This window comes from Mustela erminea, chromosome X (genome assembly GCF_009829155.1).
Source record: "Mustela erminea isolate mMusErm1 chromosome X, mMusErm1.Pri, whole genome shotgun sequence".
NCBI classification, from domain to species: Eukaryota; Metazoa; Chordata; class Mammalia; order Carnivora; family Mustelidae; genus Mustela; species Mustela erminea.
The window spans coordinates 85756913-85877664 of NC_045635.1; the positions used below are offsets into that span (position 1 = coordinate 85756913).

At 43.2% G+C, this 120752-nt stretch overlaps 6 protein-coding genes across 6 annotated transcripts in view; 4 read left to right on the forward strand and 2 right to left on the reverse strand.

Moving 5' to 3' along the window:
* The window catches only part of LOC116583383 (histone H2B-like), a 6928-nt gene extending 2124 nt beyond the window's left edge, over positions 1–4804 (forward strand). The window contains exons 2-3 of the mRNA XM_032331480.1: positions 3887–3891; positions 4595–4804. Coding sequence (XP_032187371.1) covers positions 3887–3891; positions 4595–4804 — 215 coding nt within the window. The remainder of the gene's footprint in view (positions 1–3886; positions 3892–4594) is intronic.
* A 22591-nt stretch (positions 4805–27395) lies between these two features.
* LOC116582316 (histone H2B type F-M-like) lies at positions 27396–33114 on the forward strand. The gene is made up of 3 exons (XM_032329712.1): positions 27396–27658; positions 28234–28329; positions 33024–33114. The coding sequence occupies exons 1-3, from the start codon at positions 27396–27398 to the stop codon at positions 33112–33114; spliced, it is 450 nt and encodes a 149-aa protein (XP_032185603.1).
* An 18534-nt stretch (positions 33115–51648) lies between these two features.
* Positions 51649–72574, reverse strand: LOC116582317 (histone H2B type F-M-like). Its single transcript, XM_032329713.1, has 2 exons — positions 72021–72574; positions 51649–51868 (listed from the first exon to the last, which is right to left on the reverse strand). The coding sequence occupies exons 1-2, from the start codon at positions 72572–72574 to the stop codon at positions 51649–51651; spliced, it is 774 nt and encodes a 257-aa protein (XP_032185604.1).
* A 5974-nt stretch (positions 72575–78548) lies between these two features.
* LOC116583404 (histone H2B type W-T-like) lies at positions 78549–78965 on the reverse strand. The gene has a single exon (XM_032331510.1). It carries the CDS (start codon positions 78963–78965, stop codon positions 78549–78551), a length of 417 nt encoding a protein of 138 aa, XP_032187401.1.
* A 762-nt stretch (positions 78966–79727) lies between these two features.
* Positions 79728–80144, forward strand: LOC116583403 (histone H2B type W-T-like). The gene has a single exon (XM_032331509.1). It carries the CDS (start codon positions 79728–79730, stop codon positions 80142–80144), a length of 417 nt encoding a protein of 138 aa, XP_032187400.1.
* A 5976-nt stretch (positions 80145–86120) lies between these two features.
* Positions 86121–107050, forward strand: LOC116582318 (histone H2B type F-M-like). The gene is made up of 2 exons (XM_032329714.1): positions 86121–86674; positions 106831–107050. The coding sequence occupies exons 1-2, from the start codon at positions 86121–86123 to the stop codon at positions 107048–107050; spliced, it is 774 nt and encodes a 257-aa protein (XP_032185605.1).
* Positions 107051–120752: the final 13702 nt, after the last annotated feature.

Here is a 120752-nt window from a genome sequence, read left to right on the forward strand (position 1 = left end):
AAAATTACATTCTGTTTCACAAAGTCTCTTAATTTCCGTCATGCTAATTGCTGCCGGTTCAAAATGCCCTTTCTGTCCACATGACTTACAGAGGTTTTTCAAAGTTATTCATGCACATTGGTCTCATACATATCGTCTTACTTAAAAAGTCGTTTTAAGAATGGGAATCCAGAGGAGCTTGGGAAGATGGCAGAGTAGGAGGAGACTGAGCTCACCCTGTCCCACGTTTACAATTAGTTATCACCCACAACAAGTCAATAAACCAGAGAGCAGCCCAACGACTGGAAGAACGAACCCCACAGCTAAATATAGGGAGGAAGCTGCATCTGAAAGCTTCGGAAGGTCAGAAATGTGGAGAGAGGCTGCCTGCAGGAACAAGTGGGGAGGGCAGAGAAATGGGCGCTCGCACCAGGGAACTCACACGGAGGAGACTAATACCCATACCGTTCGGCTGTGGGAACTAGAGGGTCTGAATACCATGAGTTTGTATAACCAGTGGGTGTCGGAGCCTGGAGCTCTGAAAGTCAGCTGTCTCAGCAAGCTGAGCAAGCCAGGAGGGAGAGTGACAGCTGGGTCGCCACCCTTAAAGAGAGAGCAGCCCGTGTGGAGAAGCAACATAAAAATGGCAGTTTACACGATGCCCGGGGCAAACGGGAGACAGAACTGTTCATACTGATTTTGGAGCGTGGTGGGGGACTTCTCTGAGCAGGAAGGAGCTGCAGGTGCCATTTTCCTCCCGTGCCCCGCAGCATAAACATAAGGCCTTCTGTGCACTGCACAGGCTCTTGCTACCTAACCCGCTAGCAGTGTGCCATGCCCCCCAGTTCTCCTGAGGACTTGTCCACTCCAAGCCTGTTGGCCTCAGCCCTGGGGGCGGGGGTTTCAAGGCACAATTAGTTATAGCTGTGCATGCCCCACCCAGCCACCGGGTGTGCAGCTGCCTCCCTGCCCAGCCACTGAACCGTGCCCAGCAGCGGTGCCTCTCCCAGCCGTGCACCCACAGCCACTGTTGTGGGTGGGGCCCAGCTGTACCCAGCCACTGCCTCTAGCCACATCCAGCTTCATGCCCCTGGCCAACCCCACACACAGGCCCAGCCACCACAGCACTTGGGGGAATCCGGCAGAGGACCAGTGGCCCCACGCAAATTTTGCTCCCAAGTTCCCTGGTGGGCGCGCCCCTCCCACCCCGTCCCCAGAGCTGGCCTCCCTGGGTCCCGGTAACACCACAGAGAACAAGCACAGCCCACAACAGGCAGAGAGTCAGTGCACATGACTGCCTTGAAAGGAAACCGACTCAGACACAAGAGCAGGGCACAAGCGACACACATAGGATACTCTCCTGAAGCGACAAGTCCTGACCAACAGGGGACACAGCACTGCAGGGCACTCTGGGACGACCTCTTCACAAAGTCACGACTTTCAAGAGCAGAAGACGTAGCTGGCTTCCGTAACATGCAGGAACAGACACACAGAAGCAGACAAAATGAGGAGACAGAGAACTTTATCCCACACAAAAGAACGGGACCAGGCCACGGCCAGAGATCTAAGCAAAAGAGATGCAAGTAACATCTCTGCAAGAGAATTTAAAGCAATGATCGGTGACGATACTCACTGAACTTAAGAAAAGAGTGGAAGACACGAGTGAGACCCTTAACACAGAGATAAGGGGTAACATAACGGAGATAAAGGACTCCGTAAACAAAATGAGAAACACGTTTCACGGAATGAACAGCAGGATGGAAGAAGCAGAGGAATGAATTGGTGATCTAGAAGACAGAGTAATGGAAAGGAATCAAGCCGAACAATAGAGATTAAAAAAAAAAAAGGATTACCCAAAACGAGAATAGACTTAGGGAACCCAGTGAGTCCATCAGATGTAATAACATTCACATTTTAGGAGTCCCAGAAGAAGAAGAAGAAGAGAGAAAAGGAGGCAGAAAGCTTATTTGGAGAAATAATAGCTGAAAACTTCCCTAAACTGGGGACGGAAACAAACATCCAGATCCAGGTGGCACAGAGAACTGCCACAAAAATCAACAGTCCACAATACTCGAATTAAATCAGCGAAATAGGGCGAAAAGGAAAATTTGAAAAGCAGAAAGACAAAAGAAGACAGTAATTTACAAGGGAATGCCAAAGCCCGTAAGGCTAGCGGGAGACTTTCCAAGAGAAATTTTGCAAGCCAGAGGTCAGTGGTATGATACATGCAGAGAGCTGAAAGGCAAGAATCTGCTGCCAGGAAGACTCTCTCCAGCAAGGCTGCCATTCAGAATTGAAGGAGAGATAGAGAGTTTCCAGACCAACGAAAACTAAAGGAGTTTGTGACCACTAAACCGGCCCTGCAGGAAGTAGTAAAGGGGACTCTGTGTGGAAAGTCGAGAGACCCAAAGTGACAGTATCAAGGTAGGGAAAAAAAAACCCACAAAAGCACTAAAAATTGACTATTCTGGTAAAAAGCCAGTCAAGGAATTCACAAAATGCAAGGATTTAAAATGTAACAACATGGGGGCGCCTGGGTGGCTCAGTCGGTTGAGTGTCTGACTCTTGACTTCGGCTCAGGTCATGATTTGGCATTTTGGGATGCAGCCCCACATTGGGCTCCATGGCCAGCGTGGAACCCACTTCAGACTCTCTCGCTCCTCCTCCCTCTTCCCCTCCCCACTCTCTCCCTCACTACGAAAAATGAAAATAAAAATAAATAAACACTAAAATGTAACAACATGTACCAAAACATGAGGAGCAGAGGAGCCAAGAATGGGTTCAATCTTAAGTGACCATCAACTTAATATACACTGCTTTGTGCAGAAGAGGTTATACACAGACTTAATGGCACCCACAAATCAAAAACCACTAATAAATAGGCAAAGAATAAGGAGAACGGGACCCAAATATGTCATTAAAGAAAATCAGCAAAACATGAAGGAGAGAAAGACAAGAAAAGATCGGAGAAAATCTTCAGAAGCAACCACGGAACAGTTAATAAAATGGTGATAAATACATTATCTATCGATAATTACTTTGAATGTGAATGGACTGAATGCTCCAATCAAAAGACATAGGGTGACAGAATGGATCAAAAAAAAAAAAAAGACCCATCTATATGCTGCCTACAAGAGACTCGTTTTAGGCCTAAAGACACCAACGGTTGGAAAGAAAGTGAGAGGATGGAGCAACACCTATCATGCGCGTGGAGGTCAAACTAAAGCCAGAGTAGCGATAGTTGTATCGGACAAACTGGACCTTAACGGTTTCAGTCATATGTGGAACATAAGGAATAGCACGGAGGACATTAGAGGAAGGAAGGGAAAACAGAAGGTGGGGGGATTCAGAGGGGGCCACGAACCATGAGAGACTGTAGACTCCGGGAAACAGTCTGAGGGTTTTGGAGGGGAGGAGGGTATGGGGATGGGGGTACCCAGTGATGGGTATTAAGCAGGCCACGTGTTGTGACGAGCACTGGGTGTTACATTGCAATAATGAATCAGGAACGCTACATCAAAATCCAATGGTGTGCTGTATGGTGACTAACATGACACAATTTTTAAAAAAAGGACTCTAACAAGAGACGAAGAAGGACACTATATAGTAATAAAGAGGATACTCCAAGAAGAAGCTATAAGAATTATAAATATTTATGCACCCAACGTGGGAGCACCCAAATACATAAAAACAGTGAATAACAAGCACAAAGGAACTAATCGATAATAGCACAATAGTAGTAGGGGACCTTAAGGCCTGAGTTACATCAATGGACAGGTGGTCTAAACAGAAAATCAACAAGGAGCCAATGGCTTTGAATGACCCACTGGACCAGATGGGTTTAGCAGATATGTTCAGAATATTCCATCCGAAAGCAGCAGAATACACATTGTTTTCAAGTACCCAGGGAACGTTGTCCAGAGTACAGGTGGACACGTTGACTCTGGGTCTCCAGAGCATCCTGGTTTCTAGCACATCCTGATCCAATGCCACTTACTGCTTATCGGAAATAAGGTAATGACGTGGAATATAAAGTATTCCAATAAAAACATGAGTCTTCTAAGATCTGTTACTGTCTTGAGGTTGAAAACCAGCAGACAAAATGCACACCGAAGTGGAATGTTTGAAAGATTTTCTGACCGAGGTCCCAAGGAGTTTAGAGGGCACTGGATTTCCCTCTCTGACTGTCCGATGTGATGTCACGTTCAAGGGTATGCAATCACAGGTGACACGGCCTGGCATAGAGCCCCGCTTTCCTGCCTTGCATTTGGTCCAATCAGGTATGGAGGTTGCCCGTGACGTCAGGAAGCGCAGCGACTATAAACGGGCCAGCGCACCCCCCCTCCTTCCCCCGCAGCCACCATTGTCCTTCCTTCTGGAGCGTGGGAAAGGCGAGCCCCACATGGCGGAGCCTGGCTGTGAGAATTCGCGGGAGAAAAGCCTGGGCACAGGGGAGGAGCCCACAGAAGCTGACCCGAAGGGCCCGAAGCAGAATTCGCCAAGGGGCCAATGCCGCCGCCGCCGCCGCCGCCGCCACTGCTGCTCCCACAACAGTTTCGCCACCTACTTCCCCAGGGTTCTGAAGCAGGTTCACGAGGGCCTGAGCCTCTCGAAGAAGGCCGTGAGCGTCTTGGATTCGTTCGTCAAGGACATCTTCGAGCGCATCGCCGACGAGGCCTCTCGCCTGGCCCGCTCCACCCAGCGCTCCACCATCACGTCCAGGGAGATCCAGACAGCCGTGCGCCTGCTGCTGCCCGGGGAGATTGGCAAGCACGCCGCGTCCGAGGCCACCAAAGCCATCCTCAGGTACACCTTCTGCCAGTGAGCTGCCTCCGGACCGCCTGACCACCTCGCAAATCAAAGGCTCTTTTCAGAGCCACCTTACTTGGCGGGACAGACCTGTAGCTTTAAAAAGTGGGACAAACTCTATAGTTTTTGTTCTTGATGCGGCATTCTGTGGATATTTACAGCATTTTTACTTTGACCAAAACAGGATCAGCACTACTTTAATCTGTATTGGAGTGCACTTTATTCCTTGGACAGCTGTGGGCTCTCCTTAAATATGCGGCATTTCTTGGGTTTCCCAAACACTCATTTCTGTTAGTTATTTCTGCAGGGCTGCCTCAGTGTGGGGGGGTCCGGTGTTATTTTTGTTATAGTGATGTTACCCTTTTCTTTCTCATTCCCTCATGAGCATGTGGGGAATTTTCCAGAGGTTCCTTATGGGTGATATGGCAACAGATAAAGTGCAGAAGCTGATATAAGAATCCATCTGACCTCTCTTAGGTGGGTTATTAAAGAGATTTTTAAATATCTGAGGCAAGGTCAATCTCCTCGATGCCTTTATAGAGAAAAATATTTTTCATGTGCATTTGAAATTTATGCTGTTAACAGGACATTATGGGTTCTTATTCCAGTTTTCAAATGCATTCTGCAATAAATTTATGAAAACTTCTGTCTTAATGTTTTGTGCAGTGAATATTGCCAGATATTACTGACATAAGAGCTTTGGCAGTTCCCCTTTGTTTAGTTTTTGTTTATTTTCTTTTGTTTTGTTTTATTTTGTTTATCAGGTCTTTTATTTCAATAGCAGAGAAAGCAGTACTGTCATATCTGTGATTCTATCACCCTAGCCCTATACACTAGTTTTTCGTTTACAGAGGACTTTCACAGGTACTATTTCATCCAGCGTTTACAACAATGCTATTATACCTAGTTCATCACAGAAGAAACTCAGGTCCAGAGGGCACGGAGTCACAAACCTTGTAAGTGCAAGATCAGTGCTTGAAAGCAGGAGATCCGCACTCTCCACCAAGGCCCGTAAGAAAATGGGGAGAAAAGCCATACAATTGAAATAATTTTCCTGGTGCTTAAGGAAACTGTATTAGGTTACTTCTTACCACCTCTCATTTAAATTAGTCATCTTCTTAGTCTCGTCCCCCCCACCCCCACCATTCTTACTATGTAGAGATTGAAAATATGGCTCATTCATTCACTCAATCAAAGTCTTGGTATCAACTGTATGTCTGGAATAGACACTACAAATGTGTCTGTGAGTTTAAGAAAAAAAAAAAAAGCCATGCTTGACTTCAGTTTGCATTTGCTTAGAGTCTGCGAAGGTTCCTGTTTATTTTATTTATTAATTTTTTTGGGGGGGGGTTCCTGTTTATTTTTAAGGGTGTAATGTTTTCCAAGACAAAGCTGTTCTCTATATTTACTCTTTTGCAGTGCAATCAGATCAACTAAACCTATATAGGCTCTTTTTGTAGTGTTTAAATCTTTTATAATTTAATTTCCACATATTCGCAAACACTTTTCGACTGTAATGTTGATAAGAAGCTTTCTGGTCACGTTCTGGCTCTAATATGAATGATAGTAGCATTTCATCAGCAAAGATGGTATTAAGATTTTGTTTGAGATCCATGTGCTCAGAATAACAGTTTTGGCTTTCTAAGCCATTTCAGGTAACTTATTAGATATCAAAGATGCCCTTTCCAAGTAGCTTCAGCAGCCAGTGAGAACACTATTTTCTCTTGGTTTATTTAAGTAAATTATAGATTTGTTTTTCAATATTAAAATTCCCTTAAATTTGTGGAAGGGAACCCCTTCACTGGAGGCACTTCAAAAAAGTTTGTAGCCTGGAGATACGTATCGTGTGGTTTGTTTGCTGATGTCGGTTAGGCCTACCTTCCCCAATCAGAAGTGATCTGAAAGCTGCAAGTTCATCTGAGCTCTTTCATGACTCCCAGTTTCATCAGCATTCACATCTATTTCTTAACCTTGTGGAAATGCAAGCCTTGCGCTAATCACCCTACTTCATTCTCCAACTCATTCCTCTCTCTTAAAAAGGAGTTGTTGTCACAGTCCCTGATTGAGTGATTTTGCATCTTCTCACAAGAAGGGCTCCAAGATGCCCTGACTAAGATTAAAAATGTCAGTGTGTGTGCTGCCTGGAGCTTTCTGCTCTACCTACCTTTAGAAGGTTCTCAAATAGGTTCCACCCTGATAACAGTATCTATTCTGAGGGTATGACCATCATGTGCCCCGCTGTTAGTGATATTCTCCATCATGGACTAAAGTGCGTTGGAGAGCACTCAGTCAGCAGATCCAATTTTTGCTTTTCCAAAATCCCTCGAGTTTATGAATAAGAGTATGCTCAACTGAAGTACCCCTTTTTATTGGCAGTCCACTGATGTTAAATCAAGGTCAGCCTACAAGGATGTTCCTTCCCTTCTCCCTCTCATTATATGCATGCTCTAGAATTTTCATTTATGCCCATATGTCCTGTATTGGAATTAGGCTCCACTTGATATCAACAGTTGTTTGCTTTTGGATTTTTTTCGTATGTTACATTCTTGTCATATTTTAAAATTCACACAAAAATTACTTTACAAACTGTTTAGCCAAACTTCATATTCAATTCTCTCTTTTTTTAAAGATTGATTTATTTATTTATTTATTTATTTATTTATTTGACAGACAGAGAACACAAGTAGGCAGAGAGGCAGGCCGGGGAACGGGGGCAGAAGCAGGCTTTCTGCGGAGCAGAGAGCCCGAAGTGGGGCTCGATCCCAGGACTCTGGGATCATGACCTGAGCCAAAGGCAGAGGCTTTAACTCACTGAGCCACCCAGGTGGCCCTTCATGCTCAATTCTTATTAGAACTGGTTAATACAGTCATTTTGGGGTTTTATTTTCCCTTGCTTGTTACTTCTGCATTGAGGTGTTCCTGACCACCTAATCTAAAATATTGCTCTCTCCCTCATCATGTATATAAATATATATATATATGTATAAGTATACATATATAATAAACACATTATTGTAATAGAAAAATTGTAATCATTATCTACATATTAATGTAATATACATACATATTATATTTACTTATTTCATTCTCCATGGAATTATATTGTTTACAACCTGTTCCCTTTTTTCCTTACTTATTATCTTTGAATCACGCCAGGAATGGGAACTTCCTGAGAAGAGAGACCTTGTCTCATTTGCTGTCGTATATCAGGAGTGAGAACCATGTATGGCACCGGTAGGGACTCAGTATTTGCTGAATAAATATGTGAAGATGGATGAGAGCAGAGGTTCTAGAGTCCCAGAAGAGGCAGTGATGGGCTGGGAAAGTTAAGCCAGACTGCGGTGGGTAGAGTGAGTGGTAGATGAGGAATGGAGATAGAAATAGGGTACTCTTTCAAGGAAAGGGGATACTGGTCTGTGAGTAGGAAGAGAGTGTTATGGATCACAGTAGTTGTGTGTGTGTGTGTGTGTGTGTGTGTGTGTGTGTGTGTTTTGTTTTTAGGTTTGGGAGAGATATGACAATGTCTAGAGGTACTCAGTAATAGTGGCTGAATCTCAGTTAATGCTATGGCTGTTATAGTACCATCATCATCACCATACCTCCACCGCAAGAATTTCCATAACATACCCCCTTCATCACCCCAGTGGACCAGTTCTCTATTCCTCCACTTGGGATGTAAGCTCTCCAGCAAGAAAGCATTCTACTGAGCTCTGTCCTTTATAGGCTGCGTGACATCAGGCTGCTTGATTAATTTCTCTGAAACTTAATGTCCTTTTCTCTTAATTGCACTGACCCACACCTATTTTAACAGGATAAAGGAAGCTAGCGTGACCCCTCTCCAACCCCTCCTGGCAGGCCTTTAAGAAGGCCCAGCCTCCATGGGGCCTGTGTTTTTTATTTTCACAAGAGAGAGGTGCCCGGCTCTGTCAATTCTCCATGGGTCCCGGGCAATTCAATGCTGCTTCTTAATCAAACTCTTGACTGTAGAGTTGTTTGTTCCAGGCATTGGGAATACAGCACGCCACTGATGGGTAACATTTCATGAGGACTTACTGGGTATCCTCATGAGTTTATATACATGTAATTTTAGTCTAAGAAGCACATAATGCTAAGTATATACTAGAACTATTTCTAAACACTTCAAACGTAGTAACTCAATTAACCCTCCTAACAGTCCCATGTTCCAGATGGGGGAGACTAAGGCACAGAAAGATGAAGTAAGTTGCTCAGTGTCAATGAGCTAGTAAGCAGTAGAGCTGGGATTGGAAACTAGACCACCTGGCTCTAGGTTTTGGGCCCTCACACCACTACACTGTAAAGCTCCTCCCTTAAGCTTGACAACAATCCGGTGAAGCTGGTACTCTTATTCTCCTCCATTTCCTCCTAAGGCTCAGAGGGATTAGGTTTCTTTCCTAAAGTCCCACAGAGAGTAAGCGGTAGATCAGGTTTGAATGAGGTTTGTCTGACTCTTAAACTTATACCGACTTTGATGGCTTGTAAAGTCCTTCCTCTAACAGTTCTGTGCTTTTTTGCTATATGTGCATATGACCTACCCAATTGTTTATTGAATACAGCTGTTTTAAGGAACTTATTTTCAAGATTTTAAAAACATTTTCCTAAGCCATAAATCTGCGACGTCACAGGTGACATGGTATTTGTACATTTTAAATTCATACTAACTAAACTGCGTAAGTGTGAAAAAAAAATGTGAACCACTTAAACCCAGCTTGTGTGCTGGCAGAGGCACATTTGGGGAGGTATTACATTATTTTAACCCACAGCCCACCCTTCACCTCCAAAGTTCTGTTCAAACTCTCTTTCCTACAAAACCACAGGGGATGTTGGTTTCCTTCCTGGACTCAGAGAGACGCACATTGAGTGGAGTTCCCGGACTGCTCACAACCCAGTGGTCAGAGCAGCACTTGGGTTCCAGTGATGTTTGGTGGGTGGAGGTGGAGGGGCAGTGCTAGGGAATCATTCGTCATACGCAGCAGAGCTGACGAAAACACTGATTAACTCTTTCAGAATGTTTTAGTTTTGCTGCAACACACTGCTGCCTTAGAAAGGAGAAGAGTAGCAGAGTGGGCTCTCCACTAAAACATGTGCTGAAGAGCGTGAGGTTGCAACAGCTTACGGGCCTGCCGGAGTTGGCAGGATAGCCTTGGACGGTGCTTGAAAGACATGTGAGAGATCTCAACCCACCACAGTTGTCAGTAAAACATGTGTGGCGAGGAGTGTAAAGGCAAGCCATGTACAGCTTTTCTGCCAAGGCTAAAACCTCACTGAAGAAAGGAGTGTGTGAGGGTGCTTAGCAGCCAACAGAGCCCTTGCTATAACCACTTCACAGGTACGTGGTTAACGAAAATCAAGCAGACTGTGGAGAGGAAGGCCAGGGCTGGGCGAATGGGCTGACGTCCTGGGCCATGTGGGAAGAAGTGATGCGGCCCCAAATTTACTGAGTGCTCATTATGCTCATTGTGTCTCTTGTGCTAAGCATTTTACTTCCATCATCTCACTTAATGCTCACAACAACCCTATGAGGTGGGTACTGCTATCATTCCCTTTTTACAGATGAGGAAACACAGGCTCAGGGAACTTCCCTGATGGCACACAACTGGTAAATAATAAAGCTGGGATTTGCACCCAGGTCGGTCTGGCTTCAAAGCATGTAAAACCAGGCCATATCCTGCTGACAGAAATGGATACTTAGGATGTTTCCATTTCTTGGCTATAGTAAATAATGCTGCAAAGAACATGGTAGTGCCCATTCATCGTACCCGCTTTCTGCAGATAAATACCCCAAAGTGGAATTGTTGAATCGTGGGGTACCTCCAATTTTTTGAGGAACCATCCATGCTGTTTTCCAAAGTGGTTGTACCAATTTACGTTTCATACATTACATTAGCAACAGTGCATGAGACTTCCTTTTTCTCTCCATCCTCGCAAGCATTTATTATCCCTTGTCATTTTGATTACAGCCATTCATTATAGCCAGGTGTGAAGTCTTACCTCCTTGTGGTGTTGATTTGTCTTTCCCTGCTTAGTGATCCGGAAGAGCTTTTCATGTACCTGTTGGGCATCTGTAGGTCTTCTGCAGGAAAACGTCTATTCAGATCTTTTGCCCGGTCTTCAGTCAAGTTGTTTGATTTCTCTTTTTTTCCACTTTTGAGTTTTGGGAATTCATTATCTATTTTGGGTAGTAACCCTTTATCAGATACATGATTTGCTAATATTTTCTCCCCTTCGGTGGGTTGCCTTTTCAATGAAGCTCTACTTGTTTGCTTGCTTGACACTATGGCTCGAGCCCCCATAGTGGAATGGAGAGGTCTGGTTTTGCCCGTGAACCACCATCTACTCGGTGATGCTGTCAAGGAATGGGGAAGCTGAGATCCCCAAAGACCTGTTTTTCTCCAAAGTCTGAGATTGCCCCATGTGGGAAAGAACACGGAGTTCCTAAAAGGGAAAGAATATTCACTATGCCCGTCCAATTATTTCAATCAGCACAGTAACCATGCACATGATTTTTCCTTAACCAAAACTCCCTGGGCTGTGTGACAATACACCCCGGTAAGCACCAAAGCCACCCAAAGCGATACGGACCCTGTCTAGCTATATCTGCCGTGAGTTAACGTTGTTCACTGTTGCCTCTGTAGGAATTTCATGCAAGAAGAAGTAGGTGCCTAATTGACAGCTTTCAGGATTTCAGAAGATTAAATACCTATCTAATGCCCTCCATATGGACCTTACCCCATCTCACTTCTGGATACCTTAAGACTTTAAGTCAGAAGGAAAGCCATTTAAGAAAAATGGCAACTCAGAGTATTTATAACAACTGACACCATATGAAAGGAAATGGTAACAAATGCAATTTAGGAAGATAGAAAATGATGTGGGATGTAAGAAGGAATGATAATAGAATGAACTGGCAAATAGAGGTAAATGATACATTGATGGCATAATATAATTATAGTGATTATGGCAACTGGAAGAAAAAAGTTAACAGGATAGAACTAAAGACAGGATTATGCATCTGTTGGACAAGGCGTTGGGTCCAAGGGGAACACCTGATACCACCACAGGAAGCATTCCACCATCACCTCCGGAGAGATCCAGATAGCCGAGCACCTGCTGCTGCCACCCAGGGAGGATGGCAAGTTTGCCGTGTCTGAGGCCACCGACGCTGCTGTCAGGTACACCAGACGCCAATAAGCTGCCCCAGGAGTGCCTGACCACACCGCAAGCCAAGGGCTCTTTTGCAAGCTCCCTCACTTAGTGATAAAAGACCTATAGCTCTCCAAAGTGCGATCCACTCTAGTGTTTGGATCTGTGCCATTCGGCCAATTTTTTAAAATTCTTATTGTGATAGAAAGGTTAACCAAAAAATAAAACATCATCAGCTCAACTTCATATATGTCTTTAGTGCAGTTTGTTATGATTTTTCTTAACCATACTGCATTTTATCACTTTCCTAAGTGGTCATTTCTATTAGGTATTCGCCTAGGTCAGTCTCTACAGGGATCTTTGTGGTCAAAACTACTTCCGTAATAGGTTTATTTACCTCACATATTCTCATTCTCCCACCTGTGTACAGTAGTATCATCCAGAGATTTTTTTTTCAAAACGTGTGGTGTAGCAACAATTAAAGTGCAATAGCAGCTATAGCAATCACACTTAACCCATTCACACTCCTTTAACATATCCCATCACCCAAATTCAAATAAATACATAAAGGTGGACCCAAACGCTGTGCAGCAAACTCAAACTATCTAGACTCATGCCCTACTCAAGCTCCCGACCTTCTGATAGGCCCACTCTACTTCATTCACATGTATCTGAGTCTGTGCCTTGGTTGCCTATCATCTTTCCCTTTTGACACAAAAGTCTTCCAGAACAGCAATTGTGCATGGATGATGGGGTCCTCCAATGAGAGAGGCTGTGCTCCCCAGCCTCCCCTAGCAGCAGCCAATGAGCAACTGGCAGCACGGGATCCAGGGCCCAAAGGGTGGTGGGGTGACCAGAGCTGAAGCAATAACAGCCTTCCTGTGACATGGGGCACAGCCTGGAGTTTGAGGGGGAAGATGTTGGTGTTGGTTGTCTGTCCTGGTGTGGGTTTCTGTTGAAGCTCTTTCTTTGAACCAGGGTGCTTGAAGTGTAAACATGCCTATGTCACAGTGGGACATGTCCCTATTGTTTTGCATCAAAATAAGAGGAGGCTCTTTTGCAATTAAGATAACTAAGAGGACTCTTTCCTCTACCTCAACTGATTTGATGAGTAGGAGGGTTTAGGTTAATGGTAATGCACTTTCAATACCCATTGCGTTTTTTTTCTTCTTGCTGAATGGGCATCTTTTTCTTCTTCTTTTTTTTTCCTGTCTTTCTTTCTTTCTTTCTTTTCTTTTCTTTTGTTTTCTTTTTGTTTCATTTTCCTAGAAGTACATGCTGAGTTTCAAAGTAGTTGTTGCTTATCCAAGTACTCTTCATTTAATTGATTTCTAGCTTCCTATATATCTTTGAAGAAAGAACCCAGGCAGAAATGGGGTTAGGGGGACTTGAATCCTTTGGAATTTGTTACAGGTTGCACTAAAACCCACTATTTCATCATGCTCGCTATGTGCTTTCTGTGAACTTTTAAAAAGAATTCTAAATAACCTTTGATTTGAATGTAGAAACCTGCGAAAGGTGTCATGCGAGCCAAACAGTGAGACAAGCGAGGTAAATTACAACAATCCAAACTTTTCTGGAGCCCAATAGAAGAGAGAAAGCCAAAGGCATTTGAGGGGGGAGAAAAAAAGCTTTCTTCATAAAATCCCGAGAAAAAAGTACCACAAATCTAGTGCAGGGAAATCCTTGTGGGTGGTACCTAGAAATTGCCATGTGCAGCGGGAAGAAAATCTTAGAAGCCAAAGGCTGCTTGCTGAGGCATTTGCCTTTCCAGAGAAAGAACTCTGGAACATTTAGAAAAAGAAAACTGCATTTCCCTAAGTTTCTTAATTTCTATCATGCTAATTGCTACTGGTTCAAAATGCCCATATTTGTCAATGTGACGTACAGATGTTCTTCAAAGATACTCATGCGTATTTGTGTCATACACGTTTTAGTATGTAAAAAGTTATTTTCCGAACCTGACTCCATTAGGATATGTGTGTGTGTGTGTGTGTGTGTGTGTGTGTGTGTATGTTGCATTTGTAATTTCAGAAATCAAACGGGAGCACTGGGAAAACAACATAAAAATGCACCATAATTGTGTCTGAGACACAAATCTGGGAAGGAGAAAGGAAAATGGGCTTTGATATTGAAGACCAGAGTGGGAATTGAGTACATCTGACTCTTCCTATGAGTGGATGATTGAGGTAAAATGTACCTAAGTGAGCAATCATGATGTAATGCTGTGGTTATTGATATGAAATGAGAGAATGACTACTGCTTCATTAACAAATTATAAGCAACAACACGGGGAAAATAGCAGTAATAGGAACAGGCCAATACAAATCAAACTTTTTCAATGCTATTCATATTGTGAAATTCTTTGAAAAGCATAAGCAAGGACCCAAACTCAGTACGCAAATGTCTAAATCTGAAAGTTCAGGAAACAACACCTATTCAGGACCCTTTCCAACGGAAGCTGCTACTCTTAACTCATTCAGTTTTATCTGACTTTGTTCTTTTCAGGTTATAAAATTTCATTCTTGAAAGGTCAGAACTTAATTATTTACAACATTATGGGTATTATGGAGCATCCAATTGAAGCAACCACATACAATTCTGAGTCGGCCTCTAGTGGACCTACAGCCTCTGAGCCACAGCCATTGGCCCTCCTATGTATGAGGAGGTGTCTTAAGATGAGCCAGTACAAGTCTTCCTTGGTTATTCCACCTGGGAGACTGAGGGGGAAGCACCTCTGATTCTTTTTTTCTTCTTGTTTTGTTTTGTTTTAACGAGCTCAACCTGTTTGTTATTAAATTCAACAGAAATAAAGACACTCAGTCAGATTGCTATTGAGGTTTGTAAATGCTTCTTTCAATATCTGTGTTTATGCTGTTGTGGGAGGCTAACAGTTTGTGGATCCGCACCAGCCCAGCGGGCACATTTTGAGTAGCAATGTGATGGAAGATGAAGCGACTTGCCTGAAGGATGCTGGGTGTGAGCATCTGAGGAGGAGCTCAAACCCAGGTTTTCTCACTCCAGGTGCAGAAAGACTCGCTCCTCCTGCAAGCCTGCCACTGCATCCACCTGAAGCCTGTCTTGCCCTATAGCCATGGACAGAAGGAGGTCCCTGAGGTGGGTAGCAGTCCTTCAGACACAGCAACAGAGACGTCACTGTCCATTCTCCCCATCTCCCCCACTATAGGCAACCGCTGTATCTGTTTTGGGTCTCTGCAGATTTGCCTGTTCCGGACATTTCATAAGAATGGAATCACACAATACACAGTGTTTTCTGACTGGCCCCTTTCCCTTGCATCATTATGCAAGGTTTGTCATGTTGCAGCTTGTATCAGTCCTTCATTTGTTTTTATGGCTGAATAATATTCCATTCATGCCACATCTGTTTATCCATGCATCAGTTGCTGGCCATTTGGGTTTCCCCCACTTTGAGGATATTACAAACAATGCTGTTATAACCATTCTTTTATAAGGTTTTATGTGGACATAGATTTTCATTTCTCTTCGGTATATATTTTGGGGTGAAATTGCTGGGTTATATGTTATCTCTGTGTTTAATGTTTTGAGGAGCTGCCCGACTGGTTTACAAAGTGGCTGTGTGATTTTACTTTCCCACCAGTAACAAACAAGTCCCACTTTCTCCTCATCCTTGATAACACTTTGTTATTATCTGTGTTTTTGACTGTGGCCATCCTAGTAGGTGTGAAGTGGTTTTGATTTGTCTTCCCCAGTGACTAATGATGTTGGACATCTTTTCATGTGCTTAGTGGACATTTTGTGTATCTTCTTTGGAGAAATGTGCATTCAGATCCTTTGCCCATTTGTTAATTTGGTTATTTGTCACTTTATTACAGACTTTTAGGTGTTCTTCATATATTGTAGAGACAAGTCCCTTATCAGATACATGCACATACATTTGTAAATATTCTCTCCCATTCTGTGGGTTTTTACTTTCTTGATGAGTTTTTTTCAGGCATGGAATGTTTAATTTTGATGAGCTTCACAGTATCTATTTATTTCTTTTATTGCTTGTGATATCATATCTAAAATTCTATTGCCAAATCCGAGGTCATGAGGATTTAGCTTTATGTTTGTTCATTTTATTTTTTATTTATTTTTTAAAAAGATTTTATTTATTTATTTGACAGAGAGAGAGATCACAAGTAGGCAGAGAGGCAGGCAGAGAGAGGAAGGGAAGCAGGCCCCCTGCTGAACAGAGAGCCGGATGTGGGACTCGATCCCAGGACCCCGAGATCACGACCTGAGCCGAAGGCAGCGGCTTAACCCACTGAGCCACCCAGGCACCCTGTTTCTTCATTTTAAACTCATATTTTGGTCAATGACCCATTTTTAGTTAAGTTAATTTTTTTCTTATTTTCTTTAAATTTTAATTCCAGTGTAGTTAACACAGAGTGTTATATTAGTTTCAGGTGTACAATATAGTGATTCAACATTTCCATATATTACTCAGTGCTCATCAGGATAAGTGTACTCTTAATCCCCTTCACCTATTTCAACAATCCCCCCACCCACCTCCTCTCTGGTAACCATCCCCTTATCTTCTACAGTCAAGAGTCTGTTCCCTGCCAAGGAGAGAGCCTGATGTGGGGCTTAATCCCAGGACCCTGGGATCATGACCTGAGCCGAAGGCAGAGGTTTTAACCCTCTGAGCCACCCAGGGGCCCCTCACATCTTCTTTTTTAGAGATTTATTTATTCGAGAGAGAGTCAGACACACACACACACACACACACACACACACACGAGAAATGAGAGAGCAGGAGCATGTGGTGGGGGGTGGGGAGGCAGAGGGAGAGGGAGAGAGAATCCTAAGCAGACTCTGCCCTGAGCACAGAGCCCTACATGGGGCTCCATCCCATGACCCTGAGCTCACAACTTGTGCTGAAACCAAGAGTTGGATGCTGAAGTGACTGTACCACCCAGGTGTCCCATATCACATCTTCTTTATCCCTTCATCTATTGATGGACAGTTGGGCTGCTTCCACAGTCTGGCAATTGTAAATAATGCTGCAACAAACATAGGGATGCATACATCTTTTCAGATTAGTGTTTTGGTTTTCTTTGGGTAAATACCTGGTAATGAAATTACTGGATCATATTGATAGATCTACTTTTTAATTTTTCGAGTAACCCCCATACTGTTTTCCACAGTGGTTGTGATGAGTAATGATGTTGAGCATCTTTTCATGTGTCTGTTGGCCATCCATATGTGTTCTTTAGAAAAAGGTCTACTTAGGTCCTCTGTCCATCCTTTAATCAGATTCGGTTTTTGCTTTTCAGTTGTTTGAGTTCTTTATATATTCTGGGTACTAACCACTTATCGAATATAACATTTGCAAATATCCTTTCCCATTCACTAGTTTGACTTTTGGTTGTGTTAATGGTTTCCTTTGTGGTGCAAAATCTTTTTAGTTTTGCTTTTGTTTTCCCTGCCTGAGGAGACATATCCATAAATATGTTGCTAAGGCTGATGTCCAAGAGATTACTGCTTATGTTGTCTTTTCGGAGTTTTATGATTTAAAGTCTCACACTTAGCTCTTCAATTAGTTTTGAGTTTATTTCTGTGCATGGTACAAGGAAGTGCTCCAGTTTCATTCTTTTGGCTGTAGCTGTCCAGTTTTCTCAATACCATTTACCGAAAAGACTGCCTTTTCCCCATTGTAGATTCTTGCCTCCTTTCTTATAGATTAATTAAGCATCTGTGATTCTTTCCCTGCTGTCTGTTCTTTGACTGATTCATTGTGGGTTTTTAATCATGGACACTTAAGGATATTATATTAGTTTTCTAGTGATGTTATGTTAGTTTTCTAAGGCTGGATAACCATATCTCTATTCCTGGCTTCTGCTGAGATGGTCGATCGGACCCATGTCTCACATGCCTAAGCCCCCAACTAATGGTTTTCCAGGCACACCCTCAGCCCTTTTCTTAAAGTGCCTACCTGGATAGGCTGAGAAGGTTGGAAAGTATTATGTGGTCATTTCTTTTTGTTTCATGGTACCTTCTTTAATTTATCTCCTCTGCCATTTATCATAGCAGCAAAGAGAAACCAGGCTGCTTCTTCAGCCTTGTGCTTTGACATCTCCTCAGGTTACTGTCCTAGTTTGTCATGTGAAAGTTCTACTCTCTGCAAAAACACTAGAACACAATTCAGCCAAATGGTCTACCACTTGAAAACAAGGATGGCCATTTCTCAAGTTTCCAATAATATGTGCCTAATTTCCATCTGCTATCTCACCCGTGACACTCACATTCCTATCAACATATTTTTCATGATGATATATGCATTTGGTAAGCTGATAGAGTCTTCTCCTTCAGCTCTCCTCTTTTCTGTATGAGCCCTCACCTGAAATACATTTAATGTCAGTATTTCACCCAACAGTGCTTTAAGGTAATCGCGACTTGTTCTGTCATGCACCTTGAAACTCTACCACCTTGAGCCATTGCCCCGTTTCAAAGCTGCTCCCCCTGTATTGTTTGTTACATCATTACCCCCCTTCTGGAACCAAAATCTTGCGTGCTAGGGCTAGCATTTTAAAGTACCACAGACTGGGGAGCTTAAAAAACAGAAACGTATGATCTCACAGTTCTGGAGGCTAGAAGTCCAATCCAAGCACGAGGTGGCTTCCTCCTGAGTTATGTGCGGGAAGGTTCTTTCCTGAGCCTCTCCCCTAGGCTCTTAGATGGCTGACTCCTTCCATTGTCTTGTCCCATTTTCTTGTCTATCTACATGTCTCTGTGTCCACATTTCTTCCAAGGAAATCTCATTTTGGGTTAAGGCCCATGTTAAAGAGTGTATTCTAACTTGATTGCCTTGTTAATGACCCTGTCTCCAACTATGCTCCCACCTGAGGTACTGGGGTTAGGACTGCATCATATGAATTTGGTGGGACAGAATTCAACCCACACGAGATATGATCCCTGAGCTGTACATGGGTCCATGCAGTGGCTCTTCCATCACGTTGATTATTTGGTGTCCCATCAAAGAACTAAGGTAACCTCAGTCACCTTCCTTATTTTACTCAAGATGATTTCAATGTTGCTTAATTTTATTATATGTTTTTTTTTTCTAGTTTCCTACCTCTGTGATGGAAGAAGATACTCTGATTTCAGTTCTTGGAAATCAATTAGAATTTCTTTTAGTAACCAACATTAGGTCAACTGTTTAAGAATGGCACTTATGCTTTTTAAACAATTTGCAATTCCCCTACGAAGGATGACATATTCAGCCAGACAAAGAGAGAAATCTGAATAATCTCCAAAAAGTCAAAAAAAAAAAAACCCCCACACAAAAAACCCTTCTTCTTTATCTTATCAGAGGAGGGAGAGGAACTCCCCAGAGACATCAGAAGAATTATTTAGCATGATCAGAACACGACAGGTTCATGAGAAAGATGGTGGGCAGGGAAGAGCACTAGAGAGGGCTTTTCTGAGTAACAAGGGTGTGAAGTTGTGCAATGCCTGCTGCAGTATTGAGTAGGAAGTCTGATTTTGTTTTTTGTTTTGTTTAGTTGTGGTCCAATGTGGAAGATCTCTGATGAACCATTAGAACTTCAGAGCTCTCCTTAGGATCATTAGAGTAAGGATTTAGAATACAGAGGTATCCTCACGAGGGTTATTATGTTTTATTATTCTGAAATATTTGAAAAATCTCATTAAGGATTTGAGAAAAAGGATGTTGTATGCAGGGAAATCAGGAACAATTGTCATAAAATCAACTAAAAGTAAATGACCCTTGGTAGGGCCGCGGATTGCCAATACACACGGGAAACAAAATTTGGAAAGGCAAAGACTCTTTGCAAGTCATGCTCATTTTGAAAGGTAGTATTATTGAACTGTTTTGCATAAACAGCATTTCATTAAGTCACTTAATTTCTATCATGCTCATTGCTGCTGTTTCAAAATCTCTGCGTGTGTCCATGTGACATACCAATGCTTTGCCAATCTTGGTCTGACATATTGGTCATGTAGATACAGATAGGTATAGGTATAGGTATAGGCTTAGGTATAGGTATAGATATAGATATAGGGATAGTGATAGACAGATACATAGAGTTTTATGTGAGAAATCATCTTGAGAAATTGAATCAGCATGGGACTTTTTGTCCTTTATTTGGGCTTTGCATCTCTAGTCTCAGAAATCAAATAGAAGCAGGAGTAAAACAAGGTTGAAAATGCACCACATAGGCTCTAAAGGCTGGGAGTGTGGGGGTGAATGACAGATATAAAATCTAGGGTAGAGAGAAAAAAAGATGGATTTGATGTTGAAGACAGGGATGGAAAGTGAATACACCTGGTTATTCACTTCAGAAGGTGATTGAGGGCAAAGGGCCCTTGGTGAGCATCTTTATCTAACAGTGTACTTAACGGTAAAGACCACTGGAGGGAAATCGATTCATTGATTAAGTAACAAATTATAAGCCACAACCCTGGGAAAAATAGTATTAACAAGTTGAACATCCCCTAATCAAACTTATTCAACATACTTCTGTTATGGAATTCATGGAAAAACAGAAGAGAGAGCCCAAACTCTGTACAGAAATCACTAAATCAGAAAGCTCAGGAAAACAATTCCTATTCCAGCTCCCTAGTAACTGGAGTTACCACTTTCAGAAGCTCAGATTTATCTGATTCTATTCCTCCCAAGCCTGTGATCCTTTCTTGTGGAAATCACAAACCATCAGGACTTGTAGATTGGCTCCATGAGGATGATGGGGACATCCAGTCAAAGCAACTCAAGCCTCAGTCAGGTCTGAGTGAGACAATCAGGGATGTGCAGCCATTGACTCACAGCCATGGACCCGATATGCTGTCAGGTGCCTCAGGCTGAAGCAGGAAGAGTCTTACTGGGTACTCAGCCTCTGAGACTGAGGAGGAATCCGGTATTATACTTTACCTGCTGTTTGTTTCTTTGTTTGGCTACCTGTATGCTTTTAATCATGAAGAGAATGATATGACTCCAGGCCTGTGTGTCGACCTACCTCTCACCACTTCCATCAGGTCAGAGGAGGATTGTTCAAATTAATAGTATTAAAATGATTTCCCTTGATGCCGGCCAGGTATTTTAACGCAGGATATTTGAACATTCAGGTTTTTCTTTATTGTTGTTGTTTTTTACTCCTAGCCACATGGGCCTGACCAAGTAAGACCCATTGCATTACATACTCAGCTTTGCACAAAGTGGTGCTCAAATGACTATAACCTTTGAGAACACTGGACTCTTCCCTACTGGAAAAAGGAGATGCCAAAGAAAATTCTGTTCCTCCTTCTTAGTTCTGAGCGGGGGGGGGGGGGGGGGAAGGTTTCCTTGAGAATGTGCAGTCACATGAGTGTCCTGGTGTAGCTCTCGGGTTCAGGTGAGCACTACCAGCATGATGCCAACAGTTCCTGGTCACAAACCCAGACACATGGCAAATGCACATCTAATTCACTCTGGAGGAGCAACTTTAATTGAGGTTTTTACATGATCCCTGCAGACTAAGTCCTCCTATATAAGCACACAATCCCAAAACAAGCCACCCTTGTCAAAATCAAACAGAAAACCAAACTGGAAAGCTCCAAATTATTATTACTAAATGCCAACAAATGGTCAACATATTTATAAATAATTATAAGTGAAATGTGAGTAAGAAGTGGCTAGTTATTAAAATGGTTTTTTTTCTTTATTTATTTATTTAAAAAGATTTTATTTATTTATTTGACAGAGAGAGATCACAAGTAGGCAGATACCTGGGCGGGGGTGTGGGGGAAGCAGTCTCCCCACCAAGCAGAGAGCCCAATGTGGGGCTCGATCCCAGGATCCTGAGATCATGATCTGAGAAGAAGGCAGAGGCTTAACCCACTGTGCCACTCTGGCGCCCCAAAATTGTGTTAAATGCTTTTCTAGTATTGAAGATCATAACCGCTAGACTAAAAAATCCGTGAAAGTTTACACAACAAAGGAGACTTACTGGATAGAGAGAATGAGTGAACTAGAAGATCGGTGAATGAAATAACTCGGAACACCTCATAGAAGGATAAAGAGAAACATAGGATGAAAGTGAGGCGAAGAGGCTTAAGGAGTGGAGTAAGTAGTTGTTAAGTGCATCTCACCGGCATTCCAGAAGGAGGAATTTGGGCAAATTTAGAAAATAATATTCAAAGACAAATAACTGGTAGTTGCCCCCAGAACTTAAGGAAATCATGAATTTTTAGATTCAGGAAACACAGCTGGGGACTTCATAGTAGGGCTACGATGTAAGCATAGAGGGCACAATAGCGGACAAAAGGACACAGTGCCTGAAAACAGAATACCGGGTAGTGTCACAGCATACGTCTTTTTATCAAGAGAAGCCAGTCCTGAGAGAAAATACCTGTCAACCTGCAGTTGCATACTTAAGCCAAAGTATCATTTAATAATGAGGCGGTGATAGACATAAAGATGGACTGTCCGGAACCCCCTTCAACAAAGACTTTCTGCATTGGCTACTTGGAGTGCTGCCAGCTGGAACTCCTTAGCCATTACACATTTCAGGCATTTTCTCAGCTGCAGAGAGCTGCCTGGCCCAAGCTCTGGGGCTTCCCCAATGGCCAGATTTTATGTCTGATTAAGGAGAGGACATTAGTATACATCTGGTGCCATCCTCAGTTATCAAACCTGATTAAATTCCCTGCACACTTAACCCCATTTCAATGCTGGCTACCTTAAAAACCTAACTCAGAAAAAAAGACATTTGAGAAAAATGGTAACTCACAGTGTTTCCAACATCTGACTCCATATTAGAGGAGCTCCTAAAGAAGGTGGACACTTGGGTGTTATACGCAACTAATGAACTGTTGAGCACTACATCAAAAACTAGTGATGTGGGACGCCTGGGTGGCTCAGTTGGTTAAGGAGCTGCCTTCGGCTGGAGTCATGATCCCAGCGTCCTGGGATGGAGTCCCCCATCTGGCTCCTTGCTCAGCAGGGAGCCTGCTTCTCCCTCTGCCTCTTTCTGCCAGTGCGCTCTCTCTCTCTCTCTCTCTCTCTCTCTCTGACAAATAAATAAATAAATAAATAAATAGCAACAACAACAACAACAACAACAACAAAACTAGTGATGTATTGTATGTCAGCAAATTGAACATAATAAAAAGATAAAGAGTACCGTTAAGGAGATGGAAGATGATCCCAGCTGCCAGTAAGAATGGTAACAGAATGAATTAGCAAATAGAGTTGTAAATGAAAGCAATGACTGTATGAAATACTTGTAATAATGGTAATGACAACTTTGAAGAAAAACGTTAACAAGATAGAACAGAATACAGTAATTGCAAATCACTTGGATAATGGGAGTTCCCAAAGAGAACAACTCATACCTTAAGCTTCATTGGTTTAACCTATGATAGATTTACAGTCCCTGAGCCACAGCCATTGGCCCAAAGAGTGGGAAGGCGTCCCAGGATTATCCAATAAGAGCATTCTTAGGAAGTTTCCTCTTGTGGGTTGTGGAGAAAATGGGTGGGATTCCGTCACTGTTGTTTATTTGTTAGCTGGCTTCTAATAATCATGATTTAATGATAGAAATGCATAGGTTGAAGTGGACATACCTGTTTTCCCTTGCATCCAAGTAAGTGAAGTATTAGACTACTGATATTTCAAGCAAAATTTTTGTATCCTCCTGGGCAAATGAGACTCTGCAAAAATCAGGAATAGCAGCAAGCTTTCTTCACTGGCTTTATCATTGTATTGTATTTTCTAATAATCAAAATTAGATTTTATTTCTCCCCTCATGATTGAAACTATTCTATTTGCAGTAGAGTGAGCTGCTCATTAAAGGTACAAATGAAAATGATTTTGGAAGCCTGACCATTTGGGATCAATGACCTGCAATTTCCTCAATTCTTCCTAAGTCCCTTTGTTTGGTTCAGTTTCTGTAATTTATTTGTGTGTGAATACCTTTAAGAAATGCCTTTACCTGTATTATCGTATGTTTTTGAAGGAATGTGCTTTAAATTTTAGTGTATTTTGCATTTGTTGACTCTTCTTTTCTCCCTATGATGGTTTCTTAGAGAATTAGGGTAATTGTTTTTTTCAACCTACAGCTTTTTAAATTTATCCACCAAGTCAGGTATGTGAGGTGCATCTTGGGGACCCAAGTAATGTTAAGGAAAACAATTTTATACCAGTTGAGACCTCATTTGTGACCCAGTATGTGATTTATTCTGGAGAATGTTCCATGTGCACTTGAGAAGAATGGGTATTCTGTTGCGTTAGGATGAAATTTTATGAATATATCTGTTAAGTCTGCCTGGTCCAGTGTGTCATTCAAAGCCCTTGTTTCCTTGTTGATCAAGATAAAAGGCTTTTGCACAGGAAAGGACACAGTTAACAAAACTACAAGGCAATCTACGGAATGGGATAAGATATTTGCAAATGTCTTATTAGGTAAAGGGCTAGGATCCAAAATCTGTAAAGAACTTATCAAACTCAACACCCCAAACCAAAAAATCCAGTCAGGAAATGGACAGAAGACATGAACAGACATTTCTCCAAAGAAGACATACAAATGGCTAAGAGACATATGAAAAAATACTCAACATCACTCAGCATCAGGGAAATACAAATCAAAACCGTGATGAGATACCACCTCACACTGGTCAGAATGGCTAAAATTAACCACTCAGGAAACAAGAGATGTTGGCGAGGATGCAGAGAAAGGGGAGCCATCTTACATTGTTGGTGGGAATGCAAACTTGTGCAGTCACTCTGGAAAACAGTATGGAGGTTCCTCAGAAAGTTAAAAGTAGAGCTACCCTATGACCCAGCAGTTGCACTACTATATATTTATCCAAAGGATACAAACATGGTGATTTGAAGGGGCACATGCACCCCAATGTTTATAGCAGCAATGTCCACACGAGCCAAAATATGGAAAGAGCCCAGATGTCCACCGACAGATGGATGGGTGGAGAAGATGTGTCATACACGCGCGCGCGTGCGCACGCAGACACACACAACACACACACACACACACACACACACACACACACGTGCGCGCGCGCGCGAATGTTACTCAACTGTCAAAAAGAATGAAATCTCGCCATTTGCCCTGATGTGGATGGAACCAGAGGGTATTTTTTAAAAGATTTTATTTATTTATTTACTTGAGAGTGAGAGTGAGAGAGAGAATGATCAGGGAGCACAGCAGAGGGAGAGTGGCAGAGGGAGAGGGTGAAGCAGACCCCCAGCTGAGCAGGGATCCTGATGCGGGGGTTTGATGCCAGGCTGCTGGGACCCCAGGATGCTGACCTGAGCCAAAGGCAGACACTTTACGGATTGAGCCACCTGGGCACCAGCCCCCTCTGTAAAAGGTTTTATTTAAGAACTAGAGGGTATTATGCTAAGCTAAATAAGTCAGTCAGAGAAAGACAAATACTATAGGATTTCACTCATATGTGGAATTTAAGAAACAAGATGGATGAACACAGGGGAAGGGGAAGAAAAATAAAATAAGATGAAAATTGAGAGGGAGGCAAACCATAAGAGATGCTGAACTCTAGGAAACAAGCTGAGGGTTGCTAGAGGGGAGGTGGTGGGGGGAAGGGGTAATTGGTTGATGAGCATTATGGAGGGCACTTGATGTAATATCAACTGATGAATCACTAAATTCTACCTCTGAAATGATTTTATAAGGATCCCATTGCTATTTGAATTCTGCCTTTGGAGGACATGGTTTGACCATTCTCTTTTCTCTTTTCTTTTCTTTCTTTCTTTCCTTTTTTTTTTTTTTTTTTAAGACGGGTGCTTTTTTTTTAAAATTAAAATTGAATTAGCATCCTTATAGTACATCATAAGTTTCAGATGTAATGTTCAATTACTTATGAGTTGCATATAATACATCACATGCCCTCCTTAATGCCCATCACCCAAGTATCCCAATCCCCCATCCACCTCCCCTCCAGCAACCCTCAATTTGTTTCCTAGAGTTAAGAGTCTCTCGTGATTTTTCTCCTTCTCTGATGACTTCCCGTTCAGTTTCCCCCCACTTCTGTAGTGGATCTCATATATGTATATATAGGGCACATCTTTATCCATTCGCCTGTTGTTGGACATCTCGGCTCTTTCCATAGTTTGGCTCCTGTGGACATTGCTGTCTTGGTCAGTTATGTCGCATGATTTCCAAGAGCACTTGCTGACCATGTCAGAGCACTCCCGCTCAAACCACAGTGTCTCAGAGCAAGAAAACGGTAGACTCTGGGAGGGAAGAAAATGACCCAGCAGCGGGCCATGACAGAGTCATTCTGATGGCAGTAAGAACTTTAGTTATGGGACTCAGACTCTCTCTAGGAGCTGAAACTGAAATCATTACAATCTGGTTGCTTTGGGTGACATCTCAAAGTGTAAATGGTGTAGGCATAAAATCAGTCGTTGTGATGGATGAGCTTTTTGTGTATATGACCTTTTCCAAAATTCACCCAGTTTATTGTTTCTGGGATGCCTAGGACATGTACTTTATAACTTCTTAGTCCATTTCTTAAGTCTCGTGGCCTCTCTTTAAACTTTTCTTTCTCGTTGTCTCTCTACAAGCTGTTCTGCACAATTTCTTCCACCTATTCTAATTTACCAATCCTCTATCCAGCTGTATCTCATATGCTGTCTAAAATGTCTTCAATCTTCTGTTCCAGTGGTTATGATGTTCAATTCTAGAGCATAGTAGTTTCTAGAAAAATAATTTGCTTTGGTAAGTAATTACATATTTCTTCCTCATGTTTTATGTATCTTATCACTTATTTATATATGTTAAACATATTTTTAATAGTTTCTATCTGATAATAAGCCTTCCCGAGAAATAATTTGGTTTATTGATACTACTGATAGTGGCATGCTTTTGGATTATGTCCTTGTTTAGGGGCACTTAATTGGTAGGAATATTGTTAAGGCCTTAATTAATGTTAAGCCACTCTAAAAAGTGGTAGAATTTGTTGTTCCATAGGGCAGGCATGAATATTGCATCAAGTTTGTGGTCCAGATGACCTCTAACTCTATGTGGCATCTTTCTGATAGAGGCAACACGAAGTTTCAAGGATGCCAGAATCCCACTGTGATTGGTTGATGGAAAGTAGAAGGATATGGAATCACATGCACATGTGACATGGCATGGTGTAGTGACCTGCTTCCCTGCATTGCATTTTTGTCCAATCAGAGATGGAGGTTGCCTGTGAGGTTAGGAAGTGCAGCAATCATAAATGGGCCAGTACCCCTCAGCAGCCACCAGTCTCTCATTCCTTTTGAGCAGTTGGGAAGGTGAGCCCCACATGGCAGAACCTGGCTGTGAGACCTCCTCTGAGGAAAGCCTGGGCACGGATGGAGGAGCCCACAGCAGCCAACCCAAAGAGCCCAAAACAGGTGCAGCTGCGGCGCCAATGCTGCCGCAGCTGCCACCGCCACCACCCCCAGCACCTCTCCCATGCCGGACAATTTCACCACCTACTTCCCCAGGGTTCTGAAGCAGGTTCATGAGGGCCCGAGCCTCTTGCAGGAGGCTGTGGGTGTCATGGATTCGTTCGTTAAGGACATCTTCGAGCACATTGCAGACAAGGCCTCTCGCCTGGCCTGCTCCACCAAGCACACCACTATCACCTCCAGGAAGATCCAGACAGTCGTGCACGTGCTGCTGCCCGGGGAGATTGGCAAGTGCGCCGTGTCTCAGACCAGCAAGGCAGTCATCAGGTACACCTTCTGCCAGTGAGCTGCCTCCGGACCACCTGACCACGTCGTAAACCAAAGGCTCTTTTCAGAGCCACCTCACTTGGCACAAAAAAGACCTGTAACTCTCCAGAGACCCACCAGCTCTAGCGTTTGAACCTGTGCCATTCTGCCCATACTTAAAATACTTTTGTTTATGAAACATTACCAAATGTAGCAACCCTACCTTATCGTGTGTCTTTAGTGCAATTCGTTCCGAGCAAAATCATCGATTTACTTTAACCACATCGCATTCATTTGCTTGTCTAAAGTGCCGTGTTTCTGTCATTTATTGGACCTGTGCCATTCTGCCGAACTTTAACTCATTTGTACCATGAATGAAACATTATCAAACGTCACAACTCAACTTTAATATATGTCTGTAGTGCAATTTGTTCCAAGGAAAGTCAAGTTTTCCTTAACCATATCGATTTTCATGGCTTTCCTAAATAGTCATTTCTGTTAATTATTTCTGGAAGTCAGCCTTACGGGGATATTTTCATACTGCTATTTGCCTTTTTGCTTTCATTCCCTCACGAGTGCATGGCAGAATTTTCCAGAAGTTCATTATGTCTGATCCAGCAACAGATAAAATGCAGAAGTAGATGTAAGAACACATCTGAGTTCTTTAGGCCAGATATTAAAGAGATTTTCAAGTACCTGAAACAGTGTCACTCTCCACTCTACTTTTTTTTAGAAAACATATGTTTCACAGGCATTTGTAACTTATATCAGCATGATGAGACGGTTTTTAAAAGTTATTTTAAAATAAATGGACTAAAATTTCTGTTCTAGTGTTTTGTTACAGTAAACACTGGCAGGTATAACTGGCACAAAAGCTCTTTAGCTTCCTATCAATTTTTAGAGGTGTAAAGTTGTCCTGCGACCAGAAATGGTTCTAGAGATTTAATCATTCCGGTGCAATGAGGTCAACTGAAAATAGTCTCTTTTTGGTGGTCAAGTTTTCCAAAAACAATTCAATGCTGAATATCCATCAAAACTTCCAAATCATGGGCGCCTGGGTGGCTCAGTGGGTTAAGCCGCTGCCTTCGGCTCAGGTCATGATCTCAGGGTCCTGGGATCGAGGCCCGCATCGGGCTCTCTGCTCAGCAGGGAGCCTGCTTCCTCCTCTCTCTCTCTCTCTCTGCCTGCCTCTCTGCCTACTTGTGATTTCTCTCTGTCAAATAAATAAATAAAATCTTTAAAAAAAAAAAAAACTTCCAAATCATATTGCTAACTTAAAAGTACTTTATAGAATCCTCAGTTGACCTTGGTTCCTTGGACTAATGCAAAATTGAGGGAATTGGTGAGTAATCTTAGTTTATCTGGAGACTTGTATTGAATTAAATCTCACAGGTACAGCTAAAAAAAAAAAAAGTGGTGGGAGGCTTTCAAATCACAATACTGACACAAAGCTTTCTTGTCACCTTCCTGATTCAAATAGTAGTGACAGTAGCATTTCATCAACAAACATGACATTGGGCTTTCACCTGAGGTGTATGTGTTCACAATAATATCTTTGGTTTTCTAGGTGTTTTAGGTGACATAATGGATCTAAAACATTCACACGTGCTGTTTCATCAGCTATCGAGATTAAGTTTTTTTTTAATCTTTTGGCTGATTCACATAAATCACATTATAGATTTTCCAATAGTAAATCTTGCTAACATTCTTGGGAGTAAGTCCCTTCCTCCTGGATGACTTCTTCTCAACATTATTTGGGTCCTTTCCTATGCTTATTCCTGCGTGTAATCAGCAACAGACTAGAGCTTGGATTTCTCGTGACTTCTGCACCCTTGGCCACTTGCTTTTCTCAAGTGTCCCCTGTCGCTCTCGCCAGCAAGAACGACCCGCAAACGTGATGAGGAGCAAACTTTTTTATTAGGGTTTCTATTAGCGTCTCTATTACTACTATTACTTCTACTTCTACTACTACTATTACTTCTACTTCTACTACTCTCTCAAGCAAGTTCTGGCAATATATACATGTAGGCGGTCCAGCCCAGTTATTTAGTCACTGCCCTGTGCATTCGGTCTCCTCGTGAACCCTTATGTAACCACAGAGGGCTCTATTGTTCTCAAGCAGTAATCATGCATTTCTCTCTTGGCTCCTGGTGCTGTTCATGCATCAGCCACGAGCGCACCCATACCCTACCTAGCCAATCATTCTCACTTCCTTAATCTTCAGGCATTTTTGTCTACGTGACTCCTTGCATCTGCTGGATGGCTCTCCACAGCTCCCCCTTTTTTATTTGTTTACATGGCAGGGATCGTGCCTGTCTTAGGTTGCCAATCCTCAGCACACATGCTTACCCGTCATTGGGTATTCTCCCGGGTCGAAGAGCCCCTGTCTTAGGTTGCTATGGTGTGGGATCAGTCTTACCCGTTTTTGACTACCGATCCAGCATACTAAGCCATATTTGGGGGGAGGTCCCGACCTCCAGAGCCATCATGGCTTAGACCAAAGCCCGTTGCTATAGCTGCTATTGTCGCGCAATTCTACAGATGCATTTTAGAAGGAGTACTTGAGCCAGAATCATCAACATGATTAGGGCTCTTATGCCTGCCCAGGTTTTGAGGAATGAGACTGATTGTTATGACATACTAACCCAATTGCTGACGGAGCCAAGAGATACTTGAGTGGCATTTAAGGTGGTACTTTGAGTCTATTGCGAGTGATTAACTGGTGGTTACGTACAATAGCTTTTACCTTATAAACTTCTGCGAGTATAATTTTAAGTGTACAAGGCAAGAGGTACATGAAAAGAACAATTACCATTAGTACCCCTACAATTGTTACTACAACATACCATGTATGCGTCAGGGAAGGGAAGTGAGAGAATAAAGAGCTCACAAAGCTTTAAGCGTCAGTAACAAACATGAGTTAGGGTGAGAAGATTGTACTCTATGCTGAGCCATTTGAAGAAGGGCTTGAAGCTGGGCAGTCTCTTGTCTCGATCATAGTTGAATTGACTCCGCCTTTATGGGAACAGGCTGCAGGACAGTCATCGTTGCTATCATCACTATCATCAGCACCCTCCACAGGTTTCATGGCCACCAGCCTGGTGAGACGTTTCGGCACCCAGAGTGGAGTAGGCGCATCCTGTGGGAAAACACAAAGGGAACCTCGGTGCCATCTAAGCACCGGGTTGGGTTTGGATAATTGGCCTTGCAAGTCTCTTGCCCCTCTCAGAGTCTTTCAAGCCCTGAGGGCCGCCGTGGCTATCTGCTGATATACCGCAGGGGGTATGTACTCTGCACTTGGGCCCTGAGGTATGGCCCTGTGCTTGTTAGCATTTTCAAATTCCATTGCGGGTTACCCGCGGTTGCATTTCTCCGTGCCGTGTCCAGACAATTGTCCTGATTTTGGATTTTCTATTCTAGATATTGTCCTCCACTTAATATCGCCCTGGTCAAGTTGGCCCAATCCTCGGGAGCGAGGTAGAGTGCTCCCAGCGACTCCACAAGGGAGACCGTAAAGGCTGCCTGGGGCCCATAGCTGCTAACTGCCTCCTTTAGCTGCTTTACCAACTTAAAATCTAGTGGCTGGTGGTACCTCTGCTGATTTTGATCTTCTAACACTGGAAAAAAACCTTTTCCCGGGCCAAGGACCTCTTTTCAATTCTCCGCGGTGCAGCCCGAACAATAGCATGTCTTGGTGCAGCTGGGTTTATAAGGCGGGGGCCACTCATGGGGTGGCGCTGTGGAGCTAGAATGCGGAAGCGGCGCAACTTTCGTTTTTAATTCCGATTGTGCCACAACTGCGGCTTTCGCCCCTGCTCTCAGTTGCGCCATTACTTCTCCCTGCACTCTTAACTCTCCTAATACCTTTTGCAATTCCGCCTCTTTATCCTCAAGTCGTTGCCTCATGGCTTCCAAATCTATCTGGAGACCGGGAGATTCCTCCTTCTTGTTGTTTGCCTCTATCTTTCCTAGCTCCTGCAACTCGCTTTCTGACATCCCTTCTGAGCTTTTGCTTTCGGGGTCAGAGTCTTGGGAGGAGCCCTTACGGGATTTTTCTTTCACTTGCAAAAAAAACTTCCCCTCCCTGTAGTACTGCTCGCTGCAGGGGCTCTCGGGGGGAATGCAAACATACTTTCATCAGGGACCACATGGCGAGAGTCCCCGGGGATGTAGAGGGACAGCGTTTTAAATCCTCGCCCAGGTGTTTCCATTGTGGCATATTTAGGAGCCCTTCTTCTATAAACCAGGGGGCAATCTCTGCTACTTCTTTTAAAAAGGCTCGGGCTGTTTTTGCCTTTAAGGGGGTACCGTTCATCTTGAGAACGTCTTTTAGGGGATCTTCCATTCTACGTCTACTAAGATCGTTCCCCATCCCGAGGAAACTTTTACTTGTATCGTCCCTGCCGAGGGAACTTTTACTTGTATCGTCCCTGCCGAGGGAACTTTCACTTGTATCGTCCCTGCCGAGGGAACTTTCCCTGTCACTCACTAGACAGAAATAGGTGCACTCCTTACCTTATCGTTGCTCTATCTCAATCTCCGTTTTGCGATGCGGACAGTTTCCCGGGTTTCGGCACCAGTTGTCGCTCTCGCCAGCAAGAACGACCCGCAAACGTGATGAGGATCAAACTTTTTTATTAGGGTTTCTATTAGCGTCTCTACTACTACTATTACTTCTACTTCTACTACTACTATTACTTCTACTTCTACTACTCTCTCAAGCAAGTTCTGGCAATATATACATGTAGGCGGTCCAGCCCAGTTATCTAGTCACTGCCCTGTGCATTCGGTCTCCTCGTGAACCCTTATGTAACCACAGAGGGCTCTATTGTTCTCAAGCAGTAATCATGCATTTCTCTCTTGGCTCCTGGTGCTGTTCATGCATCAGCCACGAGCGCACCCATACCCTACCTAGCCAATCATTCTCACTTCCTTAATCTTCAGGCATTTTTGTCTACGTGACTCCTTGCATCTGCTGGATGGCTCTCCACAGTCCCCAAAGTCTTACTGTGTCCTGGGGGCTTCAATTTCTCAGAAGCAGCCCAGACCCAAGGCTTAGTTGGGCTCCCTCTGCAGCAAAAACGTGGACTGTAATAGAAGGCAAACCAGGGGCTAGTGGAGTGGGCTGGACTCCTTAACTAGTCTTCCCTTCACCTGTTTATGCCTCGGTGTCCAACTCTCCAGCTCCTCATATGTGAGGCACAGCTGTGCTTGAGAGAGCCAGTTGTGCTCAACCGTGCCTGCCCCCAACTCGGGCAAGTTCTGCATTCCAGGCATTCCCCTACCACTGTTCCTTGACTACTCCAGCTCCAAGAAGCTGGATTGTACTCGAAATCCCCTGAAAGTCACATTCCCAGTTTGTTTACTCCTTATTTCATCCTCAAAGAGAAGCTGGCTACTCCTCCCAGAAGATCAGCCCCACCCTCAGCCAGCAGATCATTTTCCAGCGCATGTGTCAGGGTTGCAAAAAGACCTGATGTGTGAGAGTTCTTTGTCTCTTCATAGGTAAGGTGACCATATCATTTCTTGTCCAATTAATGCAGGTGGTTTTGAAGGTAAAGGGGTGCTCTGCATAATTGTGCTGGGATAGCAGGCAAAATCAGGACACGAGGACAGCCTTCTAGGAAAAAGGTCTGTGGATAAAGTAAGGACATTTCTTGGGGCTTAGGGATTTGCAGAGCATGAAGGTTAGTAGGAAAATGAGAGTGCATCACCTTTTTCATAACTCGTTCTCTTCGAAGTGCTGGTGCCTTTGTTTTCTGGGGACAAGTAGTGTTACTAGGCTGCACTGACAGGAAAAGGAGACACAACATGGTCAGTGCATCTGTTGGATGCTATAACTGCTGTGAGCTAGTGGGACTAGGCTCTATAGCAAGAATGATTAAGGACACAGGTTTTGGAGTCAGAGTTGACCTGGTTTCACACCCCAGCTGCGCCTTTTATGAGCTGTGGTATCTTGGGTAAGTGACTTGACCTCTTTGAACCTCAGTTTCCTCCTCTGGACAATAGGGCCTACGAGATTGTTGTGAGGATTCAGTGAGAAAATGCAGACAGAGTGCTCAGTGAATGGTTGGCTATACCTATTATCGGTCCTGAGACTGATGCCCTCAGGCAGTTGGAGAGGTGGGGGGAGTGTGAGTTGATGCCAGACAGCTGTGTGGACTTGCTCACCTGGCTACCTGGGCCCTATCTATTTGCTTAAGGCTGATGGTGAGATAAGGGAGGATGACTTTTCCTTCCTGAGCCTCTGTTTGTAAAGTTTTAGAGATAACACTGCTCTGAGCTGTGATGGGAAGTTGCTAGGGAGCGACTGGAAAGTGCCTTGCCACCTTGCTAGCTTTGGGCATTGCTGACTCAGGGTTTTGTTGGCAAGCTGTTCCTCCTCACTCCCAGTCACCCTCTCCCACCCACCTTCTCCCTATCCAAGTCCCATTCACGTTGCAAGTCTTGGCTCAGATCCTTCCTCCTCTGTGAAGATGACCGACCATCCCAGCCTATAGTGACTTCTCGCTCCTTGAGCCTCCATACCTCCAACTGTCAAATGGGTATATTCTTTATAATGCCCCTATGGAAGGGCCATGATTAGGGTTGAATGAGGGAATAGATGGAGCATGCCAGGCGCAGGGGCTGGTACAGGCCTATGGTGAGTTCCCTGCCTCTTTCTCTTCTTCCTCACTGACCAACCCCCCCCCCCCCCCGCCGCCGCAATGTGTGCATCCTGGTCTTGAACAGATGCAGGCTTCTATTGGTAGTCATTTGGGAGCACGCCTATGCGGCAGGTGCTCTTCTGTGTATGTTATACACACATATCCAGTCTTTAACCTCTGCCTCCACATTTTCCTTATAGGACAAGCAGGCACAATTCCTTCTGTTGAGAAGAGCAAGGCCCAGAGAGGTTAGGTTATCTACTACCCAAGCTCGTATACCTAGTGAGTGGCCTAGCCAGAAATCAAATCCAGTTTTGACTCCTATGCTAGATTAAGTTTCCAGTGAATGCCTGTGAATGGGTGGATGGGAGTATGGACAGAAGTAGAGACCAGGATAGGAATGCCTGCACCTTTACTCTTACTTAGTAGAGGGAGGCCTGCTTGAGAAAAGACTATAGGTAGTAAAGATATAGGATTCAGCAGGTCCCCAAGCCCAGGTAAGGTTCCTCTTGGACAGGAAAAAAGAGGTGGGGGGAAGTGATGGGTCGGGCTAAAACACAGGGAATTCCACGGTGGCTCCAAGATCCCAAACCCAGAAAGTTTTGAATTCCCTTGGAGTCAAAGCTGAGCATTTCACTCCAATAGAATACCAATCATGAGATCTATGATTAGGCGTGGAGGTAAGGTCTGCTGCACTCTGGCATCAGGGTGTGATGATGGGAAAGCCGAGGGGACTGGCCATTTATTTCAGCAGACCTCAAATCTGGTAGGATTTTAGACTGACCTGGGAACCCATGGCTATGACCTCACACAGCAAGCTAGAAGACTGGTGATCTGAGGCTAAAATGCAGGCTGAGGCCTAAACCTCCAGCCCTGGCCCTGAACACTCCAGGGTCATGGGACTGTGCTCAGCCAGGCTTCACTTAGATCCAGTAGAGCTAGGCCTCCTACAGGTGAGTGCTTCAGGGGTCTATGAGCTGTGTCTTTGGTCCCATCAGATCTTCCAGAGGTCTCACTCGGGTCAGAGGGGAAAGCCCTTCTCTGGCTGAGCTCCAGGGTTTCCAGCTCTACCCTTGCCCTGGCTCCCAGGGATTAGGATTCAGGAAGCCCCAGCGAGGTAGCCTGGGGTATCCAGGTTCTCCCTCTGACTCAACAGGCCTGCCACAGCAGCATCCAACTACACTACCTGCTGCTTTTCTCAGCAAGTAGCAAGAAGCTAGGCTGGGTGTTGGGTGGAACAGAGGTCTAATCCTGGCTCACCTGCTTCCTGAACTGTGTGACACATGGCAACTGACTCAAGTTTCTAGTCCTAGGTTTATTTTTTGTCCATTGGGGATATAGACGGTACTGAACCTCATAGAGTTTTAGAGATCCGTGAGGGGCATTATTGTGCCCCCCACCAACTTCCCAAGAGGGAGGAAAATCCACTGTCAGTAATGCAATAAAACTGTCAAATCTGTGGGAAAGTCATCTATCTAAACTGTACAAACTCATCTTGGAATGCTATTTTTTTTGTCATTCTCTGCAACAGGATAAAAATTCTCTTTATCCCTTAAGATCAGTGGAAAAAAAAAAGAGGAAAACCTGGAATTTCCACTTTCAAGTAATTTTCAGTTCTCCAGCCACAATATTTTAACCATGCTAGCTAGCCTCAAGAAGAGTCAAGAAATCTCATGTTCGGGTTTACAGCACAACCTGCATTCATCTATGCATTTATGCAACAAACATTTGCTGAGTACCTACTAAGTCAAGCACTGCTAGGTGCTGAGAATCACAGATGAATAAGCTGAGAGCCTATAGACTGGTTAGAGTCTAGAGACGGGGAGGCAGACACGGAACAAGGAGGGCTTGGCGTGCCATATTAAGGAGCTGGAACTGCTACCTTGTCCTCTAGGTGGGAGGTAGACTTGCAGGGTTTTAAACAAGGAAGTGACAGGCTGTCAGGTTTGTGTTTTCATTATGTCACTCTGGCAGTAGTACAGAAACTAGATTTGAAAGGGCCACGACTGGAAGCAGGAGGTGGTTACCTTAATCTAGGTGACAATGTATGAAGGCCTGGTAAGAAGCAGTAGGGATGGAGTGGAGAGGAGAGAGCCAGGGACTGCTTGAGAGTGAAACTTGCAGCGCAGTGTGACCAACTGGGCATGGCGAGAGAGGGACAGCAGAGTTGGCAGTGATCACTCCAATTTAGAAAAACTTGACAAACATTTTGGATAAATGAAAATATAGAAAGAAAAATATGACCAAACACCCATCTACCCACCACCCAGCTTAAGGAATAAAATATGACAGATAACTTTGAACCTGCCTGTACCTCTCCCCTGTCTTCCTCCTTGGCCCTCCCCCCACCCCAAGAAGAAACCCCTATATTAAATCGACGTTTCCCAGTTCCATGAATTTCTACCACATAGACATTAACTGCTAAGCAATATACACGGATAGCACTGTTCTGCATGTTTCCATATTTTTCTGTAACATGCTGTTTTCTCTCACTGTTGTGTGTGAGATACAGCCATAATGGTACTGATAGCTCCGGTTCACTTATTTTCATTGCTGAATAGCAGTCCATTGTATGAATATCCTTCTCCATCTTACTGGTGATGACCATGAGACAGTTTCTAAATTTTTGGTTAATAAATACAATGCTGCTAAGAACACTCTCATACATGTCTCACTGTGCGCAGGTCTCTAGACTGGGTACCTAGGAGTGGAAGTGCTTTAGTCAGCAGTGTGTGCATCTGTCTCCTGCACATAATCAATATTGTCCAAAGGGGTCAGACCACCTTGCGCTCCAACCAGCGATGCATGTGATGTGCCCATTGCTGTAGCTCCTCACCAGCATTTGGGGTGATCCGTCTTTTTATTCCCCGTGGCTCCAGTGCATGGAGTGCTATCTCATCGTGGCTTAAGTAAGCAATTCTCAGACTGCTGATAAGATGATGCCCTTCCTGTGTAATTTTTTTGGTACATGTATGCTTACTCTTTTGTAAAATGCCTCGTCAAGGCTTCCTAATGCTAATAGGCGCTTGAGGCCATAGGATCCCCTGTAAGTGGCCCTCGTCCGTCACCATTACTGGAACTGTTTCACACAGTCAGTTTGCTTTTATGTACCTATGTACATAAAATGGAAAATTACCAGCGATTTCCTCTCGGAATGTTTTTCTTCTGCCATTTGTCCCGTATCTCCTTCACAAACACCCACGAGATGCACTTCTTACATTTCCGTTCCAGGCTTTATGTCTCTTCACCTTTCTTTTACCTTTCCTTCCTCTTTATCTCTCTGGGAGACATTCTCCATAATTTCTTTTGTCTTTCTTCCCACACGCTAATTCTCTATTCTGGTGGGTCAGGTTGGTTCTTTCAAAATTACAAGAACCTTTTCTTCCAGTGGTTCTGTTTTTCACTTGCAGAAATTTCACTTGACTCTTCGTGAGATTTGGTTGTTTCTTCCCTAGGATTGCTGATATCCTCTCCTTTACTTAAACATGTTGAACACTTTTTAAATAGTTTGCACCTGGGAATAAGTCTTTGGAGGTGTACATGTTTAGTTTTTTTGAATTATGAGCATGTTAGGGAAGGCTTATCTGTGGGAACCAACCCAAAGCCTCTGTTAAGGGTGGGCTCGTCCAGAAAAGATTTGACTTGCATTTGCCCCACATCTGGGATTCTGCCAGAATTCATTGAGCCATACTGATCATGTTTGTTGTAACTCCAAAGCCACATGTGGCCAGGATTGTGATTTCAGATTCTCAAAGGAGCCTCCCCACGCCTCAGCCAAACCCAAAGCCAAGAGGTACATGCTTCCTTGTCATCTCCCTGTCCCTGTAGTAAAAAGAAATGGGGTGCAGTTGTTCACTGAGGGCCTTATTCAACAAGCATCAGGGACTGATAAAGAAGTCTCAGTTGTCTATTAATCTCTGGCTCTTTTCCAGCTCATCCAAGTATTTAAAATGAGGTTTATAATCATTTTTCTCAAATATCTGTGTTCATTTGGAATGGGAGTTTTTCACTAATCTATTCCAAATAGTGTCCAAATAAAAAGCGTTAGAGACCCTTAAGCATGTAATTCAGACCAGGCCCACTCAGTAGTAGTCAGATAATGTCTAAGCTACTCTGCAAGGTTTGAGACAACTTGCATTTCCATGCCTGCTGCCTTGGAGGGGCTGGTCAGAGGGTTGGCTCAGCTGGGCCTCTGTCCCACACCAGAGAGTCAGTCTCAGAGCCTCTCCATATTGTATTTCCAGCAGGATAAGCACACTTTCTGTATGGCAGGTCAGAGCCTTTAAGAAACAAAGCAGAAGGCACCTATCTTCTTAAAGATTAGATCCATGATTCGCATAACATCACTTCCACCGTGTTTCATTAGCCAAAGCAATCACACACCTCCCCAGAGTCAAGAGCGGCAAGGCAGGGCAGGGGTGGTGTGGGTGGTGTCGGGGGAGACAGGACCTCTCAGTGGAAAGTGTCGAGGACTGAGCAGCCTTCCTGAACCTGACACATAGTGTCATGCAACACACATTTCTTGAGATGCTGCTGGGTGCCACACACTGGGTACGCCGATACAACAAAGCCTTTGGCTCCCTGATCCAGAGTGGTGAACTCTGGAATTCTTTCCTACCTCTCTTGCCCCTAGTAGAGTGACCTGGCCCACGTAGCAGATCCCTCCAATCCAAGACAGAGACCTCACCCCATTTGGGAGTCCCCTAAATCCTGACACTCGAATTGTAATCTGCCGTTCTCCACATGCCTACAAAAGCCCATATCTAGAGAGTCATAAATAGGGCAGGTTTGAAGGCACAGAGAAATTCTAGGGAGAGGAGAGGGGAAGCACATGCAGTCCCATACATAAGCCACCCCAACCTTTTGGAGTTTGTTCAAGGGAAGCACTTGCTTTCACATCTTGATTGGACTCAATTACACAATGGAGATGGAGGTGGGTGAAGTAATCAGCGCTGCATTTCATTTTGGACTTATGTATTTCCTGTCAAGCAGGTTAATCCAGAGAAGAACGGTTTCTGTGAGCCTCAGATAGGCTCAAACATTTAAAGGCTTTTAACACTCTGATGGGCCAGCAACCGGAGTGAGATTCAAGAGATCAGCCAGGCTCCTGGTGTCAGATGTAGGTCAGTTGCTATGTGATCTTGGGTAAGACAATTCACTTTTCTGGAAAGACCTCACTTGAGCAATAGCTCTGAATTCCTAGAAGGGATAAAATTCACTAAGCCAGTCCAGTTATTTTAACGAGTGCAATAACTATGCATACTGTTCATTCCTAAAACAAAAATTCCCAGTTGTAGATGACAAAATACGTGGTCAACCATCAAGTCCACACATAGTCCTATGGTCCCTGCCTAACTACCACCCCTGAGGGCTGCTCACCGTTTCTTCTTGTGGTAAGATCTTAGAAACAGAGGTAGTTAAATTATGGACAGGTTTCACGATTATAATGTTCAGAAGAATCATGTGTTACAGCAAAAGCTGTGAGGGACAAGACTGACCATGTCACCACCCTCAGAGGGTTGCTTGACAGCATGGCAAAGACTGAATTGATGACCATGTAGAGATGAGGCCTACTGCTCTCCTGTCCCACGGATGTCCTCATGGATTGACCAAAACCCACCTGTGATCCTAGATTTGTTTTTGAAGTACCTCATAGTAAGAAGAAAAAGTAGGTGGCCACTTTTCCAAGCTTTCTCCTCCCCTCCCATCACTCATTCTGCTCTTATCTAGGAGTCACAGGCCATGAGCAAAGAGGAGGAAGGTTATGATGAGTCCAGAATCAGGACCAATCACATTTTATTGGACTAGGTCTGGCTAACTGGGTTTTCATCTTGCCACGTCAATGTGCTGGTATTTAGGGAGGGTCATACACTTGAGGTTAAAAAAAAATAATTCAACTTCAGACAGCTTGAAGAAAAAGATGGGGAGGTGTAGATCACCTTATGTCTCTTAATTCATTACTATTGTTTTCTTAATTTGATGGAGAAGACAGGAGACATCTCTACCCGTGGAAACACGGCTTTAAATCACTGTAATTACAAGTAAACAAAGGATAATAATTTAAAAAGCTAGTAACAGGCAAGGAAACACACCAATTTACTCTTCAGTCTCCAAGGATGAACACCAGGGAGTCTATTATGGGCTCATCCTGGGGTCCACCTACTCAAACTTTGGGTCAGTGGATACAGGGAAGGAGCTGCAGGTTATTTGTTAGCTCACAGGAGAGTGGGATTTGGCTGCTCTCAGTGGAAGCTGACATCATTCTGATGATGCATAACTTCAGGTCATGAAAGTCTACCTTTCAAAAACAAAGGATAATAGCCTGGAAAAGAAAAGAATCAGAGAAATATGAACCAGGTATAGCAGTAACTTCAGTTTCTAGGGAGATTGAAGTAGGTATTGTTGTTTTTATCATTTTAATTTAGCTATTTCTGTACTGTGTTTGTATCCTCAGTCATGTACTTAGATGAATTCCTTAATAGGTGACATGTTGATAAAAGTGTGTTTGGGGTATGTTTGTTCTATTAATACCATTTCCCCCATTTTCATGCTTGTAATTTGTCAGCTACAACAGTAAAGACATTTTCCTCAGTTTGTCTTCTCAGTAAAATATGTCATTAGATTATAATTGCTCATTTAGACCCTTTTGTCCCCACTCAGCCACTGAGTCAATAATCAGATGTACTCACTCCTTCTGGGCTTCAACATCCAACTCCCTTTCTCTTCTTTCCCCCCTAGATTCCAGGCGTGTCAGTCACACTTACACTTCAGGTCTTCATCCCATGGCCCAATTATGATCCATTGTTTAGCTGTTTCACCAACGATCCTATTTGCTTTCCGAATTTACAAATGCAAAACACAATAAAAGATATCCTAATGGATTAGATTTCCTAACATGACTTCTCACCCGTTACGATACCTATGAGACCAATATGCAAGAAAAACTCTGGGAGGAAAAGTGTGTATGTGATATAGAGAAACACTGGCATTTCGAAGAAGAATTAGTTTGCATGATAGAAATTAAGAGATTAAGAGAAATGCATTTTGTTCTAACTGCTCCACAGGTCTTAGTCTGAAAAGGTACATAAGTCTGAAAAGAGCCTTTGGTCTCCATACTTTTTGTTTCAGACCTATAAGATTATCTCAAGACACCACCTAAAAGGATTTACTTGCAGTTGATTTCATGGTAGATTTTCTTGGTTTCCTAAGGCAGCATACCCCCTTTTTTTTTTCTTTAATTTAATTTTATTTTTTCAGTGTTCCAAAACTCATTGTTTGTGCACCACACCCAGTGCTCCATGCAATACATGCCCTCCTTAATACCCAGCACCAGGCTCACCCAACCCTCTACCCCCCTCCCCTCCAAAACCCTCAGTTTGTTTACCAGAGTCCACAGTCTCTCAAGGTTCATCTCCCCCTCCAATTTCCCCCAACTCACTTCTCCTCTCCTTCTCCCAAGGTCCTCCGTGTTATTCCTTATGCTCCACAAGTAAGTGAAACCATATGATAATTGACTCCCTCTGCTTGACTTGTTTCACTCAGTGTAATCTCCTCCAGTCCCTTCCATGTTGATACAAAAGTTGGGTAATCGTCCTTTCTGATGGAGGCCTAATACTCCATAGTGTATATGGAGCATATCTTCTTTATCCATTCGTCAGCACACTCTTTTTAAAAAATCTTCTCAGAAGGTTTTTCTAATATTCCAGAATAATAACAAGTACTAATTCTGAATGGGGAGGGGGTCCTTTGTCCTGCATCCTAACTCTAGTGTTCCAGTGGAGTGCTCTGGAGGTACTGGCTCGTCAGAGTTTTTTACATTTAACCCAACAGTTCAGGGAATCTCTTGGATATTCTGCACTGTCCCCCATTCCTTCTCTTAAGCAAGTGGGGCTCTACAAAAGGTGAAATCGGCTGTGAGTGCAATCTCTCCCGGCAGGGCCCCATTGCTCTTCTGCTGGGTTCCAGAAAAGTTTTATCTTTGGTAGTTTATCCATCTTGTATCTTGTGTGACTGAGAATGAGATTCCTTACAGGTTACTAGATCCCACCCCACCCCCCCAAAAAAAGGTTTTCCACGTTTTTTTTAAAAAAAGGCAAAGGAACACTTAACAATATCGACCTAACACTGGGATTTAAAACACACCATAATTAATTTCAGATGATTGAAATCACAGTGTATGTTCTCTCCCACAGTGATAAGAATCTAGAAATCAATTGTTTATAAGGCAACTGGAAAATATCCAACTGCTTTGATGTTAAGTAATGAGTGTACAGCAAAACAAACAAATAAAAATCCATAGAACTAGAAAAAAAAGATGAAAATAAGAAAATATTGCCTAACAATAATAATTTTAAAAAGATTCATCTTAGTTCTATTTATTGGTCACCATTGTTTTCTTAATTTTTTTGGAATGGGCAAGAGATTTGTCTGTTAACAGGTCCAGATTCATATCCTTAATCACCATGATTACAAGCAATCAAGCAACCAGCTGCACGCAAAGAATCACACACTATTTCTCTCCATTCTCCATGCTGAAAGTGACTAGGAGGTTTGTGTTTTTTTCACACCCTCCCACACCTTGAGTCAGTGGATCTAGTCAGGGGCTATAGGTCTTCCACTGGCTGAGCCAGTGGGGACTGAGGCATTGGCTACTCTCTCAATTAGAGTATAGAATTACCCGTGCCTAATTGCAGGCCACAAAGGTTTTTGTCTTAAAAAAGATTTAGGCAGGAAGAGAGAAATATCAGAAAAAACTGAGTGACCTCAGAGAGTAATTTCAGATACCAAGGAGTTTAAATGTGAATTGCTTCCTGAGTATGGCATTCAGCTGTTTCTGTAAACTGTGTGTCCTCATTTATATGTGCACGTGAATTATAAATAAAGGATAGGTTGCAAATGGGATACGGTTGACTATCAGTGGTTCTGGTCTATCTGTTGTCATATTACATATAAAGAAACTCTGGATGAGGGCGAGTGTTAAGATGGCGGAAGAGTAGGGGGACCCTAAACTTGTCTCATCCCTCGAACAGAGCTAGATAATATCAGATCATTCTGAACACCCAAGAAATGAATCTCAGTCCTGAAAGAACCAAATCTACAAGTCTACACATAGAAAAGCAACCACCTTTTGGGAGGTAGGAGGTGCAGAGAGTTGAACTAGGGGAGATATGGTCGTGCATATGGCAGTGGGGAGGGAGCCTACTTACGGAGGCTACTGCAAAGAATCATTAACAGTGGCATGCAGGATCTGAACTTTTAGAAGTCTGCCACCACAAAGGTCATCTGGCTTGAAGGTGCTCAGGTGGTAAAGTCGGGGAGGAGTCCGGAGAGTCACAGCAATGTCCAAGGATGCCCCGGGTCCCAAGAAGAATGGGGGGTGCCATCCTGCTGCACTATTCCCAGCCATAAGAGCAGAGAAGCCAGCTGGGAGCCCTGGGTCTTGGTGCCAGCTTTCTGCTCTCTTTCGCCATAAACTGTGAACCACCAAGCAGTCATGCAACTGCTTTCCTGGGACTGACCAGCACATGGCAAAAGTGTAGGAAAACCATCCCCTGGACAAATAGCATGGGTCTGTGCCACCGGACTCCCCCAAACTTGGAGTTTTGAAACTCAGTCACATGCTTGAGATAAAAAAGCTTGGACATAGGCAGGGCAAACCCAGGGTTCAGACAGAAACTGGTGACATGAGCAGGGCGATAGATTGTTCTTCTGTGAGGGCTCACTGAAGAGTGAAGGGCCTGAACCTTCAACTTCGGGGCTAGAGAGCAGGGCGCCATTATGTTCATTCCGCCCATCAGCGCCGAAAGCCTGCAGGGAACAAGACGGCACCACCTAGTGGTGGCTGGAGCTGCTTACACCAAGTCCCGGCCTCCTGTGCCCTAGAGGTGCATGTCCACTGAAACAAGTCCCCTGAGAACCAGCACAGCAAGCTCTGCCCCCAGAAGACCAGCGCAAACAACTCAATGGCACCAAGTCTACTGATCACAGAGTGCTACAAAGCTTCAGCTCTAGGGCAAACAGGATCTAGCTTCCTTTTCACTTTTATTCTTTTTTAAAAAATTATTTTTCCTTTCTATTCTTTTTTAAATTCCCTTATTAATTTTTTATTTTTATTTTTATTTTTTATAGACATCTTTATTTATTTTGGGCAGGGAGGGACAGAGGAAATGGGAGAGAATCCTCAATTGGAGTCCATGCTGAGCATGGAGCCTGCCTCGGGGCTCAATCCCAGGACCACGAGATCATGACCTGAGCCAAAACCAACAGCCAGATGCTTAAGTGCCTGAGCCACCCAGGTGCCCCTATTATTAATTTTTTTAAAAAATTTCTAGACATATGTATTTGGTTTATTTTCAGCATTGTTTTCTTTTATTCTTTTATCTTTTATTTTGGGATCTAGATTCTTTTAACAAGAAGACCAAAAAACACCCAGGATCTAGTTTTTTTAGGGGTGGGGATGGTTTTTTTTCTTTTTTTTTCTCTTTTTTCGTTTTTGTTTGTTTGTTTGTTTCCTTGGGTTTTGTGTTTATTTTGGGGGGGGGTCATTTTTTTCCCCTTTCATTTCATTTCTGGACAACATGGTGAGACAGAGAAATTCAACCCAAAGGAAGAACAGGAAGTAGGACTCACTGGCAAGGATTTAATCAATACAGATATAAATAAGATGTATGAGCTAGAATTGAAAACAGCGATGATCAGGATACTAGCTGGGCTTGAGAAACTCATAGAAGACACTAGAGAATCCCTTACTACAGAGAAAAAAGAACTAAAGTCTAGTCAGACTAAATTAAAGATGTTATAACTGAGATGCAATCTGATATGGAGGCCATTGAAACGAGGATGGACAAAACCAAGGAACGATTCAGTGATATAAATGATAAAATTATGGAAAATAATGAAGCTGAAAAGAAGAGGGAAAGAAAGGTAATGGACTACGCAGGTAGACTTAGGGAACGTAGCAACTTATTAAAATGTAATCACATTCATGGCATAGGAGTCCCAGAAGATGAAGAGAGAGAGAAGGGGGCATAAGGTGTAGTTGAACAATTGGAGGTGAGAACTTCTCTCACCTGGAGAGGAACACAGGCATCAAAATCCAAGAAGCAGAGAGAATTCCCTTTCAATTCAGCAGAAGCCAACCATTGCCAAGGCGTGGCATAGTCAAATTCACAAAATATGCAGACAAGGAAAGAATCCCGAAAACAGAAAAGAAAAAAAAAATGTACTTAACCTACAGGGGAAGACAGATCAGGTTCACAGCAGATCAGTCCACAGAAACATGGCAGGAGGGCAGAAGCCATTGACGGGAAATAGTCAACTAGTCAACATGCTGAATGCGGAAACCATGAAGCCAAGAATTCTTTATCTAGCAAGGCTGTCATTCAGAACAGAAAGAGAAAGAGTTTCCCAAACAAGAACTAAAGGAGCTCATGACCACTAAACCATCCCTGCAAGAAATTTTAAGGGGGATTCTCCGAGTGGAGAAAAAGAGACCAAAAGCAGCAAAGACTAGAGCATCCCCAAGAACATCACCAGATACACCAACTCTACAGGTAACACAATGGCACTAAATTCATATCTTTCAATAATCATTCTGAATATAAAGGGAATACATCCTCCAATCAAAAGACATAGGGTATCAGAATGAATAAAGAAACAAGATCCATCTATCTGCTGCTCACAAGAGAGAAATTTTAGTCTTAAAGACACCTACAGACTGTGAGGGGGATGGAGAACCATCTCTCAGGCTAATGGACAAAAGAAAGCCAGAGTAGCCATACTTACGTCAGACAAACTATTTTAAAACAAAGATTTTAAAACAAAGAGTGTAACAAGAGAAGAAGAAGGGCATTCTACCCCAGTTAAGGGTTCGGTCCATCACGAAGCTCTAACAATGGCAAATACTTACCCCCCTAACTTGGGAGCACCAAATATATAAATCAATTAATAATAAACAGAGAGAAACTCATTGATAACAATACAATAATAGTAAGGGACTTTAACACCCCGCTTATAGCAATGGACAGACCGTTATCTAAGCAGAAAATCAACAAGAGACATATTCAGAACATTTCATCCTAATGCACCAGAATACACATTGTTTTTGAGAGCACAAGGAATGTTCTCCAGAATAGATCACATACTGGGTCACAAACCAGCCCTCAACAAGTACAAAAAGATCGAGACCATACCGGGCATATTTTCAGACCCCAACACCAAGAAACTTGACGTCAACCACAAAGAAACAAAACAAAACAAAACAAAACACCCTCAAATACATGGAGGTTAAAGAACATCTTACTAAAGAATGAATGTGTTAACCAGGAAATTAAAGAAGAAATACAAAAAATATGTGGAAGCAAATGAAAATGAACACATGACAGTCCAAAACTTTTGGGATGCAGCAAAGGCAGTCCTAACGGGGAAGTATAATCTAATACAGGCCTAACTCAAGAACCAAAAAAGTCTCAAATACACAACTTAACCTTATGCCTAAAGTAGCCAGAAAGGGAGCAGCAAATAAAATCTAAAGCCAACAGAAGAAAGGAACTAATAAAAATTAGAGGAGAAATGAAATAGAAACAAACAAACAAAATATTGAGTAGGACAGATTAAGAAATCTTGAGCTAGTTCTTCAAAAGAAGTAGTAAGATTGATAAACCCTTGGCCAGATTTATCAAAAACAAAAGAGAAAAGACCCAAATAGATAAAATCGTGAATGAAAGAGGAAGAATCACAACCAATACCACAGAAATACAAACTATTATATATAAGAGACTACTATGAGAAATTAAATGCCAACAAACTGGGCAACCTGGAAGAAATTAACAAATTCCTAGAAACCTACAAACTACCAAAACTGAAACAGGAATAAATAGGAAACTTGCACAGACCCATAAACATTTAAAAAAAACTGTATCAGTAATCAAAAATATCCCAACAAGCAGAAGTCCTGGGCAAGATGTCTTCCCAGGGGAATTCTACCATACATTTAAAGAAGAGTTAATTGCACCCCAATGTTTATAGCAGCAATGTCCACAATAACCAAATTGTGGAAAGAGCCTAGATGTCCATCAACAGATGAATGGATAAAGTAGATGTGGTAAAGATAGATAGATAGATAGATAGATAGATAGATAGATAGGAATACTACTCACCCATCTGAAAAGATGGATACTCAGCATTTACATTGACATGGATGGAACTGGAGAATATTATGCTGAGTGAAAGAAGTCAATCAGAGAATTATCATATGAGTTCACTTCTATGTGCAGTATGAGAAACAGCACAGAGGACCATTGGGGAAAAGAGGGAAAACTGAAGGCAAAGTCATCAGAGAGGGAGAAAAACCATGAGAGGCTCTTAACTATAGGAAACAAACTGAGCGTTGCTGGAGGGGAGGTGTGGGGATGGGGAAATTGGGTGATGGGCATTAAGGAGGACATGTGATGTGATGAGCACTGGATGCTATATGCCACTGATAAATTACTGAACACTAAATCTGAAACTAATGATGTACCATAACTTGGCTAATTGAATTTCAATTAAAAAAATAAAATAAAGAAGTGTTAATACCCATTCTTCTCAAATTGTTCCAAAAAAATAGAAATGGAAGGAAAACTTCTAAACTCATTCTACGAATCCAGCATTACTTTGATTATAAAGCCAATGCCCCAACTAAAAAGGAGAATTACAGGCTAATATCCCTGATGTACAAGAGTGCAAAAATTCTCAATAAAATAGTAGCAAATTGGATTCAACTATACATTAGAAGAATTATTCACCACGATCAAGTGGGATGTATTCCTGGGCTGCCGGTTTGGTGGTTCAATATTCGCCAATCAGTCAACGTGATACACCGCATTAATAAAAGAAAGGGTAAGAGTCATACGATCCTGTCCTTAGATGCAGAAAAACCACGTGACAAAAGACAGCATCCTTTCTTGATAAAAACCATCAATAAAGTAGGGATAGATGGAACACACCTCAACATTGGTAAAGACCATCTACAAATGACCCATAGCTAATAGCATCCTCAATGGGGAAAAACTGAGAGCCCTTCCCCTATGGTCAAGAATAAGACAGGGATTTCCACTCTCACCATTACTATTAAAGACAGTACTGGAAAGGGACCTGGGTGGCTCAGTCGGTTAAGCATCTGCCTTTGGCTCAGATCCCAGGGTCCTGGGATCAAGCCCCATGTCAGGCTCCCTGACCAGTGGGGATTCTGCTTCTTCCTCTGTCCCTCCCCAACTCGTACTCTCTTGCTCTTTCTCATATAAATAAATAACATCTTAAACACAAAGAAAAATCATAGTACTGGAAGTCTTAGCCTCAGCTAGCAGCTAGCAGAAAGAAATAAAAGGCATCCAAATTGGCAAGGAAGAAGTCAAAATTTCACTATTTGCAGACAATATGATACTCTATGTAGAAAATCCAAAACTCCACCATAAAGGTTGTTAGAACTCATACATGAATTCAGCAAAGTCACAGGATATAAAATCAACGTACAGAAATCTGTTGCATTTCTATGCACCAATAACAGGGCAGCAGAAAAAGAAATCAAGGAATTGATCTCATTTGCAACTGCACCAAAACCAATAAGATACCTACAATTAAACCTGACAAAAGAGGTAAAAGAACTGTACTCTGAAAACTACAGATCACTTAGAAAGAAACTGAAGAGGACACAAAGAAATGGAGAAACATTCCAAGCTCAGGGACAGAGAGAACAAACATTGTTAAAATGTCTATCCTACCCAAAGCAGTCTACATGTTTAGTGCAATCCCTATCAAAATACCACCAGCATCTTCCACAGAGCTAGAACAAACAGTCTTAAAATTTGTATGGAACCACAACCAAGACCCTGAAGTGCCAAAGAAATCCTGGGGAAGAAAAGCAAAACTGGAGTCATCATCACAATTCCAGATTTCAAACTACATTACAAATCTGTAGTGATCAAGACAGTATGGTACTGGCACAAAAACAGACAGGTAGATCAATAGAATAGAAGAGAAAACCTAGAAAAGGAACCGCAACTATATCTTTGGCAAAGCAGGAAAGAATATCCAATGAGAAAAAGACAGTCTCTTCAACACATGGTGTTGGGAAAAATGGACAGCAACATGCAGAGGAATGAAACTAGACTGCTTTCTTACACCATACACAAAAAGAAATTCAAAATGGGTGAATGACCTAAATGTGAGACAGGAAGCCATCAAAATCCTAGAGGAGAACATAGGCAGAATCCTCTCTAACCTCAGCCATAGCAACTTCTTACTAGACATGTCCCTGGAGCCAAGGGAAACAAAAGCAAAAATGAACTATTGGGACTTCATCAAGATAAAAAGCTTCTGCTCAATCAAGAAAGCAATCAACAAAACTATAAGGCTGCCTGTGAATGGGAGAACATATTTGCAAACAACATATCTGGTAAAAGGTTAGAATCCGGGGCACCTGGGTGGTTCAGTGGGTTAAGCCTCTGCCTTCAGCTCAGGTCATGATCTCGGGGTCCTGGGATCGAGCCCCGCATGGGGCTCTCTGCTCAGCAGGGAACCTGCTTCCCCTTCTCTCTCTGCCTGCCTCTCTGCCTACTTGTGATCTCTTGCTCTGTATCAAATGGATAAATAAAATCTTTAAGAAAAAGGTTAGAATCCAAAATCAATAAAGAACTTATCACACTCAACACCCCCCCAGAAAAAAAAAATCCAGTTAAGATATGGGCAGAAGACATGAATAGACACTTCCAAAGAAGACATCCAGAAGGCTAACAAACATATGAAAAGATGCTCAACATCACTCACCATCAGGGAAATACAAATCAAAGCCACCATGAGATACCTCCTCACCTCTGTTAGAATGGCTAAAATTAATAAGACAGGAAACAACAGATGTTGACGAGGATGTGGAGAAAGGAGAACCCTCTTACACTGTAGGTGGGAATGCAAACTGGTGTAGCCACTCTGGAAAACAGTATGGAGTTTCCTCAAGAATTTAAAAATAGGACTACCCTATGATCCAGCAGTTGTATACTAGGTATTTACCTACAGGGCACAAAAATGCAGATTCAAAGGGGGTACACGCACCCGTGTTTATAGCAGCATTATAAACAATATCCAAACTATGGAGAGAACCCAGGTGTCCATTGACTGATGAATGGGTAAAAAAAGAGGTTATACACACACACACACATACACACACAATGGACAATTATTCAGTCAGCAAAAAAAATGAAACCTTGCCATTTGCAAAGACATGGATGGAGCCAGAGTGTATTATGCTAAGTGAAATAAGTCAGAGAAAGACAAATAGCGTATGATCTCACTCCTGTGGAATTTAAGAAAAACAGATGAACATATGGGAAGAGGGATAAGAAAAAAAGGAGAGAGGGAAACAAATCATAAGAGACTCCTAAGGATACAGAACAAACTGAGGGTCAATGGAGGGAGGTGGGTGGGGGATGGGCTAGATGGGTGATGGGTATTAAAGAGGGTACTTCTTGTGAATAGCACTGGGTGGTGTATATTAGTGATAAATCACTGAATTCTACTCCAAAAACCAATATCGCACCATATGTTCAGTAAACCGAAATTTAAATTAAAAAGAAAGAAAAAAGAAAGAGAGAGTGAGTGAGGGAGGGAGGGAGGGAAGGAGGAAGCAAGGAAGGACGGGAAAGAAAGAAACAAAGAAAGAAAGGAAGGAAGGAAGGAAGGAAGGAACGAAGGAAGGAACAAAGGAAGGAAAGAAAGAAGAAAGAAAGAAATTAATTCTGTTTGATTTCACTACATGTTCATGGACGAATGAGAGTGGGAAGGGTTTTAAAAATGTATTAGAGTGGGAGATGAACCATGAGAGACTGGACTCTGAGAAACAAACTGAGGGTTTTGGAGGGGAGAGGGTGGGGGGTTGGGAGAACCTGGTGGTGGGTATTAAGGAGGGCACATCTTGCATGGAACACTGGGTGTGGTGCGTAAACAATTAATCTTGGAATACTGAGAAATAAAACAACATTTAAAAATGTATTAGAAAAACAGATTTGACCTTATAGATAACTGTAAAGGCGGATCTAGTAACGCAACTGACAGGAATAACACTTAGGCGGGCAAATGAATGCAGTATAGTTAAAGTAAATCGATGATTTTGCTGGGAGTAAATTGCACTGAAGACATACAATAAAGTAGGTTTGATACATTTGGTAATGTTTCATAAATGGTAAAAGTGTTTTAAGATTGGGCAGAATGGCACAGGTCCAAACGCTCGAGTAGGTTGGCCACTCTTGAGAGTTACGGGTCTTTTTGTGCCAAGTAAGGTGGCCCTGAAAAGAGCCTTTGGTTTGCAAGGTGGTGAGGTGGTCCTGAGGTAGATCATTGGCGGAAGGTGTACCTGAGGATGGTCTTGCTGGCCTCAGACACGGGGAACTTGCCAATCTCCCCGGGCAGCAGCAGGTGCACAGCTGTCTGGATCTCCCTGGAGGTGATGGTGGAGCGCTGGGTGGAGCCGGCCAGGCGAGAGGCCTCGTCGGTGATGCGCTCAAAGATGTCCTTGACGAACGAATCCAAGACACTCACGGCCTTCTTCGAGAGGCTCAGACCCTCGTGAACCTGCTTCAAAACCCTGGGGAAGTAGGTGGCGAAACTGTTGTGGGAGTGGCGGTGGCGGCATTGGTCCCTTGGCAGCTTCTGCTTCAGGCTCTTCGGGTCGGCTTCTGTGGGCTCCTCCATGCCCAGGCTTTCCTCCCGAGAGGTCTCACAGCCTGGCTCCGCCATGTAGGGCTCGCCTTTCCCATGCTTCAGAAAAAAGGACAATGGCGGCTGCAGAGGGGCGCTGGCCCATTTATAGTCGCTGCATTTCCTGACGTCACGGGCAACCTCCATACCTGATTGGACCAAATGCAAGGCAGGAAAGCGGGCTCTATGCCAGGCCGAGTCACCTGCGATTGCATACCCTTGAGCCTGACATCACATTGGATAATCAGAGTGGGAATCCAGTGCCCTCTAAACTTCTTGGGACCTTGGTGAGGAAAACTTTCCAAACATTCCACTGAAGGTGTATCTTACCTGAAGCTTTTCAATATGAAAAAACAACAGATCTTGGAGGAGTGGTATCTTTAATGGAATAGTTTTTATTCCACATCATTACCCTATTTCTGATAAGCAGTAAGTGCCATTGTTTCAGGATGTGCTAGAAGTTTGTTACTCTGGAATCAATGTTTTGGCCTCCTCTTACAGTCAATGTAAAATGGAGATGATAAAAGCTCATGAGCATATGGAGAGAGAGAGGAAAAAAATCAGGACTGGGTGACTTATCTATTAAATTTGTTATTGGAGCTAGTACTCTTGAGCATCTTCACTTTCTATTCAATTTCTTCTCCTCCTCCTCCTCCTCCTTCTCCTTCTCCTCCTCTTCCTCTTTCTTCTTTTTCTCCTTCTTTTTTGTAAAGAGAGGGAGGGGAGGAGGAGCAGAGGAAGAGGGGGAGAATCTTGGGCAGCCTCCATGCCCAGCGTTGAACCTGTGAGCATTCAATCTCATGACCCTGAGATCATGACCTGACCAAAATCAAAAGTCAGAGGCAAAACGGACTGAGCCACCCAGGCACCCCTCTATTCAGTTACTTATTTTGGCAGGTGGGGAGTACCACACAGGAGAGTGTGGCATAAAGGAAATCACTTTCTTTCCATTTTTTCTACCCAAAGACATTAGATTAAGAGACACCAGTTAGGAGAGGGAGGGATTTGATCTGGTCGGAACTAATGACACCTCTCCTAACAGTTCCTTGTGGCAGTCTTCTGTGAAAGTGCTGAGAGAGGGCCAGCAGGATGGGATAAACCAGAGCTGAATCTTTATTTCCCCGTGTTTCCTGCTCAAAGCTAGAGGTGAGGAGATAAACCTGGGAGGTAATTGGCTATAGATCTGATGAAATGCCTGGTGCCCTATGAACCCTCAGGTTTGTCCCCAAGAGATAACAGGAGATCCCAGAAATCTCAAACAGGTTTCATGTGTGTTCCTGGCCCCATCCTGGTGGGATAAGATACGTCTAGTACCCTGAGTAGAATCGAGAGATGCCCAAGCAGCCAGGAGTCCCCAGTAAGCCCCCATTCTGGCACAGTCACTTGAATACCCTTTTTGCCAAGCAATCAGACACCAGAAATCACAAGTGGTGAAACTGGTACTAACAAATTACAACACGGCTGGACCTAAAGGCTGGTCAAAGATCAGTTTGCTTAACTTTTCAAGGAACTACTATCATTGTTAGACACTCTGCCTACGTAACAGGTGCTGCTGCAGGAGAGGAAAAGGAACCGCACAGGGTCGGTTCCCAGTGTCCACCAAACTCCTCCTTGTCCTAACAGCCTGGAACCCGCAGCTACCACAGGTAAGTCTCCCTGAAGACTCTTTCCCCCACTCTGGGTTTCTAGGCATAAGATCAACTGACTGGAGCTGGTATCTCACAACATAGAAGCTTCGGGTTGCCTCTATCAGCAATACTATGAAATATTTCAGTCAGAAGAAAGGACAGCCAAAACATCAGTTCATTGATGCCTTAACAGGGGAACTTCAGAAAGCCCTAAGCACCAAAATTATAAACTTTGCAGCTTTGGCTTATTGAGAAGATCTGACTGCCATATCCCAAGGCCATACTTCCAGAGGAATGACATTAGCCAATTTGGGGACATTTCTTTTATGACTCAGAATGGGCTGCTGTCCTGAGCCAAGCCACCATAGCTTGGACAGGAACTCTCTCATGTGGCCAGCGAGGTACCCGTACAAGTGAAGCTATTCCTCTTACTTCTTATCACGGCCTGCAGGAGACATGGAAATCCAGCCTCCAAACACAGCACACAAAGAAGTAGTCATACTGATAAAAAATTTTTTAAAAAAAATCACCAGGTATTTATTAACTTGAAAATTGTTTTCTTGAAGATACTGAGGTCCTCTACTGGGTATTTACCCTAAAGATACAAATGTAATGATCTGAAGGGGTACATGCACCCAAATGTTTATAGCAGCAACGTCCACAAGAGTCAAACTATGGAAAGAACCTAGATGTCCATCAACAGATGAATGGAAAGAAGAAGTGGTATATATATATATATATATATATATATATATATATATATATATATATATATAGGAATACTATGCAGCCATCAAAAGAAATGAAATCTTGCCACTTGCGACAACGTGGATGGAACTAGAGGGTATTATGCTTAGTGAAATAAGTCAATCAGAGAAAGACAATTATCATATGATCTCCCTGATATGAGGAAGTTGAGATGCAACATGGGGGGTTTAGTGGGTAGGAAAAGAATAAATGAAACAAGATGGGATCGGGAGGGAGACAAACCATAAAAGACTCTTAATCTCACAAAACAAACTGAGGGTTGCCAGGGGGAGGGGGGTAGGGAGAGGGTGGTGGGTTATGGACGTTGGGGAGGGTATGTGCTATGGTGAGTGCTATGAAGTGTGTAAACCTGGCGATTCACAGACCTGTACTCCTGGGGCTAATAACACATTATATGTTAATAAAAAAATTTAAAAATTAGGGGCGCCTGGGTGGCTCAGTGGGTTAAAGCCTCCGCCTTTGGCTCAGGTTATGATCTCTGGGTCCTGGGATCAAGCCCCGCATCAGGCTCTCTGTTTGGTAGGGAGCCTGCTTCCTTCTCTCTCTCTGCCTGCCTCTCTGCCTACTTGTGATCTGTCTCTGCCAAAGAAATAAATAAAATCTTTAAAAAAATAGAAATAAATAAATAAATAGAAATAAATAAATAGAAATAAATAAAATCTTAAAAAATTGTTTAAAAAAATTTAAAAATTAAAAAAAAAAAGATACTGAGTTCCTAAAAATACCCACACAGTGGAACTACTGAACAAATATAAGTGCTGATGGTTGAAAAAAATAAAATTTACCCCCAATTTTCCAAATATCCACAATAGAGAAAGAAATTTTAAATGGAAAATATTTTAAAATTAAAAGCATATTTTTCAATAATCTCAGAAATGCATGCAAACAACTACTTTGCATGAATTCATGAAAAAATCAATTACAGAAATTGACCCTCTTCAAAAGGAGATAAGAAGCATCAAAGAAATTCAGGCAATCAATGAACTATTGTCCCGATGGCAAAGTTTCCAAGGTTGTTTTCTGCGAGATCTTTAAGGGACAGCAGATGCTATTGTTAATAAAAAGGAACTTGATTATGAAAGGAGTAATATGTTGTTTTTATTACTAGAAAAAAAATGATTAAAGGAGTGAAGAAACCTTACTAAACAGATTTCTGAACACTCCCATTTGCAAATAAGGATACAAAAGTCACGCATGAGATATTAGCAATCAAATCTTTTCTTAGTTTGATGAAAGATGCAAGAGACGTGTCATTTTCTCTGAACTCCTCTCATTAAGTCATCACAATTACAAAGAAGCTAGCAAGCAAACAAAAGCCAGGGAAAGGACCACACCAATTTCTTCCTCTAACTCCACAGGTGATATCCCAGAAATGTTCCTCCTCCGTTGTCCTGGATCATCTTTCCAGCCAGTGGCTGTGGCGCAGTGGTTACACATCCTGCGTTGGCTGAGCCAGTGAAGAGTGGGGTATGAGCTCCTCTCTTTGCACACTCCCATTGTCCAAATGATGCGTACTTGTTAGTATTTAGTTATGGCTTGTGTACTCGGATCATCAAAGTCACTGTAATTATGATTCCCATTGTTTTATGTAGGCACTGTTTGTATTATATTGTATATTGTATATACAATATATGTATACTGTATTATATTGAAATATTGACTAATTCATTCTACTATTATCTTTTTTTTTTCATCTCAGATCATCTTCCATCTTCCTAAATTACATTCCTGAGACATTGCTTTAATATGGTTTCATTTGTTGGAAACACTATGAGTTACGACTTTTCTCATGTGTCTGTATTTTGGAGTTAAGATCTTAAGGTAGCTGCATTGAGATGTACACTGCATTCAGTGTATAGGGAATTTAATCAGGATTAATAGCTGAGGAAGGGACCAGATTTATATTAATCAACTCTTGTTGATCAGACCTTGGACGTGGCTATTAGGGCAAATCCCGGAGCTCAGGCAAGGCCGCTCTCTGTAGCTGAGGTAACGACTGATAAGGTTAATGACTGAGGACTGCCAGCTGACTGCACTCTAAGCAGCTGAAACAGAGGGTCTGTCTGTCCTTGAGGGAGGTTCCAGGTGGTCAATGTCCCTGCCCATCAAATGATACCCCAGTGCTTGCTTTTGGTGTCCATTTCTTGATGAAAAGAGGGCTGCTGTCATCCTATTTGGTTTTCCGTTTTTAGACATCATGCCCTTTTGTCTGCTATTATGCTCTCTATGCTTTCATCATAGTTTTACTACAATGTGTTCACATGGCTTCTTGAAACCAGAATGTCATGGCTTCCATGAATTTGGAGAAATTACCAGACATTCTCATTTGACTGTTACTTTTCCAAAATTCACCCAACCTTCTGCTTCTGGAGTGCCTATGAGATGCACATAATAACTATTTACCCCATTCCTTAAACCTCTTTGCCTTGCTCTCATCCTATTTCTCCCCCTATCCTATGAGGAGGTGTTCTGTATTATTTCTTTTACCTGTCTTCCAGCTCACAATGCTCTATCCAGCTATGTCTCCGTTGTTGTGTAAAATGTCTTTAATCTTTTGTTCTAGTGGTTACAATGATCAACCCTAGAAAACTCATTCAGCATTTTTTTGATAATTAGCTATATCTTTTTCATATTTCAAATGTCCTGTCATTTATATAAATGTGTTAAGCAAATTCATTTTTTAAGTTTGGCATTTGGTAATAATTTTCTGAAGGTTTCCATTCTGGTCTCTTATTTGATTTTGCTGAGGGAGGCTTGTGTTTGGATTATGTGCTTGTATGGGGAGACTTTATCTGTAGGAATATTGTAAAACCCTCAATAAAGATTAAGCCCCCTCTAGAAAGGTTTAGATATGCATTAGGCATGTGTCTGGATTAAGAACCAGGAATTTCCTGGATCATGCTGACAGTGTTAATTTGAAGGACACATCTTTTTTTTTTTAAGATTTTATCTATTCATGAGAGCATGAAAGGAGAGAAGGCCAGAGGGAGAAGCAGACTCCCTGCAGAGCTGGAAGCCCGATGTGGGATTCAATTCTGGACTCCAGGATCATGACCTGAGCCCAAGGCAATTGCTTAACCAACTGAGCCACCCAGGAGCCCCAGCCTGACACATCTGACTGCACATTGCTTCCACTAGCTGTGAGTCAGCAGTTCCGTATCTCTGTTTGGCTTACTCAGAGTTGAGTGAGGCCTGTGCTGCTTTAACTGGATACTTCCATTATCCTCATGATGCTGATGTCCCAGTCATGAAGGTTTGCATTTTCCACAAGAAAAGGTTACAGGCCTCAAAGAAATAGGATCAGATATATCTGAGTGACTTAAGGTAGACAATCCAATTATGAAGGAACCTTCTAAGCTGTTCTTTCTTGAACTCTTTATTTAGAGACTTCTATACTGAGTTTGGGTTCTCCCTTCTGTTTTTGAATGAAATCTATAACAAGGTTAATGTTGAGTAAGTTTGAGTGGAGTATGTTTGACTTATTAATACTATTTTCTCAGGGCTGTTGCTTATAATTTATTTAAGCGATAAAACCATTTACCTAAATTTTTCTTTATCATTAACCACAGCATTAGAGAATGAATGTTCAGTAGATACCCTTTGTCCTCAGTCACCTTCCCTTCTGAAGTGAACAACCAGATGTACTCCCCTTTTCTGTCAACCTTCAAAACCCATTTTTCCTCAGTCCACATTGGATTTCGTATCAGTCACCCCCCGCCTTACACTTTCCTTTAGAGACTATGTGGCCCATTTTCAACATTGTTTTACTCATGCTCTTACTTGATTTCTGCAATTACAGATCCAAAAAAAATTTTTTTTGACTTTTGCAGATTATCTGCATTTGTCTCCTTCTTTGGATGAAAATGTTATCACATGCAGGAACACTAAAGATTATTTTAAAGGTATAAGTGTCATTCGTAAAATATTGACCAAATATTGGTCCCTAAAAGAAATCCTAATTAACGTGTAAGGATTGAAATCAGATTATCTTTTTTCATCGCATAGATAGGAAGCTAAAAAATTAAAAACACAATAAAATTGAGCAACATTCAAATAGTTTTGAGTAAAAGAAGGGTGAATGAGGTCACCTTAGTTCTCTAATGGGACCTCATATAACCAATACAATGAAAAAGGCAGCACAAGTGCCCATGTTCAACTCAGGTTTCATACCTCTCATGGGTTGAATTACGTTCCCACAAGTCCATATGAGGAAGTCCTAACTTCAAGCAGGGCCGTGTTAGGAGATAGGGTCCATAAGGAGGCCATCAAGTTAAAATATATTTTCTAATGTGGGCCCTAATCCAAATAAATGTTGTTCTATATAAAAAGGGGAAATGTGGGTGGGCACTGAGACATGTGTATGGAGAAGACAATGTGAAAAGACCTTGGGGGAAGTCAACCATGGAAGAGTTTAGGAGAGACGCCAGGAATACATCCTTCCCTGACACATCTCAGAAGGAATCAATCTGGACTCCAAACACTTGGTTTGGAATTCTAGCCTCGAAAACTTTAAGAAACAATACATTTGTGTGGCTTAAGCTCCCCAGTCTGTGGTACTTTGTCGTGATAGCCACAGCACAATAACAGATTTAGGTTTTGGAAGTAGGGTAATAGGCCAAAAATAAATTGGGACTGACTCTGAAACTGGTAATGGCTCTACTAAGTGGTAGAGTTTTGAGGTGCATGGCAAAATAAACCAAGATTGTTTTAAGGGACTGCTGGGTGAAATATGTATACTAAACGTACTTCAGGTAAGAGCTTATACAGAAAAGAGCAGAGCTATAGAAAAAGACTTTATCATCTTAGCGAATACATAGAACATGAAAAATATGTTGCTAGAAATGTGAATGTCAAGGATGCTTCTGGTGAGACAGAGGATGGAAATTAGAAGCCTGCTATTGGAGACTTGGTAAATGGCCATCCTTGATATCAAATAGCTGAGAATTTGGCTGAGCTGTGTTCTCGTGTTTGGTGAAGACTAGAAATTTTACATGATAAGCTGGGACAGTAAGCTGAGGCAATTTCAACGCACACTGTTCAAGGCATGTCCTGGTTTCTCCTTGCCACTCATAGTAAGTGACAGAGGAGAGACAATAATTAAATAATGTAGTGTGAAACAAAAGCAAAATAGCACATGATGATTTGCAACCTCCTCCAATTTATTTAGATAGACAACTTCAAAAAGGGCCCGAGGATGTGGCTGGAAAAACAGTAGTTAGGAGCTTAGGCATGTGGCACATGGGTCCCATCAACCATCTCAACAGAAGCAAGGAATAGAGATATGGTTGTCCAAGAAAGATCTATGGAGGACCCTCCTGTGTGATGACTTGAATCCTCTGAATTACAGAGGAAGCCAACAAGTGTTTTATTCTGAGATTTTTATATTGGCAGAAACATGTCCAGCTTGGATTGAAAGGGAAACAGATGGAACAAATGAAGGAAGATAGTTGTACTACGGGGATTCTACAAACAAGAGGGCCTGTAGATGTATCTGGCTGGAAACATGCATTATCTTTCAAGAAAGGGGGCAAATGACCCCACAGAAGTTTCAGAGGCTGGCAGGGCTGCCACAGTCACTATGGACCCAGAAACACAATGCCAGGGGATAGAGCCAACTCCCCCTTCATTCCTGAGACTGAAGTCAGCCCATTTTCATTTCTCCTTCCCAGATTTTATGTGTGTCACTCACACTTGCCTTCCTAGTATTCCATCCACAGCCTGACTTAGGTGAGTTTTAACATTGGTTTACGAGGGATCCCATTTGATTTCTAAACCTCCTGGGCTCCAAATGTTCGGACCACCTGTGGTGTTCAGAATGTACTGCAGCAACTCTGGACGCCTGGGAGGTCACTACTTACTGTGGACATACCATGGTCAAGAATGTGAAGCTGCCACGCCATGGGACCAGAGGTCGGAGCCTAGAGCCAAAGAGGATTCTTTTCAATCCTTAAAATCTAAAAATAATGCTCCTTACTAGGACCCAAACTTGTTCTGGACCCACAACCCTTGTTTCCTTTTCCAGTTTTTCAATTTTGGAATAGTGATGTCTGTCCTGTGCCTGTCCAGCCATTGTATTTTGGAAGCAGATACACTTGTCTGCTGTCACACATTCTTGGTTAGACGGGAATGTGGCCAAAGCGTTAATCACGGCTGGCAATGTGCCCTTATCTGATGTACACAGTATTTTAGTGAGATTTTGCCTTAGCATTGATGCCAGAACCAGTGAAGGTTTTGGTGGCATTCACATGTCACCATTCAATGGAAGAATATATTGTGCATAGTACATGACTTTTGGGAGTCCACTGGGTTGAACTGTGGTGTCCTTAAAAATGATACATTGTAATCCTGACCCCCAAGTCCTTGAGAATGTGATCTTATTTGGTGATGGAGGCTTCACCAAAGTAAACCCATGTTCAGGTGAAATACTTAGGGCAGGCCTTACCAATAAGGCTGCAGTCCCCATAAAAAGGGGAAACTTGGAGTCACAGACACTGACAGAGGGAAGACCACATGAGTAGATACTGTGAGAACATGGCTATTGTAAGAAAAAGAGAATGGACTTGGGGCACCTGGGTGGCTCAGTGGGTTAAAGCCTCTGTCTTCAGCTCGGGTCATGATCCTGGGGTCCTGGGATTGAGCCCCGTATCTGGCTCTCTGCTCATCAGGGAGCCTGCTCCCCTTCCTCTCTCTCTGCCTGCCTCTCTGGCTACTTGTGATCTCTGTCTGTCAAATAAGTAAATACACTAAAGAAATAGAATGACTTATGAAAGATGCCTACCTCGTAGCCAGGACAGTCACCCACCCTTCAGACAATGAGTTTGGCCACCAGCATCCAGGACTATGAGGCAATAAATGATATGTTATTTAAGTTGACCAGTCCCTAGTGTTTGGTTTAGGAGCCCTACAAAACTAATATAATATCCTGAAATAAGCATGATTTAGAAGCTCTAACAAATCCATTAAGCAAATAAAAAACAGCTGATAAAAAATGACAGCTAATACCACCCACCCCACTCCCCAATTCTAAAGTGGCCCAACCAAGGTGGTCCTTTATTGGCTCGCCTCGGTACACCACTTCACACATTGGGCCAATAGCTGTGGCTCAGAGGATGTAGGTCTTTCAGTGGCCGACTCAGAAGAGTGTGGGGCCTGAGCTGCTCTGACTAGAGTCTCCTATCATCCCCATGAGGTGATGCACCTTGTGAAATTTTGAGTTTTTCAAAAATAAAAGTTAATAGCCTGAAAGGAACAGAGTCAGTTAAGGCTGGATGTGTCAGAATAGTAACTTCCGCTTCTAAGGAGCCTGAACAGGTTTTATTTCTTGAACTTTGGATTTAGGTATTTCTGTACTGGGTTTGGTCCTTTCTTATGTTTTCCAACAAATTGCATAATATGGATAGTGCTTAGAAGAGATGGACTTGGGTATGCTTGTCTTATTAATACTATTGTCCCTGTGTTTTTGCTTCTACTGTGTTAGCCAAGCAGTAGCCAATTCCCTTATATCATCTTGTCAGTAACCACAGAGTTAGTCCATGATTGCTCAACAGACACATTTTTCTTTACTTAACTACTCAAGGGAATAATCAGATGTATTCACTTTCCATTCTGAACCTCAACATCAAATCCCATTTTTCTTTCTCATTCCCGGATTCTGTATCTGTCACTCATACTTGCATTCCCAGTCTTTCATCCACAACCAAAACTAGGTGTAATTTAATATTGTTTTCCTCCCATTTGTTTTCTGAAATTACACATGTAAAACACCCACAGCTCAGCACACACACACACACACACACACACACACACACATCCTCAGGAACTCATATTATTAAAATGACTTTTTCCAGAATATGACATGTATGAGACCAACGTTCAAGTGAATGTTGAAAAACATCTGTATGTCATATTGGCAAACATGGGCATTGTGAACCAGCACCAATGAGCATGTTAGAAATTAAGTGACATGGTGATGTTATGCCCAAATAATGGGTCCGTGATTAAAGGAGCGAGACTGATACAAAGCGAAGGTCAAGCAAAACTTTATTATGCGCCAAACATCAAGAATCAAACAGGCTGGCCAGGGCCGCACCTCTTACAGAGAGAGGGCGACCCTTCTCTGTTTCACAGACTAGCTTTTAAGGGCAAGACCATGCAGTTGGGCCTGGCCACGCACAGGTGGCCAATGAGACTGTAACACACACAGGAAACTCCACAGTGATGCTAGGTGACCAATTGAATTACAATTTATCCTAGTAGACATTAGAACCTGCCTATTACACCTTGTATTAGGATTGGCGCCAAAAAGGTTCCCAAAGGGCGGGGGCCCATACTCCTTGGTAGCTAGGGAGACAGTATGTATCCCCCTACTGATCGGATGCCTCCACCTGGTCGGACCCGTCCTTGTATCTGTGTTTTTGTTACCTGAGGCTGGCTTCCAGGACTTGTTTTTAAGTAGGTCCCCTGGGGGAAGGGGAGCAGGGACAGTTTAAGGGTTAAACAATAATAGGTCCTTACAGTGAAACATAATTTTAGTTTCCTAAATGGTGCACAGTTCTTTCTCTGAAAAGGCATATGGCTCTGCAACCAGCCTTATACTTCCAAAAGTTTGTTCCCAATGTATATGGCAATTTCTAGGTACCACTCACGAGGATTTCCTTGCACTAGATTTTGTGGTAGATATCTTTGCGTACTTACGAAGTAAGCACTTTTTTTGAAATCCCTTTGGCTTTATCTCTCTTCTGATGGGCTCACAAATAGTTGGGTTTCCGTAGTTCACCTAGCTTTTAACGCCTGTTTGGCTCAGAGTAACAATTTTCACAGATTTCTACATTGAATCAAAGGTTCTTTAGAATTTATTTTAAAAGAACATGAGAGACTATGGACTCTGAAAAACAATCTGAGGGTTTTGAAGGGGTCGGGGGTGGGAAGGTGGGGGAACCAGGTGGTGGGTGTTAGAGAGGGCAAGGATTGCATGGAACACTGGGTGTGGTGCAAGAACAATGAATACTGTTACGCTGAAAAGAAATTAAAAATTAAAAAAAAAAGTTCACATGGAACACATAGCAAGCATGATGAAATAGTGGATTTTAGTGCAACTCCTAACAAATTTCAAAGGATTGAAGTCCCCCAGTGTGTTCTCCTTCCACAGATGGATAAGACGCGGGGGGGGGGGGGAACAACAACCAGAAAGCACTTGGATAACCACCAACAATTTTGAAACTCAGCATGTGCTAACAGGAAAACAAAACAAACGAAAAAGGAAAGAAAGAAAGACAGGAAAAAGCCCATGCACCAAGAAGAAAACACAAAGGGTATTAAAGTGAGTTTTCATTATCCTAAGGCCTCCTACCTATCAAATTGCTTGAGATGCAGGAAAAAGTCCTCTTAGTTCTCTTAATTGCCAAACAGCCTCCTCTTAGTTTGATGCAAAACGATAGGGACATGTCCCACTGTGACATAGGCATGTTTACACTTCAAGCACCCTGGTTCAAAGCAAGAGCTTCAACAGAAACCCACACCAGGACAGGCAACCAACACCAACACCTTCCCCCTCAAACTCCAGGCTGTGCCCCATGTCACAGGAAGGCTGTTATTGCTTCAGCTCTGGTCACCCCACCACCCTTTGGGCCCTGGATCCCGTGCTGCCAGTTGCTCATTGGCTGCTGCTAGGGGAGGCTGGGGAGCACAGCCTCTCTCATTGGAGGACCCCATCATCCATGCACAATTGCTGTTCTGGAAGACTTTTGTGTCAAAAGGGAAAGATGATAGGCAACCAAGGCACAGACTCAGATACATGTGAATGAAGTAGAGTGGGCCTATCAGAAGGTCGGGAGCTTGAGTAGGGCATGAGTCTAGATAGTTTGAGTTTGCTGCACAGCGTTTGGGTCCACCTTTATGTATTTATTTGAATTTGGGTGATGGGATATGTTAAAGGAGTGTGAATGGGTTAAGTGTGATTGCTATAGCTGCTATTGCACTTTAATTGTTGCTACACCACACGTTTTGAAAAAAAAAATCTCTGGATGATACTACTGTACACAGGTGGGAGAATGAGAATACGTGAGGTAAATAAAACTATTATGGAAGTAGTTTTGACCACAAAGATCCCTGTAGAGACTGACCTAGGCGAATACCTAATAGAAATGAACACTTAGGAAAGTGATAAAATGCAGTATGGTTAAGAAAAATCATAACAAACTGCACTAAAGACATATATGAAGTTGAGCTGATGATTTGTTTTGTTTTTTAACCTTTCTTTCACAATAAGAATTTTAAAAAATTGGCCAAATGGCACAGATCCAAACACTAGAGTGGATCGCACTTTGGAGAGCTATAGGCCTTTTCCAGCCAAGTGAGGGGGCTTGCAAAAGAGCCCTTGGCTTGCGGTGTGCTCAGGCACTCCTGGGGCAGCTTATTGGCGTCTGGTGTACCTGACAGCAGCGTCGGTGGCCTCAGACACGGCAGGCTTGCCAACCTCCCTGGGTGGCAGCAGCAGGTGCTCGGCTATCTGGATCTCTCCGGAGGTGATGGTGGAATGCTTCCTGTAGTGGTATCAGGTGTTCCCCTTGGACACAACGCCTTGTCCAACAGATGCATAAAAAAATCCTGTGTTTAGTTCTATCCTGTTAACTTTTTTCTTCCAGTTGCCATAATCACTATAATTATATTGTGCCATCAATGTATCATTTACCTCTATTTGCCAGTTCATTCTATTATCATTCCTTCTTACATCCCACATCATTTTCTATCTTCCTAAATTACATTTGTTACCATTTCCTTTCATATGGTGTCAGTTGGTATAAATACTCTGAGTTGCCATTTTTCTTAAATGGCTTTCCTTCTGAGTTAAAGTCTTAAGGTATCCAGAAGTGAGATGGGGTAAGGTCCATATGGAGGGCATTAGATAGGTATTTAATCTTCTGAAATCCTGAAAGCTGTCAATTAGGTACCTACTTCTTCTTGCATGAATTTCCTACAGAGGCAACGGTGAACAACGTTAACTCACGGCAGATATAGCTAGACAGGGTCCGTATCGCTTTGGGTGGCTTTGATGCTTACCACGGTGTATTGTCACACACCCCTGGGAGTTTTGGTTAAGGAAAAATCATGTGCATAGTTACTGTGCTGATTGAAATAATTGGACGGGCATAGTGAATATTCTTTCCCTTTTAGGAACTCCGTGTTCTTTCCCACATGGGGCAATCTCAGACTTTGGAGAAAAACAGGGCTTTGGGGATCTCAGCTTCCCCATTCCTTGACAGCATCGCCGATTAGATGGTGGTTCACGGGCAAAACCAGTCTGGGAGACCTCTCCATTCCACTATGGGGGCTCTAGCCATAGTGTCAAGCAAGCAAACAAGTAGAGCTTCATTGAAAAGGCAACCCACCGAAGGGGAGAAAATATTAGCAAATCATGTATCTGATAAAGGGTTACTACCCAAAATAGATAATGAATTCCCAAAACTCAAAAGCGGAAAAAAAGAGAAATCAAACAACTTGACTGAAGACCGGGCAAAAGATCTGAATAGACATTTTCCCGCAGAAGACCTACAGATGCCCAACAGGTACATGAAAAGCTCTTCCGGATCACTAAGCAGGGAAAGACAAATCAACACCACAAGGAGGTAAGACTTCACACCTGGCTATAATGAATGGCTGTAATCAAAAAGACAAGGGATAATAAATGCTTGCGAGGATGGAGAGAAAAAGGAAGTCTCATGCGCTGTTGCTAATGTAATGTATGGAACGTAAATTGGTACAACCACTTTGGAAAACAGCATGGAGGCTCCTCAAAAAATTGGAAGTACCCCATGATGCAACAATTCCACTTTGGGGTATTTATCTGCAGAAAGCGGGTACGATGAATGGGCATTACCATGTTCTTTGCAGCATTATTTACTATAGCCAAGAAATGGAAACATCCTAAGTATCCATTTCTGTCGGCAGGATATGGCCTGGTTTTACATGCTTTGAAGCCAGACCGACCTGGGTGCAAATCCCACCTTTATTATTTACCAGTTGTGTGCCATCAGGGAAGTTCCCTGAGCCTGTGTTTCCTCATCTGTAAAAAGGGAATGATAGCAGTACCCACCTCATAGGGTTGTTGTGAGCATTAAGTGAGATGATGGAAGTAAAATGCTTAGCACAAGAGACACAATGAGCATAATGAGCACTCAGTAAATTTGGGGCCGCATCACTTCTTCCCACATGGCCCAGGACGTCAGCCCATTCGCCCAGCCCTGGCCTTCCTCTCCACAGTCTGCTTGATTTTCTTCAACCACGTACCTGTGAAGTGGTTATAGAAAGGGCTCTGTTGGCTGCTAAGCACCCTCACACACTCCTTTCTTCAGTGAGGTTTTAGCCTTGGCAGAAAAGCTGTACGTGGCTTGCTTTTACACTCCTCGCCACACATGTTTTATTGACAACTGTGGTGGGTTGAGATCTCTCACATGTCTTTCAAGCACCGTCCAAGGCTATCCTGCCAACTCCGGCAGGCCCGTAAGCTGTTGCAACCTCACGCTCTTCAGCACATGTTTTAGTGGAGAGCCCACTCTGCTACTCTTCTCCTTTCTAAGGCAGCAGTGTGTTGCCAAATCTAAAACATTCTGAAAGAGTTAATCAGTGTTTTCGTCAGCACTGCTGCGTATGACGAATGATTCCCTGGCACTGCCCCTCCACCTCCACCCACCAAACATCACTGGAACCCAAGTGCTGCTCTGACCACTGGGTTGTGAGCAGTCCGGGAACTCCACTCAATGTGCGTCTCTCTGAGTCCAAGAAGGAAACCAACATCCCCTGTGGTTTTGTAGGAAAGAGGGTTTGAACAGAACTTTGGAGGTGAAGGGTGGGCTGTGGGTTAAAAATGTTATATAACGTAATACTCCCCAAGTGTGCCTCTGCCAGCACACGAGCTGGGTTTAAGTGGTACACAATTTTTCTTTTCTTTTTCTTTCTTTTTTTTTCTTTTCTTTGCTTTTCTTTTTTTCTTTTTTTTTTTTTACAGTTATGCAGTTTAGTTAGTGTGAATTTAAAATATACAAATACCATGTCACCTGTGACGTCACAGATTTATGGCTTAGGAAAATGTTTTTAAAATCTTGAAACAAGTTCCTTAAAACAGCTGTATTCAATAAACAATTGGGTAGGTCATATGCACATATAGCAAAAAAGCACGGAACTGTTAGAGGAAGGACTTTACAAGCCATCAAAGTCGGTATAAGTTTAAGAGTCAGACAAACCTCATTCAAACCTGATCTACCGCTTACTCTCTGTGGGACTTTAGGAAAGAAACCTAATCCCTCTGAGCCTTAGGAGGAAATGGAGGAGAATAAGAGTACCAGCTTCACCGGATTGTTGTCAAGCTTAAGGGAGGAGCTTTACAGTGTAGTGGTGTGAGGGCCCAAAACCTAGAGCCAGGTGGTCTAGTTTCCAATCCCAGCTCTACTGCTTACTAGCTCATTGACACTGAGCAACTTACTTCATCTTTCTGTGCCTTAGTCTCCCCCATCTGGAACATGGGACTGTTAGGAGGGTTAACTGAGATACTACGTTTGAAGTGCTTAGAAATAGTTCTAGTATATACTTAGCATTATGTGCTTCTTAGACTAAAAATACATGTATATAAAGCTCCAGACACCTGACACCCAGTAAGTCCTCATGAAATGTTACCCATCGGTGGCGTGCTGCATTCCCAATGCCTGGAACAAACAACTCTACAGTCAAGAGTTTGATTAAGAAGCAGCATTGAATTGCCCGGGACCCATGGAGAATTGACAGAGTCGAGCACTTCTCTGTCGTGAAAATAAAAAACACAGGCCCCATGGAGGCTGGGCCTTCTTAAAGGCCTGCCAGGAGGGGGTTGGAGAGAGGGGTCACGCTAGCATCCTTTATCCTGTTAAAATAGGTGTGGGTCAGTGCAATTAAGAGAAAAGGACATTAAGTTTCAGAGAAATTAAGCAAGCAGGCTGATACCACGCAGCCTATAAAGGACAGAGCTCAGTAGAATGCTTTCTTGCTGGAGAGCTTACATCCCAAGTGGAGGAATAGAGAACTGGTCCACTAGGGTGGTGAAGGGGGTATGTTATGGAAATTCTTGCGGTGGAGGTATGGTGATGATGATGGTACTATAACACACACACACACACACACACACACACACACACACACACACATAACTACTGCGATCCATAACACTCTCTTCCTACTCACAGACCAGTATCCCCTTTCCTTGAAAGAGTACCCTATTTCTATCTCCATTCCTCATCTACCACTCACTCTACCCACCGCAGTCTGGCTTTTCTTTCCCAACCCATCACTGCCTCTTCTGGGACTCTAGAACCTCTGCTCTCATCCATCTTCACATATTTATTCAGCAAATACTGAGTCCCTACCGGTGCCATACATGGTTCTCACTCCTGATATACGACAGCAAATGAGACAAGGTCTCTCTTCTCAGGAAGTTCCCATTCCTGGCGTGATTCAAAGATAATAAGTAAGGAAAAAAGGGAACAGGTTGTAAACAATATAATTCCATGGAGAATGAAATAAGTAAATATAATATGTATGTATATTACATTAATATGTAGATAACGATTATAATTTTTCTATTATAATAATATGTTTATTATAGATGTATATTTATTCATATACATACTTATATACATGATGAGGGAGAGAGCAATATTTTAGACTAGGTGGTTAGGAACACCTCAATGCAAAAGTAACAAGCAAGGGAAAATAAAACCCCAAAATGACTGTATTAACCAGTTCTAATAAGAATTGAGCATGAAGGGACACATGGGTGGCTCAGTGGGTTAAAGCCTCTGCCTTTGGCTCAGGTCATGATCCCAGGGTCCTGGGATGGAGCCCCACATCGGGCTCTCTGCTCCGCAGAAAGCCTGCTTCTGCCCCCGTTCCCCGGCCTGCCTCTCTGCCTACTTGTGTTCTCTGTCTGTCAAATAAATAAAAAAAAAAAATAAATAAATAAATAAATCTTTAAAAAAAAAAAGAATTGAACATGAAGATTGGCTAAACAGTTTGTAAAGTAATTTTTGTGTGAATTTTAAAATATGACAAGAATGTAACATGCGAAAAAAATCCAAAAGCAAACAACTTTTGATATCAAGTGGAGCCTAATTCCAATACAGGACATTTGGGCATAAATGAAAATTCTAGAGCATGCATGTAATGAGAGGGAGAAGGGAAGGAACATCCTTGTAGGCTGACCTTGATTTAACATCAGTGGACTGCCAATAAAAAGGGGTACTTCAGTTGAGCATACTCTTATTCATAAACTCGAGGGATTTTGGAAAAGCAAAAATTGGATCTGCTGACTGAGTGCTCTCCAACGCACTTTAGTCCATGATGGAGAATATCACTAACAGCGGGGCACATGATGGTCATACCCTCAGAATAGATACTGTTATCAGGGTGGAACCTATTTGAGCACCTTCTAAAGGTAGGTAGAGCAGAAAGCTCCAGGCAGCACACACATTGACATTTTTAATCTTAGTCAGGGCATCTTGGAGCCCTTCTTGTGAGAAGATGCAAAATCACTCAATCAGGGACTGTGACAACAACTCCTTTTTACGAGAGAGGAATGAGTTGGAGAATGAAGTAGGGTGATTAGCGCAAGGCTTGCATTTCCACGAGGTTAAGAAATAGATGTGAATGCTGATGAAACTGGGAGTCATGAAAGAGCGCAGATGAATTTGCAGCTTTCAGATCACTTCTGATTGGGGAAGGTGGGCCTAAACGACATCAGCAAACAAACCACACGATACGTATCTCCAGGCTACAAACTTTTTTGAAGTGCCTCCAGTGAAGGGGTTCCCTTCCACAAATTTAAGGGAATTTTAATATTGAAAAACAAATCTATAATTTACTTAAATAAACCAAGAGAAAATAGTGTTCTCACTGGTTGCTGAAGATACTTGGAAAGGGCATCTTTGATATCTAATAAGTTACCTGAAATGGCTTAGAAAGCCAAAACTGTTATTCTGAGCACATGGATCTCAAACAAAATCTTAATACCATCTTTGCTGATGAAATGCTACTATCATTCATATTAGAGCAAGAAAGTGACCAGAAAGCTTCTTATCAACATTACAGTCGAAAAGTGTTTGCGAATATGGGGAAATTAAATTATAAAAAGATTTAAACACTACAAAAAGAGCCTATATAGGTTTAGTTGATCTGATTGCACTGCAAAAGAGTAAATATCGAGAACAGCTTTGTCTTGGAAAACATTACACCCTTAAAAATAAACAGGACCCCCCCCCCAATAAATAAATAAAGAAATAAACAGGAACCTTAGCAGACTCTAAGCAAATGCAAACTGAAGTCAAGCATGGCTTCTTTTTTTTTTTTTCTTAAACTCACAGACACATTTGTAGTGTCTATTCCAGACATACAGTTGATAACAAGACTTTGATTGAGTGAATGAATGAGCCATATTTTCAATCTCTAAGTAGTAAGAATGGTGGGGGTGGGGGGGACGAGACTAAGAAGATGACTAATTTAAATGAGAGGTGGTAAGAAGTAACCTAATACAGTTTCCTTAAGCACCAGGAAAATTATTTCAATTGTATGGCTTTTCTCCCCATTTTCTTACGGGCCTTGGTGGAGAGTGCGGATCTCCTGCTTTCAAGCACTGATCTTGCACTTACAAGGTTTGTGACTCCGTGCCCTCTGGATCTGAGTTTCTTCCGTGATGAACTAGGTATACTAGCATTGTTGTAAATGCCGGATAAAATAGTACCTGTAAAATTCTTCTGTAAACGAAAAACTAGTGTATAGGGCTAGGGTGATAGTATCACAGATATGACAGTACTGCTTTCTCTGCTATTGAAATAAAAGACCTGATAAACAAAATAAAACAAAACAAAAGAAAACAAACAAAAACTAAACAAAGGGGAACTGCCAAAGCTCTTATGTCAGTAATATCTGGCAATATTCACTGCACAAAACATTAAGACAGAAGTTTTCATAAATTTATTGCAGAATGCATTTAAAAACTGGAATAAGAACCCATAATATCATGTTAACAGCATAAATTTCAAATGCACATGAAAAATATTTTTCTCTATAAAGGCATCGAGGAGATTGACCTTGCCTCAGATATTTCAAAATCTCTTTAATAACCCACATAAGAGAGGTCAGATGGATTCTTATATCAGCTTCTGCACTTTATCTGTTGCCATATCACCCATAAGGAACCTCTGGAAAATTCCCCACATGCTCATGAGAGAATGAGAAAGAAAAGGGTAACATCACTATAACAAAAATAACACCGCCCCCCCCCCCACACTGAGGCAGCCCTGCAGAAATAACTAACAGAAATGAGTGTTTGGGAAACCCAAGAAATGCCGCATGGTTAAGGAGAGCCCACAGCTGTCTAAGGAATAAAGTGCACTCCAATACAGATTAAAGTAGTGCTGATCCTGTTTTGGTCAAAGTAAAAATGCTGTAAATATCCACAGAATGCCGCATCAAGAACAAAAACTATAGAGTTTGTCCCACTTTTTAAAGCTACAGGTCTGTCCCGCCAAGTAAGGTGGCTCTGAAAAGAGCCTTTGATTTGCGAGGTGGTCAGGCGGTCCGGAGGCAGCTCACTGGCAGAAGGTGTACCTGAGGATGGCTTTGGTGGCCTCGGACGCGGCGTGCTTGCCAATCTCCCCGGGCAGCAGCAGGCGCACGGCTGTCTGGATCTCCCTGGACGTGATGGTGGAGCGCTGGGTGGAGCGGGCCAGGCGAGAGGCCTCGTCGGCGATGCGCTCGAAGATGTCCTTGACGAACGAATCCAAGACGCTCACGGCCTTCTTCGAGAGGCTCAGGCCCTTGTGAACCTGCTTCAGAACCCTGGGGAAGTAGGTGGCGAAACTGTTGTGGGAGCAGCAGTGGTGGTGGCGGTGGCGGCGGCGGCGGCGGCGGCGGCGGCATTGGCCCCTTGGTGAATTCTGCTTCGGGCCCTTCGGGTCAGCTTCTGTGGGCTCCTCCCCTGTGCCCAGGCTTTCCTCCCGAGAGTTCTCACAGCCAGGCTCCGCCATGTGGGGCTCGCCTTTCCCACGCTCCAGAAGGAAGGACAATGGTGGCTGCGGGGGAAGGAGGGGGGGTGCGCTGGCCCGTTTATAGTCGCTGCGCTTCCTGACGTCACGGGCAACCTCCATACCTGATTGGACCAAATGCAAGGCAGGAAAGCTGGGCTCTATGCCAGGCCGTGTCACCTGTGATTGCATACCCTTGAACGTGACATCACATCGGACAGTCAGAGAGGGAAATCCAGTGCCCTCTAAACTCCTTGGGACCTCGGTCAGAAAATCTTTCAAACATTCCACTTCGGTGTGCATTTTGTCTGCTGGTTTTCAACCTCAAGACAGTAACAGATCTTAGAAGACTCATGTTTTTATTGGAATACTTTATATTCCACGTCATTACCTTATTTCCGATAAGCAGTAAGTGGCATTGGATCAGGATGTGCTAGAAACCAGGATGCTCTGGAGACCCAGAGTCAACATGTCCACCTGTACTCTGGAAAACGTTCCCTGGGTACTTGAAAACTATGTGTATTCTGCTGCTTTCGGATGGAATATTCTGAACATATCTGCTAAACCCATCTGGTCCAGTGGGTCATTCAAAGCCATTGGCTCCTTGTTGATTTTCTGTTTAGACCACCTGTCCATTGATGTAACTCAGGCCTTAAGGTCCCCTACTACTATTGTGCTATTATCGATTAGTTCCTTTGTGCTTGTTATTCACTGTTTTTATGTATTTGGGTGCTCCCACGTTGGGTGCATAAATATTTATAATTCTTATAGCTTCTTCTTGGAGTATCCTCTTTATTACTATATAGTGTCCTTCTTCGTCTCTTGTTAGAGTCCTTTTTTTTTTAAATTGTGTCATGTTAGTCACCATACAGCACACCATTGGATTTTGATGTAGCATTCCTGATTCATTATTGCAATGTAACACCCAGTGCTCGTCACAACACGCGGCCTCCTTAATACCCATCACTGGGTACCCCCATCCCCATACCCTCCTCCCCTCCAAACCCTCAGACTGTTTCCCAGAGTCCACAGTCTCTCATGGTTCGTGGCCCCCTCGGAATCCCCCCACCTTCAGTTTTCCCTTCCTTCCTCTAATGTCCTCCGTGCTATTCCTTATGTTCCACATATGACTGAAACCGTTAAGGTCCAGTTTGTCCCATACAACTATCGCTACTCTGGCTTTAGTTTGACATCCACGCGCATGATAGGTGTTGCTCCATCCTCTCACTTTCTTTCCAACCGTTGGTGTCTTTAGACCTAAAACAAGTCTCTTGTAGGCAGCATATAGATGGGTCTTTTTTTTTTTTTTTGATCCATCCTTCACCCTATGTCTTTTGATTGGAGCATTCAGTCCATTCACATTCAAAGTAATTATCGATAGATAATGTATTTATCACCATTTTATTAACTGTTCCGTGGTTGCTTCTGAAGATTTTCTCCGATCTTTTCTTGTCTTTCTCTCTTTCGTGTTTTGCTGATTTTCTTTAATGACATATTTGGGTCCCGTTCTCTTTATTCTTTGCCTATTTATTAGTGGTTTTTGATTCGTGGGTGCCTTTAAGTCTGTGTATAACCTCTTCTGCACAAAGCAGTCTATATTAAGTTGATGGTCACTTAAGATTGAACCCATTCTTGGCTCCTCTCCTCCTCATGTTTTGGTACATGTTGTTACATTTTAGTGTTTATTTATTTTTATTTTCATTTTTCGTAGTGAGGGAGAGAGTGGGGAGGGGAAGAGGGAGGAGGAGCGAGAGAGTCTGAAGTGGGCTCCACGCTGGCCATGGAGCCCAATGTGGGGCTGCCTCCCACAACGCCAAATCATGACCTGAGCCGAAATCAAGAGTCAGACACTCAACCGACTGAGCCACCCAGGCGCCCCCATGTTGTTACATTTTAAATCCTTGCATTTTGTGAATTCCTTGACTGGCTTTTTACCAGAATAGTCAATTTTTAGTGCTGTTGTGGGTTTTTTTTTCCCTACCTTGATACTGTCACTTTGGGTCTCTCGACTTTCCACACAGAGTCCCCTTTACTACTTCCTGCAGGGCCAGTTTAGTGGTCACAAACTCCTTTAGTTTTCGTTGGTCTGGAAACTCTCTATCTCTCCTTCAATTCTGAATGGCAGCCTTGCTGGAGAGAGTCTTCCTGGCAGCAGATTCTTGCCTTTCAGCTCTCTGCATGTATCATGCCACTGCCCTCCGGCTTGCAAAGTTTCTCTTGGAAAGTCTCCCGCTAGCCTTACGGGCTTTGGCATTCCCTTGTAAATTACTGTCTTCTTTTGTCTTTCTGCTTTTCAAATTTTCCTTTTCGCCCTATTTCGCTGATTTAATTCGAGTATTGTGGTCTGTTGATTTTTGTGGCAGTTCTCTGTGCCACCTGGATCTGGATGTTTGTTTCCGTCCCCAGTTTAGGGAAGTTTTCAGCTATTATTTCTCCAAATAAGCTTTCTGCCTCCTTTTCTCTCTTCTTCTTCTTCTGGGACTCCTAAAATGTGAATGTTATTACATCTGATGGACTCACTGGGTTCCCTAAGTCTATTCTCGTTTTGGGTAATTCTTTTTTTTTTTTTTAATCTCTATTGTTCGGCTTGATTCCTTTCCATTACTCTGTCTTCTAGATCACCAATTCATTCCTCTGCTTCTTCCATCCTGCTGTTCATTCCGTGAAACGTGTTTCTCATTTTGTTTACGGAGTCCTTTATCTCCGTTATGTTACCCCTTATCTCTGTGTTAAGGGTCTCACTCGTGTCTTCCACTCTTTTCTTAAGTTCAGTGAGTATCGTCACCGATCATTGCTTTAAATTCTCTCGCAGAGATGTTACTTGCATCTCTTTTGCTTAGATCTCTGGCCGTGGCCTGGTCCCGTTCTTTTGTGTGGGATAAAGTTCTCTGTCTCCTCATTTTGTCTGCTTCTCTGTGTCTGTTCCTGCATGTTACGGAAGCCAGCTACGTCTTCTGCTCTTGAAAGTCGTGACTTTGTGAAGAGGTCGTCCCAGAGTGCCCTGCAGTGCTGTGTCCCCTGTTGATCAGGACTTGTCACTTCAGGAGAGTATCCTATGTGTGTCGCTTGTGCCCTGCTCTTGTGTCTGAGTCGGTTTCCTTTCAAGGCAGTCATGTGCACTGACTCTCTGCCTGTTGTGGGCTGTGCTTGTTCTCTGTGGTGTTACCGGGACCCAGGGAGGCCAGCTCTGGGGACGGGGTGGGAGGGGCGCGCCCACCAGGGAACTTGGGAGCAAAATTTGCGTGGGGCCACTGGTCCTCTGCCGGATTCCCCCAAGTGCTGTGGTGGCTGGGCCTGTGTGTGGGGTTGGCCAGGGGCATGAAGCTGGATGTGGCTAGAGGCAGTGGCTGGGTACAGCTGGGCCCCACCCACAACAGTGGCTGTGGGTGCACGGCTGGGAGAGGCACCGCTGCTGGGCACGGTTCAGTGGCTGGGCAGGGAGGCAGCTGCACACCCGGTGGCTGGGTGGGGCATGCACAGCTATAACAAATTGTGCCTTGATACCCCCGCCCCCAGGGCTGAGGCCAACAGGCTTGGAGTGGACAAGTCCTCAGGAGAACTGGGGGGCATGGCACACTGCTAGCGGGTTAGGTAGCAAGTATCTGTGCAGTGCACAGACGGCCTTATGTTTATGCTGCGGGGCATGGGAGGAAAATGGCACCTGCAGCTCCTTCCTGCTCAGAGAAGTCCCCCCACCACGCTCCAAAATCAGTATGAACAGTTCTGTCTCCCGTTTGCCCCGGGCATCGTGTAAACTGCCATTTTTATGTTGCTTCTCCACACGGGCTGCTCTCTCTTTAAGGGTGGCGACCCAGCTGTCACTCTCCCTCCTGGCTTGCTCAGCTTGCTGAGACAGCTGACTTTCAGAGCTCCAGGCTCCGACACCCACTGGTTATACAAACTCATGGTATTCAGACCCTCTAGTTCCCACAGCCGAACGGTATGGGTATTAGTCTCCTCCGTGTGAGTTCCCTGGTGCGAGCGCCCATTTCTCTGCCCTCCCCACATGTTCCTGCAGGGAGCCTCTCTCCACATTTCTGACCTTCCGAAGCTTTCAGATGCAGCTTCCTCCCTATATTTAGCTGTGGGGTTCGTTCTTCCAGTCGTTGGGCTGCTCTCTGGTTTATTGACTTGTTGTGGGTGATAACTAATTGTAAACGTGGGACAGGGTGAGCTCAGTCTCCTCCTACTCTGCCATCTTCCCAAGCTCCTCTGGATTCCCATTCTTAAAACGACTTTTTAAGTAAAACGATATGTATGAGACCAATGTGCATGAATAACTTTGAAAAACCTCTGTAAGTCATGTGGATAGAAAGGGCATTTTGAACTGGCAGCAATTAGCATGACGGAAATTAAGAGACTTTGTGAAACAGAATGTAATTTTTCTAAATGGTCCATAGGCCTTTCTCTGAAAAAGCATATGGCTCTGAAAAGAGCCTGTGGCTTCAAAAATTTATTTTCTTATTTTCCCCATGTAAATGGCAATTTCTAGGGACCACCCACAGGGATTTACTGGCCCTTCATTTTACGGTAGCTTTCCTTGAGTATTTATGCAGCAGGCCCTCCATCCCTTTTCATATCCCTTTGGATTTATCTCTCTTCTGATGGACTCAAGAAAAGGTTGGAGTGCTGTCCATTACCTAGCGTTTGTCTCACCCTTTGGCTCAGAGTGACACCTTTCACAGGCTTCTACATTCAAGTCACAGGTTATTTCGAATTTATTTTAAATGTCCACATGGGATACATAGCAGACTTGAGGAAATAGTGGGTTTTAGTGCAACTCATAACAAATTTCAAAGCACCGAACCCCCCCCAACACCCCCACCCCGCCAGTGTGTTCTCTCTTCACAGATGTATAGGAAGCTAGAACTCAGTTAAATGCAAAGCACTCGGATAGTCACCAACTACCTTGAAATTCAGCATGTACCTATAGGAAAAGGAAACAAGAAAGGAAGGAAGAAAGAAGAAGGCAGGCAGGAAGGGAGGAAGAAAAGGAAAGGAAAAAGAAAAAGAAAAAAGCAAACCCAAGCCTAGCCCACGTACCAAGAAGAAAAAACACAATGGGTATTAAAGGGCATTACCATTATCTTAAGTCCCCCTACCCATCCAATCACCTGACGTAGAGGAAGGAGTCCTCTTAGTGCTCTTAATCGCCAAACAGCCTCCTCTTATTTTGATGCAAAGCAATAGGGACATGTCCCACTGTGACATGGGCATGTTTGCCCTTCAACCACCCCAGTTCAAAGCAAGAGCTTCAGCAGAAGTCCACAGGCAGACAGACACCACCACCACCTTCCCCCTCAATCTCTAGGCGGTGCCCCGTGTCACAGGAAGGCTGTTATTGGTTCAGCTATGGTCACCCCACCACCCTTTGGGCCAATGGTCGTGGATCCTGTGCCACCAGATGCTTCTTGGCTGCTTCTAGCGGAGGCTGGTAGCACAGCGGCTCTCATTGGAGAACCCCGTCATCCATGCTTAATTGCAGTTCAGGAAGACTTTTGTGTCAAAAGGGAAAGATGACAGAAGCAGGTTAAATTCAAAAGAAGTAAAGTAGGACTATCAGAAGGTCAGGAGCTTGAGTAGGGCATGAGTCTAGATTGAGTTTTCTGCACAGTGTTTGGGTCCTCTTTTATGTAATTAACTGAATTAGGTTGAGGGGCTATGTTGAGCGAGTGTGAATGGGGTAAGTGTGAGTTCTGTATCTGCTACAGCCCTTCACTTGTTGCTATATCAAAAAATCTCGAGAGGACACTACTCTAGGCAAGTAGGAGAAGGAGAAGACAAAAGGCAAGTAAAATTACTGTGGACCCAGCTGTGACAGTAAAGAGTCCTGAAGGGGCTGACCTGAAGGAACGGGCCGTTCAGGAAAGTGACGAAATGTGATAGGGTCAAGGAAAATCATAACAGACCGCACCACACACATATATTAAAGTGGACTTGCTCACGGTGAAAAGGGCTTTAAGAATGGGCAGAATGGCCCAGGCCGAAACGCCAGAGTAGGTGGCACTCTGCAGAGTTACAGGTCTTTCTGGGCCAAGTGAGGTGGCTCTGAAAAGAGCCTTTGGTTTGCGAGGTGGTCAGGCGGTCCAGGGGCAGCTCATTCGCGTCTGTTGAACCTGATGACAGCCTTGGTGGCCTCGGACGCGGCGTGCTTGCCAATCTCCCCGGGCAGCAGCAGGCGCACGGCTGTCTGGATCTCCCCCGAGGTGATGGTGGAGCGCTGGGTGGAGCGGGCCAGGCGAGACGCCTCGTCGACGATGCGCTCGAACATGTCCTTGACGAACGAATCCATGACGCTCACGGCCTGCTGCGAGAGGCTCAGGCCCTCGTGAACTTGCTTCAGAACCCTGGGGAAGTAGGTGGCAAAGCTGTCGGGGCAGCGGCCACCACGGCGGCCACGGCGGCGCCCGCGGCGCCTTGGCTGCTCCTGCTTTGGACTCTTCGGGTCCGCTGCCATGGGCTCCTCGGTGCCCAGGCTCTCCTCAGAAGAGGTCTCACAGCCAGGTTCAGCCATGTGGGGCTCGCCTTCCCGACAGCTCAGAAGGAAGGGCACTGGCAGCGGTTTGCGAGGCGCTGGTTCACTTATAGTCGCCGCGTTTCCTGACGTCACTCGCAAGCCCTATCTGATTGGACTAAATGAAATCCCAGGAAGCTGGTCACTGAGCCAAGTCTCCTCAGATCTGATCCAGGCCCTCGAGCTTGACTTCTCCTCAGTCTGTGTGGGAATCAGACATTCTGGATGATGATGTAGTTTACCTCCAGAGGTGGGGTTACGATCCAGGGTTATGAAATCCAGCACAATTTTTGGCTCTCACTGAGTAAACGATACCTTCACCCGGAATGTTCAACATTTTTCTGGTGCCCATCATGAGAAATTTAGAGGCTGCCTGATTACCACACGGACTGAGGAGATGTCAAGTATCAGAAGTAAAGGTTTAGTTTACTTCAGATTTCCAAATTTGAAACATTTTTTTCTTTTTAGAATGTGAGAGAGAAAAAGACAGAGGGAAGGGGGAGTGGCAAAGACAGAGGGAAAGATTCCCAAGCAGGCTCCAATCTCAGCGCAGAGCCCAAAATTGACGCGATGTCAAGCTCGAGGGCCTGGATCAGATCTGAGGAGACTTGGCTCAGTGACCAGCTTCCTGGGATTTCATTTAGTCCAATCAGATAGGGCTTGCGAGTGACGTCAGGAAACGCGGCGACTATAAGTGAACCAGCGCCTCGCAAACCGCTGCCAGTGCCCTTCCTTCTGAGCTGTCGGGAAGGCGAGCCCCACATGGCTGAACCTGGCTGTGAGACCTCTTCTGAGGAGAGCCTGGGCACCGAGGAGCCCATGGCAGCGGACCCGAAGAGTCCAAAGCAGGAGCAGCCAAGGCGCCGCGGGCGCCGCCGTGGCCGCCGTGGTGGCCGCTGCCCCGACAGCTTTGCCACCTACTTCCCCAGGGTTCTGAAGCAAGTTCACGAGGGCCTGAGCCTCTCGCAGCAGGCCGTGAGCGTCATGGATTCGTTCGTCAAGGACATGTTCGAGCGCATCGTCGACGAGGCGTCTCGCCTGGCCCGCTCCACCCAGCGCTCCACCATCACCTCGGGGGAGATCCAGACAGCCGTGCGCCTGCTGCTGCCCGGGGAGATTGGCAAGCACGCCGCGTCCGAGGCCACCAAGGCTGTCATCAGGTTCAACAGACGCGAATGAGCTGCCCCTGGACCGCCTGACCACCTCGCAAACCAAAGGCTCTTTTCAGAGCCACCTCACTTGGCCCAGAAAGACCTGTAACTCTGCAGAGTGCCACCTACTCTGGCGTTTCGGCCTGGGCCATTCTGCCCATTCTTAAAGCCCTTTTCACCGTGAGCAAGTCCACTTTAATATATGTGTGTGGTGCGGTCTGTTATGATTTTCCTTGACCCTATCACATTTCGTCACTTTCCTGAACGGCCCGTTCCTTCAGGTCAGCCCCTTCAGGACTCTTTACTGTCACAGCTGGGTCCACAGTAATTTTACTTGCCTTTTGTCTTCTCCTTCTCCTACTTGCCTAGAGTAGTGTCCTCTCGAGATTTTTTGATATAGCAACAAGTGAAGGGCTGTAGCAGATACAGAACTCACACTTACCCCATTCACACTCGCTCAACATAGCCCCTCAACCTAATTCAGTTAATTACATAAAAGAGGACCCAAACACTGTGCAGAAAACTCAATCTAGACTCATGCCCTACTCAAGCTCCTGACCTTCTGATAGTCCTACTTTACTTCTTTTGAATTTAACCTGCTTCTGTCATCTTTCCCTTTTGACACAAAAGTCTTCCTGAACTGCAATTAAGCATGGATGACGGGGTTCTCCAATGAGAGCCGCTGTGCTACCAGCCTCCGCTAGAAGCAGCCAAGAAGCATCTGGTGGCACAGGATCCACGACCATTGGCCCAAAGGGTGGTGGGGTGACCATAGCTGAACCAATAACAGCCTTCCTGTGACACGGGGCACCGCCTAGAGATTGAGGGGGAAGGTGGTGGTGGTGTCTGTCTGCCTGTGGACTTCTGCTGAAGCTCTTGCTTTGAACTGGGGTGGTTGAAGGGCAAACATGCCCATGTCACAGTGGGACATGTCCCTATTGCTTTGCATCAAAATAAGAGGAGGCTGTTTGGCGATTAAGAGCACTAAGAGGACTCCTTCCTCTACGTCAGGTGATTGGATGGGTAGGGGGACTTAAGATAATGGTAATGCCCTTTAATACCCATTGTGTTTTTTCTTCTTGGTACGTGGGCTAGGCTTGGGTTTGCTTTTTTCTTTTTCTTTTTCCTTTCCTTTTCTTCCTCCCTTCCTGCCTGCCTTCTTCTTTCTTCCTTCCTTTCTTGTTTCCTTTTCCTATAGGTACATGCTGAATTTCAAGGTAGTTGGTGACTATCCGAGTGCTTTGCATTTAACTGAGTTCTAGCTTCCTATACATCTGTGAAGAGAGAACACACTGGCGGGGTGGGGGTGTTGGGGGGGGTTCGGTGCTTTGAAATTTGTTATGAGTTGCACTAAAACCCACTATTTCCTCAAGTCTGCTATGTATCCCATGTGGACATTTAAAATAAATTCGAAATAACCTGTGACTTGAATGTAGAAGCCTGTGAAAGGTGTCACTCTGAGCCAAAGGGTGAGACAAACGCTAGGTAATGGACAGCACTCCAACCTTTTCTTGAGTCCATCAGAAGAGAGATAAATCCAAAGGGATATGAAAAGGGATGGAGGGCCTGCTGCATAAATACTCAAGGAAAGCTACCGTAAAATGAAGGGCCAGTAAATCCCTGTGGGTGGTCCCTAGAAATTGCCATTTACATGGGGAAAATAAGAAAATAAATTTTTGAAGCCACAGGCTCTTTTCAGAGCCATATGCTTTTTCAGAGAAAGGCCTATGGACCATTTAGAAAAATTACATTCTGTTTCACAAAGTCTCTTAATTTCCGTCATGCTAATTGCTGCCAGTTCAAAATGCCCTTTCTATCCACATGACTTACAGAGGTTTTTCAAAGTTATTCATGCACATTGGTCTCATACATATCGTTTTACTTAAAAAGTCGTTTTAAGAATGGGAATCCAGAGGAGCTTGGGAAGATGGCAGAGTAGGAGGAGACTGAGCTCACCCTGTCCCACGTTTACAATTAGTTATCACCCACAACAAGTCAATAAACCAGAGAGCAGCCCAACGACTGGAAGAACGAACCCCACAGCTAAATATAGGGAGGAAGCTGCATCTGAAAGCTTCGGAAGGTCAGAAATGTGGAGAGAGGCTCCCTGCAGGAACATGTGGGGAGGGCAGAGAAATGGGCGCTCGCACCAGGGAACTCACACGGAGGAGACTAATACCCATACCGTTCGGCTGTGGGAACTAGAGGGTCTGAATACCATGAGTTTGTATAACCAGTGGGTGTCGGAGCCTGGAGCTCTGAAAGTCAGCTGTCTCAGCAAGCTGAGCAAGCCAGGAGGGAGAGTGACAGCTGGGTCGCCACCCTTAAAGAGAGAGCAGCCCGTGTGGAGAAGCAACATAAAAATGGCAGTTTACACGATGCCCGGGGCAAACGGGAGACAGAACTGTTCATACTGATTTTGGAGCGTGGTGGGGGGACTTCTCTGAGCAGGAAGGAGCTGCAGGTGCCATTTTCCTCCCATGCCCCGCAGCATAAACATAAGGCCGTCTGTGCACTGCACAGATACTTGCTACCTAACCCGCTAGCAGTGTGCCATGCCCCCCAGTTCTCCTGAGGACTTGTCCACTCCAAGCCTGTTGGCCTCAGCCCTGGGGGCGGGGGTATCAAGGCACAATTTGTTATAGCTGTGCATGCCCCACCCAGCCACCGGGTGTGCAGCTGCCTCCCTGCCCAGCCACTGAACCGTGCCCAGCAGCGGTGCCTCTCCCAGCCGTGCACCCACAGCCACTGTTGTGGGTGGGGCCCAGCTGTACCCAGCCACTGCCTCTAGCCACATCCAGCTTCATGCCCCTGGCCAACCCCACACACAGGCCCAGCCACCACAGCACTTGGGGGAATCCGGCAGAGGACCAGTGGCCCCACGCAAATTTTGCTCCCAAGTTCCCTGGTGGGCGCGCCCCTCCCACCCCGTCCCCAGAGCTGGCCTCCCTGGGTCCCGGTAACACCACAGAGAACAAGCACAGCCCACAACAGGCAGAGAGTCAGTGCACATGACTGCCTTGAAAGGAAACCGACTCAGACACAAGAGCAGGGCACAAGCGACACACATAGGATACTCTCCTGAAGTGACAAGTCCTGATCAACAGGGGACACAGCACTGCAGGGCACTCTGGGACGACCTCTTCACAAAGTCACGACTTTCAAGAGCAGAAGACGTAGCTGGCTTCCGTAACATGCAGGAACAGACACAGAGAAGCAGACAAAATGAGGAGACAGAGAACTTTATCCCACACAAAAGAACGGGACCAGGCCACGGCCAGAGATCTAAGCAAAAGAGATGCAAGTAACATCTCTGCGAGAGAATTTAAAGCAATGATCGGTGACGATACTCACTGAACTTAAGAAAAGAGTGGAAGACACGAGTGAGACCCTTAACACAGAGATAAGGGGTAACATAACGGAGATAAAGGACTCCGTAAACAAAATGAGAAACACGTTTCACGGAATGAACAGCAGGATGGAAGAAGCAGAGGAATGAATTGGTGATCTAGAAGACAGAGTAATGGAAAGGAATCAAGCCGAACAATAGAGATTAAAAAAAAAAAAAAAGAATTACCCAAAACGAGAATAGACTTAGGGAACCCAGTGAGTCCATCAGATGTAATAACATTCACATTTTAGGAGTCCCAGAAGAAGAAGAAGAGAGAAAAGGAGGCAGAAAGCTTATTTGGAGAAATAATAGCTGAAAACTTCCCTAAACTGGGGACGGAAACAAACATCCAGATCCAGGTGGCACAGAGAACTGCCACAAAAATCAACAGACCACAATACTCGAATTAAATCAGCGAAATAGGGCGAAAAGGAAAATTTGAAAAGCAGAAAGACAAAAGAAGACAGTAATTTACAAGGGAATGCCAAAGCCCGTAAGGCTAGCGGGAGACTTTCCAAGAGAAACTTTGCAAGCCGGAGGGCAGTGGCATGATACATGCAGAGAGCTGAAAGGCAAGAATCTGCTGCCAGGAAGACTCTCTCCAGCAAGGCTGCCATTCAGAATTGAAGGAGAGATAGAGAGTTTCCAGACCAACGAAAACTAAAGGAGTTTGTGACCACTAAACTGGCCCTGCAGGAAGTAGTAAAGGGGACTCTGTGTGGAAAGTCGAGAGACCCAAAGTGACAGTATCAAGGTAGGGAAAAAAAAACCCACAACAGCACTAAAAATTGACTATTCTGGTAAAAAGCCAGTCAAGGAATTCACAAAATGCAAGGATTTAAAATGTAACAACATGGGGGCGCCTGGGTGGCTCAGTCGGTTGAGTGTCTGACTCTTGATTTCGGCTCAGGTCATGATTTGGCGTTGTGGGAGGCAGCCCCACATTGGGCTCCATGGCCAGCGTGGAGCCCACTTCAGACTCTCTCGCTCCTCCTCCCTCTTCCCCTCCCCACTCTCTCCCTCACTACGAAAAATGAAAATAAAAATAAATAAACACTAAAATGTAACAACATGTACCAAAACATGAGGAGGAGAGGAGCCAAGAATGGGTTCAATCTTAAGTGACCATCAACTTAATATAGACTGCTTTGTGCAGAAGAGGTTATACACAGACTTAAAGGCACCCACGAATCAAAAACCACTAATAAATAGGCAAAGAATAAAGAGAACGGGACCCAAATATGTCATTAAAGAAAATCAGCAAAACACGAAAGAGAGAAAGACAAGAAAAGATCGGAGAAAATCTTCAGAAGCAACCACGGAACAGTTAATAAAATGGTGATAAATACATTATCTATCGATAATTACTTTGAATGTGAATGGACTGAATGCTCCAATCAAAAGACATAGGGTGAAGGATGGATCAAAAAAAAAAAAAAAAGACCCATCTATATGCTGCCTACAAGAGACTTGTTTTAGGTCTAAAGACACCAACGGTTGGAAAGAAAGTGAGAGGATGGAGCAACACCTATCATGCGCGTGGATGTCAAACTAAAGCCAGAGTAGCGATAGTTGTATGGGACAAACTGGACCTTAACGGTTTCAGTCATATGTGGAACATAAGGAATAGCACGGAGGACATTAGAGGAAGGAAGGGAAAACTGAAGGTGGGGGGATTCCGAGGGGGCCACGAACCATGAGAGACTGTGGACTCTGGGAAACAGTCTGAGGGTTTGGAGGGGAGGAGGGTATGGGGATGGGGGTACCCAGTGATGGGTATTAAGGAGGCCGCGTGTTGTGACGAGCACTGGGTGTTACATTGCAATAATGAATCAGGAATGCTACATCAAAATCCAATGGTGTGCTGTATGGTGACTAACATGACACAATTTAAAAAAAAAAGGACTCTAACAAGAGACGAAGAAGGACACTATATAGTAATAAAGAGGATACTCCAAGAAGAAGCTATAAGAATTATAAATATTTATGCACCCAACGTGGGAGCACCCAAATACATAAAAACAGTGAATAACAAGCACAAAGGAACTAATCGATAATAGCACAATAGTAGTAGGGGACCTTAAGGCCTGAGTTACATCAATGGACAGGTGGTCTAAACAGAAAATCAACAAGGAGCCAATGGCTTTGAATGACCCACTGGACCAGATGGGTTTAGCAGATATGTTCAGAATATTCCATCCGAAAGCAGCAGAATACACATAGTTTTCAAGTACCCAGGGAACGTTTTCCAGAGTACAGGTGGACATGTTGACTCTGGGTCTCCAGAGCATCCTGGTTTCTAGCACATCCTGATCCAATGCCACTTACTGCTTATCGGAAATAAGGTAATGACGTGGAATATAAAGTATTCCAATAAAAACATGAGTCTTCTAAGATCTGTTACTGTCTTGAGGTTGAAAACCAGCAGACAAAATGCACACCGAAGTGGAATGTTTGAAAGATTTTCTGACCGAGGTCCCAAGGAGTTTAGAGGGCACTGGATTTCCCTCTCTGACTGTCCGATGTGATGTCACGTTCAAGGGTATGCAATCACAGGTGACACGGCCTGGCATAGAGCCCAGCTTTCCTGCCTTGCATTTGGTCCAATCAGGTATGGAGGTTGCCCGTGACGTCAGGAAGCGCAGCGACTATAAACGGGCCAGCGCACCCCCCCTCCTTCCCCCGCAGCCACCATTGTCCTTCCTTCTGGAGCGTGGGAAAGGCGAGCCCCACATGGCGGAGCCTGGCTGTGAGAACTCTCGGGAGGAAAGCCTGGGCACAGGGGAGGAGCCCACAGAAGCTGACCCGAAGGGCCCGAAGCAGAATTCACCAAGGGGCCAATGCCGCCGCCGCCGCCGCCGCCGCCGCCACCGCCACCACCACTGCTGCTCCCACAACAGTTTCGCCACCTACTTCCCCAGGGTTCTGAAGCAGGTTCACAAGGGCCTGAGCCTCTCGAAGAAGGCCGTGAGCGTCTTGGATTCGTTCGTCAAGGACATCTTCGAGCGCATCGCCGACGAGGCCTCTCGCCTGGCCCGCTCCACCCAGCGCTCCACCATCACGTCCAGGGAGATCCAGACAGCCGTGCGCCTGCTGCTGCCCGGGGAGATTGGCAAGCACGCCGCGTCCGAGGCCACCAAAGCCATCCTCAGGTACACCTTCTGCCAGTGAGCTGCCTCCGGACCGCCTGACCACCTCGCAAATCAAAGGCTCTTTTCAGAGCCACCTTACTTGGCGGGACAGACCTGTAGCTTTAAAAAGTGGGACAAACTCTATAGTTTTTGTTCTTGATGCGGCATTCTGTGGATATTTACAGCATTTTTACTTTGACCAAAACAGGATCAGCACTACTTTAATCTGTATTGGAGTGCACTTTATTCCTTAGACAGCTGTGGGCTCTCCTTAACCATGCGGCATTTCTTGGGTTTCCCAAACACTCATTTCTGTTAGTTATTTCTGCAGGGCTGCCTCAGTGTGGGGGGGGGGCGGTGTTATTTTTGTTATAGTGATGTTACCCTTTTCTTTCTCATTCTCTCATGAGCATGTGGGGAATTTTCCAGAGGTTCCTTATGGGTGATATGGCAACAGATAAAGTGCAGAAGCTGATATAAGAATCCATCTGACCTCTCTTATGTGGGTTATTAAAGAGATTTTGAAATATCTGAGGCAAGGTCAATCTCCTCGATGCCTTTATAGAGAAAAATATTTTTCATGTGCATTTGAAATTTATGCTGTTAACATGATATTATGGGTTCTTATTCCAGTTTTTAAATGCATTCTGCAATAAATTTATGAAAACTTCTGTCTTAATGTTTTGTGCAGTGAATATTGCCAGATATTACTGACATAAGAGCTTTGGCAGTTCCCCTTTGTTTAGTTTTTGTTTGTTTTCTTTTGTTTTGTTTTATTTTGTTTATCAGGTCTTTTATTTCAATAGCAGAGAAAGCAGTACTGTCATATCTGTGATACTATCACCCTAGCCCTATACACTAGTTTTTCGTTTACAGAAGAATTTTACAGGTACTATTTTATCCGGCATTTACAACAATGCTAGTATACCTAGTTCATCACGGAAGAAACTCAGATCCAGAGGGCACGGAGTCACAAACCTTGTAAGTGCAAGATCAGTGCTTGAAAGCAGGAGATCCGCACTCTCCACCAAGGCCCGTAAGAAAATGGGGAGAAAAGCCATACAATTGAAATAATTTTCCTGGTGCTTAAGGAAACTGTATTAGGTTACTTCTTACCACCTCTCATTTAAATTAGTCATCTTCTTAGTCTCGTCCCCCCCACCCCCACCATTCTTACTACTTAGAGATTGAAAATATGGCTCATTCATTCACTCAATCAAAGTCTTGTTATCAACTGTATGTCTGGAATAGACACTACAAATGTGTCTGTGAGTTTAAGAAAAAAAAAAAAAAGAAGCCATGCTTGACTTCAGTTTGCATTTGCTTAGAGTCTGCTAAGGTTCCTGTTTATTTCTTTATTTATTTATTGGGGGGGGGGTCCTGTTTATTTTTAAGGGTGTAATGTTTTCCAAGACAAAGCTGTTCTCGATATTTACTCTTTTACAGTGCAATCAGATCAACTAAACCTATATAGGCTCTTTTTGTAGTGTTTAAATCTTTTTATAATTTAATTTCCCCATATTCGCAAACACTTTTCGACTGTAATGTTGATAAGAAGCTTTCTGGTCACTTTCTTGCTCTAATATGAATGATAGTAGCATTTCATCAGCAAAGATGGTATTAAGATTTTGTTTGAGATCCATGTGCTCAGAATAACAGTTTTGGCTTTCTAAGCCATTTCAGGTAACTTATTAGATATCAAAGATGCCCTTTCCAAGTATCTTCAGCAACCAGTGAGAACACTATTTTCTCTTGGTTTATTTAAGTAAATTATAGATTTGTTTTTCAATATTAAAATTCCCTTAAATTTGTGGAAGGGAACCCCTTCACTGGAGGCACTTCAAAATAGTCTGTAGCCTGGAGATACGTATCGTGTGGTTTGTTTGCTGATGTCGTTTAGGCCTACCTTCCCCAATCAGAAGTGATCTGAAAGCTGCAAATTCATCTGCGCTCTTTCATGACTCCCAGTTTCATCAGCATTCACATCTATTTCTTAACCTCGTGGAAATGCAAGCCTTGCGCTAATCACCCTACTTCATTCTCCAACTCATTCCTCTCTCGTAAAAAGGAGTTGTTGTCACAGTCCCTGATTGAGTGATTTTGCATCTTCTCACAAGAAGGGCTCCAAGATGCCCTGACTAAGATTAAAAATGTCAATGTGTGTGCTGCCTGGAGCTTTCTGCTCTACCTACCTTTAGAAGGTGCTCAAATAGGTTCCACCCTGATAACAGTATCTATTCTGAGGGTATGACCATCATGTGCCCCGCTGTTAGTGATATTCTCCATCATGGACTAAAGTGCGTTGGAGAGCACTCAGTCAGCAGATCCAATTTTTGCTTTTCCAAAATCCCTCGAGTTTATGAATAAGAGTATGCTCAACTGAAGTACCCCTTTTTATTGGCAGTCCACTGATGTTAAATCAAGGTCAGCCTACAAGGATGTTCCTTCCCTTCTCCCTCTCATTACATGCATGCTCTAGAATTTTCATTTATGCCCAAATGTCCTGTATTGGAATTAGGCTCCACTTGATATCAAAAGTTGTTTGCTTTTGGATTTTTTTCGCATGTTACATTCTTGTCATATTTTAAAATTCACACAAAAATTACTTTACAAACTGTTTAGCCAATCTTCATGTTCAATTCTTTTTTTTTTTTAAAGATTTATTTATTTATTTATTTATTTATTTTTTTATTTATTTGACAGACAGAGAACACAAGTAGGCAGAGAGGCAGGCCGGGGAACGGGGGCAGAAGCAGGCTTTCTGCGGAGCAGAGAGCCCGATGTGGGGCTCCATCCCAGGACCCTGGGATCATGACCTGAGCCAAAGGCAGAGGCTTTAACCCACTGAGCCACCCATGTGGCCCTTCATGCTCAATTCTTATTAGAACTGGTTAATACAGTCATTTTGGGGTTTTATTTTCCCTTGCTTGTTACTTTTGCATTGAGGTGTTCCTAACCACCTAGTCTAAAATATTGCTCTCTCCCTCATCATGTATATAAGTATGTATATGAATAAATATACATCTATAATAAACATATTATTATAATAGAAAAATTATAATTGTTATCTACATATTAATGTAATATACATACATATTATATTTACTTATTTCATTCTCCATGGAATTATATTGTTTACAACCTGTTCCCTTTTTTCCTTACTTATTATCTTTGAATCACGCCAGGAATGGGAACTTCCTGAGAAGAGAGACCTTGTCTCATTTGCTGTCGTATATCAGGAGTGAGAACCATGTATGGCACCGGTAGGGACTCAGTATTTGCTGAATAAATATGTGAAGATGGATGAGAGCAGAGGTTCTAGAGTCCCAGAAGAGGCAGTGATGGGTTGGGAAAGAAAAGCCAGACTGCGGTGGGTAGAGTGAGTGGTAGATGAGGAATGGAGATAGAAATAGGGTACTCTTTCAAGGAAAGGGGATACTGGTCTGTGAGTAGGAAGAGAGTGTTATGGATCGCAGTAGTTCTGTGTGTGTGTGTGTGTGTGTGTGTGTGTGTGTGTGTGTGTGTTATAGTACCATCATCATCACCATACATCCACCGCAAGGATTTCCATAACATACCCCCTTCACCACCCTAGTGGACCAGTTCTCTATTCCTCCACTTGGGATGTAAGCTCTCCAGCAAGAAAGCATTCTACTGAGCTCTGTCCTTTATAGGCTGCGTGGTATCAGCCTGCTTGCTTAATTTCTCTGAAACTTAATGTCCTTTTCTCTTAATTGCACTGACCCACACCTATTTTAACAGGATAAAGGAAGCTAGCGTGACCCCTCTCCAACCCCTCCTGGCAGGCCTTTAAGAAGGCCCAGCCTCCATGGGGCCTGTGTTTTTTATTTTCACAAGAGAGAGGTGCTCGGCTCTGTCAATTCTCCATGGGTCCCGGGCAATTCAATGCTGCTTCTTAATCAAACTCTTGACTGTAGAGTTGTTTGTTCCAGGCATTGGGAATGCAGCACGCCACCGATGGGTAACATTTCATGAGGACTTACTGGGTGTCAGGTGTCTGGAGCTTTATATACATGTATTTTTAGTCTAAGAAGCACATAATGCTAAGTATATACTAGAACTATTTCTAAGCACTTCAAACGTAGTAACTCAGTTAACCCTCCTAACAGTCCCATGTTCCAGATGGAGGAGACTAAGGCACAGAAAGATGAAGTAAGTTGCTCAGTGTCAATGAGCTAGTAAGCAGTAGAGCTGGGATTGGAAACTAGACCACCTGGCTCTAGGTTTTGGGCCCTCACACCACTACACTGTAAAGCTCCTCCCTTAAGCTTGACAACAATCCGGTGAAGCTGGTACTCTTATTCTCCTCCATTTCCTCCTAAGGCTCAGAGGGATTAGGTTTCTTTCCTAAAGTCCCACAGAGAGTAAGCGGTAGATCAGGTTTGAATGAGGTTTGTCTGACTCTTAAACTTATACCGACTTTGATGGCTTGTAAAGTCCTTCCTCTAACAGTTCCGTGCTTTTTTGCTATATGTGCATATGACCTACCCAATTGTTTATTGAATACAGCTGTTTTAAGGAACTTGTTTCAAGATTTTAAAAACATTTTCCTAAGCCATAAATCTGTGACGTCACAGGTGACATGGTATTTGTATATTTTAAATTCACACTAACTAAACTGCATAACTGTAAAAAAAAAAAAAGAAAAAAAGAAAAGCAAAGAAAAGAAAAAAAAAGAAAGAAAAAGAAAAGAAAAATTGTGTACCACTTAAACCCAGCTCGTGTGCTGGCAGAGGCACACTTGGGGAGTATTACGTTATATAACATTTTTAACCCACAGCCCACCCTTCACCTCCAAAGTTCTGTTCAAACCCTCTTTCCTACAAAACCACAGGGGATGTTGGTTTCCTTCTTGGACTCAGAGAGACGCACATTGAGTGGAGTTCCCGGACTGCTCACAACCCAGTGGTCAGAGCAGCACTTGGGTTCCAGTGATGTTTGGTGGGTGGAGGTGGAGGGGCAGTGCCAGGGAATCATTCGTCATACGCAGCAGTGCTGACGAAAACACTGATTAACTCTTTCAGAATGTTTTAGATTTGGCAACACACTGCTGCCTTAGAAAGGAGAAGAGTAGCAGAGTGGGCTCTCCACTAAAACATGTGCTGAAGAGCGTGAGGTTGCAACAGCTTACGGGCCTGCCGGAGTTGGCAGGATAGCCTTGGACGGTGCTTGAAAGACATGTGAGAGATCTCAACCCACCACAGTTGTCAATAAAACATGTGTGGCGAGGAGTGTAAAAGCAAGCCACGTACAGCTTTTCTGCCAAGGCTAAAACCTCACTGAAGAAAGGAGTGTGTGAGGGTGCTTAGCAGCCAACAGAGCCCTTTCTATAACCACTTCACAGGTACGTGGTTGAAGAAAATCAAGCAGACTGTGGAGAGGAAGGCCAGGGCTGGGCGAATGGGCTGACGTCCTGGGCCATGTGGGAAGAAGTGATGCGGCCCCAAATTTACTGAGTGCTCATTATGCTCATTGTGTCTCTTGTGCTAAGCATTTTACTTCCATCATCTCACTTAATGCTCACAACAACCCTATGAGGTGGGTACTGCTATCATTCCCTTTTTACAGATGAGGAAACACAGGCTCAGGGAACTTCCCTGATGGCACACAACTGGTAAATAATAAAGGTGGGATTTGCACCCAGGTCGGTCTGGCTTCAAAGCATGTAAAACCAGGCCATATCCTGCCGACAGAAATGGATACTTAGGATGTTTCCATTTCTTGGCTATAGTAAATAATGCTGCAAAGAACATGGTAATGCCCATTCATCGTACCCGCTTTCTGCAGATAAATACCCCAAAGTGGAATTGTTGCATCATGGGGTACTTCCAATTTTTTGAGGAGCCTCCATGCTGTTTTCCAAAGTGGTTGTACCAATTTACGTTCCATACATTACATTAGCAACAGCGCATGAGACTTCCTTTTTCTCTCCATCCTCGCAAGCATTTATTATCCCTTGTCTTTTTGATTACAGCCATTCATTATAGCCAGGTGTGAAGTCTTACCTCCTTGTGGTGTTGATTTGTCTTTCCCTGCTTAGTGATCCGGAAGAGCTTTTCATGTACCTGTTGGGCATCTGTAGGTCTTCTGCGGGAAAATGTCTATTCAGATCTTTTGCCCGGTCTTCAGTCAAGTTGTTTGATTTCTCTTTTTTTCCGCTTTTGAGTTTTGGGAATTCATTATCTATTTTGGGTAGTAACCCTTTATCAGATACATGATTTGCTAATATTTTCTCCCCTTCGGTGGGTTGCCTTTTCAATGAAGCTCTACTTGTTTGCTTGCTTGACACTATGGCTAGAGCCCCCATAGTGGAATGGAGAGGTCTCCCAGACTGGTTTTGCCCGTGAACCACCATCTAATCGGCGATGCTGTCAAGGAATGGGGAAGCTGAGATCCCCAAAGCCCTGTTTTTCTCCAAAGTCTGAGATTGCCCCATGTGGGAAAGAACACGGAGTTCCTAAAAGGGAAAGAATATTCACTATGCCCGTCCAATTATTTCAATCAGCACAGTAACTATGCACATGATTTTTCCTTAACCAAAACTCCCAGGGGTGTGTGACAATACACCGTGGTAAGCATCAAAGCCACCCAAAGCGATACGGACCCTGTCTAGCTATATCTGCCGTGAGTTAACGTTGTTCACCGTTGCCTCTGTAGGAAATTCATGCAAGAAGAAGTAGGTACCTAATTGACAGCTTTCAGGATTTCAGAAGATTAAATACCTATCTAATGCCCTCCATATGGACCTTACCCCATCTCACTTCTGGATACCTTAAGACTTTAACTCAGAAGGAAAGCCATTTAAGAAAAATGGCAACTCAGAGTATTTATACCAACTGACACCATATGAAAGGAAATGGTAACAAATGTAATTTAGGAAGATAGAAAATGATGTGGGATGTAAGAAGGAATGATAATAGAATGAACTGGCAAATAGAGGTAAATGATACATTGATGGCACAATATAATTATAGTGATTATGGCAACTGGAAGAAAAAAGTTAACAGGATAGAACTAAACACAGGATTTTTTTATGCATCTGTTGGACAAGGCGTTGTGTCCAAGGGGAACACCTGATACCACTACAGGAAGCATTCCACCATCACCTCCGGAGAGATCCAGATAGCCGAGCACCTGCTGCTGCCACCCAGGGAGGTTGGCAAGCCTGCCGTGTCTGAGGCCACCGACGCTGCTGTCAGGTACACCAGACGCCAATAAGCTGCCCCAGGAGTGCCTGAGCACACCGCAAGCCAAGGGCTCTTTTGCAAGCCCCCTCACTTGGCTGGAAAAGGCCTATAGCTCTCCAAAGTGCGATCCACTCTAGTGTTTGGATCTGTGCCATTTGGCCAATTTTTTAAAATTCTTATTGTGAAAGAAAGGTTAAAAAACAAAACAAATCATCAGCTCAACTTCATATATGTCTTTAGTGCAGTTTGTTATGATTTTTCTTAACCATACTGCATTTTATCACTTTCCTAAGTGTTCATTTCTATTAGGTATTCGCCTAGGTCAGTCTCTACAGGGATCTTTGTGGTCAAAACTACTTCCATAATAGTTTTATTTACCTCACGTATTCTCATTCTCCCACCTGTGTACAGTAGTATCATCCAGAGATTTTCTTTTTCAAAACGTGTGGTGTAGCAACAATTAAAGTGCAATAGCAGCTATAGCAATCACACTTAACCCATTCACACTCCTTTAACATATCCCATCACCCAAATTCAAATAAATACATAAAGGTGGACCCAAACGCTGTGCAGCAAACTCAAACTATCTAGACTCATGCCCTACTCAAGCTCCCGACCTTCTGATAGGCCCACTCTACTTCATTCACATGTATCTGAGTCTGTGCCTTGGTTGCCTATCATCTTTCCCTTTTGACACAAAAGTCTTCCAGAACAGCAATTGTGCATGGATGATGGGGTCCTCCAATGAGAGAGGCTGTGCTCCCCAGCCTCCCCTAGCAGCAGCCAATGAGCAACTGGCAGCACGGGATCCAGGGCCCAAAGGGTGGTGGGGTGACCAGAGCTGAAGCAATAACAGCCTTCCTGTGACATGGGGCACAGCCTGGAGTTTGAGGGGGAAGGTGTTGGTGTTGGTTGCCTGTCCTGGTGTGGGTTTCTGTTGAAGCTCTTGCTTTGAACCAGGGTGCTTGAAGTGTAAACATGCCTATGTCACAGTGGGACATGTCCCTATCGTTTTGCATCAAACTAAGAGGAGGCTGTTTGGCAATTAAGAGAACTAAGAGGACTTTTTCCTGCATCTCAAGCAATTTGATAGGTAGGAGGCCTTAGGATAATGAAAACTCACTTTAATACCCTTTGTGTTTTCTTCTTGGTGCATGGGCTTTTTCCTGTCTTTCTTTCTTTCCTTTTTCGTTTGTTTTGTTTTCCTGTTAGCACATGCTGAGTTTCAAAATTGTTGGTGGTTATCCAAGTGCTTTCTGGTTGTTGTTCCCCCCCCCCCCAGCTTCTTATCCATCTGTGGAAGGAGAACACACTGGGGGACTTCAATCCTTTGAAATTTGTTAGGAGTTGCACTAAAATCCACTATTTCATCATGCTTGCTATGTGTTCCATGTGAACTTTTTTTTTTAATTTTTAATTTCTTTTCAGCGTAACAGTATTCATTGTTCTTGCACCACACCCAGTGTTCCATGCAATCCTTGCCCTCTCTAACACCCACCACCTGGTTCCCCCACCTTCCCACCCCCGACCCCTTCAAAACCCTCAGATTGTTTTTCAGAGTCCATAGTCTCTCATGTTCTTTTAAAATAAATTCTAAAGAACCTTTGATTCAATGTAGAAATCTGTGAAAATTGTTACTCTGAGCCAAACAGGCGTTAAAAGCTAGGTGAAACTACGGAAACCCAACTATTTGTGAGCCCATCAGAAGAGAGATAAAGCCAAAGGGATTTCAAAAAAAGTGCTTACTTCGTAAGTACGCAAAGATATCTACCACAAAATCTAGTGCAAGGAAATCCTCGTGAGTGGTACCTAGAAATTGCCATATACATTGGGAACAAACTTTTGGAAGTATAAGGCTGGTTGCAGAGCCATATGCCTTTTCAGAGAAAGAACTGTGCACCATTTAGGAAACTAAAATTATGTTTCACTGTAAGGACCTATTATTGTTTAACCCTTAAACTGTCCCTGCTCCCCTTCCCCCAGGGGACCTACTTAAAAACAAGTCCTGGAAGCCAGCCTCAGGTAACAAAAACACAGATACAAGGACGGGTCCGACCAGGTGGAGGCATCCGATCAGTAGGGGGATACATACTGTCTCCCTAGCTACCAAGGAGTATGGGCCCCCGCCCTTTGGGAACCTTTTTGGCGCCAATCCTAATACAAGGTGTAATAGGCAGGTTCTAATGTCTACTAGGATAAATTGTAATTCAATTGGTCACCTAGCATCACTGTGGAGTTTCCTGTGTGTGTTACAGTCTCATTGGCCACCTGTGCGTGGCCAGGCCCAACTGCATGGTCTTGCCCTTAAAAGCTAGTCTGTGAAACAGAGAAGGGTCGCCCTCTCTCTGTAAGAGGTGCGGCCCTGGCCAGCCTGTTTGATTCTTGATGTTTGGCGCATAATAAAGTTTTGCTTGACCTTCGCTTTGTATCAGTCTCGCTCCTTTAATCACGGACCCATTATTTGGGCATAACATCACCATGTCACTTAATTTCTAACATGCTCATTGGTGCTGGTTCACAATGCCCATGTTTGCCAATATGACATACAGATGTTTTTCAACATTCACTTGAACGTTGGTCTCATACATGTCATATTCTGGAAAAAGTCATTTTAATAATATGAGTTCCTGAGGATGTGTGTGTGTGTGTGTGTGTGTGTGTGTGTGTGCTGAGCTGTGGGTGTTTTACATGTGTAATTTCAGAAAACAAATGGGAGGAAAACAATATTAAATTACACCTAGTTTTGGTTGTGGATGAAAGACTGGGAATGCAAGTATGAGTGACAGATACAGAATCCGGGAATGAGAAAGAAAAATGGGATTTGATGTTGAGGTTCAGAATGGAAAGTGAATACATCTGATTATTCCCTTGAGTAGTTAAGTAAAGAAAAATGTGTCTGTTGAGCAATCATGGACTAACTCTGTGGTTACTGACAAGATGATATAAGGGAATTGGCTACTGCTTGGCTAACACAGTAGAAGCAAAAACACAGGGACAATAGTATTAATAAGACAAGCATACCCAAGTCCATCTCTTCTAAGCACTATCCATATTATGCAATTTGTTGGAAAACATAAGAAAGGACCAAACCCAGTACAGAAATACCTAAATCCAAAGTTCAAGAAATAAAACCTGTTCAGGCTCCTTAGAAGCGGAAGTTACTATTCTGACACATCCAGCCTTAACTGACTCTGTTCCTTTCAGGCTATTAACTTTTATTTTTGAAAAACTCAAAATTTCACAAGGTGCATCACCTCATGGGGATGATAGGAGACTCTAGTCAGAGCAGCTCAGGCCCCACACTCTTCTGAGTCGGCCACTGAAAGACCTACATCCTCTGAGCCACAGCTATTGGCCCAATGTGTGAAGTGGTGTACCGAGGCGAGCCAATAAAGGACCACCTTGGTTGGGCCACTTTAGAATTGGGGAGTGGGGTGGGTGGTATTAGCTGTCATTTTTTATCAGCTGTTTTTTATTTGCTTAATGGATTTGTTAGAGCTTCTAAATCATGCTTATTTCAGGATATTATATTAGTTTTGTAGGGCTCCTAAACCAAACACTAGGGACTGGTCAACTTAAATAACATATCATTTATTGCCTCATAGTCCTGGATGCTGGTGGCCAAACTCATTGTCTGAAGGGTGGGTGACTGTCCTGGCTACGAGGTAGGCATCTTTCATAAGTCATTCTATTTCTTTAGTGTATTTACTTATTTGACAGACAGAGATCACAAGTAGCCAGAGAGGCAGGCAGAGAGAGAGGAAGGGGAGCAGGCTCCCTGATGAGCAGAGAGCCAGATACGGGGCTCAATCCCAGGACCCCAGGATCATGACCCGAGCTGAAGACAGAGGCTTTAACCCACTGAGCCACCCAGGTGCCCCAAGTCCATTCTCTTTTTCTTACAATAGCCATGTTCTCACAGTATCTACTCATGTGGTCTTCCCTCTGTCAGTGTCTGTGACTCCAAGTTTCCCCTTTTTATGGGGACTGCAGCCTTATTGGTAAGGCCTGCCCTAAGTATTTCACCTGAACATGGGTTTACTTTGGTGAAGCCTCCATCACCAAATAAGATCACATTCTCAAGGACTTGGGGGTCAGGATTACAATGTATCATTTTTAAGGACACCACAGTTCAACCCAGTGGACTCCCAAAAGTCATGTACTATGCACAATATATTCTTCCATTGAATGGTGACATGTGAATGCCACCAAAACCTTCACTGGTTCTGGCATCAATGCTAAGGCAAAATCTCACTAAAATACTGTGTACATCAGATAAGGGCACATTGCCAGCCGTGATTAACGCTTTGGCCACATTCCCGTCTAACCAAGAATGTGTGACAGCAGACAAGTGTATCTGCTTCCAAAATACAATGGCTGGACAGGCACAGGACAGACATCACTATTCCAAAATTGAAAAACTGGAAAAGGAAACAAGGGTTGTGGGTCCAGAACAAGTTTGGGTCCTAGTAAGGAGCATTATTTTTAGATTTTAAGGATTGAAAAGAATCCTCTTTGGCTCTAGGCTCCGACCTCTGGTCCCATGGCGTGGCAGCTTCACATTCTTGACCATGGTATGTCCACAGTAAGTAGTGACCTCCCAGGCGTCCAGAGTTGCTGCAGTACATTCTGAACACCACAGGTGGTCCGAACATTTGGAGCCCAGGAGGTTTAGAAATCAAATGGGATCCCTCGTAAACCAATGTTAAAACTCACCTAAGTCAGGCTGTGGATGGAATACTAGGAAGGCAAGTGTGAGTGACACACATAAAATCTGGGAAGGAGAAATGAAAATGGGCTGACTTCAGTCTCAGGAATGAAGGGGGAGTTGGCTCTATCCCCTGGCATTGTGTTTCTGGGTCCATAGTGACTGTGGCAGCCCTGCCAGCCTCTGAAACTTCTGTGGGGTCATTTGCCCCCTTTCTTGAAAGATAATGCATGTTTCCAGCCAGATACATCTACAGGCCCTCTTGTTTGTAGAATCCCCGTAGTACAACTATCTTCCTTCATTTGTTCCATCTGTTTCCCTTTCAATCCAAGCTGGACATGTTTCTGCCAATATAAAAATCTCAGAATAAAACACTTGTTGGCTTCCTCTGTAATTCAGAGGATTCAAGTCATCACACAGGAGGGTCCTCCATAGATCTTTCTTGGACAACCATATCTCTATTCCTTGCTTCTGTTGAGATGGTTGATGGGACCCATGTGCCACATGCCTAAGCTCCTAACTACTGTTTTTCCAGCCACATCCTCGGGCCCTTTTTGAAGTTGTCTATCTAAATAAATTGGAGGAGGTTGCAAATCATCATGTGCTATTTTGCTTTTGTTTCACACTACATTATTTAATTATTGTCTCTCCTCTGTCACTTACTATGAGTGGCAAGGAGAAACCAGGACATGCCTTGAACAGTGTGCGTTGAAATTGCCTCAGCTTACTGTCCCAGCTTATCATGTAAAATTTCTAGTCTTCACCAAACACGAGAACACAGCTCAGCCAAATTCTCAGCTATTTGATATCAAGGATGGCCATTTACCAAGTCTCCAATAGCAGGCTTCTAATTTCCATCCTCTGTCTCACCAGAAGCATCCTTGACATTCACATTTCTAGCAACATATTTTTCATGTTCTATGTATTCGCTAAGATGATAAAGTCTTTTTCTATAGCTCTGCTCTTTTCTGTATAAGCTCTTACCTGAAGTACGTTTAGTATACATATTTCACCCAGCAGTCCCTTAAAACAATCTTGGTTTATTTTGCCATGCACCTCAAAACTCTACCACTTAGTAGAGCCATTACCAGTTTCAGAGTCAGTCCCAATTTATTTTTGGCCTATTACCCTACTTCCAAAACCTAAATCTGTTATTGTGCTGTGGCTATCACGACAAAGTACCACAGACTGGGGAGCTTAAGCCACACAAATGTATTGTTTCTTAAAGTTTTCGAGGCTAGAATTCCAAACCAAGTGTTTGGAGTCCAGATTGATTCCTTCTGAGATGTGTCAGGGAAGGATGTATTCCTGGCGTCTCTCCTAAACTCTTCCATGGTTGACTTCCCCCAAGGTCTTTTCACATTGTCTTCTCCATACACATGTCTCAGTGCCCACCCACATTTCCCCTTTTTATATAGAACAACATTTATTTGGATTAGGGCCCACATTAGAAAATATATTTTAACTTGATGGCCTCCTTATGGACCCTATCTCCTAACACGGCCCTGCTTGAAGTTAGGACTTCCTCATATGGACTTGTGGGAACGTAATTCAACCCATGAGAGGTATGAAACCTGAGTTGAACATGGGCACTTGTGCTGCCTTTTTCATTGTATTGGTTATATGAGGTCCCATTAGAGAACTAAGGTGACCTCATTCACCCTTCTTTTACTCAAAACTATTTGAATGTTGCTCAATTTTATTGTGTTTTTAATTTTTTAGCTTCCTATCTATGCGATGAAAAAAGATAATCTGATTTCAATCCTTACACGTTAATTAGGATTTCTTTTAGGGACCAATATTTGGTCAATATTTTACGAATGACACTTATACCTTTAAAATAATCTTTAGTGTTCCTGCATGTGATAACATTTTCATCCAAAGAAGGAGACAAATGCAGATAATCTGCAAAAGTCAAAAAAAATTTTTTTTGGATCTGTAATTGCAGAAATCAAGTAAGAGCATGAGTAAAACAATGTTGAAAATGGGCCACATAGTCTCTAAAGGAAAGTGTAAGGCGGGGGGTGACTGATACGAAATCCAATGTGGACTGAGGAAAAATGGGTTTTGAAGGTTGACAGAAAAGGGGAGTACATCTGGTTGTTCACTTCAGAAGGGAAGGTGACTGAGGACAAAGGGTATCTACTGAACATTCATTCTCTAATGCTGTGGTTAATGATAAAGAAAAATTTAGGTAAATGGTTTTATCGCTTAAATAAATTATAAGCAACAGCCCTGAGAAAATAGTATTAATAAGTCAAACATACTCCACTCAAACTTACTCAACATTAACCTTGTTATAGATTTCATTCAAAAACAGAAGGGAGAACCCAAACTCAGTATAGAAGTCTCTAAATAAAGAGTTCAAGAAAGAACAGCTTAGAAGGTTCCTTCATAATTGGATTGTCTACCTTAAGTCACTCAGATATATCTGATCCTATTTCTTTGAGGCCTGTAACCTTTTCTTGTGGAAAATGCAAACCTTCATGACTGGGACATCAGCATCATGAGGATAATGGAAGTATCCAGTTAAAGCAGCACAGGCCTCACTCAACTCTGAGTAAGCCAAACAGAGATACGGAACTGCTGACTCACAGCTAGTGGAAGCAATGTGCAGTCAGATGTGTCAGGCTGGGGCTCCTGGGTGGCTCAGTTGGTTAAGCAATTGCCTTGGGCTCAGGTCATGATCCTGGAGTCCAGAATTGAATCCCACATCGGGCTTCCAGCTCTGCAGGGAGTCTGCTTCTCCCTCTGGCCTTCTCTCCTTTCATGCTCTCATGAATAGATAAAATCTTAAAAAAAAAAAAGATGTGTCCTTCAAATTAACACTGTCAGCATGATCCAGGAAATTCCTGGTTCTTAATCCAGACACATGCCTAATGCATATCTAAACCTTTCTAGAGGGGGCTTAATCTTTATTGAGGGTTTTACAATATTCCTACAGATAAAGTCTCCCCATACAAGCACATAATCCAAACACAAGCCTCCCTCAGCAAAATCAAATAAGAGACCAGAATGGAAACCTTCAGAAAATTATTACCAAATGCCAAACTTAAAAAATGAATTTGCTTAACACATTTATATAAATGACAGGACATTTGAAATATGAAAAAGATATAGCTAATTATCAAAAAAATGCTGAATGAGTTTTCTAGGGTTGATCATTGTAACCACTAGAACAAAAGATTAAAGACATTTTACACAACAACGGAGACATAGCTGGATAGAGCATTGTGAGCTGGAAGACAGGTAAAAGAAATAATACAGAACACCTCCTCATAGGATAGGGGGAGAAATAGGATGAGAGCAAGGCAAAGAGGTTTAAGGAATGGGGTAAATAGTTATTATGTGCATCTCATAGGCACTCCAGAAGCAGAAGGTTGGGTGAATTTTGGAAAAGTAACAGTCAAATGAGAATGTCTGGTAATTTCTCCAAATTCATGGAAGCCATGACATTCTGGTTTCAAGAAGCCATGTGAACACATTGTAGTAAAACTATGATGAAAGCATAGAGAGCATAATAGCAGACAAAAGGGCATGATGTCTAAAAACGGAAAACCAAATAGGATGACAGCAGCCCTCTTTTCATCAAGAAATGGACACCAAAAGCAAGCGCTGGGGTATCATTTGATGGGCAGGGACATTGACCACCTGGAACCTCCCTCAAGGACAGACAGACCCTCTGTTTCAGCTGCTTAGAGTGCAGTCAGCTGGCAGTCCTCAGTCATTAACCTTATCAGTCGTTACCTCAGCTACAGAGAGCGGCCTTGCCTGAGCTCCGGGATTTGCCCTAATAGCCACGTCCAAGGTCTGATCAACAAGAGTTGATTAATATAAATCTGGTCCCTTCCTCAGCTATTAATCCTGATTAAATTCCCTATACACTGAATGCAGTGTACATCTCAATGCAGCTACCTTAAGATCTTAACTCCAAAATACAGACACATGAGAAAAGTCGTAACTCATAGTGTTTCCAACAAATGAAACCATATTAAAGCAATGTCTCAGGAATGTAATTTAGGAAGATGGAAGATGATCTGAGATGAAAAAAAAAAAGATAATAGTAGAATGAATTAGTCAATATTTCAATATAATACAGTATACATATATTGTATATACAATATACAATATAATACAAACAGTGCCTACATAAAACAATGGGAATCATAATTACAGTGACTTTGATGATCCGAGTACACAAGCCATAACTAAATACTAACAAGTACGCATCATTTGGACAATGGGAGTGTGCAAAGAGAGGAGCTCATACCCCACTCTTCACTGGCTCAGCCAACGCAGGATGTGTAACCACTGCGCCACAGCCACTGGCTGGAAAGATGATCCAGGACAACGGAGGAGGAACATTTCTGGGATATCACCTGTGGAGTTAGAGGAAGAAATTGGTGTGGTCCTTTCCCTGGCTTTTGTTTGCTTGCTAGCTTCTTTGTAATTGTGATGACTTAATGAGAGGAGTTCAGAGAAAATGACACGTCTCTTGCATCTTTCATCAAACTAAGAAAAGATTTGATTGCTAATATCTCATGCGTGACTTTTGTATCCTTATTTGCAAATGGGAGTGTTCAGAAATCTGTTTAGTAAGGTTTCTTCACTCCTTTAATCATTTTTTTTCTAGTAATAAAAACAACATATTACTCCTTTCATAATCAAGTTCCTTTTATTAACAATAGCATCTGCTGTCCCTTAAAGATCTCGCAGAAAACAACCTTGGAAACTTTGCCATCGGGACAATAGTTCATTGATTGCCTGAATTTCTTTGATGCTTCTTATCTCCTTTTGAGGAGGGTCAATTTCTGTAATTGATTTTTTCATGAATTCATGCAAAGTAGTTGTTTGCATGCATTTCTGAGATTATTGAAAAATATGCTTTTAATTTTAAAATATTTTCCATTTAAAATTTCTTTCTCTATTGTGGATATTTGGAAAATTGGGGGTAAATTTTATTTTTTTCAACCATCAGCACTTATATTTGTTCAGTAGTTCCACTGTGTGGGTATTTTTAGGAACTCAGTATCTTTTTTTTTTAATTTTTAAATTTTTTTAAACAATTTTTTAAGATTTTATTTATTTCTATTTATTTATTTCTATTTATTTATTTATTTCTATTTTTTTTTAAGATTTTATTTATTTCTTTGGCAGAGACAGATCACAAGTAGGCAGAGAGGCAGGCAGAGAGAGAGAAGGAAGCAGGCTCCCTACCAAACAGAGAGCCTGATGCGGGGCTTGATCCCAGGACCCAGAGATCATAACCTGAGCCAAAGGCGGAGGCTTTAACCCACTGAGCCACCCAGGCGCCCCTAATTTTTAAATTTTTTTATTAACATATAATGTGTTATTAGCCCCAGGAGTACAGGTCTGTGAATCGCCAGGTTTACACACTTCATAGCACTCACCATAGCACATACCCTCCCCAACGTCCATAACCCACCACCCTCTCCCTACCCCCCTCCCCCTGGCAACCCTCAGTTTGTTTTGTGAGATTAAGAGTCTTTTATGGTTTGTCTCCCTCCCGATCCCATCTTGTTTCATTTATTCTTTTCCTACCCACTAAACCCCCCATGTTGCATCTCAACTTCCTCATATCAGGGAGATCATATGATAATTGTCTTTCTCTGATTGACTTATTTCACTAAGCATAATACCCTCTAGTTCCATCCACGTTGTCGCAAGTGGCAAGATTTCATTTCTTTTGATGGCTGCATAGTATTCCTATATATATATATATATATATATATATATATATATATATATATATATATATACCACTTCTTCTTTCCATTCATCTGTTGATGGACATCTAGGTTCTTTCCATAGTTTGACTCTTGTGGACGTTGCTGCTATAAACATTTGGGTGCATGTACCCCTTCAGATCATTACATTTGTATCTTTAGGGTAAATACCCAGTAGAGGACCTCAGTATCTTCAAGAAAACAATTTTCAAGTTAATAAATACCTGGTGATTTTTTTTAAAAAATTTTTTTATCAGTATGACTACTTCTTTGTGTGCTGTGTTTGGAGGCTGGATTTCCATGTCTCCTGCAGGCCGTGATAAGAAGTAAGAGGAATAGCTTCACTTGTACGGGTACCTCGCTGGCCACATGAGAGAGTTCCTGTCCAAGCTATGGTGGCTTGGCTCAGGACAGCAGCCCATTCTGAGTCATAAAAGAAATGTCCCCAAATTGGCTAATGTCATTCCTCTGGAAGTATGGCCTTGGGATATGGCAGTCAGATCTTCTCAATAAGCCAAAGCTGCAAAGTTTATAATTTTGGTGCTTAGGGCTTTCTGAAGTTCCCCTGTTAAGGCATCAATGAACTGATGTTTTGGCTGTCCTTTCTTCTGACTGAAATATTTCATAGTATTGCTGATAGAGGCAACCCGAAGCTTCTATGTTGTGAGATACCAGCTCCAGTCAGTTGATCTTATGCCTAGAAACCCAGAGTGGGGGAAAGAGTCTTCAGGGAGACTTACCTGTGGTAGCTGCGGGTTCCAGGCTGTTAGGACAAGGAGGAGTTTGGTGGACACTGGGAACCGACCCTGTGCGGTTCCTTTTCCTCTCCTGCAGCAGCACCTGTTACGTAGGCAGAGTGTCTAACAATGATAGTAGTTCCTTGAAAAGTTAAGCAAACTGATCTTTGACCAGCCTTTAGGTCCAGCCGTGTTGTAATTTGTTAGTACCAGTTTCACCACTTGTGATTTCTGGTGTCTGATTGCTTGGCAAAAAGGGTATTCAAGTGACTGTGCCAGAATGGGGGCTTACTGGGGACTCCTGGCTGCTTGGGCATCTCTCGATTCTACTCAGGGTACTAGACGTATCTTATCCCACCAGGATGGGGCCAGGAACACACATGAAACCTGTTTGAGATTTCTGGGATCTCCTGTTATCTCTTGGGGACAAACCTGAGGGTTCATAGGGCACCAGGCATTTCATCAGATCTATAGCCAATTACCTCCCAGGTTTATCTCCTCACCTCTAGCTTTGAGCAGGAAACACGGGGAAATAAAGATTCAGCTCTGGTTTATCCCATCCTGCTGGCCCTCTCTCAGCACTTTCACAGAAGACTGCCACAAGGAACTGTTAGGAGAGGTGTCATTAGTTCCGACCAGATCAAATCCCTCCCTCTCCTAACTGGTGTCTCTTAATCTAATGTCTTTGGGTAGAAAAAATGGAAAGAAAGTGATTTCCTTTATGCCACACTCTCCTGTGTGGTACTCCCCACCTGCCAAAATAAGTAACTGAATAGAGGGGTGCCTGGGTGGCTCAGTCCGTTTTGCCTCTGACTTTTGATTTTGGTCAGGTCATGATCTCAGGGTCATGAGATTGAATGCTCACAGGTTCAACGCTGGGCATGGAGGCTGCCCAAGATTCTCCCCCTCTTCCTCTGCTCCTCCTCCCCTCCCTCTCTTTACAAAAAAGAAGGAGAAAAAGAAGAAAGAGGAAGAGGAGGAGAAGGAGAAGGAGGAGGAGGAGGAGGAGAAGAAATTGAATAGAAAGTGAAGATGCTCAAGAGTACTAGCTCCAATAACAAATTTAATAGATAAGTCACCCAGTCCTGATTTTTTTCCTCTCTCTCTCCATATGCTCATGAGCTTTTATCATCTCCATTTTACATTGACTGTAAGAGGAGGCCAAAACATTGATTCCAGAGTAACAAACTTCTAGCACATCCTGAAACAATGGCACTTACTGCTTATCAGAAATAGGGTAATGATGTGGAATAAAAACTATTCCATTAAAGATACCACTCCTCCAAGATCTGTTGTTTTTTCATATTGAAAAGCTTCAGGTAAGATACACCTTCAGTGGAATGTTTGGAAAGTTTTCCTCACCAAGGTCCCAAGAAGTTTAGAGGGCACTGGATTCCCACTCTGATTATCCAATGTGATGTCAGGCTCAAGGGTATGCAATCGCAGGTGACTCGGCCTGGCATAGAGCCCGCTTTCCTGCCTTGCATTTGGTCCAATCAGGTATGGAGGTTGCCCGTGACGTCAGGAAATGCAGCGACTATAAATGGGCCAGCGCCCCTCTGCAGCCGCCATTGTCCTTTTTTCTGAAGCATGGGAAAGGCGAGCCCTACATGGCGGAGCCAGGCTGTGAGACCTCTCGGGAGGAAAGCCTGGGCATGGAGGAGCCCACAGAAGCCGACCCGAAGAGCCTGAAGCAGAAGCTGCCAAGGGACCAATGCCGCCACCGCCACTCCCACAACAGTTTCGCCACCTACTTCCCCAGGGTTTTGAAGCAGGTTCACGAGGGTCTGAGCCTCTCGAAGAAGGCCGTGAGTGTCTTGGATTCGTTCGTCAAGGACATCTTTGAGCGCATCACCGACGAGGCCTCTCGCCTGGCCGGCTCCACCCAGCGCTCCACCATCACCTCCAGGGAGATCCAGACAGCTGTGCACCTGCTGCTGCCCGGGGAGATTGGCAAGTTCCCCGTGTCTGAGGCCAGCAAGACCATCCTCAGGTACACCTTCCGCCAATGATCTACCTCAGGACCACCTCACCACCTTGCAAACCAAAGGCTCTTTTCAGGGCCACCTTACTTGGCACAAAAAGACCCGTAACTCTCAAGAGTGGCCAACCTACTCGAGCGTTTGGACCTGTGCCATTCTGCCCAATCTTAAAACACTTTTACCATTTATGAAACATTACCAAATGTATCAAACCTACTTTATTGTATGTCTTCAGTGCAATTTACTCCCAGCAAAATCATCGATTTACTTTAACTATACTGCATTCATTTGCCCGCCTAAGTGTTATTCCTGTCAGTTGCGTTACTAGATCCGCCTTTACAGTTATCTATAAGGTCAAATCTGTTTTTCTAATACATTTTTAAATGTTGTTTTATCTCAGTATTCCAAGATTAATTGTTTACGCACCACACCCAGTGTTCCATGCAAGATGTGCCCTCCTTAATACCCACCACCAGGTTCTCCCAACCCCCCACCCTCTCCCCTCCAAAACCCTCAGTTTGTTTCTCAGAGTCCAGTCTCTCATGGTTCATCTCCCACTCTAATACATTTTTAAAACCCTTCCCACTCTCATTCGTCCATGAACATGTAGTGAAATCAAACAGAATTAATTTCTTTCTTTCTTCTTTCTTTCCTTCCTTTGTTCCTTCCTTCGTTCCTTCCTTCCTTCCTTCCTTCCTTCCTTCCTTTCTTTCTTTGTTTCTTTCTTTCCCGTCCTTCCTTGCTTCCTCCTTCCCTCCCTCCCTCCCTCACTCACTCTCTCTTTCTTTTTTCTTTCTTTTTAATTTAAATTTCGGTTTACTGAACATATGGTGCGATATTGGTTTTTGGAGTAGAATTCAGTGATTTATCACTAATATACACCACCCAGTGCTATTCACAAGAAGTACCCTCTTTAATACCCATCACCCATCTAGCCCATCCCCCACCCACCTCCCTCCATTGACCCTCAGTTTGTTCTGTATCCTTAGGAGTCTCTTATGATTTGTTTCCCTCTCTCCTTTTTTTCTTATCCCTCTTCCCATATGTTCATCTGTTTTTCTTAAATTCCACAGGAGTGAGATCATACGCTATTTGTCTTTCTCTGACTTATTTCACTTAGCATAATACACTCTGGCTCCATCCATGTCTTTGCAAATGGCAAGGTTTCATTTTTTTTGCTGACTGAATAATTGTCCATTGTGTGTGTATGTGTGTGTGTGTGTATAACCTCTTTTTTTACCCATTCATCAGTCAATGGACACCTGGGTTCTCTCCATAGTTTGGATATTGTTTATAATGCTGCTATAAACACGGGTGCGTGTACCCCCTTTGAATCTGCATTTTTGTGCCCTGTAGGTAAATACCTAGTATACAACTGCTGGATCATAGGGTAGTCCTATTTTTAAATTCTTGAGGAAACTCCATACTGTTTTCCAGAGTGGCTACACCAGTTTGCATTCCCACCTACAGTGTAAGAGGGTTCTCCTTTCTCCACATCCTCGTCAACATCTGTTGTTTCCTGTCTTATTAATTTTAGCCATTCTAACAGAGGTGAGGAGGTATCTCATGGTGGCTTTGATTTGTATTTCCCTGATGGTGAGTGATGTTGAGCATCTTTTCATATGTTTGTTAGCCTTCTGGATGTCTTCTTTGGAAGTGTCTATTCATGTCTTCTGCCCATATCTTAACTGGATTTTTTTTTTCTGGGGGGGTGTTGAGTGTGATAAGTTCTTTATTGATTTTGGATTCTAACCTTTTTCTTAAAGATTTTATTTATCCATTTGATACAGAGCAAGAGATCACAAGTAGGCAGAGAGGCAGGCAGAGAGAGAAGGGGAAGCAGGTTCCCTGCTGAGCAGAGAGCCCCATGCGGGGCTCGATCCCAGGACCCCGAGATCATGACCTGAGCTGAAGGCAGAGGCTTAACCCACTGAACCACCCAGGTGCCCCGGATTCTAACCTTTTACCAGATATGTTGTTTGCAAATATGTTCTCCCATTCACAGGCAGCCTTATAGTTTTGTTGATTGCTTTCTTGATTGAGCAGAAGCTTTTTATCTTGATGAAGTCCCAATAGTTCATTTTTGCTTTTGTTTCCCTTGGCTCCAGGGACATGTCTAGTAAGAAGTTGCTATGGCTGAGGTTAGAGAGGATTCTGCCTATGTTCTCCTCTAGGATTTTGATGGCTTCCTGTCTCACATTTAGGTCATTCACCCATTTTGAATTTCTTTTTGTGTATGGTGTAAGAAAGCAGTCTAGTTTCATTCCTCTGCATGTTGCTGTCCATTTTTCCCAACACCATGTGTTGAAGAGACTGTCTTTTTCTCATTGGATATTCTTTCCTGCTTTGCCAAAGATATAGTTGCGGTTCCTTTTCTAGGTTTTCTCTTCTATTCTATTGATCTACCTGTCTGTTTTTGTGCCAGTACCATACTGTCTTGATCACTACAGATTTGTAATGTAGTTTGAAATCTGGAATTGTGATGATGACTCCAGTTTTGCTTTTCTTCCCCAGGATTTCTTTGGCACTTCAGGGTCTTGGTTGTGGTTCCATACAAATTTTAAGACTGTTTGTTCTAGCTCTGTGGAAGATGCTGGTGGTATTTTGATAGGGATTGCACTAAACATGTAGACTGCTTTGGGTAGGATAGACATTTTAACAATGTTTGTTCTCTCTGTCCCTGAGCTTGGAATGTTTCTCCATTTCTTTGTGTCCTCTTCAGTTTCTTTCTAAGTGATCTGTAGTTTTCAGAGTACAGTTCTTTTACCTCTTTTGTCAGGTTTAATTGTAGGTATCTTATTGGTTTTGGTGCAGTTGCAAATGAGATCAATTCCTTGATTTCTTTTTCTGCTGCCCTGTTATTGGTGCATAGAAATGCAACAGATTTCTGTACGTTGATTTTATATCCTGTGACTTTGCTGAATTCATGTATGAGTTCTAACAACCTTTATGGTGGAGTTTTGGATTTTCTACATAGAGTATCATATTGTCTGCAAATAGTGAAATTTTGACTTCTTCCTTGCCAATTTGGATGCCTTTTATTTCTTTCTGCTAGCTGCTAGCTGAGGCTAAGACTTCCAGTACTATGATTTTTCTTTGTGTTTAAGATGTTATTTATTTATATGAGAAAGAGCAAGAGAGTACGAGTTGGGGAGGGACAGAGGAAGAAGCAGAATCCCCACTGGTCAGGGAGCCTGACATGGGGCTTGATCCCAGGACCCTGGGATCTGAGCCAAAGGCAGATGCTTAACCGACTGAGCCACCCAGGTCCCTTTCCAGTACTGTCTTTAATAGTAATGGTGAGAGTGGAAATCCCTGTCTTATTCTTGACCATAGGGGAAGGGCTCTCAGTTTTTCCCCATTGAGGATGCTATTAGCTATGGGTCATTTGTAGATGGTCTTTACCAATGTTGAGGTGTGTTCCATCTATCCCTACTTTATTGATGGTTTTTATCAAGAAAGGATGCTGTCTTTTGTCACGTGGTTTTTCTGCATCTAAGGACAGGATCGTATGACTCTTACCCTTTCTTTTATTAATGCGGTGTATCACGTTGACTGATTGGCGAATATTGAACCACCAAACCGGCAGCCCAGGAATACATCCCACTTGATCGTGGTGAATAATTCTTCTAATGTATAGTTGAATCCAATTTGCTACTATTTTATTGAGAATTTTTGCACTCTTGTACATCAGGGATATTAGCCTGTAATTCTCCTTTTTAGTTGGGGCATTGGCTTTATAATCAAAGTAATGCTGGATTCGTAGAATGAGTTTAGAAGTTTTCCTTCCATTTCTATTTTTTTGGAACAATTTGAGAAGAATGGGTATTAACACTTCTTTATTTTATTTTTTTAATTGAAATTCAATTAGCCAAGTTATGGTACATCATTAGTTTCAGATTTAGTGTTCAGTAATTTATCAGTGGCATATAGCATCCAGTGCTCATCACATCACATGTCCTCCTTAATGCCCATCACCCAATTTCCCCATCCCCACACCTCCCCTCCAGCAACGCTCAGTTTGTTTCCTATAGTTAAGAGCCTCTCATGGTTTTTCTCCCTCTCTGATGACTTTGCCTTCAGTTTTCCTTCTTTTCCCCAATGGTCCTCTGTGCTGTTTCTCATACTGCACATAGAAGTGAACTCATAAGATAATTCTCTGATTGACCTCTCTCACTCAGCATAATACTCTCCAGTTCCATCCATGTCGATGTAAATGCTGAGTATCCGTCCTTTCAGATGGGTGAGTAGTATTCCTATCTATCTATCTATCTATCTATCTATCTATACCACATCTACTTTATCCATTCATCTGTTGATGGACATCTAGGCTCTTTCCACAATTTAGTTATTGTGGACATTGCTGCTATAAACATTGGGGTGCAATTAACTCTTCTTTAAATGTATGGTAGAATTCCCCTGGGAAGACATCTTGCCCAGGACTTCTGCTTGTTGGGATATTTTTGATTACTGATACAATTTTTTTTAATGTTTATGGGTCTGTGCAAGTTTCCTATTTATTCCTGTTTCAGTTTTGGTAGTTTGTAGGTTTCTAGGAATTTGTTAATTTCTTCCAGGTTGCCCAGTTTGTTGGCATTTAATTTCTCATAGTAGTCTCTTATATATAATAGTTTGTATTTCTGTGGTATTGGTTGTGATTCTTCCTCTTTCATTCATGATTTTATCTATTTGGGTCTTTTCTCTTTTGTTTTTGATAAATCTGGCCAAGGGTTTATCAATCTTACTACTTCTTTTGAAGAACTAGCTCAAGATTTCTTAATCTGTCCTACTCAATATTTTGTTTGTTTGTTTCTATTTCATTTCTCCTCTAATTTTTATTAGTTCCTTTCTTCTGTTGGCTTTAGATTTTATTTGCTGCTCCCTTTCTGGCTACTTTAGGCATAAGGTTAAGTTGTGTATCTGAGACTTTTTTGGTTCTTGAGTTAGGCCTGTATTAGATTATACTTCCCCGTTAGGACTGCCTTTGCTGCATCCCAAAAGTTTTGGACTGTCATGTGTTCATTTTCATTTGCTTCCACATATTTTTTGTATTTCTTCTTTAATTTCCTGGTTAACACATTCATTCTTTAGTAAGATGTTCTTTAACCTCCATGTATTTGAGGGTGTTTTGTTTTGTTTTGTTTTGTTTCTTTGTGGTTGACGTCAAGTTTCTTGGTGTTGGGGTCTGAAAATATGCCCGGTATGGTCTCGATCTTTTTGTACTTGTTGAGGGCTGGTTTGTGACCCAGTATGTGATCTATTCTGGAGAACATTCCTTGTGCTCTCAAAAACAATGTGTATTCTAGTGCATTAGGATGAAATGTTCTGAATATGTCTCTTGTTGATTTTCTGCTTAGATAACGGTCTGTCCATTGCTATAAGCGGGGTGTTAAAGTCCCTTACTATTATTGTATTGTTATCAATGAGTTTCTCTCTGTTTATTATTAATTGATTTATATATTTGGTGCTCCCAAGTTAGGGGGGTAAGTATTTGCCATTGTTAGAGCTTCGTGATGGACCGAACCCTTAACTGGGGTAGAATGCCCTTCTTCTTCTCTTGTTACACTCTTTGTTTTAAAATCTTTGTTTTAAAATAGTTTGTCTGACGTAAGTATGGCTACTCTGGCTTTCTTTTGTCCATTAGCCTGAGAGATGGTTCTCCATCCCCCTCACAGTCTGTAGGTGTCTTTAAGACTAAAATTTCTCTCTTGTGAGCAGCAGATAGATGGATCTTGTTTCTTTATTCATTCTGATACCCTATGTCTTTTGATTGGAGGATGTATTCCCTTTATATTCAGAATGATTATTGAAAGATATGAATTTAGTGCCATTGTGTTACCTGTAGAGTTGGTGTATCTGGTGATGTTCTTGGGGATGCTCTAGTCTTTGCTGCTTTTGGTCTCTTTTTCTCCACTCGGAGAATCCCCCTTAAAATTTCTTGCAGGGATGGTTTAGTGGTCATGAGCTCCTTTAGTTCTTGTTTGGGAAACTCTTTCTCTTTCTGTTCTGAATGACAGCCTTGCTAGATAAAGAATTCTTGGCTGCATGGTTTCCGCATTCAGCATGTTGACTAGTTGACTATTTCCCGTCGATGGCTTCTGCCCTCCTGCCATGTTTCTGTGGACTGATCTGCTGTGAACCTGATCTGTCTTCCCCTGTAGGTTAAGTACATTTTTTTTTCTTTTCTGTTTTCGGGATTCTTTCCTTGTCTGCATATTTTGTGAATTTGACTATGCCACGCCTTGGCAATGGTTGGCTTCTGCTGAATTGAAAGGGAATTCTCTCTGCTTCTTGGATTTTGATGCCTGTGTTCCTCTCCAGGTGAGAGAAGTTCTCACCTCCAATTGTTCAACTACACCTTATGCCCCCTTCTCTCTCTCTTCATCTTCTGGGACTCCTATGCCATGAATGTGATTACATTTTAATAAGTTGCTACGTTCCCTAAGTCTACCTGCGTAGTCCATTACCTTTCTTTCCCTCTTCTTTTCAGCTTCATTATTTTCCATAATTTTATCATTTATATCACTGAATCGTTCCTTGGTTTTGTCCATCCTCGTTTCAATGGCCTCCATATCAGATTGCATCTCAGTTATAACATCTTTAATTTAGTCTGACTAGACTTTAGTTCTTTTTTCTCTGTAGTAAGGGATTCTCTAGTGTCTTCTATGAGTTTCTCAAGCCCAGCTAGTATCCTGATCATCGCTGTTTTCAATTCTAGCTCATACATCTTATTTATATCTGTATTGATTAAATCCTTGCCAGTGAGTCCTACTTCCTGTTCTTCCTTTGGGTTGAATTTCTCTGTCTCACCATGTTGTCCAGAAATGAAATGAAAGGGGAAAAAAATGACCCCCCCCCAAAATAAACACAAAACCCAAGGAAACAAACAAACAAACAAAAACGAAAAAAGAGAAAAAAAAAGAAAAAAAACCATCCTCACCCCTAAAAAAACTAGATCCTGGGTGTTTTTTGGTCTTCTTGTTAAAAGAATCTAGATCCCAAAATAAAAGATAAAAGAATAAAAGAAAACAATGCTGAAAATAAACCAAATACATATGTCTAGAAATTTTTTAAAAAAATTAATAATAGGGGCACCTGGGTGGCTCAGGCACTTAAGCATCTGGCTGTTGGTTTTGGCTCAGGTCATGATCTCGTGGTCCTGGGATTGAGCCCCGAGGCAGGCTCCATGCTCAGCATGGACTCCAATTGAGGATTCTCTCCCATTTCCTCTGTCCCTCCCTGCCCAAAATAAATAAAGATGTCTATAAAAAATAAAAATAAAAATAAAAAATTAATAAGGGAATTTAAAAAAGAATAGAAAGGAAAAATAATTTTTTAAAAAAGAATAAAAGTGAAAAGGAAGCTAGATCCTGTTTGCCCTAGAGCTGAAGCTTTGTAGCACTCTGTGATCAGTAGACTTGGTGCCATTGAGTTGTTTGCGCTGGTCTTCTGGGGGCAGAGCTTGCTGTGCTGGTTCTCAGGGGACTTGTTTCAGTGGACATGCACCTCTAGGGCACAGGGGGCCGGGACTTGGTGTAAACAGCTCCAGCCTCCACTAGGTGGTGCCGTCTTGCTCCCTGTAGGCTTTCGGTGCTGATGGGCGGAATGAACATAATGGCGCCCTGCTCTCTAGCCCCGAAGTTGAAGGTTCAGGCCCTTCACTCTTCAGTGAGCCCTCACAGAAGAACAATCTATCGCCCTGCTCATGTCACCAGTTTCTGTCTGAACCCTGGGTTTGCCCTGCCTATGTCCAAGCTTTTTTATCTCAAGCATGTGACTGAGTTTCAAAACTCCAAGTTTGGGGGAGTCCGGTGGCACAGACCCATGCTATTTGTCCAGGGGATGGTTTTCCTACACTTTTGCCATGTGCTGGTCAGTCCCAGGAAAGCAGTTGCATGACTGCTTGGCGGTTCACAGTTTATGGCGAAAGAGAGCAGAAAGCTGGCACCAAGACCCAGGGCTCCCATCTGGCTTCTCTGCTCTTATGGCTGGGAATAGTGCAGCAGGATGGCACCCCCCATTCTTCTTGGGACCCGGGGCATCCTTGGACATTGCTGTGACTCTCCGGACTCCTCCCCGACTTTACCACCTGAGCACCTTCAAGCCAGATGACCTTTGTGGTGGCAGACTTCTAAAAGTTCAGATCCTGCATGCCACTGTTAATGATTCTTTGCAGTAGCCTCCGTAAGTAGGCTCCCTCCCCACTGCCATATGCACGACCATATCTCCCCTAGTTCAACTCTCTGCACCTCCTACCTCCCAAAAGGTGGTTGCTTTTCTATGTGTAGACTTGTAGATTTGGTTCTTTCAGGACTGAGATTCATTTCTTGGGTGTTCAGAATGATCTGATATTATCTAGCTCTGTTCGAGGGATGAGACAAGTTTAGGGTCCCCCTACTCTTCCGCCATCTTAACACTCGCCCTCATCCAGAGTTTCTTTATATGTAATATGACAACAGATAGACCAGAACCACTGATAGTCAACCGTATCCCATTTGCAACCTATCCTTTATTTATAATTCACGTGCACATATAAATGAGGACACACAGTTTACAGAAACAGCTGAATGCCATACTCAGGAAGCAATTCACATTTAAACTCCTTGGTATCTGAAATTACTCTCTGAGGTCACTCAGTTTTTTCTGATATTTCTCTCTTCCTGCCTAAATCTTTTTTAAGACAAAAACCTTTGTGGCCTGCAATTAGGCACGGGTAATTCTATACTCTAATTGAGAGAGTAGCCAATGCCTCAGTCCCCACTGGCTCAGCCAGTGGAAGACCTATAGCCCCTGACTAGATCCACTGACTCAAGGTGTGGGAGGGTGTGAAAAAAACACAAACCTCCTAGTCACTTTCAGCATGGAGAATGGAGAGAAATAGTGTGTGATTCTTTGCGTGCAGCTGGTTGCTTGATTGCTTGTAATCATGGTGATTAAGGATATGAATCTGGACCTGTTAACAGACAAATCTCTTGCCCATTCCAAAAAAATTAAGAAAACAATGGTGACCAATAAATAGAACTAAGATGAATCTTTTTAAAATTATTATTGTTAGGCAATATTTTCTTATTTTCATCTTTTTTTTCTAGTTCTATGGATTTTTATTTGTTTGTTTTGCTGTACACTCATTACTTAACATCAAAGCAGTTGGATATTTTCCAGTTGCCTTATAAACAATTGATTTCTAGATTCTTATCACTGTGGGAGAGAACATACACTGTGATTTCAATCATCTGAAATTAATTATGGTGTGTTTTAAATCCCAGTGTTAGGTCGATATTGTTAAGTGTTCCTTTGCCTTTTTTTAAAAAAAACGTGGAAAACCTTTTTTTGGGGGGGTGGGGTGGGATCTAGTAACCTGTAAGGAATCTCATTCTCAGTCACACAAGATACAAGATGGATAAACTACCAAAGATAAAACTTTTCTGGAACCCAGCAGAAGAGCAATGGGGCCCTGCCGGGAGAGATTGCACTCACAGCCGATTTCACCTTTTGTAGAGCCCCACTTGCTTAAGAGAAGGAATGGGGGACAGTGCAGAATATCCAAGAGATTCCCTGAACTGTTGGGTTAAATGTAAAAAACTCTGATGAGACAGTACCTCCAGAGCACTCCACTGGAACACTAGAGTTAGGATGCAGGACAAAGGACCCCCTCCCCATTCAGAATTAGTACTTGTTATTATTCTGGAATATTAGAAAAACCTTCTGAGAAGATTTTTTAAAAAGAGTGTGCTGACGAATGGATAAAGAAGATATGCTCCATATACACTATGGAGTATTAGGCCTCCATCAGAAAGGACGATTACCCAACTTTTGTATCAACATGGAAGGGACTGGAGGAGATTACACTGAGTGAAACAAGTCAAGCAGAGGGAGTCAATTATCATATGGTTTCACTTACTTGTGGAGCATAAGGAATAACACGGAGGACCTTGGGAGAAGGAGAGGAGAAGTGAGTTGGGGGAAATTGGAGGGGGAGATGAACCTTGAGAGACTGTGGACTCTGGTAAACAAACTGAGGGTTTTGGAGGGGAGGGGGGTAGAGGGTTGGGTGAGTCTGGTGCTGGGTACTAAGGAGGGCGTGTATTGCATGGAGCACTGGGTGTGGTGCACAAACAATGAGTTTTGGAACACTGAAAAAATAAAATTAAATTAAAGAAAAAAAAAGGGGTGTGCTGCCTTAGGAAACCGAGAAAATCTACCATGAAATCAACTGCAAGTAAATCCTTTTAGGTGGTGTCTTGAGATAATCTTATAGGTCTGAAACAAAAAGTATGGAGACCAAAGGCTCTTTTCAGACCTATGTACCTTTTCAGACTAAGACCTGTGGAGCAGTTAGAACAAAATGCATTTCTCTTAATCTCTTAATTTCTATCATGCAAACTAATTCTTCTTTGAAATGCCAGTGTTTCTGTATATCACATACACACTTTTCCTCCCAGAGTTTTTCTTGCATATTGGTCTCATAGGTTTCGTAACAGGTGAGAAGTCATGTTAGGAAATCTAATCCATTAGGATATCTTTTATTGTGTTTTGCATTTGTAAATTCAGAAAGCAAATAGGATCGTTGGTGAAACAGCTAAACAATGGATCATAATTGGGCCATGAGATGAAGACCTGAAGTATAAGTGTGACTGACACGCCTGGAATCTAGGGGGGAAAGAAGAGAAAGGGAGTTGGATGTCGAGGCCCAGAAGGAGTGAGTACATCTGATTATTGACTCAGTGGCTGAGTGGGGACAAAAGGGTCTAAATGAGCAATTATAATCTAATGACATATTTTACTGAGAAGACAAACTGAGGAAAATGTCTTTACTGTTGTAGCTGACAAATTACAAGCATGAAAATGGGGGAAATGGTATTAATAGAACAAACATACCCCAAACACACTTTTATCAACATGTCACCTATTAAGGAATTCATCTAAGTACATGACTGAGGATACAAACACAGTACAGAAGTAGCTAAATTAAAATGATAAAAACAATACCTACTTCAATCTCCCTAGAAACTGAAGTTACTGCTATACCTGGTTCATATTTCTCTGATTCTTTTCTTTTCCAGGCTATTATCCTTTGTTTTTGAAAGGTAGACTTTCATGACCTGAAGTTATGCATCATCAGAATGATGTCAGCTTCCACTGAGAGCAGCCAAATCCCACTCTCCTGTGAGCTAACAAACCTGCAGCTCCTTCCCTGTATCCACTGACCCAAAGTTTGAGTAGGTGGACCCCAGGATGAGCCCATAATAGACTCCCTGGTGTTCATCCTTGGAGACTGAAGAGTAAATTGGTGTGTTTCCTTGCCTGTTACTAGCTTTTTAAATTATTATCCTTTGTTTACTTGTAATTACAGTGATTTAAAGCCGTGTTTCCACGGGTAGAGATGTCTCCTGTCTTCTCCATCAAATTAAGAAAACAATAGTAATGAATTAAGAGACATAAGGTGATCTACACCTCCCCATCTTTTTCTTCAAGCTGTCTGAAGTTGAATTATTTTTTTTTAACCTCAAGTGTATGACCCTCCCTAAATACCAGCACATTGACGTGGCAAGATGAAAACCCAGTTAGCCAGACCTAGTCCAATAAAATGTGATTGGTCCTGATTCTGGACTCATCATAACCTTCCTCCTCTTTGCTCATGGCCTGTGACTCCTAGATAAGAGCAGAATGAGTGATGGGAGGGGAGGAGAAAGCTTGGAAAAGTGGCCACCTACTTTTTCTTCTTACTATGAGGTACTTCAAAAACAAATCTAGGATCACAGGTGGGTTTTGGTCAATCCATGAGGACATCCGTGGGACAGGAGAGCAGTAGGCCTCATCTCTACATGGTCATCAATTCAGTCTTTGCCATGCTGTCAAGCAACCCTCTGAGGGTGGTGACATGGTCAGTCTTGTCCCTCACAGCTTTTGCTGTAACACATGATTCTTCTGAACATTATAATCGTGAAACCTGTCCATAATTTAACTACCTCTGTTTCTAAGATCTTACCACAAGAAGAAACGGTGAGCAGCCCTCAGGGGTGGTAGTTAGGCAGGGACCATAGGACTATGTGTGGACTTGATGGTTGACCACGTATTTTGTCATCTACAACTGGGAATTTTTGTTTTAGGAATGAACAGTATGCATAGTTATTGCACTCGTTAAAATAACTGGACTGGCTTAGTGAATTTTATCCCTTCTAGGAATTCAGAGCTATTGCTCAAGTGAGGTCTTTCCAGAAAAGTGAATTGTCTTACCCAAGATCACATAGCAACTGACCTACATCTGACACCAGGAGCCTGGCTGATCTCTTGAATCTCACTCCGGTTGCTGGCCCATCAGAGTGTTAAAAGCCTTTAAATGTTTGAGCCTATCTGAGGCTCACAGAAACCGTTCTTCTCTGGATTAACCTGCTTGACAGGAAATACATAAGTCCAAAATGAAATGCAGCGCTGATTACTTCACCCACCTCCATCTCCATTGTGTAATTGAGTCCAATCAAGATGTGAAAGCAAGTGCTTCCCTTGAACAAACTCCAAAAGGTTGGGGTGGCTTATGTATGGGACTGCATGTGCTTCCCCTCTCCTCTCCCTAGAATTTCTCTGTGCCTTCAAACCTGCCCTATCTATGACTCTCTAGATATGGGCTTTTGTAGGCATGTGGAGAACGGCAGATTACAATTCGAGTGTCAGGATTTAGAGGACTCCCAAATGGGGTGAGGTCTCTGTCTTGGATTGGAGGGATCTGCTACGTGGGCCAGGTCACTCTACTAGGGGCAAGAGAGGTAGGAAAGAATTCCAGAGTTCACCACTCTGGATCAGGGAGCCAAAGGCTTTGTTGTATCGGCGTACCCAGTGTGTGGCACCCAGCAGCATCTCAAGAAATGTGTGTTGCATGACACTATGTGTCAGGTTCAGGAAGGCTGCTCAGTCCTCGACACTTTCCACTGAGAGGTCCTGTCTCCCCCGACACCACCCACACCACCCCTGCCCTGCCTTGCCGCTCTTGACTCTGGGGAGGTGTGTGATTGCTTTGGCTAATGAAACACGGTGGAAGTGATGTTATGCGAATCATGGATCTAATCTTTAAGAAGATAGGTGCCTTCTGCTTTGTTTCTTAAAGGCTCTGACCTGCCATACAGAAAGTGTGCTTATCCTGCTGGAAATACAATATGGAGAGGCTCTGAGACTGACTCTCTGGTGTGGGACAGAGGCCCAGCTGAGCCAACCCTCTGACCAGCCCCTCCAAGGCAGCAGGCATGGAAATGCAAGTTGTCTCAAACCTTGCAGAGTAGCTTAGACATTATCTGACTACTACTGAGTGGGCCTGGTCTGAATTACATGCTTAAGGGTCTCTAACGCTTTTTATTTGGACACTATTTGGAATAGATTAGTGAAAAACTCCTATTCCAAATGAACACAGATATTTGAGAAAAATGATTATAAACCTCATTTTAAATACTTGGATGAGCTGGAAAAGAGCCAGAGATTAATAGACAACTGAGACTTCTTTATCAGTCCCTGATGCTTGTTGAATAAGGCCCTCAGTGAACAACTGCACCCAATTTCTTTTTACTACAGGGACAGGGAGATGACAAGGAAGCATGTACCTCTTGGCTTTGGGTTTGGCTGAGGCGTGGGGAGGCTCCTTGGAGAATCTGAAATCACAATCCTGGCCACATGTGGCTTTGGAGTTACAACAAACATGATCAGTATGGCTCAATGAATTCTGGCAGAATCCCAGATGTGGCGC

Bases quoted from the DNA above. Each gene is read 5' to 3' on its own strand.
- LOC116582318 (XM_032329714.1), top strand. From the start codon at position 86,121: ATGGAGGTTGCCCGTGACGTCAGGAAGCGCAGCGACTATAAACGGGCC. The intron at 86,675-106,830 runs GTGAGCTGCCTC...CGAGGGTCTGAG, and splicing joins CTCAGGTACACCTTCTGCCA to CCTCTCGAAGAAGGCCGTGA.
- LOC116582317 (XM_032329713.1), bottom strand. From the start codon at position 72,574: ATGGAGGTTGCCCGTGACGTCAGGAAGCGCAGCGACTATAAACGGGCC. The intron at 51,869-72,020 runs GTGAGCTGCCTC...CGAGGGTCTGAG, and splicing joins CTCAGGTACACCTTCTGCCA to CCTCTCGAAGAAGGCCGTGA.
- LOC116582316 (XM_032329712.1), top strand. From the start codon at position 27,396: ATGCCGGACAATTTCACCACCTACTTCCCCAGGGTTCTGAAGCAGGTT. The intron at 27,659-28,233 runs GTACACCTTCTG...AGAATTTTCCAG, and splicing joins ACCAGCAAGGCAGTCATCAG to AAGTTCATTATGTCTGATCC. The intron at 28,330-33,023 runs GTACCTGAAACA...TCATCCTCAAAG, and splicing joins GATATTAAAGAGATTTTCAA to AGAAGCTGGCTACTCCTCCC.
- LOC116583403 (XM_032331509.1), top strand. From the start codon at position 79,728: ATGGCTGAACCTGGCTGTGAGACCTCTTCTGAGGAGAGCCTGGGCACC.
- LOC116583404 (XM_032331510.1), bottom strand. From the start codon at position 78,965: ATGGCTGAACCTGGCTGTGAGACCTCTTCTGAGGAGAGCCTGGGCACC.